The 144,179-nt window shown below is 39.1% G+C and overlaps 3 protein-coding genes across 8 annotated transcripts; 2 read left to right on the top strand and 1 right to left on the bottom strand.

Moving 5' to 3' along the window:
- The first annotated feature begins 303 nt into the window (after positions 1–303).
- On the top strand, positions 304–8,562 carry LOC149776749 (uncharacterized). Of its 3 annotated transcripts, none has more exons than XR_016416112.1 (3): positions 304–682; positions 1,485–7,350; positions 8,153–8,562. XR_016416112.1 is itself a non-coding variant. In XM_089941421.1 (2 exons), the coding sequence occupies exon 2, from the start codon at positions 2,411–2,413 to the stop codon at positions 6,746–6,748; it is 4,338 nt and encodes a 1,445-aa protein (XP_089797547.1). In that variant the 5' UTR covers positions 304–682; positions 1,485–2,410; the 3' UTR covers positions 6,749–8,562. The 3 variants fall into 3 exon arrangements, 1 of the variants encoding a protein (XP_089797547.1); XR_016416113.1 differs by having other exon boundaries at positions 8,182–8,562; XM_089941421.1 differs by having other exon boundaries at positions 1,485–8,562.
- A 14,439-nt stretch (positions 8,563–23,001) lies between these two features.
- On the top strand, positions 23,002–64,249 carry LOC149776750 (uncharacterized). Of its 2 annotated transcripts, none has more exons than XM_089941422.1 (9): positions 23,002–23,395; positions 24,897–25,250; positions 26,613–26,709; positions 29,219–29,356; positions 29,609–29,735; positions 35,340–35,471; positions 38,771–39,111; positions 51,183–51,321; positions 58,075–64,249. In XM_089941422.1, the coding sequence occupies exons 2-9, from the start codon at positions 24,913–24,915 to the stop codon at positions 58,785–58,787; spliced, it is 2,025 nt and encodes a 674-aa protein (XP_089797548.1). In that variant the 5' UTR covers positions 23,002–23,395; positions 24,897–24,912; the 3' UTR covers positions 58,788–64,249. The 2 variants fall into 2 exon arrangements, with proteins under 2 accessions (XP_089797548.1, XP_089797549.1); XM_089941423.1 differs by lacking the exon at positions 23,002–23,395 and adding an exon at positions 23,734–23,854.
- Positions 64,250–69,090: 4,841 nt separating this feature from the next.
- On the bottom strand, positions 69,091–105,179 carry LOC149776751 (uncharacterized). 3 transcript variants are annotated; one of them, XM_089941425.1, is made up of 5 exons: positions 105,078–105,171; positions 92,649–92,777; positions 88,179–88,288; positions 80,942–81,018; positions 69,091–78,894 (listed from the first exon to the last, which is right to left on the bottom strand). In XM_089941425.1, exons 3-5 carry the CDS (start codon positions 88,259–88,261, stop codon positions 77,837–77,839), a joined length of 1,218 nt encoding a protein of 405 aa, XP_089797551.1. In that variant the 5' UTR covers positions 88,262–88,288; positions 92,649–92,777; positions 105,078–105,171; the 3' UTR covers positions 69,091–77,836. The 3 variants fall into 3 exon arrangements, 2 of the variants coding, with proteins under 2 accessions (XP_089797551.1, XP_089797550.1); XM_089941424.1 differs by lacking the exon at positions 92,649–92,777 and having other exon boundaries at positions 105,078–105,174; XR_016416114.1 differs by lacking the exons at positions 69,091–78,894; positions 80,942–81,018; positions 88,179–88,288; positions 92,649–92,777 and adding exons at positions 93,924–94,303; positions 97,408–97,692 and having other exon boundaries at positions 105,078–105,179.
- Positions 105,180–144,179: the final 39,000 nt, after the last annotated feature.

Below are 144,179 nucleotides of genomic sequence, written 5' to 3' on the forward strand. Positions count from 1 at the left end.
CTAGTAATCTAGAATGACTTCTCTCAAACTGTTGATTTCTATGGTATTATCGAATTCTGCATACAGGATGACGTTCAACGTTGGATTATCATCAACACCGGGGTCTTTGATTGCAAACTGAATTTCCACACGAATCTGGCCTGATTTTATAGGGTGGAAATGTCCCTCGTCGCTGCCTTGGTCTGGAGTGAAATCGAAAGCCCACAAAGCGTAGCCTCCTTGTGATGTTTTACCCCAACCCCTTGTATTATACATGTATTTATAAGTCTGTAAGTGGAGCCAGGTAAGCTTTGTTTTTCCAAGTGCCTAAGTTGGCTAATCCTCTTACGTAACCCAGTCTTGGTTTGAGCTGTTGAGTGGAAATCTGGCGGGAATCTTTGTACATGGGAACACGTGACGTAGACAACTTCAAAGAGCCGGAAGCCGACAATGGTAGGCTGGACAGTACATGGGGACACACAGACTGACATTTTTATGATTGACAGTTCGATCAAATGACCAGAGTCCGTCGCCATCCAATCGGGATGCGTTGTAGGTGGGACTTGATTCGAGAAACGGACATAAGATTTGTACAAGCCTGAAATTCGTCAGTTGGTGTTTAAGAGTCGCAGTGACACACACTCCGTTAGCCATTCGTAAAAATTGGCGGAATTTAGGAAATTCATGAAATAGCTTCGATCAGGTAAGTTTGATGTTACGTTGATTCTGCTTGATACGACTGCTGTTAATTGAAGAGAATTTGTCGTATGTATACATTTTACTTGTATTGAAGTATGAATAGTTAATTATGACCTTAATAGTTTGCATTTTTTTCATGACTTTAGCTAGTACTTTTGTTTACGATTGATTACGATGTTGATTCGTTGCATCATTATTCATAATGTTACTATGTACACCTTATTTTGTGAGGCGAAAATGTTCTCTTCTTTCGCTAGTAATATGTGTGCATATTATTTCGTGGATTATTACGTTTACGCCCTTTTGAAAGGACGATTTGTATTTGTGAAGAATTGTATTGCTCGCTAGCCGCTATAAGAATTAATATTGTAATTCTTTGCGTAGTTATATTTTGGTAGACAAGAAATTTGTTTACGTAATGATAGATTTTGCCATTGAGTAACGGATTGCCGTTTATCACCATTTGAATGTGAATATTGTGGATTTGGTACGCTTGTGTAGGAAATATATATAAATATATATAAATATATAGATAGTCATATTACTAATCGTAGTAATATTTTAGTACAATCATATTTGAAATATTTTGTATGTATATACTGATAGGGCTCAGTATGTAGATATTTGAATCCTTTGTGTGATTGTGTTATGGCGCCATTTTTGTAAGCGGCGGAAGTGTATGGGAATTTCGATGTGTGCGCATGCGCGACCCAAATGTCCCGCCTTAAACTGATGGTTCAGTTCAGTGACGTAGTGTGAGGGAAGATTTTTATAACCCTATGCTAATGCATTATACCTTTCAACAGGAAGCTTTCGGGGGACGAAAGAATTTCAGAGAATTTCGGGGTACGAAATAATCTCAGAGAATTTCGGGGGACGAGAGAAGTTCAGAGAATTTCGGGTGACGGTGAGAGATACCGAGTGAATTTCGGGTGACCTCAAGGGATACCGTCAAGGGTTCCGGATACTAGAAGACGAACCGGAAGTCAAGATAACGGCAAGGAACAAGGATAATAGAAGAGGAAGCGGAAGTGGAGATCACGAAAGGAGAGAAAGACAAGGGAACGAAGAGATTTAGATGAGTAGCACTCAAGAAGGGAAAAATCTCCTCACACTGTGAACTCAAATGATGATCAAAGGGATCATTGGGTGAAAGAGAGACATTGATTACTTTAAATTCTTTTAAATTTCATTTATTAAATTGTTATTGTTTAAATTTCATCTTTGTATTTCTTTTAATTTAACTGTAGGCATTGCTGACTGGGGGCTCGTAGCCATAAATATATTTAGTCAATAAATAATATAGTGTCCAGAATTAACCTTCTGAATAAGGACCAGGGGAACTTCTCATAATTCGTTAAAGTCTATAAGAAGAACCCCACCCCTAGACAACCACTACACCCCCACAGTGGGCGCTTCGTCCGGGATATGAATTAGACATATATATTATTTTGGGACTTAAAGTTATTGGTAGAAGTATTAGTGAACAGTGTGAGATATTTTCCATTCTTTGTATCTGAAATTTTGTGATTTTCTCATCTTGTATTTTTATTGTCATATGTGCAGGCTTTGTAGATCTTCCATTCATAGCAGTACGTGTGAAGCAGATATCGAACAAATATCTTACCTGAACGAAACTAGTTGTTGTCGACAGGTAAGTATTTAAACTGGTATTACAAATATCTGTATACTGTTTGAATTTTGAGACAAGGTATCACTTTACATTAGTATAATGGCTACCGAACGACAAATGATAAAGGAATACCGCGCCATGGGGTCGGAAGATCTTGGATACGAGGGAGATCGCCTGGCAACCTTTATAGAAGAAAGGATCAAGGAATGGAAGGCCGAAAAAGCAGCGGAAAGAGAAGCCCAGAGAGAACTAGCCAAGATAGCAGCGGACCAAGAGTTAGCCAAGATCGCAGCGGATCAAGCCAAGATAGCCGCGGACCGAGACGCCCAGAAAGAGCTGGAGCTAGCCAGACTCGCTCACACTCTGGAGATGGAAAAGGTCAGAGTTGAAGTTAGGACCAACGGACGGGACGACGCCAGTACAAGCTCTGGAACAACCGGCCGACCTTTCATCGACCACCGGATAGTCCAGATCAACATGTCACGCTTCAATGATAGGGAGGAGGCTATTGACGATTTTCTCGTCCAGTTTGAGAAACTCGCACGCGCTCATCAGGTCCCTGAACAGCACTGGGCCATTAATGTCTCAGCCTTTTTGCAAGGTGCAGCTCGGGAAGTCTACCACGGCTTAACTGCAGAAGAGGCTGATGACTACACTGCCCTCAAGAAGGCGCTTCTCTGCCATTATCGGCTGACCGCCGAGACTTACCGGAAACTTTTCCGGGACTCGGTGAAAAAGGTAACAGAGACCCACTCTCAATTCCACAACCGTGTTCGAGGTTTATTTGAGAAGTGGATGAAAATGGCCGAAGTCGAACGCACGTACGAAGGGCTACGCGAGGTAATACTCAAGGAACATGTCCTGGGTACTTACCGTCGCGAGTTGACAGTTTTCTTAGCAGAAAGAGAACACCGGACGCTCGAAGAGATCGCTAACATGGCGGAGCGATACGAGCAGGCGCACTCGAAGAGTGGAGGTTCCGGGGTTGCTGACCGACCCCGACCCTCTGAGTCGCGTCGTATGGGGGAGGTTGAGCCGGCTGTCCGTAACCGTCAGGGCGACGGGAAGGTCGGAGGGGCACCTACAGGTGGGGCTGCCGCCTATCGACCTGGACAGGCCTCACCCACGAAACCAGGACTTGCAAGTCGGCGAGGGCCGCCGACATGTTTTAATTGCAAGCGCCTGGGGCATTTTGCCAGGGACTGTCCCAAGGGCAGGCAGACCCAGGTGAATGTCGTAGCTAAGAAGGAATGTGTGCCGGAAGCGAGTCGCAACCCAGCCAACCTTGCGGCCGCAACTGTCAATGGTGAAGGCGCCACCATCTTGTATGACACTGGGTGCAGCGTCCCCGCGCTTGTCGACAAGAAATATGTCAAGCCGGAGGACTATACAGGGGAGGTAATAGAAGTTCAGTACGCGAACTGCGCGCGTGACTCATTACCAGTAGCTGTCATTGACCTCGATTCACCATACGTGAAGGGGAAAATTGAAGCTGCTTGCTTGGAGGGGCTATCACATGACGTCATATTGGGTTGCCGTTATGTGTTACCCCAGCCGAACCCCGAAACCTGCACACCTATGCCAGTGAGTGCTGTTGAAACCAGGGCCATGAGTCGACAGCCGAAACAAAAGCCAATCCAAGTTACATCGACACCGGTTAGTAATGTTATTCCAGCGGAGTTAAGGAAGCTGCAACAGGAGGACGCAACTCTGGCGCAGTTGCACAAACACGCAGAAGCGGGAACAGAAAGGGAAACTCCGAACGGCGCGGTGAAGTTTGTCTACAAGAAGGGAATCTTGTATCGCCACGCCAGGAAACACAACGAACACTTCAAGCAAGTCGTCGTGCCAAAGGAAAAGCGTTGCGAAGTACTGAAACTTGCACACGAGAGTCTCATGGGTGGACACATGGGAATTGCTAAGACGCGTGACCGTCTTGTAAAAGAGTTTTACTGGCCAGGGGTCCAGGGAGACGTAAAACGGTTCTGTCTCTCCTGTGACAAATGCCAGAGAATGGCACCGAAAACGGATCAGCGACCCATCCCTTTGGGGAGTACGCCCCTTATCGATGAACCATTTAGACGTGTTGCCATGGATTTAATCGGACCGATAAAACCCGCGTCTGCGCACGGAAATCGATATATTTTAACGGTTGTCGATTATGCTACACGCTATCCGGAGGCCGTTGCGTTGCGTAACATTGACACGGAAACCGTCGCGGAAGCTCTGTTTGCGATCTGGTCAAGAGTCGGAGTGCCCGACGAGATCTTGACCGATCAAGGAACACAATTTATGAGTCGTGTGATGGCGGAGGTGAATCGTCTCATGTCGATTAAACACCTCACGACTACACCGTATCACCCCCAATGTAACGGATTGGTCGAACGGTTTAATGGGACCTTGAAAAACACGCTCAAGAAATTGTGCGAAGGCCGCCCCAAGGATTGGGACCGGTATATTCCGGCCATGCTTTTTGCATACCGGGAAGTACCGCAAGCGAGTTTGGGGTTCTCTCCCTTTGAACTCTTGTACGGGAGAACCGTACGCGGCCCAATCGCCGTACTGAGACAGCTGTGGACAGACGACCACGCTGTAGAGGAAGTACGCACTACCTACCAGTACGTCGCGGACTTGCGCAACAAACTGGAAGAGGTTTGTTCTCTCGCGCAAGAAAATCTCAAACGAGCTAGGGCGCAACAGGCGAAAAATTACAATAAGCGCGCAAAACCACGTCAGTTTGAGGTAGGGGACAAAGTGTTGTTGTTGTTGCCCCAGGAACACAACAAGTTGCAAGTTTCCTGGAGGGGTCCATACGTCGTCACCAAGAAGGTCGGAGGTCAAACCTACCGGATACAGCTACCGACGAAAGAGAAATTGTACCATGCCAATTTGCTCAAGAGGTACCGGGAAAGGGAGACCGCCAGCGATTTTGTTGTCGCAGCGATAGTCACCGAGGATATCGAAGGCGATACGGAAGGGGCTAACACTGTCCCGAGCTGTCCATTAACGAGGGCCGAGACTCCGTCGGACGTGGAGTGTGACCCCATGTTAACTGAAGGGCAGCGGAACGAGATAGAGACCTTGCTGGCCGGATATTCCGACGTGCTAACAGAAAAACCCGGGAGGACGACGCTTGTCGAGTTCGGGTTAAAGATGGTGGACGACCGACCAGTTCAGCGTAAACCCTACCCCTTGCCCCACGCGAAACGACAAGTTGTAAGGGAAGAAATCGAGCAGATGATTGCTCTGGGAGTAATCGAACCTGCCGACTCTCCGTACAGCTCACCAGTAGTCTTAGTGCAGAAGAAGGACGGCACCCATCGGTTCTGCGTCGACTACCGGAAGCTGAATCAGGTGACAGAATTTCAAGTTGAAATGCTACCTGACCCCGAACATATCTTCGCTTCGGTCTCGAAAGCGAAATATTTTTCCAAACTGGATTTGTCCAAGGGGTATTGGCAAATTCCGGTAAGGAAAGAAGACCGACCGAAGCTTGCTTTTGCTACTCCCGACGGGACATACCAATGGTTGGTGATGCCGTTCGGGGTACAAAACGCGCCCAGCGTCTTTACCAGAATGATGCGGAAGTTGTTGGAGCCCTTGCGCGATAGGGGTGTCCACAACTTCATGGATGACCTCTTGTTAGCTACAGAGACATGGGGTGAACACCTCGCTCTGTTAGCTGACGTTTTGGAGCGGCTACGTCAGGAGGGCTTGACAGCCCGCCCTTCCAAATGTCACCTTGGTTTCAGGACATTAGACTATTTAGGACATACCCTGAGCCAAGGCACGCTGTCTCCAGAGAAGTCGAAGGTGGAGCAGTTGAGAAACGCCGCACGCCCCACCACGAAAACGGAAGTGAGGTCATTCCTGGGACTGGCCGGATATTACCGGAGGTATGTCGCTAATTTCAGCGCGATTGCGGGCCCGTTGTCTGACCTAACCAAGAAACGGACCCCGAGTAAGTTCGTTTGGACAGATGCGTGTGAGCACGCATTCCAAACGCTAAAGGATAGACTTACATCCGACGCAGTTGTTCGTCTACCGGACTTGGATAAAGAATTCGTTCTGCGCACCGATGCATGCGACACGGGACTGGGAGCAGTACTGCTCCAGGAGCATGACAAGACGCTTTTTCCTGTCGCATACGGCAGCCGGAAGTTGTCTGCTGCCGAGAAGAATTACTCAGTATCGGAGAGGGAATGTCTTGGAATCGTGTTCGGCATATCACGGTTCGAGCGATACCTATATGGACGTAAGTTCATATTGGAGACCGACCACCAACCACTCGCCTATCTGGCGCAGGCAAAGTTGTCCAATGGTCGATTGATGCGATGGTCGCTGTTTTTACAGCAGTACCAGATGCAGATCAGATACGTGAAAGGATCTGAAAACGTAGGCGCAGATTTCATGAGTAGAAGCGCCGAAATGATATAGATCATTTGTTATATTTTCGTGTTCATACTCAGTTTAGCATTTAGTTCATTTTGCTGATTTTGTTCTTTATATCGTGTAACACTTTTGCTTTTTTAGTTTGAGTGAATAAAATCCTGATTTTATTCTCAAGCGTGGGGGGATGTGATGTTTTACCCCAACCCCTTGTATTATACATGTATTTATAAGTCTGTAAGTGGAGCCAGGTAAGCTTTGTTTTTCCAAGTGCCTAAGTTGGCTAATCCTCTTACGTAACCCAGTCTTGGTTTGAGCTCTTGAGTGGAAATCTGGCGGGAATCTTTGTACATGGGAACACGTGACGTAGACAACTTCAAAGAGCCGGAAGCCGACAATGGTAGGCTGGACAGTACATGGGGACACACAGACTGACATTTTTATGATTGACAGTTCGATCAAATGACCAGAGTCCGTCGCCATCCAATCGGGATGCGTTGTAGGTGGGACTTGATTCGAGAAACGGACATAAGATTTGTACAAGCCTGAAATTCGTCAGTTGGTGTTTAAGAGTCGCAGTGACACACACTCCGTTAGCCATTCGTAAAAATTGGCGGAATTTAGGAAATTCATGAAATAGCTTCGATCAGGTAAGTTTGATGTTACGTTGATTCTGCTTGATACGACTGCTGTTAATTGAAGAGAATTTGTCGTATGTATACATTTTACTTGTATTGAAGTATGAATAGTTAATTATGACCTTAATAGTTTGCATTTTTTTCATGACTTTAGCTAGTACTTTTGTTTACGATTGATTACGATGTTGATTCGTTGCATCATTATTCATAATGTTACTATGTACACCTTATTTTGTGAGGCGAAAATGTTCTCTTCTTTCGCTAGTAATATGTGTGCATATTATTTCGTGGATTATTACGTTTACGCCCTTTTGAAAGGACGATTTGTATTTGTGAAGAATTGTATTGCTCGCTAGCCGCTATAAGAATTAATATTGTAATTCTTTGCGTAGTTATATTTTGGTAGACAAGAAATTTGTTTACGTAATGATAGATTTTGCCATTGAGTAACGGATTGCCGTTTATCACCATTTGAATGTGAATATTGTGGATTTGGTACGCTTGTGTAGGAAATATATATAAATATATATAAATATATAGATAGTCATATTACTAATCGTAGTAATATTTTAGTACAATCATATTTGAAATATTTTGTATGTATATACTGATAGGGCTCAGTATGTAGATATTTGAATCCTTTGTGTGATTGTGTTATGGCGCCATTTTTGTAAGCGGCGGAAGTGTATGGGAATTTCGATGTGTGCGCATGCGCGACCCAAATGTCCCGCCTTAAACTGATGGTTCAGTTCAGTGACGTAGTGTGAGGGAAGATTTTTATAACCCTATGCTAATGCATTATACCTTTCAACAGGAAGCTTTCGGGGGACGAAAGAATTTCAGAGAATTTCGGGGGACGAAAGAATCTCAGAGAATTTCGGGGGACGAGAGAAGTTCAGAGAATTTCGGGTGACGGTGAGAGATACCGAGTGAATTTCGGGTGACCTCAAGGGATACCGTCAAGGGTTCCGGATACTAGAAGACGAACCGGAAGTCAAGATAACGGCAAGGAACAAGGATAATAGAAGAGGAAGCGGAAGTGGAGATCACGAAAGGAGAGAAAGACAAGGGAACGAAGAGATTTAGATGAGTAGCACTCAAGAAGGGAAAAATCTCCTCACACTGTGAACTCAAATGATGATCAAAGGGATCATTGGGTGAAAGAGAGACATTGATTACTTTAAATTCTTTTAAATTTCATTTATTAAATTGTTATTGTTTAAATTTCATCTTTGTATTTCTTTTAATTTAACTGTAGGCATTGCTGACTGGGGGCTCGTAGCCATAAATATATTTAGTCAATAAATAATATAGTGTCCAGAATTAACCTTCTGAATAAGGACCAGGGGAACTTCTCATAATTCGTTAAAGTCTATAAGAAGAACCCCACCCCTAGACAACCACTACACCCCCACACTCCTGCATAATCCTCGTACGTAATGCCGTGACTGGTGTTGGTTCCTAACTGTCCGGTGGCTTCGTACAGGGACAAGTACGACCTCAAGTAATTCTTCTTTTTAAAGTCAGGTTCGAAAGGTCGGGTACACAAGGTCTTGCCATCGCGACTGACTTCGATCTTGGACACGTCAAAGTGTTTAAAGTAGAAAGGATTTTTAGTGATAGTTCCGTTGAAGGCTTCATTCTCGACGATACCAACGATCAAACGTTTGGGTAGCTGTCCTTGGAACAGATGATCTTCGATCATGGATCGCTGTCCCTTGGGAATGGTGAAGGTTTTCACTTCCACGCGTCGGATCGGATACTTGGCGGTCGTTCTGCTCAACGTCTGACTGATGTCGTTACCTACTTTAGGTAGCACTTCCACACGTCGCACGTAGAGTCTGGCTTCTTGGATTTTGGTTTTGTAATCGTCAGCACTAGCCAATAAATGGAAAGCGGTACTGCTCCGATTCAGTCTCAGGCGAACATTCACCCCGTTCAGCAAATATTTCTCTTGCAACCACATGTCCAAATGTAAACGATCCATCAGTTCTAAACTCTTTCCATCTTTGATTCTGTCTCTTCGTTCTACAAATCCCCCATTGTGTTCTTTGGTTGTATCAGTTACCAATTCTTCAAACTGGCCTTCATCGTCAGCTTCCCATACCACACAGGCATTGAGATGAGTGTTCTTGGCATCTATTCCGTACGTCAAGAGATTTTCCAGGTAGGCCCGATAAGGGTAAGTATCCATGCTGCTGCTGACCAGTTTGTTGTTCAAGTACAAGTCCACTCCGCTGAACAAGGAATGCATGAAATTGTTGACGGGAGCTACTGCTTCAGTGTCTATATCACCTCCTGTCTTATCTACAACTTTGACTTTCAGGTACAAGTAACTGCTATTCAGATCGATGTAATCTTCGGGCTGTCCTTTGATTTCAAACTCGATGGGAGCGGAATCGGTCAGTGAGGAGACGGGGTGAAATTCCACCCACTGGGATTCTTGCATCGTCATCATGGTGGGGGGCATGGCAAACAGATCCAGTTCCGTCTTGGAACAGGCGCATGACTCTCGGTGCATCATTTTTTTTCTGTGTTTCAATAATCGAAAACGTCTAAGTCTCGAACGGTTCTTCTTTTTTTGGCCTTTCTCGCTTGAAGTCTGGTGAAAGGGTGTTTTCTTCGTCGTCTCTTTCTGCCTTGTCCTTGCTGAATGCCTGACTCGGTAGCGTGCAGGGCATTTATAGGTGTGTCTCGTCGGCCTAAAATGTCTTTGCCCGTTTGTAACAAGACATTTTTGCCTGCCCTCATGAAGGCTTCTTTAGGGTTTTGTTTGTCGATGATGACATTTTGGAGAAATTCTTTGCCTTGTGTCAGTGCCGCATCTTTCAAGGCGTGCAATCCGCGTGTCACCATCGGTTTCAACACCGGGGCCACCGAACGAAAGGCTGATTTTAACATGTCTCCTAAACCGTGTCCTCGCTGTCGTGCAACCCCTCGGTACACTGGATACATGACTTACTTACGAATCGTGAGAAAACCGTTTTCGAAAATGGAGTTTCACCGTGACTTTTCCTTTGGTGAATGGAATATTTTGTCCCAAATCTCCTTTTATAGTAATGTTGACTGTGTCCAAATACGACTTGCTGACAGGCAAATAGTGAGGATGGACAAATTCGCGGTGGACGTGGTAAGTGTTTCCACCTTCCTCGTCAGCGTTTGCGGCAGAATCCACTTTGAAAGGAATGACACGCAGTAACGGTACGGAGGTGTGTCCCACCACGTTGTACTCCACCACATCGGAGTACACAAACATCAAATTCAGTCCTTGGTTCAGTTCTACCGGGGTACGAAAATACTTGGCAAAAGTCTCGTTGTCGCCAATGATTGGTAATTCGGGTTTTTGTTCTACTTTCTTCCTCAGCTCCATGTCTCCGCCCAACATGTCAAACAATTCAGGACAAAATAAGAAAGACATCATTTTACGCCCCTCAGGAAATTTTATCAGGAAGCGACGAGCTGTTTTGTGGTATTCCAGGGTGACGATACCTTTATTGACACTTTCCAAAGCTTTCAGAAACACGCCATTAAACCTGGTGGCTATGGTGCTGACCAAATGTTGACCACTAAAATAATAGCCTGGGGAAATGAACAAGTGATAGGTGGTGTACTTTTGATTTTGTAAACGGGTTTTCTTGTCATATTTGCTATGGTCATCCATCCACTTTTGCACTTGCTCGTCATAAACTTCCACATCAAATTTATTTTGGTTGGGAAGGACATTGAGGACTTGGGTCGGGTGAATCATTTCTACTAAAGCCACTTCCCAATGGGCTTCGTGATCTAAGGGGATGGCTTGAGGTAATTTGGCCGTGTAACAGCACAACGTGTTGTTGGGAAACACCTCCATGGAACTGTCACTGGGTAAGGTTAAGTAAAATTGGTTTTGGTGACTCATAATTCTAGAGTTCTGTGGCTGTCCGAGGGGTTATTACTGGACGTCAGAGGCGTGTCTCCGCCCAAAATGGGGTTCTGGTTGTGGTTGTTGTTGGAGTGGTGACTGGCACTGGCACTGGACACAACGTTCCCGTTCGAGGAGAATTTCAGGGAGGGATTGGGAAGCAGGTAACCGATGCAACTGCTCAATAAAATGGTCCACAATTGTTTGTCTCCTTGTTGCAAACTCAAATTGGCGATGGCTGTCCCGATGACACAATACACCACGAAGATTTGGCAGAAAAAGACGATTTGCGTTTTAGGCACACGTTCTCCACACCACACCCACAAGGGTTGTTTTTGTAAATCTTGCACAGAAGAACTAGGGGAAGAAGGAGTGGTCGACGTAGCTGCGTCTGCTGTGTGAAAGGGCATGATGGTCACTTCTTCTTTTTATAGTCGATGACTTGCGAAGCGTCGATCCAAGAATCGAAACTGGGTGGATATCCTTTCCAACGTACTTTGACTTCTTTGACACGTCGTTTGCCCACTTTACGGGTTCTGCGTTCGAGAATGCTTTCGATGTCGTACACGTCGTCTTCTTTTTTGGTGACACGTTGTAACTCGGGTAAATAAAACGTTCCTTTGAGTACTTCTCCGTTCATGTCTTCCAATTTATAGACGGCAGGATGACGGCCATGCACTCGTCCAGTGACGCGAAACAATTCGGTGGTCCAGTTAGGTAAGTAACCTTTGTCGAAAGTGCGTTTGGTTTTGCCAATGCGCACCCAATCTCCTACGGTCAACTCTCCACTTTTCTTGGGGACAGCCCTCGTCGGGGACGTACCAAACAGACGCTCAAACACCAGCACTTCGTTGTCGGGAGTCACGTCTTGCGGGGCACGTCCGATGCTTCGATGGTAAGATTGGTTGTACGCTTGCACCAGGTGCGGTAAGATGTCGATGTACTTCAGAGTGTGGTGATGCGTAAAATATTTCCACATACGTTCTTTCAAAGTGCGTTGAAAACGTTCCACGATGCTGGCTTTGGTTTCGGGATTCTCGGTGGTAAAAAAATGAATGTCACGTTTCTTTAATTCTTTTTGGAAAGCTTGGTTCAGAAATTCGGTGCCTTTGTCCGTTTGCCATCGAAGAGGGTGACGACCGCTTTGTTTCAACACTCGTTGCAGGGCTCGCACTAACTCGCTGCTGGATTTGGAAGTCAAGGGCACGACCCAGGCAAATTTGGAAAAGACGTCGATGACACAAAACAAATATTTGTAGCCGCGATTGTAGCTGGCCAAATGAGAGACATCGGCTAAATCGGCTTGCCATTGATGATCGATGCCTTCCACTCGGGTGCGACTTCTGGCAAACTTGCGTCGAATGGGTTTGTGTAAAGTGTAGGTAGCTTGTTCTTGTAACCATCGTTGCACTTGAGGTAAACGGAGACTTTTCAGTCGCGTTTTGGCAGCACGATACAATTTTTGAACTCCTGCGTAACCTGCAGGATGCGAGGGATCGTAGTAAATGCTGGCTAAGACTTTTTCCATTTTTTTGTGTTGGTGTGTTAATAAGTCACCCACTCTTCGGTGATGCTACTTTGGGTGGGTCGAAAGGGTGGTTTGGAAACGGATTTACGTGTCCGATGGGCTACGGGAGTAGAAGTCGAAGGTAGTGGTGGTGGTGGTGGTGGAGGTGGCAATGGAATGGCTTTGGTTTTCTTTTCTTTTTTCGCTTCTGGTTTCCCTTCTTTCTTTTTCACTTCTGTCGAAGGAGGTGTGGACATCATCTTTTTAACCCAAGCTTTCATTTCTTCTCGTTGGGGTGTGGGGGACGGGGTCAATAAGGATGCTGCAATCTTACTCGAAATGGGAGCTGCTGACGGTGTTTGAAACACTTCGCGCGTCTCTTCTTCCTCAGGTCTTCGTGGGGTAGCATCTCTGGTGACGGTTGGGGATGACAGTAGTGGTGGTGGTGGTGGTAATGATGATGATGATGGTGCTGGACTTTTCATCAAGGTCTTAAAATCTTTCAGAGTGGGTAAAGCTGTTTCGTCTAAAGCTTTCTGGTGAAAGAGTTGCAGTCTTTGCAAGAGTTGACCGTACTTTTGCGATTTTTCTGTTTCGGACAAATCTTGGCGATCCATCAAGGACTGCAATTCGTGTTGTAACTGGGACATCTCGCTCAAATTGGGATTGGGAGGTAAATGCGGGGTGCGTTGTTCTTGCCACCGATGGTATTCCATCCATCGTTTGTAAGGCACTAAAGCTAGTTTTCGTCCTTCCATGGGGTTGTCAGCGGTCGATTCTGAGATCTTGGGACTTCCGAGGGCTTTTTATCTTGCTCCCACCAGTCCTCCCAACATGGTTCCCAAGACTCCTTTCAGTATGGGGCCTAACAAGAGAGGCAAAATGCCTCCACGTTGGACCAACATCTTCTTTTTTTGACGAATGGGAATTTTCTTTTGAACCATTTTCCGAAGAACGTGACGATGTTTGCCTAAGCATTGTTTCTGGTGTTTGGACAAAGGGATCGTACCTTTCAAAACGTTCAAACAACATTCGCACACGGTATCGATGACCTCTTTGGAGGCCGTTTGAATGAGTTTTTTTCGTAGGGGTGGAGAAGCTTTGGACAGGACAGATAACAGGTCCCCATGTTTGGCTAAACGTGGTGGCAGTCCTTTCCTTTTCTTTCCTTGGGGTTTTCTGGAGGGTGACATCTTTGAGTCTTTAGGAGCACCTAAAAACACTGATACCCTACTCGGTCACAGGCCTTTTTTATACTGGAACGCGTCGCCACTGATTGTCTTTACGTCGTATCAGTTTGAGGACAGGCATGACACGTCGTGCAGGGGTACGTAACGGACTAAATCGAGCCAGTTCTTGCTTGGACAAATCCAGTAAACTTTGTAACATGCCCGATCTTTCTTGAACTTTGATTTTGGGAGAAGGTACTTTGTGAGCAGCAGCCACTGCCGCTAAATTGGAAGGTCCTGCCACTGGGGAAGTTCTTTTGGGGGTCATCAACGGCGAAGTTCTTGGTGTAATCAACGTCTCCAAGTACTCTTCAGTTCCTGGTGACATCAACGGAGAAGTGGACAAACGTGAGGCTGCCGGAGACGCTGTGGCAGGTCGTGGCTTGCGAGTGTAAGGTTGCGTCCTGGCCGAAGTGCCTCTCTTGCGACTAGTTTTCTTCTGTGGACTTTTCTTTTTCTGAGGACTTTTTCTCTGTTTCTTTTTCTGGGGGCTTCTTTTCTTTTTCCGGGGTGATGGTGGTGGTGTCTGGTAAGAGGAGGGTCCTGCCACTGGAGAAGTTATTCTTCTTGGGGACTTGGTCTTTTTCTTTTTCTTCTTGGGGCTTCGTTGAACTTTTGTCTTGGGGATAACTTTGGGGGCATTAGGATCCCATCTTAAGAGTGAGCGAATGATGACCCCTCCTAGAGTACCGCTCCCTCCAGGTTTCAAAATGATTTGTTTTTTGGTTTGAGTGTCGATGCGGGGATCGGCCAGTTGGACCAAAGCGACTTTGTTTCGATCGAAAAAGCGTTGGGTTTGATGAGGAATCTGAATGATTCCTTGGAGTAATTGACGTGCCGTCACCGTGAACCATCGTAAGACTTCTTTGAGACTAGCTTCTAAGACACGGGCTCGTGTTTGTGGATCTTTTTCTCGACTGATGCCATACAAGGCACGAATCAATTTGACGGGAAGATGCGACTGAAGGGACGTCATGTTCACACTGTGTGAGACAGGCGAAAAAGGGTCTGAGGTTTTTATAGATTTTTTTCATGGGAGGAGTGAAATGAAGTCGAGGACGGAGACGTGTACAGGACAGGCCCTCCGTCTTGGCACCAGTGGTGAAACAAGTGGGTACGAAATCGCAAATCCTCGGGGGTTGTAGGTTTCAAATCGACGAGTAAATAGGCGTGTGGCGTTTGAGTGGCATCGTCGTACGCCTGAGTCAGCCAAGGCGTTCCTAACTGTTTGGCTAAGACTTGCACTTGCGATTTATCTCGAGGGCTTTTAAACAAGACCACGTAATGCGCATTGAGACTGATGGCGCGATGGGCTTTACTTTGTTGAAACAAATTTTGGGTGATGTAAACGACACTGGCATTACGGTGATGCCCTTTGCGCGTGAACCACAATTTAATTTCTTCTTCGTCTTCTCCTAACATGTCGTCGAAAATGACCAAATGGGTTAGACGGGAGTCAGAGACGATGCCGTCGTCTTCTTTAGGAATGCCTTCCACAAACACGATGGAATCGCCTTGACTTTCTCGCAAGAGGCTGTACGCCGATTGCCACTCTTTGTAACACCACACGATCCGTTGAGGGGGTCGATCGATCAAATGATGTTTATGTTCGATCAAACGTTTGACGAATTCCGTTTTGCCTGAACCGCTAGGTCCAGCAATGAGCATGTTAAAGGGATGGCGAAGATACAAAGCCTCCCAACTGGCACGATCTAAGTGTTCGTCGATGACTTTGACAGTAGAGGAAGAGGGAGCAGAGACAGCAGAGGTAGCCATGGTGTGAGAAATGTCACTTGTGACTCGAAAAACAAACAAGACAAGAGTTTATATACTTTTTTTCAGAACACGTTTATTGAATGTTTCAAATATGAACACGAAAGACAAAAATACATACAACCCAAATAGTGATGTACAGGAATAAAAAACACATCAAAACAATCAAAGTGGAATATAAACAAGTGTCTGTACAACATGTTTTGGGTAACGAAGATGTCCTAGGGACAGTGTGTAATGTTCTTACAGTCTCTACATGAGGTATTGTCACACAAGTGTCCTCCCGGAATGACCTTTCAGGAATGTCCATGACAGTCCTGTCCTGAAGCGAGTGGTTGTTCTCGGTGACGGGTTCTTCTGGCACCGTCACTAACACAGGTTGAAAAGTAACTTTTTTCCTTGAACAACTCTCGTGCATACTGGGCCACTTCTTGGGCCCAAGCCTCAAAACCCCCCTTTTTCCAATCACGAACATCTGTCCAATGGGGGTGTAAGTCACAAGCTACACACACATCGTCATACACGTCTTGGGTCGCTAAAAGTTGACGAATCTTTTTTTCCTGTTGAGGTCGAGAAGTATCCAGATGAAAACGCAAGGCTTTGAGCAAAAGGAGTTTTTCGTGACCATTTAAGGCCATGGAGGTGGTAAGTACTGATCGTAAAGAGTCCACAAAGAATCGGCTGGTAAACGAAATCCCAGAAAACAAGTCACTAAGACACACACCACTTGTCGTCCCAAATTGAATGGATACAATTCTTGTAATAATTGATGGTAATGATCCACGGTTTGAATATGGTCATTGAGTTCCTTCCACGGAATCTGTTGAATGATATGTGACATAATCCGTGGCATGGCAACTTGATTTTATAGTGTCTTTGTTTCGGAAGCAAGAAAGGTAATTTCTAACCAAACACGTTCGTTCTCCAGTAGGGAATTTAAATGTTACATACTGTAACTGAATCGTCAGAGTTTGTCTAGATGTTTCGTCTTTTTCTAAGCAGATTCCATGTAACAAATGTTGGTAATCCTTTAACTCGTCTTCCTCAATACGTTGCAGTAAGTGAATCTCCAAGTAACCAAAATTACGAACGTCTAGCCCATCATCATTCATATACTGAAAGTATTCAACAAGGTCTGACCAGTTAAAAAATTTCTGACGAATCAGTCCTCTTATACCATTCAGGTACCAGTGGTTAAAGATCTGGTGACGTAACGGATGCAATTGTTCTTTACGTTTCACTTGTATTTTGACCAACTCTCGATAAATCCTTTCTCTCAACTCCTCAGGCAAGCCCAAAATGTTCTCTTGTAAAGTATCCATAAGTATATACACTGTTTTTGGAATCGCTGGGTGGTGGCCAATAGCCTCGTTTAACTTTGTGTCTAATGTAATATCCACTCATAATCAGTCTTCTTGTACTTTGGAACATAGCATAATTTAAAAACGGACGAATCACTTTGAGTTTGCGTTTCACTTGTATTTTGATCAGTTCTCGGTAAATGCGTTCTCTCAACTCCACAGGCAAAGCACGAATGTTCTCTAGCAAAGTATCCATGAATACCTCATACTAAATCCTCTTTGGTCTGACACAAGAAATGTACTCTTTGCACAAAGATGGTTTTACTTCAGTGTCGAATTTAAATCGTTGAGTCACTAATCTACACATTACAATTCGTTCAGAAGTTTCCTCTTTCACCAAGTTGACATTGTGTTCAAGATGTTGGTAATTCGTTAACTCTTCCTCTGGAATTCGATGCAGTACGTTTACAATAATGTAACTACAATCGTCCATACCAAACCAATCCTTTTTAAAACTAGAGGATCGTTGATCAATGTCTGTCCGATGGAACACTTTCAATTGAATCAATCCTTGTATAGCCTTCAGGTACCAGTGGTTCAAACACCGGTGACGTAACGGATGCAATTGTTCTTTACGTTTGACTTGTATTTTAACCAGTTCTCGATAAATGCGTTCTCTCAACTCCACAGGCAAAGCACGAATGTTCTCTTGTAAAGTATCCATGAACAGATTATTATGGTAAGAAGTTACTTCAATGTCTCGGTCCCACTAAGGGTAAGTAATGACAATTCGGTGACCATCGAGCATGTTCTACGTAGGCCGGATCTTGCGGTTCCCAGTGGTGAAGTGACACACCGCAACTGAAGCACTTGACTTTATCTCCTTCGCCCAAGTAGAAAAATCCGGCTCTGGCTAATTCTTCGGGGGTCGGTCCTCCCAGATACTTTGGCCATTTTCCTTTGAACGATTGAAGACGATTTTCAAAGTCGCAGTATTCCGACAAACGCACAGGGAACGAATATTCGTCTTTCACAGGTTCGTTTCGATGAGGGTTGAGTGACATGGGTAGGAGTTTGCTCAGGGCTGGATGACATCCGTAAGGGGGTAGACGTGAAGGTGAACATTCCCCTTTAAAACGAAACCCAGTAAAATGTCCAAGAGGACGAGCGGCATCACTTTCGCATCCCTCAGGTTTGACACGCACAGCATCACTTTCCATGATAGGGGTAGGGACACTAAAGTTCCCATGATGCTTTACGGCATCGCTCAGGTCACAACGTACAGCATCGTACCCATCGCAAGGCTCACAATCGCATTCCACTTCCGAAGCCTCACACTTGAATTGTGCCCTTCTAAACAACTTGTTCTGTGTTTCTCTGAAAGTATTCATCTTGTTCGCTTGGTCTTGGTAGTCACAATGAACTATCGATCTTGCCTAGGGTTCCTTTTTTATATACAGACCAATACCGACGTGACCGTACGGTAAGGTGAAATGATTGGGAAGTCGCACTCGCTTCTGGTATACAATTTGATAGACTTTTTCCAAGGGTCGACTGACGATGTGGTGAGTGGGTAAACGTACAATTTTGTTCGGTTGGTGAGTGGTCACTTTAAAGTTTCCATCCTCTCCCGATTGCAAGGCTTCTTTCAATACCCCAAAGTTGACCACTCGACTGGTACGATAATTCAGAGTCAATCCTTTCACTTTGCACGTCGTGTGCACTTCTCCTTGTTTGTCCCGGTATTCGTAGCCGTAATTTTTGGGACCGCCACTGACGAAACTTAGAATCTTGTCGTCGGGATGCTCGTCTGTCCAGGCTCCTAAACGGTCTCCTTCGATGCTAGGGTGATGTTGAATCGGGTGATGGATGTAAATGCAACTGTCCGTGTCAAAGTACAGGACGCGTTCTTCTAACAGTTCTAAAGCTTCGTACAATTTTAAGCGAGCATGGGCTGTCACGTAAGCCGCAATGATGACATTTCCAAAAGGGTCGTCTTGTACAAAGTCCAGATCTTCTTCGTAATTGACCAAGATCAAATTCTCTCGAACGACGTCCACGTGTTTCATGTATTTGGTTTTGTCGTGAATCATCTGGAAGTAGCGGGAAGGTTCTGTCAAATATTCCGTCTTGGGTAAACACGGTCGTTGTGCCATTTTACCCCACAAGCAATTTAACATCACTTTGGCAAACGATCGCCTGCCTTCGTTTTTCTCGATGTGGTCTAAAGTGATGCCTTCTTGTTCGTAGTATTTCTCTTTGAATTTTATTTGGTCTTCGGGAGTGTGACACCAGGAAGGATAGCCGCTGGCTTCTTGCTTCAGTTTCAAAAAGGCATCCACGTAGTCTGCGAAAATGCCTTTCTGAGTAGGGTCACCCTTGTGGTATTGTTGTGTCTTGGGAAAGTGGCAAATTTCGTACACTTCTAACAGTTGGTATCCCATGTCCAGAGCTTTGAACAATTCCACGCTGACCCAGGTTCCCGTCAAGGCCCGTTCTTCCTGGGTGTGCTGACAAGGCTGATCTTGGTTGCACGTTTCGGCACAAGTACGGCACAAGGGAAACATCAGTTTGCCTTGACAATGGTGAGGTAAGACGGGATGGTATAGGTTCGTGGGAGGCAAAACTTTGCACTTGATCAAGCCTTCGTATTGTCGAATGTTTTTCAGGTCGATGTGTTCCGTCAGCAATCGCGGGTGCCCTACAGGAAAGCGACAATATTTGCACACGTAGGGATACAGCGAACACACGTCCAAGTATTTGATTTCTTCTCCTTTCTCTTCGTCGGCTTGGTACAGCAAACAGGTGGCATTGGTCCTTCCTCCGTACAAACTATCCCTCGGGTTCAGCGGGTCCATGAACTGGTAACTTTCCACGAGGCGTTTAAACTCGGGATCGGTTTTCATACGGTGATCGTACTCGTGTTCCCACATTTCCACCACTTGGTATCCTTGCTGTTCTAACTTTAGGCGCCGCTGACAAGTGTCCTGGTACAAGTCTTCCATGGTTCGTTGCAAAAACTGATTTTTAGTGCCACGGTCAGGGTAACAGACGGGACATCCGTGAAATAAGCAACCGTTAAACTCGTACACGATCTTGGGGTTTTCTAAGTCCCAGCCATCGACCGAATACGTTCCGATGGTCTTTTCGCCCCCTCCGTTGCGGGCATGCTGAATCCACTTGTCTTCCTTGTCGCACAAGTAATGTAACCAGCGTAGGGCTTTGACCGAGTATTGACGCTTGACAAAGTGGGTCGTTTGAGGGCTGATGACAGCCACGGTATTTTCAGGCATGAATCGTTGTCGATACACTAAGGAACATGCTTTGGCAATGGTGCAAGCTTCTTTCAAAGGATCGACCCCTCCGTGTTCCATGAACAGTTCTCGAAATTTTCCACAGCAACGTCGTAAAATGTCCACGTCGGAACGACAATACTTTAACATTTCTTCCTGAAAGTCGAAAGGGTCCGAGGCGTGAGCCTGGTACCAAGCGTAGAAAGCTTCTCGTTGTTCGGTACGCATGTTGTCGGGGTCGTAATAGTGAGCCTCAGGCAAATGGGGTAGAACGGCATGTTGATTGGCTTCCGTATTGAAAAAGTGTGGAAAGTACCCTTTAGCCATTTCTGTCATTCCAAACGTTTTAGGCATTCGACTCAAAGGCATGGCCAAGTAGCTCATCGAATCTTTAAACTGCACTTGTCCCACTTGCATGAAAATGATTTTGGCTCCGTTCAAAGTCACTTTAGGACGCTCGGTGCCTTGTTCCGTATAGTATCTGAGAAGAAACTGTCCATCGTATCCGGAAAAATTGTGAGCCATCACCGTGGCATGACGATGACAATCTCCGTAACGTTCGATGTCCTCTTGGCTCCACGTCTTGTCGACGGGGTCTAAGACCCATTGGGCAAAATCGGCTAGCGTGTTCGGTCCCCGAAAGATTTTCTCACGCCCTCCAGGAATCTTGCTGCAGTGAGGGCAATGACTGAAAATAGGTTCTTGAATGCACTTCTCGCACGCTCGATGAGCCACGCAGAAATTAGGAATGTGAATGCCGGTCTCTTGCATGCATTCGAAATCGAAAAAGATGAAATTGCCTTTCTTCTTGTGACCGTCCTCTTTCTCTGGTGGGGGTTGGTATTTTTGCACGTAACATTGGTGTTCCAAGTCCACAATGTGGTGACAAATGTGACATTTTTTCTTTCCTCGACATACGTGTGCCTTGGCAGCATTGGTACATATGACTTGTTCACACGTAGGGCACAATCTCAGGAGTTGACAAGCACATTTCTTCTGTGAACCTTGCGTTTTCAGATGTTGTTGGTAACAGGTAGGGCTGACAAACGTGCGCAGACAAGTTGAACAAGGCACTTGTTCTTCGCTCAGACAGGGTGAAGAGGCCAAACATCCTGAGCATTTCAATCCACAATGCTTGTGTTGCTCTCGATTATTATAACCATGGTCACATTTCTCACAGTAATAACCGTATCCCAGGAATCCGGTGATACTGGTAATGGTATCGAAATGGTCATCGTGATGATAAACGTGAATGTATTTTCCGTCCTTAAAATCTTGCCCTCGAAACAACAGAGGCCCGCGCACTTCTTGAGGGTGCACTTTCAAGGTGTATCGTGGAGCTAGGGCATCTTGCAATTTTTGCATCTCAGGAATACCACAGGGTGTGTCTTTGGACAGGCCGGCTTGTCGTAACAGGAGTTCTGCTTCGTTTCGTTGTTTGGCTCGATAGGAACGTTGAATAGTGTTCCAGGTTCTTTTCCATTCTACCGTGTCGTTCTTGTTGGCATAGGTTCGTCCCACCACGATGGCACGGGCTAAACACATCTGGTCATGAGGATTGTGAATTTGGACAAGGCTACGCTTAATGCTGCGAAGGTCGTTCACCAATAACATCTTTTTGCGTCCAGTCCCTTGAGGAGGAGAGACGTGGGTCATGTCCAATGTGGCTTTTCCATCGGTGATGTCAAACTGGTCATTAGATTGTTGCAGGTGTTGAATCTTGTCCATGACTTTGGAAGCGGTCAATTCTGCAGGGGTGCTAAACTCGATCCAAACAGGGGATTTCAAACCGTCGTGTTGTATGGAAAGTCTCAAGCGATCGTCTTCTTTGGGTTGACATTGTTGCTTGAGTGCAGTGAGCAAAGAATCCCACACCTCAGTGATGAACACTTCTGCTTTCTCTAACGGCACTTCAGCCTTGAAATCTTTAAACTTCACCGTGTATTTGTAAGCCGTGGTTCTAAATTTTCTAGAGGAGCGCTTTTCCGTCTCTCGAATGGAATAGTATTTTTCAGGGTTGACTAAGGGTGGTGAACTTGTTTTAGAGGGTTCTGATTCTGGTTCACTCATGTCCTCTTCAAAATCACTGGCATGAATTTGTGCCAAGATTTTAGCTCTGGTACGAGGCGATAGATCACGTTTCTGCCTCTTACTTTCTTCTTCTTCTTCCTTCTCAAATGAATTAGATCGTTTCATCTTGAAAGCAAAAAGTCAAATGACTCAAGTTCAAACACCATGAGCTACTTTATAGTCATAGCAGACCAGTGTATATAAAAGGGTGTGTGTCTTGTCCTTTCACTATTCATTTCACTCTCAAGCCGAGCACAACGATGGAAGAGACTAACCAGATGGAACGTTTCGTCAGAGCTTTGCGAGGGGTCATTAGAAAATTCTCTTCAGACCAGCTAATCTAGCTGTGCGAGACTCAATTATTGATGTAATAATGATTTAACTGCACATTACAGCAGCAGGGAGGGTACAACCAAAAATAAGTTTGCGACGGGTAAACAAAAACACGCATTAAAATTTAGAAAAACACGAACGACAAAGATGAAGTAACAAAATTAGCTAACCCAATTAGAGAAACTCTCTGTTTTGGTTAGCGGCTTCGGTTTGACGTCATTTACCGTATATTTTTTTTTTTTTTTTTCGTTGAGGTTGTATTGTTCGTAAATGGACTTTAAAGCAGGTGGTCTGTTCACCCTCTGCTGGAATCAGCTCACAACTAGTACTTCCAGTTCGAATGTAGTTCTAGTCTATTTTTTAAACATTTTTTTCCTCTTTCATTTTGGTGGTGATAGAAGAGTTTTATTTATGCACTTTTGGTAGGGATTTAAAGACATTTGTTTATTGTTGAGAATATGAGCTCAGGGTGTGGTTGTCCATGTGTATTTCAGCGACAGTGCACAGTGAGTAATAAGGCCTTGGTGGTGATCCGGAAGCAAAAGCTGTGTTTTGTTTACATGCTGCTCTGTTGACAGCTGGTCTAGCATCTCAAAAATAAGAGCAGGTCAACCTTTGACAAGAACTTCACCGTGAAGTCATCTTTGAAGGTATTTTAGATTAACATATGATTTGTATTTATTGTCACACAGTGGAAAGGTCAGTACTGAGAAACAAATGTAGAGAACATATAGTAAAATTAATGGACCACCCGTACGGTTTCATTCTGGCTTGCCAATATCTAGCTACGATGTCGTAGCCTCAACTTGATTTGTCCACGAGGTAGGAGTAAGGGTACTAATATTAGTACTTGCCAATATCATGCCCACTCTGCACCATAGTCGCTAAATAAAAGACAATGAAACCGAAACTTGTGATGTTTGATATTATTCCTTGTTGTGGCGTGATCGTTATGGTGAACTAGTATGACGTAACTTATCGGAAAAACCCAGGAAGTTAAATATCCGCCATTTTCTACGATTTTTTTCTTAATCGACGAGGGACACGGAAAAACATTTGATAAATATATAATTTACATTTCAGCTGATGGAGTAAAAGTGCGTTAAGTAGTAAGTTGACGTTTTATAGATTTACTGGAATAATTTAAATTTGTGAGTCTGTTTATTAAATGCGATATTTACTGTTAAGAATGGTAACTGACGTTTATCCACAAAATGACAACGAAAAGTTGACAAATCGAAATTAGTATATTTGTACTGTAAATATACATATTTATACTTCAGATACTTTTTTTCGTGTTGCTACAAATTTTAGTTGTAACTTACTGATAAACGTCTGACTGTGCTTGTACGTTATCGGCTTCACGCATTTGCTGTAGACCAACAAGGTGGTTTCCGCCATATTTTTTGTAATGACGTTGGGGGCCATCCATTTAGTACGTACGCAAAATCTGGCAAAGCTTGACCCCTCACCCTTCCTTGTACACTAGATTAGGTGTGATTCCAGTCAAGATTTATAACATACTTTTTTCATCATACATGCTTGGTATTACATTTACCACGGGGGGGGGGGGGGGGGGGGGGGGGCGGGGGGGCGATTGGCCGAGTGGTCAAAAACGCTTCATCATTATAATACATATAATGTTTAAAAGAAAACAACATACTAACCTACCCTAATTTTAAACGTAGTGCAGTAGGAAACATTTTTTTGGCCAAAGATGTGTGTGTGTTCGATTTAGATTTTTAACATAACTTTTAATAAAAATGTCAGTCATATCTCTACAATGTCTGCAGTGTGGCATTTTATAGTGCTGTCTTGTACTGGGGTGTCATACCACAGACATGTAGCATTATGTCCCACCCAGTCACATTATCCTGACACCAGGCTGACCAGTCCTTACACTAACCTTTTAATGCTGTAAACCAACTGAGGCAGCTGCTAATACCATTTTTGTGTCTTTGGTATGACTGCTGGCCCAGGGGTTGAAACCCTTGATTTCCCACATCCAAGGTGCATGCTCAAACCACTTAAGCCACCAAAGATCTAATTACTTTTTGTCAATCCCAATCCAGCTTCCTTAAGGTTTAGCTACGGGCTTTGCGGTCATAACCATCCATATCTAGTGATCCTTAAATGTTTGTATAATTTCAGGATTTTCCATGAGAAGATGACTAATTTAGATGTTGGAAAAGAATTTGCTTGTTTACATGAACTTAATGGCCTAAGTCCTTGCAATCCTCAAAAGGCCTACAGTGGTGCTGAATTTTGGCAGTCCTCAAAATGTCCGGCAGACCAAGATGTCCATGAGACGGCTCTGCAGAAGGGTTCCTTAGTTTGCGAAGACACAGGAATTCCGATTTTTTCAGGGGAATTGGCCAAAGGATATTTTAATATCGATTTAAGAACTGACATAAGTCAACTATCTGAGCTTGGGATCAACATCATCAGTCATGATTTGCCTCAAAGTAATAATGCAACAAAACCTCTTGAGCACAGTGTTCCTGGGTAAGTTAGTTTCCTTTCACACTCTGTCATTTTGTGTTACTCTGAAGGTACAGTACATTTTACATAATTCTTTAATTAATCCCACCATACCTGCCATTGATTCAGGTTTTCCTGAAGTTATTCTGATTTCAGAACCATAATTCAGCATTCTGAATAGGCTTTTAAGAAATCAGATTTTGATGTTTTGAACTTTAAAAAAAAATAATTTCAAAATCGAAAAGCTGCTCGCAGAGTTACTTGTTTTATTTTTTTCTCCTCATCTTGCCTTCTCAACAAATGGGCAGAAGTCTGCGAGAGCATACAGTTGCCATATTTGTTTCCATTGTTTCATTTATGAGAATTGCCAGCCATTTGGTACCTTCACTAAGCATATATCATTGTGGTGGCATTATGTTAAAAGCATAAGAATGTTGGATGACAATAAAAGAAACCCGATCTGCACAACCAGATATGGTCAAATTTAAAGCCAAGATGAAAACCAAACAGAAATACAGTGAGGAATATGTGTTGACTTAACCAGATATAATGGGCAAATCACAATTGGGTGAAAACTATTCTCCAAAATTTGTCAGACAAACATTATCATAAGCCATGGAGGCCTCAATGACCATGAGACATTTCTATTAAGAAGCACATTACTTTGACAAACATTGTGGAATCGAGGGGCAAAATTAGTTCATATCTTGCATATTACGGTGTATTAAACATTGAAATATTATTTGCGGAATTTATTGTGGTCCATGGAATTCAATATCTGCAGCAGATCATGCTGGGAAACTTGTTTGTAAAATGTTCCCAGATACTCAGAATGCAAAATAGTACGGATCTGCCAGAGCCAAAACAACTAGCATCATCCACACAGGGAAATAACAGTGCTAGTCAGATATTAGATTGTATAATAGACCATTCATCATTGTCACTGATGGTAGTAATGATTATGAAGACGTAAAACTGTATCCATTATCTGTGAGATATTATGATGAAGAATGGCTAGATTAGTAGGTAAATGATTATGTATTTATTTTTTTGTGCTACACTATCGTTTGATTTTGCTAATGCTATTCCAGAATTAATGTAATACGATTAGATGTACTCAATAAAATCAGTCTCTGTTAGTGACATTTTTTGGGGTGATAAATCACCCTGTGAATAAAATGGATAACCTATTCTGTGAATTGGTTGTATGATGCCATTTTTGATCTAAACAAATTGTCAGGTATTGGTTAAAGGGCACATGGAATGGATTAAGAATGAATTGAACTTGTATATTTTTGAAATGATGATGATGATTAATATTCGTTACACATCACCAGTGAAATCCATTACTGTTATTTTAATATATAGTGAAAACAATTATTTCAGAAAGGTGTCTTGGACTACAAAGAATGGTGGAGTGGAGTTCATCTGTCAAATGAATCCATCACAAACTCCATCTACTCAGGGCAGTGTTTGGGAAAAGGTAATATATCTTTGTCTCAAACAGCTTGAATTGACATTGTCAGAAATTTCCAAGCATCATAAATAAAATAAATTGGAAGACAAAAGGCGGACAAAATTCTGCAACTTCTGTGTGTATTGACTACAGTGGACAGGAGCAGTTGGTGATTTAAACCTTAACCAATAGATTGGTTGTTTTTATTATAAAAGTGTTATTAAGTCAATTAAAAGAACAAAATTTGTTTTCCAAAACATAATGAAGGGTGTAAAATGCAACTGAGATATCAAATGTAAACAAGGAAAGATTCAACATTTCTCATCAACATTGTATATAAATGTATAAAATCTGGTTCACAGTCAGATTCAAGTAATAAATACCCCAGGATTAGCATGTTGGACTAGGGTAGTATACCTTTTGTTTTGTTGAGAGAATTTAACTCGTGATAGCTGGTGTGTTGGGAAATCATTAGTTGAAAATACATAAAAATAAATTGAGTTAAATTTAAACCGGTTCTAAACTTTGTGGTCATTATCATTTAAATTAAGCATATTTATCAGTTTGAAGTCTAGTGCCAAGATGGTGACTTTGCAGTTGTTGTGGAACCTGCATAATTTTCAAAGGAATATTTGTAGATCAGTCTATCACTCACAAATTAAGATAAATTTAAGATACATTGAAGATATATTGAAATGTTGAAGTCTGTAAGATTAATCATACTAAGTCATTTAAGTTTGTGAGCTGGCAATTTCAGAATTCTCTTGTACATACCTATGCACAAATGCAAGAAATGTACAGAATGCTAATGTTATAATGACTGTAAGTTTTGGGACATGATTTTTTTATATAGTATTCATGTCTCAAGATTTATATGTGTTCAAATTTTTTAGCATTTACAGTGTCCCAACACTTAAAGACATTTTAAAAAGTTTAGAAAAAATTGGCAACATTGCCATACTGCACAAAGCATTAACCAGCCCTTGCTCATTTACTACATCAATAAACTGTTATAAATTACTATGTTTGTTTTGATGTTATTTTTTGCATATGCATATTTTCCAGTTTTTCCAACATAAGATAAAGGTAAATGAAAACTTCAATAATTCACTTGGCCCTTAGAGTTTACTGGGTGACCAAAACTATACATAATGTACAGAACAGTACATACCCAGTGCAAACTGTGTATCCTTGCTTATTCCCAAAAATACTTGATGCAGATTTTTCAATATTGTTTGTTTTTATCAAATCTCATTCTTCCAAATCTATTTTTAAGACGATGCCAATTGCTATTTTATTTATTTTGACTCATGTTTTCAAAGATGTAAGTGATCCAACAGAGTGATGTAAATTATATGAAATGACACACATCTTTAATTACATGTATACAAGTTGCGTAGCCATCATAGTTATTCACATAACTGATCATCATTGATAAAGTTTAGTTTTGTGTTTTGGCTTACAGTAACATAAATTCATAACTTTCAACATAGTATTCATTCCATCTTTGACTTTGGACAGCTGGTTGTTTCGATATATTTTTTTGTTTATAATTGGCAGATTTGTCTTTTGTTTTATGACAGGATACCAGGTAATTGTTTGAACCATGAAACTGTCTTGGGAAAAGGGGGATCTTTGGCTGGCAGCATTGCTGGTAACCATTTGTTTTACAGCATTAATCCACACGAATTAACTGTTGTAAAATCTAAAGTGGGTTGAGCAGGATGAGATGCCCTGCATAACAGCAGTACTAAATTATTTGTCCCCTCAAAAATATATTGGACTGACTAACCATTGACTATCATTGTTAGTCAGTTATGGTATGAACACTGGCTTGGTTGAGTAGCATGATTACCCTAGCCGAGTAAACTGGTACTTATTTATAGTCACTTTCATCAAAGCAAACTACATACGAGTTTTTAAAGTATTACAGTTATTTTCAAAGCATTATTTCTGAAACGTCTATTTTGAATTTTGGAGGTATTATTTAAGTTTAACGCAGTTGTGCCAGTAATTTGAATCCATGTGATATAGTTCATTTAGTGCACATCAAAGTCTTTAATGTAACATGTGGTGATGTCATGATGTAAATATGCTAACTAAATGCCAGCATTGAACCAAACACTGTTGTTCTTCATTCTTGTCATACTGTGAGCACAGTTTGAACAAGTTAGGTATTGACATTTTCAAGGCAAATAAAAACATAATTACTGGTGCATTGATACAAATGTAAATACCTTTATGTACTTTGCCATCACATCCATCTTCATGTACTTTGTCCTCACATTATGTTCATGTGCTTGTTATCACATCTATGTTCATTTGCTTTGTTATCACATCTGTCATGTACTTTGTTATCACATCTGTCTTCATGTGCTTTGTTATCACATCTATCTTCATGTACTTTGTTATCACAAGGACCATAGTCATTATGGATAATGAATTTAAAAATGTCATACTAAAGACAGACATATACCAATCTTGATGAGCCTTGTACTGTATGTTTTCTGATGTTAAGTGTTGTTTTTATGTTTAGGATCTAGCTGTACATGATGGATGCTACATAGAAGGAGAACATTTCCAGTCTTCAGACAATTTCCGCTTTTCTGGATCGTTCGGGACAGGTGTCAGATGTGTGGACCTTAAAACACACAAAAGATTTTTTATGAAACGGGTGAGGATGAACAATTTTATAATAAATTTTGAAAGTCCTCGATGCCTGCTATTTTCAGCTTCGCAAACACAGCTCAAATAATTTCAGCAAGAAGTGGTCACTGTGACATATATATATATATATATATGAATATGAAAATGCAGTACAGTGTTGTAATCTGATACATATTTATCCAGCTGTCCTTTGAATTTTATTGCTACAGATTTCTTTTAGATGCATGCATTATCATCTTTCTTTTTTGTTTGTCCTCAGATGATATGGAACAAATTTCGACCAAGTGAGGTGTTGATCCCCATTCATCTGGATCATGAGAATGTGACAAAGCTGTATGGAGTGATCCTGCGAAATGACATGGTGGACATCCTTATGGAAGATGCTGGTGAGTTCATTCTTGCTTTGATGTCACTGACCCAAAAATATAAGTGGTCAGTAGGTAGTGTATTTTTGTGCTGCCTAATTTGGAAGATGCTGGTGAGGTCATCTTGTTTTTCCATCTTGACCCCAGCATTTTAGTAAAGAGCAGTTAGTAGTCTTTAGCTCACCTGTCCACAAGGTCATGGTATGACCTTGCATCCACCATACTTTTGTCCTTCATGTGCCCATCAACATTTGCAATTATGTTTACTTCTTCCCAAAATTTCTGAACAGAATTTGACCAAACTTGACAGCAAGCATCCTGGTATAAAGGCCATTCAGTTTTCTGCAAATGATGCTGATCCACTGCCATGTATGGACATCATTAAGAAAACAACAACCTAGAATTGGCTCCTTTGAAACAGAAAAATATATTGAGCAAAAATGATCTAACTTTAAATGAAAGTATCCTGACATCATTAAAAAAACAACAACCATTGAAATGGCTCCTTTGAAACAGAAAAATATATTGAGCAAAAATGCTCTAACTTTGAATGAAAGTATCCTGACATAAAGGTCTTTCAGAATTTTATAACATTAATTCGTTATCCAAAATATACAGAACTGGTGGCCTATTGGTTAGAGTGTCCTACTCGGATGTAGGAGGTTGTGGGTTCGATCCCAGCTGAGTCATACCAAATACTTATAAAAATGGTGTTGTTGTTGATGTAGGGTTTAATGCCATTTTTCACCACAGGATAGGTTATACATGGCAGCCAGTATTAATGGTGGAGACAGAACCCGGAAAAACCCCGGAAAGACCCACCGACCCACAATAAGCTACTGGCAAGCTTTCTCACATACCCACATTGGCTGAATCCGAGACTAGAACCAAAAATGGTACTGACAGCTACCTTGCTTGATGCTCAGCATTAAGAAGTTAGTGTTAGGACTGGTCGGCCTGGTGTCAGGATAATGTGACTGGGTGGGACATCATGATCAATGTCTGCGGTATGATGCCCCAGTGCTAGACATTACTTTAAACTGCCACACTGCAGACATCTTAGTGATATGATTGAAAAATTGTTAAAGCTATGTTAAAAATGCCAATCACACTTACACACACACAATCTAACATCAGATATGGTGACCATTGCTTAATATAGGAAAACCTTGAAACCGCTTCTTCAAAACCATCAGACAAAAGTTAACCAGATTTGAAATTGTAAAAATGATACCAATCTGCCATCAATTTATTACTAAAATCTTGGGTGAATTATTCTCAATAACCATTGAACAGGCTAAATTTGATACAGCATCTGTTTAAATTTTAAACAAAAGATGCCAATTTGCCATCATATTTACTGCCACGGCTAATATAGTAAAACCATTAAACAGCTTTTCAAAATCTGCTGAACAGAATTTGACCAAATTTGATAGAATTCTTACAAGAAGGTAATTAAATTTTGCACAAATGATGCCACTGTTACTAAAAACAGAAACTTTTTTAAGGACTTCTCATAAACCAGTCAACAATAGTTGACCAAACATTACAGAATGCATCAAGGCATACAGAGTTAAATGTTTGCAACAAATGTAACTGCCATTACTAAAAAAAATAGAAGATCCTCCAAATGTCAGAAACTCAGATTTCTCTGCCGACAGACCAGCCTGTTGGCTGTCAGGTAGATCAGGGATGGCGCCGGGCTTTGCCAATGTCGCAAATTGTGATTTTTTAAAACTTAATGGCGACAAAATATTCCATCTGGAGATTTCTTTTGCAACAAAATTTTTTTGCTGTTTAAACTTGTATATACAAACTTGGGTTTTGGGGTGGAGAAATTCAAAGGCACCATGAAAGGAACCCACAAACTTGGATCTAAAATGTACTGGGTGCTATCTGTTGTTACATAAACAAATCATTTGTTCATATTGACAACCACATCTTAACAGCGTGTTTTTACATAATCTGATTATGTAGACACCTGGCATGGGTCCTCTGATACACCCAGATTGTTATGCTGCTGGATTAGTTTCAATCAATTAACTTCCGAAGAGAGGAACAGGAGTAGCTGCAGTTGACTAAGTGGTGTTTTTATTTATTAATGTACCCAAAAAATTGTTTTGCTGAAACTTCGAAGAAAACTGATTACCTTTGAAGCACTGTCTGTTCTATGCAAATACTAAGCAATTGAAACCCCTCCCCCAAAGAAAATCCGTCTCAATGAATGCTCTACTACAATTATTTGATGTTACCGTTGCATTAACAAACTGGCATTTGTTTGGTCCTAGAATGTTTGTATTTAGCTGTGACTTCAGTAACACATGCACCCTTCATCAAAACAAACCAAGTACAATCTTCAATAAAAACAAAGCACCTTTCATCAAGGGAAGTTAACACCAAACTTAAATAAAAGCAACGGAAACTGATGGATTGTTGCACTTTCCAAAGTGATTTGAACACTTTTATTGTGCCCTGAAAGTTTCTACTTTGCAGGAAAAATGCTTAGGCCTATGATTTCGCTACCACAGGCAGCATAAAACACAAATTATATATCAAATCTTTTGAGACCATATATATATTTGGTCACAAAGATGTTCTATTAACTTCTTTTTTTGTTCACGTGTTTTCATTTCCTTATTAACAGCCTCATGCCCTTGGTAACCTCTGCAACATGTTAGCTGTCTCCAGCTGACCAAAATCTAGGCCAGTAACACGTGGCATGTAAATAGCTAAAAAGTCACATGCTACTGGCAGCCATGAAAATCTTATTGAATTGTTTAGTGCAACCTAATTATAATCATATATCTGCTGTCCTACGCAAGTGGAGATCATATTTTAATCCGATTGTTGTTTAGTGACACGTGTTTGATAATGGATAGATCAAACAAGGACAATTTTTTTTTACATACAAGTCATTTGTGCATATAAATATTTTAATATGTGATCCATACTCAAAGTTTTGCCTTTTTCATATACATGTACAGAAGTAGTAGTACATTACGCATTATGGATTCTTCTAACAGCTGTAAGTTGTCAATAATAATAATAATAATGAGGACTTTGTATAGCGTCTAATCTTTAGAAGCTCTAAGCACTTTACAACATTATACAACATCTATAATATAAGAAACATAATAATGTTACAAAAACAAACAACATGAAATTAGAAAAACATTAAAAAAATAAAAAACATGCTGAGAATATTTCAGGTAGGAAACATTAGGTCTTTAAGTTTGTTCTTGCAGTCGAAATAAGTGAGTTTTGAGAGCCCTCTTGAATGTGATCACTGTCTTTGTGTCCAAGTTCATTGGGCAATTCATGTATAGTTTTTTGCATCAGGTTTTTCGTCAGTTAATCAAAATGTCATTGTTTATTTTCTCTCATTGTAAATCCTACTGATGTCAGGTCACCTCTTACAATTTCACTTGTATCTGAAATTTGATTTTTGTAGCTCTCCCCCACTTGTCTTTACAGCTGCTTAAGTTGTAACAGGGATATCAAGATAAACGGGTAGTACTCTCTTATGAAAATGGTGCCATTTTTTAAACTTGGCAACAAAATATTGATGTTGGCAATTTTTTGGGCAGCAACTTTATTAATGCCAGCACAGCACCATCCTTGTACCAGTCAGGCCGTGGATAGGTCTCTTGATTGGAGGTAAGTTTTTAAATTTTCTTTTTCTTTTTCTCAAGTCAATAAAAATTTTCTTGAATTTTGAAAAACAACAAATTTGATTGATTTAATGAAGGATAGCAATGCTCATAAAGACAAGATTAGTGTATACATTTTTTGTTTTGTTTTTCATGATGGCAGAGTAGACCAAATATTATTCTCTGCCACAGTTGGTTATTTTTTGTGACGTTACTGGCTGTGGCAAAGTACAGTCACAATATATGGTGGATATAAGGAGAAAATTAAGCTTTGAGTTTCATTCTGATTTCTGGAGTCATTCACACTTTTTAGTTCCTGATGTAAGTCTGCAGACATTTTTTATGTTGTACTTAGATATTTTTTGAGAGGAAAAACATTTGTTTAGACTGTTCAGTGGTGATAGTGCTTATTATTCGGACAATAATCTGGAACTGTTAATTATTCAAAAAGTTATTCAAAAAATTATTAATTATTCGAAAGAACTCTGGACAATGCAATCTTGACAATGTCATGGTTCTTGTTGGACCATTACATTTCTGGTTTTAGAAAATTATAAGGGAATTTTCATTTGTTTAGGATATTCATAGACCTTTAAAAGGACTAATTTGGATTTATTTATTATATTGTAAGTTCCTCTCACATTTTTTATTTATCACTTTAATAATTAGTTTGTTTGTTTAGTTTGACAAAACTTGTTGGTTTTGCTTCTTTTCTGTTACTTAACTTTGTGACCATGGAGTCATAATGGTGTCTAATATAAATGGTGCCAATTTGAAATCCAATATAGCCACAATGGCAACCATTTTGAAAATCTTTTTGCAACTTCTAAACAGTAAGTTATATTAAATCGAACGGAGGTTAAATGAACATGGTGCCGATATGACATTCAATATGGCTGCCGCACAGTGGCCAGAGGCGATTGGATTGTCATATCAACACGAGGTTTTCATTAAAACACTTCATAAGATGTATAGTTGGTTTTAAATCATAATGGTGCTGATCTGACATCTAAAAAATCTATTTTCTACTCATTCTGAACAGAAAGTCACATTGACAAGGGGCTTTCACAAAATGACTTCTTATGATGTCTATTTGGTCCTAGATGAAAATGGTGCAGAACTGGGGTCTGTAATGACTGCCACAGTAGCCAGATTGAAAATCTTGAATGGTGTTATCACCATGGAGTTTTCACTGAAAGACTTTTTATAATGATTCGTGATCTTAAGTTAGAAGGTGCTGATCTGCTATACAATATAAGGACATGATTAGAACTATGTTTTAGCTTATAAAGGAAAAGCCATTTTGACATGAGGTTTTCATCAGAAGAGGCCTTATGGTGTCTATTTGTTCTCATATGAAAATGACTAACCCTCACTCTGGCCACCATGGTGACTCTCTTGTAAAGATTGTTATCTCTACTCCCAAATGTATGGCTATATCAACGTGTAGTTTTTACCAATTGATTTATTGCAAAACATAATTGGTTTTAAATGAATATGGCACAGCCATACATCCTTTCATGGAAATCTTCATGTCACTACCCCCAGAATTCATCATCATTATGACTAGGGTTTTTTACCACAAGACTTAATGATATCTACTTTGCCTAAATAAAACTGGTGCCAATCTAACATCCATTATATCCACCACAGCAGCTAATTTGAGTATATTTTATCACAGAAGTAATATCAGAGTTGGTTTCAATATCCAGCAGTTAAAATGAAAGAAATGATCTTGAATTCCAGGAAATTCGTTTCTACCATTAGAGCATCAGTCACTTCAAGATAGTCTTTGTTTTATTGGGCGTGAGAGGGCTGGATATTTGAGGTATTGAATGTGCTCTCGACATAGGATCAGGAAAGTTTTTTCAAAGAAAATATTCTAACATTAATAAATTATTTGTTAGGTAAATATGTTACCTAGTTAAATCTGTCAGATTAGAAAATTATTATTATGTAATATCTTCCTTTTCAGGTATGTCATTGACTTACTTTGTGATGTTGAATCCAAAGTTGGATGAAAGACTTGTATTGGACTTGACAAAGCATGGCCTTGCTGGATTAAAAGAACTACATAAGAATGATGTGGTACATCATGACATTAAACGTAATCATCATTACTTATGCTAATTAAAAAATTTATGAGGATTTTAAAAATCATGATAACTTGATGTGTTCAGGTTATCCACATTTTACTCTCACTTGTCTGTTTACCTACCTGTCTTCCTGTTTATCTATCTATTTATCCATCTGTCTGTCTGACTCTTTCCCATATCAATAAGACCATTAAGGGAATTGTGATTCTGTTTTCCTACCAGTCCACCATCACTACCACTGTGAAAAATGCCAACTACTGAATTTACAGGGTTTGCTTTTTTCCACAACCATGATCATCCAAACTCCTTGACAGAGACTGAAAAGAAGTAACAAAAGAAATTGTTGAATACTTATTGAAAACTTGTATATCTGGAGTTTGAGACAAGACCAGAGATCAGTTGAATCCTATTTTCAGTTATTATTTCCCATGAAATCAAAACAGTTAAGCATTTGTTTGTTCTTTAGTTATCAATGATATGTTTTTCGTCTATGTGTATTTTCACCATCCAAATTTGAATTAAAAATTTAAAGTTTTAATTGTTATTAAAATGAAGTGCTGTATTTTTCCATGTATTGGTCAATACTTGTTTCCAAAAGGGAAAGACTATGACTTAAGAACTGTAGCTTCTATATCATGTGGCATATGACCCCACCACAATTTTATTTTCCATGCGGCAGATTCTCAGTAGTGCAGTACATGCCGGATTCATGCCACAGTATTGTACGAAGACAAAAATTCATCTTTGATGTTGGTGAAGATGTTTTTGTTTGAACATACCAGTGGTTTACACAATCCTTTTTATTCTCACCCATGCGCCAGAAAAATCTACCTGTTTTGCTAACTGACTTTTGTTACGTCAGTCTGGTCGTCTTAGGTCATCCCAATCAAGGTTTCCACATGCTAATAACTACCTTGATGTCTTCTGCAGTGCCTGACGCAGTTGTTCTAAAAATCAAACAACGGCAGCGACAAAAACACAAGAAAACCCATATAGCAACTTAAGGTCTCTTCATCTATGGCAATACACCATACAAGAATTTTTGAGAGAGACAGGCATACACACATAAACACACATGTGATGTCAAGCTGTTTGGTATTATGCTAGAAGTATGTTTCACACAGCGTGGTCAATTTTATCCTTTCAGTAGACCTAACTCAGTAAATTTTCAGGTCAGCATCATTAAATGTAGCAAAAAGTATCTAACTAGTTAATGCTTCATTTGAAACGAATTATATAATGTTGGATAATTTAATGACTGACCTAAAAATTTAATGACCTACAGATATGATGAAATTTATGGTGCTGTGTGGAACAAACTTTGATAGAAAAGGCTGATTCCATGCACACAGATTATACCCTTTACTGACTGCAAAAATTAAAAATTTTAACTGAAAAATCTGTACTCTCTCAAGAACTACAGTAAAGACGGCAACAACTTGAAATAGGTTTTATCAACCTGCATTCTTCAAACTTTGTCAAACAACCACAAATAGCCCAGTTGAATCAAATTCTTGCACTTACTAATCCGAGTGGTTCATTCCTCAGTCCACATGCTATCATACAAGATTTCAATGTAGCATATCATTTCACTAGAAATAGTGACACTTGCCATGTTTCCTTGAAAGAAAATATTAATTTCCAAGAATATCATGAATTAGAAATCTCCTCAGTCACTACTCACATACAGCTAACTGTATGGCAGTCTGTACCTGGTATTGTATCGTAATGTTGCTTACCATTGAACCTTTTCCAAATTAGAACTGATGAAAATTGAAATTTCACTGTCTGAAAGATATTTATTATTTGATATTTGTTGTATATTGTGTTTTTTTCATATGACATCCATCAATTATATTTGATAATACAGTATTAATATCTAGTGTTTATATGTTTCTATTTTCTTATGAGTTCTGAGTGTACTTAGGGTCGACAGGTCTTGTCCACTTTAACATATTCGTCTTAACACACTTTTAAAAAAATAAATGTGAGAAAGCTTGCCAGTAGCTTCTCGTGGGTCGGTGGTTTCTTTCCGGGGTTTTTCCAGGTTCTTTCTCCGCCATTAATACTGGCCGCCATGTATAGCCTATCGTGTGCTGAAAAATGGCATTAAACCCTACAACAACAACAGCAGCAAAAATAAACATGTGTGGCATATGACACTTATTGTGCAATACTTCCAACATGTAGCAGTCAGAATTTTGTTTTCTTGCATTTTTTATTTCTTTTCTAAGAGCAGCATACATAGATTTACTCGGATAATTCTGTAGATTTTCATAAAGAGTACAAAACCTAATGACCTTTATATAGAGTGAGAGGCAATAATAGCATATGATCAATACTGTGTTTTGAATTTGCTAACTAAATTGCAAGGCTACAGGGTTATTGTGATTTAGTTGGAAAAAATTGGGTGAGATAAATAATCTATCTCAGCGTTTGTACCAAGACAAGGAAATCCCAGTTGCAGGGTTACATTATTTGTCTCTCCATGAGGCTATGGACCATGGGGAGACAATTAATTTAACCCCTTGGCTGGGATTTCCTTGTCTCTGTCCAAACCCCAGCATAGATTCTATTAATATCAGTCAGAACTTAAAACACAGTTTATTTCCCCTCTGTATATTTTCAGTTTGATTATTAAATCAGCAGCTTAAATTATTTTCCACAAATTGTTTTCTTTGTAGAACCATTAAGAAATTGAAAAATTAAATATACGAGAACAAGTTATTTTATCATAAGACTTTATTTCAGATAAAAGGATGAGAAGAAAAGTAAATGCATGTGAATGTGAATGTAACAGAAGTTAGGACACTATTGACTTTTCAGATAGTTCCATGTGGCTAGTAGCATGCACTGATACTAGTAATCCTAAAATAACCACCATCTTCATGTAAAACCAACTGTATGAATTCTTGCTAGTTATTGGAATATTGGTTGGAGGCATTATATACATTGCTACATGTTACAGTACTCATTGCATTTCTATCAGTAATCATATCTAATTCTTATGCAATAGCTTGCCAGTAGCTTCTCGTGGATCGGTGGTTCTTTCTGGGGTTTTCCCGGGTTCTTCCTCCACCATTAATACTGGCCGCCATGTATAGCCTATCTTGTGCTGAAAAATGGCGTTAAACCCCACAACAACAATGACTGTAATTATGAAGATGGTCTCCTTTATTGATGGGTTGGACCATCATCTTGATTGACTGAATGAAGAAAGGGAAAAGAAACAAATAAGTCTTGGAACTTTTTCTTTACATCAGATAATAACCAAACATATAGCAGGCTTAATTGGTTTCCTTTTTTTCAGCTGACAACCTGTGTGTCTGTACAAATCCCAATGGGACAGTCAGACTTATAGTCACAGATTTTGGTTCTGCACGCTCTGTGAATCAACCGATTGATTCAATGGCCTGGACGCCAGCATATTTGGCCCCAGAAGCATGTCGAAAAGTCCTACGGAAATTATTTTTTGGCAACACAGATGAACAGATCACAGGAAAAGTTGATGTTTTTGCTCTTGGATTGACCGCTCTCTTCATGTTTAAAAAGCAACATGTCCTTCTTCATAAGATGACTCATGGTAAAGATTCCTATAAAGATTTATCTGCCGAAGAGAAACAAAAGCTGGATTTTTACCTGCTGCAATATGTAAGTACACTAATCCCTCAAATTAAAACTTCTGTGATTTTCATGCTACTATTACCAATCAAAAGCTAAATAAAACCCCGAAACATTTCATATTTCATTCATCTGCTACAAATCTGAATGATTAATCTGACTTCCTTTTACATACCCTTTATTAACATTAAAGATGTTTTTTTTAAAATGTTTATTAGCATACATGTGTATGCCACTATATTTGGGAGGTTTACAGATGTAATACAGTCATCACTAATTTGGGCAAATTATTGCTAGGATAAGTGCAGTGCACCTTAGTTTACAGTTACATGGAGTGCATGACCTGCTTTTCGGTGTTATAATCAGAAGACTTAGAAAACACATAGTAAGGCAGAAGGTATTAGTATAAGATTAATGAAAGAATAACATGTTAAGTACAGTCAACCTCACACATACACACACACACAGTCAAACCTGACTTCAGTGGCCACCCAAGGAAAAGGCCTTTACAGACAGGTGACATCAGAAAGCAGGTTTTGCTGTCAAATTTGGTTCATGACAAATGCATGTTCTATGCACTGAATTGCAGTAGTAGTAGTAACATCATTATATTTTCTTGTATTTATTATTATCGACAGTCGTAGTCTTATGCTGTCATGATATATCTATTTGTTTTAGCTATTTAGTGAAACAAAAAAAACAATAAAATAAAAAGTTCCACACAAGATTACTGTTTCTTGACTCAAAACTGTCATGATGCTACTATTGTTGATGCTACTATCATCATAACATGTGTCGAAGTTTTAATCAGTTTTACTGTTCATTTAATTAGTATCCAAACTTTATGATTGGAAAACACATTACAGACTTTTCTTAGGCCAGCTGGTATAATCATGCATGGAAACAAGTCTTCACACTGCAGATAATTGATGGATTAAGCAGTTGATCAAACTCATTGAGATCAAAAGACAGTCGGCATTTATGAGAGACCTTTGATGATTAGAAAATGAAAAAAAACACTTCCTGTACCTATGAATTCACATAATATACTTTATATATGCCATGCCTTGCTTATCAAACAAAAGAAGTTTAATTTACATACTTGGAACAGTCACCACTTATACACTCCAGTGAACGCAGAAGGTAGGGTGAAACCACTGCTTGGTTAACTTTAAGAAACATAGCTGCTGACTGTTGACCACTGATTACATGACATTTATTTAGGAAATGGGGGGGGTAGAATGGCTTTTGTGATCAGGTGACTGCTGAACTCTGACTGTTGGGACAGGATTAACTGTATATATACAGGGTCTGCAGTGGATCTCAAAAACCTCAAGAAACCAAAAATTTTGTTTTGACGTTAAAAACCTAAAACAAAAGTGTAAATAAAACTTGAAGGAAACCTAAATAAAAATCGAAACATAAAAATTAGAAACAATGATGAAAAACTCTACCTCAACCCCACAAAAAAAATGCTTTTTTGCAAAACGGTTTTCATTAGGCTAGCAAGTTAAAGATGTCCAGTCATTTTATGTGATCATTCATTTGATCGACAACCAGATGTCGTTGTCAACAATTATAGAAGTAGCAACAGTTTTGCCATTTTTTAAAGATATTTATTGAAAATTTTAACTAATGCACCTTACCTGAAATTGTGTTTAGAATTAAGTGAGGCAGAAATTGTGGAATTACAGTAAAACCTGTTATGAGAGACTGCCCCTTCTGCCCACCAAAAGCGGTCTCTCAAGACAGGTGGTCTCTCATAAGAGGTGTGTGAAAATGGACTGGTTTTTAGGGTCAATAGTTAGCATTGTTGAAAAATAAATAATACCCATACTCACTGTACATGTATCGTATCCTTTATTCATAAATCTTGTTAAATATTGCGTGCATTCCTCTCAAAATATCTTTATATAATAAGGATATACATCTATCAAACAATGAGAATAAAATTCATATTTCAACATCACATTAATATGTACAAAAAATGAACAGTTAGATATGATGTATATATCTTATTCTATACACTTATTCACTTGTTTTTTTTAAGAAATCCATTATACTTCTTTGTTGACATGTTTTACTCAGCTGTTTGGTCTGAACATGTATCTCCATTTCTGAGCAAAGAAGCAAAATTTTAGGATCACCATGTTGTAAAGCATATTCTTTAATCTCTTTAAATGTTCTATGACTGTAGAATGTGAAATAACCTGAGGCAGAATTTTCACCAACAGATGACTCATTGTCACTATCACTGTCTGCAGTTAGAGAAGTACCAGATTTACCTTTCTGAAGAATATCCTTCTCCCAGTCTGGCCCTGAGAATACATTAGAAGTTTCTAGACTGTGATCCATATTGGCATATTCTTCCAATGTCATGCCATTGAGAAGAGGTTCCATTGATGGATGCATATCTTGTTCACTCTCTTCACTCTCTGGCATTATGGCTTCAACACTTACAGAAAAGCCACACTTGGCAAAACACCTTTCAGTGGTGTATGAAGACAGAGCATCCCACACAGACTTGATCCATAAAACGGCATCTAGAACAGTGACAGTCTTAGATATTTCAGTTGCTGTAAAGCACTCATCCATTTTGGAAAGAATGTGTCGCAGCAGTTTCTTCCGATAATGAATTTTGACAGTCTGAATTATCCCTGCATCACAAGGCTGTAGTTTAGATGTTGTATTTGGGGGCAGAAAGACCAATTTTACATTGCTAAACTGACAATCTGGGTGTGCACTGCAGTTGTCTACGATAATTAAAATGTTCTGATTTTTCCTTTTCATTTTATTGTTGACAGTTACAAGCCATTTACTAAAGATGACTGATGTCATCCAAGCCTTTCTGTTGGATTCATAGGCAACACCCACAGATCTTAAATTAAATGACCTAAAACATCTTGGGTTGCGCGATTTGCATATAATTAAGGGGTCCAGTTTTTCTCCAGTTGCACTACATGCTAACAATAGTGTCAACCTCTCCTTTGCTTTTTTCCCTCCTTTGCGAACATCATCTTTCACCACTAGGGACCTGTCAGGAAGTCCTCTGTAAAGGAGTCCTGTTTCATCAGCATTAAAAATATCACATAGGTTATACCCATCTGTGATGGTCGGTAGTCTTTTTTTCCAGTCATCAATTGTCTGTAAATTCACATCAGCTGATTCTCCACCGAGCACACTTGCTGTGATATTGTATCTATTTTTGAAGCTCTCCAGCCATCTGTTTGATGCAGCAAAGTCACCATAATTCAGTTCTGCTGAGACAATTATTGCCTTTTCCTGAATCAACTTTCCATTTGGTATGTTTTTACTCCTTGCAACACAAAACCACTCCCATACTCGCTCGTCCAGATCTCCGTAAACTGTCCGTCGTGCCATGGCATATTTCCTCTGTGCTTGTGCACTTTTCTGCCATTCGTTTCTAATGGACTCCTTGTCTTTGATTACATTTTGAACTTGCGTTTTACTGACGCTTAAGCTGACTGCTATTTTGCGAGCGGTCTCCCCATTTTCATTTCTTTCAATGATATTAATCCTTTCTTCCAGTGTTAAAATTTTTCTTTTTTTCAGTGGAGGTTCTGCCATTGTTTTTAGTGTTGACGTTATAAAGACTATCGGTTTTGATCAGGTTTTGGGGAAATGTGGAATAAATATATATTATGTACCAATGAATGAAACCAAAAGACATAATTAACTCATCAGGAAACAATACATTTATTCTGAGACGAAGTTTAAATCAACAGCGTTATAGTTCGATAAACAAAGGTTGCGACCATCTGCACCCAGGTAAACAGATGGTGGCTTGGAGAAACACTAACAAAAGAAATAAAAAATAATTTTTAAAAAATCCGGAAATGATTCTCATTTACTAGTATTAAAGACAATGAGCTCATTCACACTCCAGGCATTATGGATTAACTGGAAAGACAAACGATGTACTCAAACCTACATTGAAGCCCTTTCAAACGATTTCTCACTGGGACATAAGGACTACCTGCGTTTTGTGAGTTTTCATAAAGATAAAGAAAAAGATACAAACCTCTAAATTGACTGCGTGTATCCATCATTACTCCCTTTGATGTTACTCTTACTGGCTATTCACATGACTTCAGCACTACAATGGCGGTTAGTGACATGTACTTTAGTCTGGATTACTGCAGTTTACAAATGACACCGTACGCTGGAGTTGTAAATTTCACAAAACTGGTACTGTAGCAAGACAAATTCTTTTTAAATACTTTATTAGAGCAACCTTTACTATTTATGCAGTCTTTGTTACAAAGGATTAAATGATGGTTAGAGGTGTTTATCTCGATACATGGTTGTTCAACTATAGTGTTATTTAATGTGCACTTTGTTTGCATACTACATTTATCCCGAGCTCTAGTGTTTACAAAGGATTAAGTTACGGTCAGTGGTGTCAATCTGTTTTGGTTTTTTGGCGATGCGGTCATTCATAGCAGTGTCAAAATGAATATTTTGCCAAGAAATCGCGGTCGCTGGTCGCGTTCAGCAGGTGGTCGTTCATAACAGAGCATTTATATAGTAAAATCGATCCGTGTATTACGATTGTGGTCGGAAATGACAGGTGGTCGCTCATAGCAGAGGTCGCTGATGACAGGTTTTACTGTAGTACATATTGATGTCATTCTAAAGGCTCGAAAATGTTACACTGCTAAAGCAAAGATGCTGCCAGGTTGCAAGTTTGCAGGTTTCTCACAGAAATGATCTAGAGTCACTCAGCTTTTAAAATCCAATTGGGGAAAGATTGTGCAAGTTTCCTTTGATTCTGTGATTTCTTGTACCCAATGCATGATTTAAACAAATTTTTTATAAGTTGATCAGATTGTCTTTTTCATCTTTTCTGCAGGATTTAAATTAATCCTTTATCTGTGGAGAATATTTTTTGAATACAAGAACTTTATGATTGAGATCTGTTAGAGTGGCGCAGAAACAATGGAGGTATTCTGATTGAATTGTTTCCTGGAGGTTTATAGTAAATTGATCCATCTATCAGACAGTTGGGTAATGTCTAAAAGTGTAATGGCAGTTTCTCATGTTGAAACAAAACATAACTGATTTCTTTAGGAAAGTCAACAAGATGCAAAGATCATGTGTTAAGGATTAAACTATCTGATCATTTGCTGCTAACCAAGCATAGCTCAGAAAATGACAATACAAAAATAACCTCCATGTTGTCATTTACTATGATTTAGGCGTTGCAGAAAATCGGATACATTGACAGAAATATCCAAGGAACAACATGCATGAATTGTGGAAAATTTTATTTTGGATATATATCCAGAAGACCAGTTCCCCAATCTGTTAGGACTGACAATAATTGCAGTGATTCTACCTGTTTATAAAAAGCTGATTGTGAAAGGGGATTCAGTTCTCAAGCAAAATTCACACTAATAGGCTAATTACCTTTGAAGCTCCATCACTGTAGTAAGAAAAAATTTAGAATATCAGAGAAATTGGAACAAAATAAATAGAAAGGAATTTTTTCACATATTGATAGAGTCTCAAAGTCCTCTGGGCTGACATGTCAAAGAGTGAATAAACTGATAACTATACAGATGTGTGTGTATGTGTGGTCCAGTAAATGATTTTCACTATGCAAAGGCTTTTCTTGAATAGGAATGATACAAAACTGTGAAGAATTTTCACCAGCTGAGCAATAGTTAAGTATTCAGATACCCTATATATTTATTGGCAAAGAAATAACACAAAATCATTAAATGATTGTTTTAAATTTGGTGTTCCAACACCTTATAATAATGCTGTCACCCATCAGCTACCATTTGGCATAGTTTACACCCCTCCCCTCTACACCCCACGATTCCTCTTCAGAGGAGGCAGATCCTCACCTTCTAAAGAAAATTTCTGGCAGCATCTCTGCAAAGGTATGCAACACAACAATTTCATATTGTTTCAGTCTCCACATGTTTAATTTCAATGAGTTTGATCACCAGCTTAAGGGGTACGGACTTCTGGGCTGCACCTATGGTGAATGTTAACACCAATCTGTAGACTTATAAACACATTAACCTGTTCTTATTCTTGAGAAGTTTGTTATCTCTACTTTTAATTTGCTACTCAGTTTACAAGAACACATGCTTTTGAGTAAATCAAAGTGAGGTGAATTCAGATTTACAATCAGGGACAAATTATGCTCAGTAGGAAAGACTTTGGAAATATATATTATCTGTTTTTGAAGTTAATTTGAAGAAATTATGGACTATTAAAACTTTTAGTTTAAGATAACTAATAAAAAATGTTTTATATTTTGAAATTTTTTGTGAATTCACATTTGTTGACAAGAAAACTGCTAATCTCCAAATGTCAGAAATTTTGCCTAAATGCTGTTTTTAGATTTTAACTTTTCATCAGCTTTTGGTATGATATTTTTGTACTGTGGGGGGAAAATATATTGGTCAACCAGTACTTTTTGAAGTTCAGACATGACAACTTAGTTTCTTCTATGACAGACCCAGAAGGAAGTTACAAGTGTTCTACTTGGGTTTTGCTTGTTATCCATGCAGACCAGAAAATTTCCTAGCGAGTTTGACAGTTTTATAATGACTTGGGTTACGCTTCTTCCACTGAAGTGAGCATATTTGGAAGACCTTTTTTCCATTCAGATACAAGCAAGTCATAGTGTGTATCCACATGACATACAGTAGGAACTGGAGCAAGGTCTAACTCTGGGGTAAGAGGATTTAACTCTCCACCTTTCACCTATTCAACCAGACTAATATATTATGGTTGGGTAACAGACATGTTTTTCCAAGTCCTCTCGCTTTATGCATCGCAGGAATAGCACCCACATCCAGTTGAAACTGATAAGTAGAGTCCTAAAATCCAGCTACTGGCCTTTATGAGTGGCTTAGCTTCTGAGTCTGGTGGACCCTCTTTCCACTAATAGGAGAAGGGGTGAAGGTGGGCCACTGGCACCTTAAAACCTGTTGCTTTTGGTAGATGGGACTTGTAAACCTTGGATGGTAGCTCATCTAGGAGAAGGAAAACTCCGATCCCAAACCTTTGCTGCCTTGCGGCCATACCCACTCACAGGAAAGGCTAAGGGAGTAAACCCCAACAGAAAATCGGGAGACAGAGTCCCTAAGGCGGTCTGACATTGATTTCAGCATCATTCCGGCAACTCCTGCAATGCTGTTGGTGCCAAGCTTTATCGGCATTTGTCATTGCCTTGTGTCCACCAGCTGCATGGAGAAGGGGGATCTGCTACATGGGCAACTGCTTATTCTCCATACCACCCTGCCCAGGCTTCATAGCTCCACTGAACAGGACACTCCAGCGTCATCATAAGACATTGGCACAACATGGAAAGCAGCAGTTTACCGGTTCTAAGTCATAGCTCAATTGGCATAGAGCATGGCATCAGGGGTTGCTTCCGATGGTGGATGAGATTACCATGTCTCATTGGACAGCTACCTTTCACCTCAAATTGGACAGCCCCCAGTCAGTAAGGTGCTGCCCCGCCATAGCCTCCCTGCTTCACTGGAAGCTTAGAGAACGATCTCGACAAGTGGGCTACAAACTCTGCTCCAAGCAAGACTCGAAAAAGAAATAAGAAGACTCCAGCTCTTTGTTTCGCGAGCTGGAACATCAGGGTCATGTGTCCTGGACTCGCCATCTACCTACAGCAGATCAACAGTGCACGGAAGTCTGCCGTCATTGACAAGGAACTCTCCTGACTGAACGTCTACATTGCCTGCTTTCAAGAGACCTGACTGGCCAATAGTGTCACCATCAAGGAATCCAACTACACTTTCTTTTGGCAAAGGAAGCCCTCAGACGAACCTAGGCAGCACAGTGTCAGCTTCGCTGTAAAGAACACACTAGTCGCCTTCATTGAGCCTCCATCATTAGGCACCGAGAGGATCCTTGCCCTCCAGCTGTCAACATCCTCAGGCCAAGCCAATATCTTCAGCATGTATGCCCGAACCCTCTGCTTCACTCATGTGGAGAAAGATAAGTTCTATGAGGCTCTGGATCAAGCAATATCCGGTATCCCCAGCTCTGTAGGTCTCTACCTACTAGGAGACTTCAATGCTAGAGTGGGAGCTGACCACGAGATCGGGTCCACCTGCCTTGGCTCTCATGGAAAGATCAACAAGAATGGGCAGAGACTGCTGGAGATGTGCTGCTCCCACAGCCTATATGTGACCAAAATCTTCTTCAAATGCAAGGAGATCCACCAGATGTCATGGAGACACCCACATTTCCGCCACTGGCACCAGCTAGACCTTGTCATCACCAGGCGTGGGGAATTGGTCAGTGTCCTCCCCACATGCAGCTACCACAGTGCCAACTGTGACACGGACTACTCCTTTGTGGCCAACAAGGTGCGAATAATACCCATGAAGAAGGGTCGCCCACACATCAACACCTGCTGTGCAAGCAACCCAGTGAAGACCCAGCAGTTTATCAGCAAACTGCAGGAGACTCTCACCAAAGAGACACCTGATGACATCATTGACTCCAAATGGTCCCACCTTTGTGGCGCTGTGTACAATTCTGCCATCACTGCCTATGGGAAGAAGGAGTGTGAAAATGCTGACTGGTATGAGGCCAAATGGGAGGAGATGGAACCAGTGACTGAGGCACAGAGGAAAGCCCTCCTGGCACACAAGGCTGCACCTAGCCCTATATATACTACAAGCCCTCAGGACTGCCACAAACAACGCCCAGCAAACCACCCGCCGCTGCGCCAACACCTTCTGGCTGAACCTCTGCACCAGTATATACTGATAGCTGCCAACGCAGGGTATGCAAGAGGCGTGTACAAGGGTATCAAGAAGGCAACATGCCTTCCACCCATCTCTAAGACCCTCTCCCCAAGTCCAAGACAGGCAAAGTCATCACAGAGCAGCAGAAACAGCTGCAGTGCTGGGTTGAGCACCATCTCAAGCAGTATGTAACCCAAAATGTCATCACCAACACTGCCCTGGATGCTATCCCAGACCTGACAGTTGTGGAGGAACTAGACACACCGCCCACCCTGGAAGAGCTCAGAAAAGCCATTGATTGCCTTGCTTGTGAGAAAGCCCCTGGGAGTGACAGCATCCTGCCTGAAGTCCTCAAGAGCAAGAAATCAGCACTGCTCCAGCCCCTGCATGATCTCCTCTGCCTGTGCTGGAAACAGAGACACATCCCACAGGACATGGAAGATGCCAACAACGTCACTTTGTACAAGAACAAAGGAGACTAGCAATTGTAACAATTACCGTGGCATCTCCATCCTCAGCCTCATCGGAAAGGCTTTTGCCTATGTCACCCTGGCATGCTTACAAACTTAACCTCCCTTGTCTACCCAGAGTCCCAGTGTGGCTTCCGAGCCAGCCAGTCAACTATACACATGATCTTCTCACTACGCCAGCTGCAGGAGAAGTGTTGTGACCAGCAGATATCTATATTGCCTTAATAGACCTGACGAAAGCGTTGACTACTCGGAGCAGACTCTTAAGGCTCCTGCAGAAGATGGGCTGCTCCTGATGATTGCTCACTGTTGTCACATCGTTCCATGAAAACATGCATGGCACAATGTGCTTCAACAGCACAACTTCAGAGGCCTTCCCAGTCAGCAACAGAGTGGTTTGAGGCTGCGTCCTTGTGCCTACACACTTTGCCATCTTCTTCTCCATGCTCCTTCAGTATGCCTTCAAGGACTGCAGCGAGGGAGTGTACATTCATACCAGAGCTGACAGCAAGCTGTTAACGTTGCCCTTCTCCGTGCTAAGACTAAAGTCACAGAGGTTCTCATCTGTGAATTACTCTTCACCAACAATGCAGCCGTGACATCACACATGGAAAATGGACTGCAGCAGCTGGTATGTCACCTTTCCCATGGCTGTAATGAGTTTGAATTGAACATCAGTCTCAAGAAAACGAATGTCATGATGAAGGGTGCAGACTCCCCTCCCACCATCGATGGGTACAACCTGGAAGTCGTTGAAAACTTAACACACCTCAGGTCCACCATCTCCACCTCACTCTCCATTGATGCTGAGGTGAAGTGCAGGATTGCCAAGGCAGCAACAGTTATGGCCAGACTGAACCAGACGGTCTGGAACAACCCCAACCTCACTGTGAAGACTAAACTGCATGTCTACCAGTCCTGCATGCTCTGCACACTCCTCTACAATAGCATGGCATGGACCACCTATGTGAGCCACGAGAGGAAACTTGACGGCTTCCATGTGAGATGCCTGTAGCGCATTCTGCACAAAGTACTCAACACAGAGGTTCTGGAACTCACCAACAGGAAGGTCATGAAGGCGGCCATTATTAATGTCAATGACTGGGAGATCTGTGCTAACAACTGTTCTGCCTGGCACCTTGCTGTTAGACAGGGCATTCAGAAAGCAGAGGAAGCGAGAAACTCAAACCTTGCTGCAAAGAGAGCCAGGAGGAAGCTGAAACAACAACACCCTCAAAAAGCATCAATGTTTACCTGCAGCAAGTGCAACAGAGACTGTCACTCTTGGGTCGGACTCTTCAGCCACTTGCGAAGGTGCAGATAGGACACCAACCAGAAGCTACACCATCATCTCCTGAAGACAGATGGATGCAGAGAGTCCTGATTATCCAATCTCAACACTCATCAGGGCAGATTACCAAAATGCGGAAGGGGGGATGTGAAACAAATTGCAAATTAAAAGTCAGATTTATTAATAATTATTCTATAGTACAACTAACAGAGCTATTATTCGAAGAAATACATTTCAATAAGTAAACTGAACAATGGATTTTAATTGCAATACTGAAAGTGCAGGCAACCAGATACTAACATAAGTAACATAAAAATTGACACTGCAGGATACTAAGACAAAGTAGTGGGATGTGCAAGACTGTAAATAGCATGTCATGTGGTTTTGCTGGATAAAGCGGAAGGTAGATAACTGAAGGTCAGGTAATCAGGACTGTACTGTAACAGTGGGGACTTGTACGATCCTCTATTCAAGGAGAGACCACTCTTGTGTAAATTTCCTCTTGGGAAGAAGATGACTTTTTTGCACTTTTGTTTCTAAAACATACCTTTCTTATATTGGAAGGATTGGACTTTTGAGGTGGATGTTCTAACATGTCAAGTAAATACAACCTGAAAGATGTTAATTGTAAATGCCCTTTTTAAATTGGAAGGAATGGATATGTGAGGTGGACGTTCTAACATATCATGAAAAAAACAAGCTGAAAGTTGTTAATTTCTTATTTATATTGGAAGGCTTGGACTTATGAAGGGGATATTCTAACATATTGTGTAAAAACAGGCGGAGCAGGATTAATGAGGTAGTGGATGCTCGAACATGTTATAATCATGATCTGAATAATCACTTTATCAATACAACAGAACCACTGAAGACATCTGACTTCAAATTTCATCATTTTGAGGACTTAATAATAAATCAGCCTCAGAGCTTATGGTTAATGAACAAAATCAAACATTGCAAAAGCTGTATACATTGCTCCCTCTTTCAAACACTGTTCATAAATGTGAGCCATGTTATATAAGACAGGCCACATTATACTGAGGTACAGTCCAGCAAGTCAGTTCAATAATGCATTGAACACAAAATGAAAGAGTTACTGGTGTGAAACTACATGTTTGGTTCAGAGCAACCAATAACAAGTGTTAAGTAAAATAATATAAATAAACATCAGCAGCAGTAACAAAATCTAAATTTTCCAAATTTAATGAAATTCATAACCATAACTGCTTTATATGTAAGGCAGTGGTATAATTATGAGGGTTCATAATTAGACACCACTAACTGTAATAAGCATTAGATATAATTACAATGTACTGTGAATGATTAAGGATTGGGGGCATACAGCTAGCTGTAAGCAAATTCAGTCTTATCTCTCTAAGCAGATTAAGATACAAAGATTTATTTTATAGCAGTGAAGGCATCTTTGTCATTGCTGGCATTAAGATATTATGCAAAACATTTTTTTTTGTTATTAAAGTCAGAATCCTGGGACTGTAGCTGAAGTATACAATACTTGTTGCAGACATGATATAGTCTTTTGTTAGGATGCTTGGTTTTAGTTAGAATCTTGCTTTTCTGCTTCAGCTTGCTGTTTGGGATGAGCCTCCACAAGACCTGTTTCCAATGGAGTGTTCTATGGAAGTGTTGTATCTTCTTAAGAGAATGCTGTCAGGGGCTCCAGATCTGAGATTCTCAGCAAGAGAGGGTCTAGCCTTCATTGACTGTAAGTTCAAAACACTTGACATTAAACATACTTAATTGGAATAGGTATTCAAACTTTGTGATTGATCATGTATATTATTATCGCAGCTAGATATGGAGATGGGCAGAGGAACCGGATGTCCCTTCCCCCTTCCTGGAAAAGGGGCACAGAGCACCTGAACTTTTTGTAAAGTGACAATTTATTTAGTAGGCAATGCATATCTGTTATAAATCAGAATTTAAAATCATGCCTGCATCAATAGCTCTTCATAATTTCTGTAAGGATGTATTCAAATATTAGGAGTCAAAAAATATTCATGAACGTGACATTTAATTACCATTTTTAGGGAAAAAATTAGCCTGGAATTGTGTCAAAATTTGCTATAACTGTACCGTTTTTGATGATGCTTGAATGCCACAGTAAAATCCAGATTTTGAGGAACAATTTTTGTTTTTGAATGCTCAACATAAGGCAGAGTTTATTGTCCATCCATTCATCCATCAATTTGTCACCAATCTCTTCTGACCAGCAACATGCTTTGTCCACCATTTACCATATATACTTGCTTATAAGTATATTCCAACCGCAAACATCAAAGATCCTGATTTACCCTAACAAAATTCACCTGCAGATCAGGGTCTTTCTTGCTTGTTCTACTGATTTACTGCTAACTCAATGCAGTGGCAGATCTGGATATGTACAATTCGCAGTTGGACTTGACATATGTGAGTACATATGGTACACTCTGTGGATGTTACACTTGGGGTAAGAAGGAACTCAGTTTATTGGTCGAGGGGGCAGAGGTCGAGGTTACTGTGACTGGAGAAAGAAAAACTGTTTCTGCATTAAAAGTTCAGTTCTTGGCCATGTACCTTCCACCATAGTTCGTGGGTGACTTACATTTTGGGTAAGAAAGAAACCTATTGATTTTATAATCTAAAGGTCAAAGGTCAGACTGAAACAGAGAGAAGAAAAATGGTCAGTCATGAGAAATATAATTAGAAAACAATGGCTTCTGGACATTTTAGTTCAAGACCACATACATTAACTTGAAAAATGGTTTAGGTTATTGAAACATGTTGATCAATAATTTCCAGTCACCCATATCATAATGCCTCAATAGACGATTATTAACACAGGACATATAATGTGCCATTCGATACTATTGTAATATCCTTATACCTAACAAAAATATATTCAAATTCTGATTTGATTCAAATTATACTGTCATTGCACTAAAAGTACCCCACAAACATGTATTTTGGTACATGTTTGGTAACTTGCAATTCAGTACATGCCATATTGGTACATATATTGAAATGAAATCCAGACGGTACTCTTAGAGTAACATGGTGAATAGAGAACATACTAATCGGGAAGAAGCATTTTTTTGGGGGAGAACTTTTCCCCTTTGTTTCTTATTGGATAAATATAGGGCTCTGGAGCCCTGATTATCATTTTGACCCTGTCACTGCCTGAAAGGGTTAGGTTTTGGTTCCTACCAAAAGAGGAAATACTAGGGCTTAGAGTGAAAACCTTCCCCACTGATGGAGGAGCAATGTCCTCTCCAGGCCCTCAATTCAGTGAAAGCATTGAATGGGCCACACATCGCTCTGAAGGATGGAGGTGCAACAATCTTTCCAAATCTGTAGCCTGGTGTTCGTGACAAGCAGATTGAGCCTACCTGGGAGGCGTGATCTCACTACATATGCTTGTAGTAAGGCTTCTTCTGTTCAGATTCACCTGACCACTCATTCACTGGTGACCAGGCACATGTCTTCAAGTATTGGTCACTGGTCATAAGGGCATCATCATTGTTGAACAGAGTGGATCAAGACTCCTCCTTTTGCCATGCTACCAATCAGCGCAGGGAGTCTTGGTTCTGCCAGACTGTGGAAGGAGATTACATCAACATCCCCCATTTTCCTATGGTCTCTCTTAATCCCTATAAATTGTGGGGACATCCATTTCAGGGAAATGAATTGACCCTCCCATTTATGATGCCATGGGTGTCCAGGCCTTGACCTCATAACAGGCTGATATGGGTGTCACAGACTGATAGCATCATCTTGCTTAGGAAGAAACAAAAGGGGGGTTCATTTTCCAAATGCACAAAGTAATTAAGAAGCAATCTTGTCCACCTGCCAAGTCTGAAACTAGACACAGTCTTTGCATGAAGAGTTAAAGGACATTGATCTACTCCTTCAGAAAGTCCAGCCTTCTGCAGTAAAAGCAGGACAAAGATATTATTTTGCTCATACTGGACTCTGTTAAGTTCACCAAATAATAGACTGATACAGTGCCTCCTTCTCCCTTCAGGTTCCCCTACCTTTTTATAACACCTTTCCCCAGATTTCTATCCCATGCCTTAATGCTCAGAGGTCAAGAAATTTATCTGAACCATGGAAATTTTCCAGTTTTGTGCAGTTCCGTTTAATCTTGCCTCTGCCCCAGAACCTTTACCAAAATGATGGAAGTAGCTGCTGCCCGCTTGAGGTCACTAACCCTACCCTCCATTATTTTGAAGCTGGTTGAGCCGCAAATGCTTATTACAGTCCTTAAAATTAGAGCTTTCTTGCTACTGGTCCACAGTGACCTGGGGGAACTCATTGTAAAGCTAGATAGATCGGAGCTAGTTCCATCTCAGTGTGATTTCATATTGATTGGGATAAAAATGTATTCACCAACAGGGGATCCCTTTAGATGGAATCGACAGAATCTTTCAGTTTTGGAGGCACTGTAAGCTAAGACTTCACTGTTGTGTTGCGACTTTATCATATCTTTGGTCTTAAATTAAATAACAGAAAGAAGCAAAGCCAACAAGTTTTGTAAAATCAACACATAATTTATTTCTTAAGTTATAAAATGAAAATTTAAGACGAATGTACAGTATTGTGAGTTAAATCCCAAAATAATGATCTAAAAGTATAGTTTTCTGAATGAATTCCAATCTTGAATGTGTTGATTTTTTGTGGGTTTTTTTTAAACGTAGCTTTAACAGTTTTGGTCATAATGCTACAGCGTCTGCCCTGTGGCAGTTTATAGTGATGTCTAGCACTGGGGCATCATGCCACAGACATGGTGCATCATCTCCCACCCAGTCATATTATCCTGACAACAGGCCAACCAGTCCTGACACTAATCTTTTATGGCTGAGCGCTGAGTGAGGCAGCTGCAAGTCTTTGGTATGACTCAGCCTGGGTTCAAATCTGCGGCCTCCCACATCAGAGGCAAATGCTCTTACCACTTAGGCCGCCTGAGCGGTGTGCACGAAACAGATAAATATACAATCACCAAATGTGCTGATTTACTAATTGTCTTTTTGTATCATAATTATATAATTCAGAATGTCTTTGAATGAATTCACAGTTACCCCAAAATAGTTTTATTCCAGTCAGCGAGAACCTTAGTAATTCCAATGAATGATTTAAATAATGATTCCTCTCAAATTATAAAGGTGATTCCACCAGAATGATATTAAAATAGGAATAAATAATTGCCCACCCAGTCCCTTATATACAAACTGTCACCTGACCTATAACACTACAAAATGCCCAGGATGTGTGGATCATTTTCCCATCAGATTTGTTAACAAGTTTCCTTCCAGAAAGTGACAAACTGGCATACAAGATCAGGCCTTGAACTTAAATACAAGTAAACATCATGACAAAAACCAGGTAGACAATAGATTTCCCACTGGGAAAAAACAAGGTCCTGAACTCAAATCCAAGTAAACATATTGTAAAAAAATATGACATTACTCAGGTAGGCCCATATTCCTACCCTCAGTTATGGAGAAAGGTCAAGCACACAGTACCAATTAAATATACATAATAGTTGACACACTTATATCTATCCATACAGGAGACCTTGAACTCCTTGGTCAACCTGGTTGCCCAAGGTAGACTACACATGCCCCCCCTCCAGTGTTTCATTCTGGAAAACTGGAAACTGCACAGAGTTATCCTGATAGTTCAGATTTCTCTAGGCTCAGAGTTTCACCACAACTTCAGTTGGTAGGCAAACTGGAAACAGTTAACCATTGTTCATAATGCATGCCCCTGATAACCACTCATCTCTTTATGGATGCATCATATTCAGGGTGGAGTGATCACATGGAGCCAGATAGGTTGCTGCTTCAGGGTTCATAGTCCCTGGAGAAACTACCCTACATTAAAAAAAATCTCATAATGAGGGCAGTCCTGTTAGCCCTACAGGGGTGTGCTAACTGAGTAAGGAGTCATTTCACGATGGTCTCCAATGGCAACATGCCACTGGTAGCATACCTTGGGCAACAAGGCAGTACACATATTACTTATGTGTGTGTGGAGGTTTAGAACTTGCTTTGCAGGACATCACTGGAAGGGATTAAACCTCTGGGTTCATTACATTGATGGCAAGAAGAATATTCTGGCATATATGCTGTCTAGGAGAGGCAAGGTAGTCCTCACAAAATGAGCTCTTACCAATCTTTAGTAGAGTTCCTGTTCAGACTGTGGGGGAGACCCATGATGGACTTGTTCATGATGAGATTGAACAACAGGCACCCCTTTCACAACTCCCAAGTCCCAACTTAGAGGGCCTGGGCAGTGGATGGCTTTTGTCTGAGGTGGGATTGACCATTTATGTATTCCTTCCACCATTCAGAATGATTCAGCAAGTGTCCACAAAGTTACAATCTCCATTGTTAAGCTCATTTTGATAGCCCTTCTAATAGATAATGGTTCAGAAATCTTGACCTTTTGATGGGCCAACTCAGGACATTGCTTCAGAGGAATGACCTGCTATTACAATACAACGGCATATGGATTCTCCACCCTCACACTTGACTAATCTCAAGTGATCTATCTGTCAGGACAAGTTTTTGAGCAAGGTTGCCAATTGCATCATTCAATCTAGGAGATGATCCACTTCCAAGGTCAGCGATAAAAAAGAGGAAAATCTTTTGTGACTGGTGCAGTAGGAAATGCATTGATCCTAGCTGTCCCTCTAAAGTGCAGTGACTGACATTCTTCTATTTCTGATTGGAGAGAAAGCTAGTACTGGGGACTATAGAGCAGCTTTTCCAACATGCTCAAATTCCCAAAACGCACAGCCAACATTTCAGATCCTCATATTTCTGATCAGGGATTTTGAGCTGGATAGATCAATGCCAAGATGAAATTTCACTTGTGCATGTTTTGGTTGTGGGGTTAAAACTACTGTGACTGATGTAATACTTACCTACTGCTATTGCCAGACTCACCCCACCCCACCCATACACTCATGTACTCACCCACCCCACCCATACACTCCTGTCTCACAAGCAGTCTTCCTCTCAGAAAGAGGATGGTTATTGTGCAAGGGCTTTTAATGTGGAGGGATAAACTGAGTCTGTCTTATTTCCAGTTCTGAACTTTTGGAACTTTCCATCTAATGGGAAGATGGAATTTACTGTGGATGGGGCTAATTTCTGTCCCAGAAAATAAAGCAATGCAATATCATTTGGTAAGTATTATGTCATTAAAATTCATAAACCCCTCCCCCAACAACAACAACTACATTTCACCTTTAGCTGATGAGTTTGCTTAATCTGGATGGAAGGCATTGAATTTGTGCCATCCGTTAATCTATCTGTCTGTGAATCACATTTTCTCGCAAATATGATGACTAAATCAGACCAAAGATTTGATACCTTGAGTAGATCCTGACACTGAACCAGTCCAGGAAAAACCATCACTCAACACTTTGGCTAACAAAATATTATTTAAGACTTGTGAGTAATAGTTGAAATCAAATGAAGTTTTATCATGGTGGGGCCTGATATATTCTGGTGACTGTGACCTTGGTTTTCAGTTCTTACAGTTTTAATTTTGTGGACTATGCATGTTTAAGCAAAGATTTCTTGCTCAACAAAAAAAAATTGGTATGCATATTTGCATTAATATATGGATGACCTGATTATACTCTCAGGCAGTTGTAGAATTATTTCCATTTTTATAAAACAGATTTTTGAGCATTTTGGAATTTTAATTTTGGGAATACAATTTCTTTTTAATGATCAGTAATCAAATTCCAAGAGGTATAAAAATGAATTTGGTTGTTTTATATATATATATATATATATATATATATATATATATATATATATATATATATATATATATATATATATATATATATCATGATTAGATTTTGAGGCAGATTTACTTTTTTTAACGTTTTTGGTTATTGACTTTTTTTATTTACAAAAACCTTGTTAGCACAAAAATTAGAGGTATATATAGAGAAATTAAATTTAGCATGCATGTTTGTTGGTTGATGTTGGTGACTCAGGTTAGATCTTTGTACCATGATATATATGGCCAGAAGATTTTTCATTTTTTTTTTTTCTGCTGAGATGTACAAAACAGAAATATTCTTTTTTTCTTTTGGTCCACAATTTTATACACTTGGCTGTCTTTTTGACAGATGTCCCACTTGTCCTAATGTGTGCAGGTACTTAAATTGACCGGACTTTTGAGTTTAGAAGAGGGAAGACTAAAATCCAGACCATTAAATCAGGCACATTCTATATCACACTACTAACATAACTTCACATAATCAACTTGTAGACTTTTTATCAAACAGTATTATCCAAGAATAACCTTAATTTTCATGGAGGAGGGGAGATGCATGTTTTTGCTTTTTTTTTAAAAAAATGGTTTCCAGTTAACATATATTTACATTGCACATTTTATACCAGCTAATTCATCAGTTTATCTTTATTAAGATAATTGTTTTATTGTTTTTCAGGTTTGGAAGTAAAACAAAAACAATGTCAACAGACACAGAATGGGAGGCTTGTCACCCATCCCAGTGAAAACCATCAGGATGCAGGTGAGATGAGGGCAGTTAATGGTGGAGTTAAAGACCTGACTAAAGAAAAACTGCGGAAGAAAACCCTAAAGAACATAAAGAAACGTGAAGTCCTTGAAGGAGGTACTGATGTCCTAGCAATGACGGAAACTGTGAGGCAAAATGCACAGCCACCCATGCCAAGCCCTTCTAGAAAGATGGAGACTGACATTGAAACCAGGAGTGTAGCTACTACTATACAGCCTTTGGAAAGGGCAGCTGGAGCTATCAACCTAGGATTACTACATGCCCTACAAGTCCAGGTGTCATCAAAACACAGAGAACCATCAATATTGAATGGGGTATATCTCAATCCAGCAGCCCAGAACTCCATTTCACAACGTCAGGCAGGCATGTCCCTCGGAGGAAAGCCAGAAAAACGCAAGCATGAGGCTGAACTACATCAACATCCTGGCAAAAAGATGAGACAGTCAGTGTCTGGAGATTCAACTCCACTTGTTCCAGCTCTGCTAGCACCTGCCATCCCCTACTCAGTGAGAGGTTTGTCCACGTTCAGCAGGATGGATGGTGAAATGAAACCAAAACTGGTGGATGACAGTTCCATGCATGACCAAGAAGGAAACATACCAGACTTTTCAAAGCTATTTTGAATATTGGCATCTACAGCTTTAGAATGCTGTGAATCTATTTTTGTAAATAATATTCAGTTTTGTTGTTTTGAAAGAAAATGACATTTGGATAATTTGGTAGTTTAAATACATGGATTCATCAAGGGGCCTGTTGTTCCCACAAAATGATCACATTTTGTTCTGTAAATTTCTGTGGTTTATTGATTTCTGGAATGGTTATGTTAGGTCATCCAAATTAGATATATGAGCATCATCGTACAATATCATTCTGTAGTCAGACCCAATTCTGTTCACCATTTGTATAAACTTTGGGTACTGTACACTTTGTAGGTCAGGGTGATGAGTGTTACAGATCTGCCAACCCTAGTATTTTTGATAGCAGTCTTACAAAAATTATCATTAAAATATAGACTTATGGAATGAGAGCAAACACTATGGAAATAAGATTGTTGCGGTAAAATCTGGATAATTGGCTTGTCTTTGTTTGATTTGGATCGGGTTTCATCTTAGATTTGTTGAAGTTAGTCAGGGAACCAGACTAGCTTTACAGTAGTACCTCAGACACTTTAAACTGCACATATTTTTACATGCAAAATGTCTACATGATCAAACTATTGATTATAGAATTTTTTTAAATAGCATCCAGCAAGCAATACATGTTAAAGACAAACAGGAAAATAAATCTCATAAGAATGTTAATAATAAGTACAGAAGAATAAAAAGAAATATTCAGATTCCTTTGAATAAAAGCAGGAAGGGACACAATTACATTTATTAGACATCATGTGATGATTTTAGTATGTTTCATGGTGGGAAATACGATTGTTGTCATCAAGTGAAATGGTACAAAGTCCAAGAATTATGTTTAGTTGAGAGATAGCAAAAAGACTTTGAGCTGCATTGGGTTTGGAACTGAAATTGGTGCAGTGGTACTAAGGTAAATAAGGTCTATGTGTACTTTAAGAACTTTTTCAGTTGAACATAATGTTTACTGTCACTGCATCAGTTTAGAATGCAGAACTTTTTAAATACACATTTTTCGGTCTGTGTGGGTTCGAGTCTAGGATTCGGCCAATGTGGGTATGTGAGAAAGCTTGCCAGTAGCTTCTCGTGGGTCGGTGGTTCTTCCCGGGATTTTCCAGGGTTCTTCCTCCACCATTAATACTGGCCGCCATGCATAGCCTATCGTGTGCTGAAAAATGGCATTAAACCCAACAACAACAACAACAAATACATATTTTCTAAATTTACATTAGCAGCGCATGATATTTTGTTGCACCTTGCCGAAAGCTGGTCAAACTCAGGGGCCAGAAAGTCAACTGCCTTACTGAGTCAGTTTTATTAGGGTTGGCAGGTCTGGTGTTACAATTGGGACTTTCACTTGAAAGGTCAGGGTGATGAGGATTGCAATTGGGACTTTTACTTTGAAGGTCAGCATGATTCGTGTTGCAATTAGGACTTTCACTTAGAAGGGCAGAGTAATTCATGTTACAATTAGGGCTTTAACTTTGAAGGTCTGACTGTTTCATGTTGCAGTTAGGACTTTCATTGAAAGAAGGTCAGAGTGATTTGTGTTACAGTTAGAATTTCACTTTGAAGGCCAGAGTGATTCATGTTACAATTAGGACTTAGAAAGTCAGAGTGATTGGCGTTACAATTAGGACTTTCGCTATTCACCTAGATACACAACAGCGCTATCTTGTCTTAGCTGACAAATTTTACACACACAATATCTAAGGATAGACCTGTCTGAAACAAAACATGACCTGGTGTGAATCTACCCAGATGGTCTTATCTGTGCACTGTGGAGTTCTAGACTACATTTTATTGTTAAATAAACAATGACTTTTTAAATGTGTTTAACTTTTGTATTCAGTTTATTGCATGTTGATGTAATTTGTAAAGAATGTTGCTTATAGATGTAAAAATGTCTAGTAACTTGACACATGCTAAAAGTTAAGGTCAGTTGATATATGTCTGTGTAATAACTTGAAAAAACATTACGGTCAGTGAATATATCTGTGTAATAACATGACAAAACATTAAGGTCAATGAATATATCTGTAATAAGTTGACAAAACATTAAGGTCATTGGCTATCCATGCCTTGCATGTTCATTTGTATACTATGTGTAGAGATTGAATTGTATTAATATATTAAAAAGAATTAATTTTCATATACATATATTTATTTTTTGGTTTTGTCAATTGCACTTTCAGGCAAATGAAATGATATGAAATTGGTTTTGTAATATTTGTTAATTTGTAAAGTCAGTTTATATATTCTTTTCAAGGCTCTAATTTACATAGGTGTATGAAACATAGATTTTACCAGAAACCCCATCATATACCAAGGCATAGCTGTCATAGTTGTTCAGGTTTCATATGTTAACATTGCATAAATTTATAACTTTTGTTTCAGCACCCATATGCATTTCAAAAAGCAAACATATTTTTATAATGTATTCATTTATAAGGAATGTAAGCAACAGTATATTGTGGTTGTTTTTGGTTAAGGCCAGATATACATAATATATTGTGACTGTTGAATTGAGGATTATTTTAATATGGGTACATTGTGGTTGTTGAGGTATACAATACATAAAACTGAACTGAGTACTTTGTGGTTGTTGCATTGGACTTTACATAACAGTGAATAGAGTACTTTGTGTTTGTTGTTGGATTGGGGCATACTCAGATGTGATTTATCTCTGTTTTAAAGCGGAATTCTGCTTTTCTCCTGGCTTGAATCAGATTTTTCTTGATATAATCCGTTTTTTATATCATCTCCGATCCGGTTCTTTAAAAACAATCTTTCCGGTCCAATTCTGCAACGACCCTTGTAAATTATTTGTTCCATATTAATGGAAACTGGCAATGGAAAGAAGAAGAATGCTTGCAAAACATGACGTCCCGAGTTGTTGAGAGAGAGAGAGAGCATGACACAAAAAGTTTAGATAAAGGTTTTTAAAAATGTATGGAAATGGGAATGGCTGGAGCGAAAAGTTGATGGAAATTTAGTTGGTCAGTTTATAAGAGTACTGAACACTTGAGGACTGGCATTTTGTGACCTCTGCAAGGAAGATCTGAATTGTGGTAATCGCAGTTGGAAGAGTTTGGAACAGTACCTACAAAAGAAGCTGTACACTGAAAAAATCAAAGCTCAGAAGGCATCTGGAAAAAATGCAATAATTACTATAACAAGAAAGATTTCTTGCACGAGAGAACAGATGTAGCCCTCTGTCAGAATATTCACACTGCATGTTGCCAATACAATCACCAGCTTGAAAGGAAAAAGGCTTTCATTGAGAAGGAAAAGAAACGATTGCACATTGAGCCAAAAAAAAGTCAGTGACAAAAAGGAAGGCTAAAGAAATCTTTGCCAAAGCTGCAAAGAGAGCTCGACTGGCATATCAACAGGTTGTGTCCATTGGAGAAAAAGACAAGTGACTGTTTGGGATTATTTGTATATAGTTGATGTACTTGGGTCTTTATTTTACAGATTTGTTATGAAAAAAGAGAAGTATAATATATTTGCTGCAAAAATTGAGAAATTATTGTGAGTTAATTATGAAGTGAACACTGACATGCACATGAAATAACTTCAGCATCAATAGTATTGGAGAACAAATTCATGTGACTATAAATAGTGAAATTATTGAAGTAAAGTTGAACATTTTTTGTAAGTTTATTAGTTTTTCGAATGATTATTTTGGTTTATTTTATAATCATAAGTTGCACCAGGAGCAGTTTTTTATGAGTGTAAAATGCGTTTTTGGACCCCTGGATCAGGGGCGCTGTCCCTCAAGACCCCGCTAGGGGAGGACACCCAAACCCCCCATAAAAAATTTTCAGCTTTTTTTATGGAAGACCAAAATCATGTCTGCATACTGTACATAACAGTGAATAGAGTTCTTGTGGTTGCTGTTGGATTGGGGCATACTGTACATAACAGTGAACAGAGTACTTTGTGGTTGTTGTTGGATTGGAATGTGCTATGCATAACAGTGAATAGAGTACTTGTGGTCGTTGTTAAATTGGGTTGTGCCATACATAACAGTGAATAGAGTACTTGTGGTTGTTGTTGGGTTAGGGTGTGCCAAACACAACAGTGAATAGCGTATTTTGTGGTTGTTTTTGGATTGGGGCATACTATGCATAACAGTGAACAGAGTTCTTGTGGTTGTTGTTGGTTTGGGGCATACTGTAGATAACAGTGAATAGAGTATATTGTGGTTGTTGTTGGATTGGGGTGAACTATACATGAAAGTAAATAGAGTTTTTGTGGTTGCTGTTGGATTGTGGTGTACTGTACATAACAGTCAATAGGGTACTTGTAGTTGCCACTGGATTGGGGCATACTCTACTTAACAGCGAATAGACTGGTTGAATAAGAAAGCTTTTGTAGAACTAGATAAATAAGAAAGAAAAGCAGTAGTATACAGAAGGTTAATTTTCTTAAATACAAATTACTAATTATCATTAAAATTAATTAACAATTATTTAGGATCTGTTAATTAAAACAGATAAGATGGTCTTTCATTGGATGCATAAGTCAACCTAGATTTTAAAATTTTTTGGTGGTTTATACCATTGTAAAAGTTGGATCAATTATCCTAGGCAAAAATTCACTTTCCAAAATTATGTTTTAAATTTACAAATCTTGTGGTCTGGCTGCAACAATGCTGTAGCCATGGGAAATCAGTGTTTTGAATATTTCACTATGTTCTGGCTTTGCCTTGCTGTATGATAGTGGCTGTTGAAACAATATGTATTTATTATGGACACCAACAGCCTATTATTGCCTTGCTGAATGATAGCTGTTGAAAGAATATGTGTTCATTATGGACACCTTCAGACTATTATTGCCTTGCTGTATGATGGCTGTTGAAAGAATATGTATTCATTATGGACACCTTCAGACTATTATTGCCTTGCTGAATGATAGTGGCTGTTGAAAGAATATGTATTCATTATGGACACCTTCAGACTATTATTTTCTGAGTGCTTATTTATATTACTTTCATTTGATAGTTAAAAAAACTTTTTAAAAGAACAGTTATATGAAAGCTTTTATCATGATCCAGTTTGTCATTTTATGTTGTATAGTTTTAAGTTTCAGTGGTAAAAAAACAATTTTGTCAAGCCCTTTTCTTATGAAATCTGTTATATATATTCTTTTATTATTTACTTAGGTGTGAAATATAGACTTATTGCCAAATAATTTTCAATTTTTTCTCATGCTTCCATTTTCATATGTGAAAAATATATGCTTATATTTTCACATCTGAAAAAAATATCCTTATATTTTCATATGAAAATATAAGATTTCCCATCAAGCCATATGACGCTCGATTGAATTGGGCTACAAAAGTTGTACGCGCAACAACAAAAACAAGTACTTTCTGAAGTAAAATAAATAAATAGAAACTGCCTTACATTTCCGACATGGAAATTAATCTTTGAAATAGAAATTTGACCAGATGCTGTTCGTTTCTCTCAGTTTATTTCCACATACTTTTATGAAGACAAACCCAGTGATGTACTGAATTGGACATGCTGTTTTCAGATAAAATCAAGTAGTTTACAAAATGACAAAAACATAATTTACTGCAATAGATTAAGTCAACCACATCTTACTGTTTTCTTAAGTTACTTATATTTTTATGATCAGGTTATCAAAGGGAGGTGAATGTATGAAAAGGGGTGGGGATGAGAGCATGTTATGCCAAAGAGCAAGTTTAATACTCTAAACTGAGATGCTGGAGCAAATTTGATATAAAATAAAAAGAAAATGTTCTTTTCCTACATCAACTGTTAAAATTTCTTTTTTGGTACCACACAATGAAATCTTATCTGGTATTAACATAGGAAAAGAAAATATCTATGTATTTATCATTTTCAAGTGCAGTTTAATGCTAATTGTTTTCATTTCATGATTTAAAATTATTTATATCAATTGTAATTTTAAAAAATGTTAAAAATAATATGTTTGTTGTAAACAGATTGTTCAGAAGATAAAGATCTATTGCACTTGGCTGGTCAGAAGGTCAAGGGTAGGAAGGGTATGCATTCATGCAACAGCAAATCTTAGTCATTACAGTTAGACTGGGCTGCAGTCTGGTTGCCGTCCCTAGATTAGCCATAAAGTTAAATTTTTTAAAAGATTATAAAGTCGTTCTGGATGAATGTGTTGCAATTAATCCAGGTGTCCATACCATCTGGTATTGACTACGAGGTTAAAGTTTTCTTAATTCATTTTGTGGTACAAATATGTGCATGTTTTTATTAGTACTACAGCCAACAGTGAAAATTGTGTCACTTCAGCATTATGCTCAGTTTTAATAGGTTAGGGTTTGCATATTTCATTTTTTCAGACACTTGCTCAAAATATTTGGTTCAGAGGAACTAAAAGTCTGTTAGGATTGGTACTCTGTAAACTAAAATTGAATTTGCATTATTCACGTTTGCAATCCTTCCTGTAGATTTTCTAGATAATGATAGTAATAATAAAAACAATGAATTTATTTAAAGAGATAACATATCCTCACTGTAAACCTTTCTTATTTGCATATTTACATAAAAGTACATAGTTGCACATACAGTAAAAGAGGAACATGCAACTCTCAATTCTTTCCAAAGAAAATGCCCCTAAAACATCAAACAAAAAGAAAACCAAAACCACTATACATGTTCAAGCCCCCCCCATAATTATTATTAAGCTCAATTTATATACAGTGATCCCCCTCATGAATGTGTGCTGAAAAATGGCGTTAAACCCTACAACAACCCCCTCCTGAATGGCCCCCTTGACCAGTGGCCACCCACTTTTTATGGCTAGAATTCCTTGGCACTAATGAGTTTGTGTCCAAGAGTACTCCTCGAGAAAGTCCACCCCTCTAACACTACCAGCAGCCAGCATATTGGTTCAAAATTAAAATTTACCCCTTACAAGTGACATATTCTGATTGTTTACCGATGTCTGTTTCCCAGCGTCTGGGTTTCATTACTAAATGAAGTGTTGACTAAATTACATATGCCAATAAGGTTCATGTTACATCATTAATGCCAACTTTTACAGTAAATGGGGTCAACAATGTTGAGTCTGGGGCTTCACAAAGTGTTAAGCTTTTTTCTTTGATGATTACAACCGGACATCATTGTTAAGATCATAACACAATCGGCATAGGCTAGATATAGATTTCTTTGATTAACAAACTGAGAAAAAGTAACCTTGAATAAAACAGGGTACCAGACGGACCAAAAAATCTTGTGACAGTACATGTATCACTTCCTTTTACAAATAAGACATTTCGTCTACTCCAAAAATTTTGCATAATTAAATTGCAGTACTGTACAATTAGCAACATAGGAATATATGATTTCAAAACCTAAACATGTTATCACAAAAAAAATTAATTTATACTTCATAGAAAAAGTTAAAATTATTTGACTTGACAACAATGGAGAGAGGTTAAGAGTTCTTGCCGAAAAATGTTGGGAAGACTCAACAAAATCATAAGATAAGGAGAACATTCTGCAGCAGTGGGAAAATGTAGTAAATGGAAAGAGACTTATTTTAAAGCCAAGCAATGTATGTACCAAGATTGAAATCATGTTTTTGAATGGTTTTGCAATGCACATGCCAACAATACTCCATATGCATTTCATGCTTTTGTTCTGATTAATAACTATTAATGTATGTTAACTTGAAAAAGTCTGTTCTCAAGACCAGAAAAATCTTGTAATAATTAATGCTGCTTTTAAATAAAGATATCAAATGCTTTGAAGTGACTTATAGCTTTCTTACTACATACACATACTTCTCAGAAATGTAGTCCACCTCTGGGAAAGCCACCTGTCTTATGTGGCCACTTTCCCAGTGCAGAAGGGATGGCCATGTAAGAGGGGGAACCATGAACAGACAATTTTAAAACCCACTTCAACTAAGTACATTGTGTGTATACAGTACAAGGATAGCGATACAATGTGGAAGGTTTGAGAATTTATATTTTAAGTTGTAATGTTTTTGTCTAATCAAACAGGTTAAGTTTTCGTACCAGTAAATTAAATAATTGTAATTAAATACATATTACTTTGCACTTTCCTTAATTTCATTTTTAATTCTGTTCCAAGTTAGTGACCCAAAATATTGAAAACTTTTCTTAAATAATGCTTTATTTGGTTTTGGAATGAACAGTTGGTTAGGGCTGTTCCATTTAAATCTACATGGTACCCAAGGACGGCAGTTTTAAAAACAAATGTCGGGATAGTTTGATTGCACAAAGTTCATATTATAAGGAAAAGGAAATTCTAAATTGCATCTATAGGGGAGTACCCCACATTAAAAGTGCCACCCCTGGGTCTTGGGTATGTTTTACTGGAACAGCCCTTACCTATAATTGATCTTGAATTGGGAGTGTTGCATGCTTACTGGCACACAGTAATTCCTCGAGATATAGAGTGATTATACTGCGTGAAACTTTGTGCATAAGTTAATTTTTTCCCAAAATTATTTGTTCATTTACTGTTACATTTTAATATCATTTATTGCATCTGGGACATTTTCAGCATTATCTTGGATGAGTCTGCAAGCATTTACCGTAGAACTTCAATTATCCGTTTGGAGGTGGGACCGATACCATGACGGCTATGAGAATAGACGGATAGTAGAATATGTACATTAAAAGTATTATACAATAGACTGGGTCATCAAAAAATCATAATACATGTATCTTCACATGTACATGTACCCGTTTTTAAGATTTTGACGGACAATGCCCAGACGGTTAACAGAGACTGACGGTTAAAAGAGTGGTGGATAATCGAAGTTCTACTGTATTGCAATAAGAATAACTTGAAAGATTTGCATGAGGGGCATTTACCCAAACAACACTGGTCAAGGTATGATTGGATATAGCTTTTATAATGTACATGTTTATGTTACGTTGACAGATCTGGTCTTATCTTGCTTAATAACCGCAGACTGAATTTACTTTATGACGAGCAGCTTGAAAATGTTTGTTCCATTGCAAACTATTAGCCCTACTGTTCTGTATTGCAAACTATTAGCTCTACTGTTCTGTATTGCAAACTATTAGCCCTACTGTTTTGTCATGCATACCCATTTGCAGACAAATTTCTTTTAACTGTGATTCAAAATGTCATTTTCCAAAATCGCTCACACTTGTTGAGTAGTCATCATTACATACAGTACTTTAATGACATCTACATTTATTTGCATGACATTTTCTGTACATCAGGAATCCAATTACAGTTAACATTAGAAACATCTCTGGGAATGATCAAGTTGCGTCATCTACATATAAACTTAAAAAACAGTCATTAGGAAATTTTGTTTAATTTTTACTGTAGTATGGCCTTGTAGCCAGATGACAGAAACCATTCAAAACATGATCTTGATCTGGAAATGCTTTGGGTAAAAAAAAAATACTGTTGGGCTCCAATATTTAAAAATATAAATTACTAAAAATATGGGGGCCCCGAGTGGTCTAAAGCACTCTCCGTTACGGATCACTGCCATCTCACCTCTGTCTGTCTGGGTTCGAGTCCAAGGCTCGGCTAGCGTGGGTACGTGGGAAAGCCTGCCAGTAGCTTCTCGTGGGTCGGTGGTTCTTCCCTGGGTTTTTCAGGGTTCTTCCCCCACCATTAATACTGGCCGCCATGTATAGCCTATCGTGTGCTGAAAAATGGCGTTAAACACTACAACAACAACAACTAAAAATATGAACAAGCACAAGTGAATGTCTATGAGAAATGTAGGAGCTGGAACTATCTACAACTGAGGTTAAATGTTTTTAATAATTACCGTTATCATGACTACAGATTGAAGTCTTTTACATCAGTGTATCAAACAAAGATGTGTCTTTTGTTTGTTATGTATTCAGTAATTAAATCTGAAAAATATCCATTTGATAAAAAGCGTATATACTTGATAACAGGAAGCATAATCCATGTATGTTTGCACTTGTGAATTTATAAACAGATCCTGTGTCAAAAACCTGTAATGGAAGATGAGAAGAACTTTTAGGAATCAAGAGAAAATAATTTTAAATATTCCTTTGTAACTGCTGAATGTTGAAACAATCTTGGACAATGAACTCTTTTCTTGGAAATGTGTCATAGCAACGCAAATGTACACCAAGATCAATTTTCACAATTATAGCATGATTGAATAGTTCCTTAAAAATGAACATCAAATGCAAATACGAATTCAAATCTGGCATAAAACATGGGCCATGCTGACCTACTTGTCTCAAGGATAGACAGTATGGGTTTTGGGTCAATGATGAGGCAAATACTAGTAATGAAAATTACATTTATTTACAAAGTGGATCAGTATGTAAATGAATATGGACCTGCTCTAACATGTACAATTCTGACACCGCCTAGCTAGATAATACAATTTAGATTAGACAAATTTTTTCTGGTTCACATATACACTAAATACTTGAAAGATAAACTGAATTCTAAATGAAATTTTCAACTTGTGCTTGCTCATTGTATCCACTCTTGTGATATACCAGTTTACACATGCACATTATCATTCTACATGTATATTATATAGTAAAACCTATCATGAGAGACCACTGCTATGACAGACCATCTGTCTTAAAACACCATATTCTCCATGCAAGGATTTACTGCTTGTATAGTGTTATGACCTGTCGTGAGAGACCACCTGATTTGAAAACAAGATTTTGGGGGGCAGAACATGTGGTCTTTAAAGTTAGGTTCTACTGTAATATTCTTTTCACAGATATGAACTGTTCTTTCACTTAACAGATATGAAATCCTGAAACCACGGACTTTAAATTATTAAGCCATGCTATTCACTTTTGAAATCTGAATTTCTAAAACTACATTGTTCACAAAATATGTATCAATTTCTGAAATTGACTTGTCAACAAAACTTAAAATGAATTTCTAAAGTTGTACTGTCCACAAAACATATGACTATATAAAAATACATCATCGAATAAAAGACATGAAATCATGATATGACATTATTGATTTTATGGACACAAATTATTATACATCATTAATTAACCAACACAAGTAATGACCGAACATCATTAATTAACCAACACTAGTTATGATATCGCATTCATTAACCAACATAAGTAGACAGAACATCATTCGTTAACGTAATGATAAAACATCATTCATGAACCAACAAAGTTAATGATAGAAGATTATTAATTAACACAAGTTATGACATATTATTCATTAACCAATACAAATTACAATACATCATTCAGTAACCAATATAAGTTATGATACATCATTCATTAACAAGTACAAGTTATGATACCACCTCATTCAATAATAAATATAACTTTATGATACATTATTTGTTAACAAACACGAAATTGTAATACCACATCAATATTTAATGAACATGAAGTTGTGATTCATGCTGCTCATATAACAAAGTTATTATACCACATTGTTCATATAAGGAACATAAAGATACACAATACCATAACATTTATATAATGCATATGATGTCCCCATAATGCACTGCAATAGGGCATAACATAAGGACTTTTTACACAGTATTTCTTCCAGTCTGCCCAAAAACTCTCTGGAACCTCATTTTTGAGCATAAAAATGCTGCCAAAGAATCCTCTAGAACCTCGCTTTTGAGCATACAATTTCTGCCAAAGAACCAACCAAAACTTCACTTTTGAGCATACACTTTCTGCCAAAGAACCATCCTGAACCTCACTTTTGAGCATAGAATTTCTGCCAACTCTCCAGAACCTCACTTTTGAGCACACACTTTCTGCCAAAAACTATCCAGAACCTCACTTTTGAGCATAGAAATGCTGGAGCATGATATCTTGACACCTGAGTCACTGAGCCAAGTCAACATCACTAGTTTCCACCAATATTGCTGAAAATATATACAACCGTGTAACAAAGGGGCCAGAAACTTCTGGACTGTTTTGGCACAAGTACCACTATATGTGTTATGCATGCATACAGAAGACCCAGATAAACATTAAAAAGTTTACATTAAGAATGACTATATGGAATTACATGACAGCCAGATTCCTACATGAATGATTATCCTGCCCTAATGTGGGGGGGGGATCCAGAGTTATTCGAATTTATTAAATTTACACATCTACAATGTTTGTTGTTTGTGAGTTTAGCAACATTTTTCAGTCCATAATTGGCTAAGCATGGCAGCTAGTGTATATGGTGAAAGAAGAATACATAAAAGCCCCAGGAAGAACCACTGACCCACAGGAAGCTACTGTCAAGCTTTCTTGCATTACCCAGATTTTCCAAGCCTAAGATTCAAACCCATGGAAACAGAGGTGAGCTTAAGTGATTGGTAAAAGGAAGCACATAAAGTAATATGGGAATTGTTGCTATAAACGAAAAGCGAGACTGAATGTGTAGCAGTAAGCTCAGCAGAACACATTTAAAATAGCACAGAGCAGCTGTTAAATAATGTTTTAAAGGAGGAGGAATTTTTGTAAAGGAGTTATTGAGTAATGCTTACAATCAAAAGCTGCAAAAGTTTTCTACTTGCCAATAAAAATAACGGCATTAACGAGTTTTCGTTTGCATTATCTCATTTTATGCTTAGAAATGAAAGAAGTGAACAAAATTCTGTAACTTTACTTAACTGAACTTCCAACCTAGCGCCAATAAATGGGAAATTTTGAAGTCAACTTTTTAAAATTTGTAATGAGATAAAAAATTTAGCCTTCAACTGTGGTAATATATGTTATTAACATTCTGTTGCTAAAAATGGTCTGACAGTTACAGGTTACCTAAGGTCAGCTCCAGGCTGTCACTCAGTTGTAACCCTATATGCCTTATGATAACATTAGCGTGAGAAACTAGTGTGCGTGTGTATTCTCCATTTGGAGTCAGTTGAACCTAGCCATTAAAGTAGTTAGACCAAACCATATTTTGTGTTATTTAGCAAAACATAAGGTGTCAGAAGTGAAAATTTTGGAATAAGTTGGATTAATACCATTAAGAAGTATATCTCCATAACAATACTGAAATCTGGATGCACAAGTTTACGTGTTAAATGTGACATCATGGAAAAACTCAATCAGCCACCTGAAACGGACTTTAGTTCACACCATCTAGCATAAACTTGGAGGAGGTGGAAGCATGCTATGCAGTTTTACTTAGATGTTGTACTTGCAGATAAAGAAGACAATGAAAAATTCAGTGCTTTCCTATACATTATTGGTCAGGATGGTAGAGACATTTACAACATATTTACATTTGAGGCCAATGAAGCTGAAAAAATTGCTCCACTTGTCAAGATGTTTGAGGACTTTTGCAGCCCAAAGCAGAACATTACAGTAGAAAGGCATAGATGCAATACAAGAATCAAACATAAGAATGAAACCTTTGACCAACAGGTAACTGAACTTAAATTGATTGCAAAGAACTGCAAATCTGAAAATCTACAGGATGAAATGATTAGAGATAGAACTGTCTTTGGGACTAATTCTGGAAAAGCAAAAGAAAGACTTTTGCAAGAAGATCAACTGACATTACAAAAAGCACTGCCTATCTGAAGAGCAGACGAAGAATCCAAAAAGCAGATTCAGAGTATGCAAAATGAAGCAGCTGCATCAGAAGTTCATAGTGTGAAAACGAAGAAAAAAGAAAAGAAAATGGAACAACCAAAGAAAGCGGAAATGTTATATATGAAATCAGACTCCAGATTATTCAACTGCGGTAAATGTGGCAAATTTACATGCAAAAGGTAGGTGTCCAGCCTATGGAAAAACTTGCTACAGGTGTTGAAAACAGCAGCATTTTCTGAAATGCTGTGAGACAAAACCGGAGCATGGTATGCAAGAATACTCAAGTGAAGAGGAAGAAACATCTTTTGTAGGAACAGTGACAAAGGCAAACACTGAAATCAGTGACAAAAAATGCTACATCACTCTGACTCTTCAAGGTACTGATGTCAAATTTAAAATTGATACTGGCTCGCAAGTAAACATCATTCCAAATCACATTTTTGAAACAATGAACATTGACAACTTTGAAGTAAAACCAACCAAGACCTGTCTCACAAGATACTCGGGTGACAAACTAATTGTCATAGGCAAATGCAAATAAAACTGCATGAATCAAGAACTTGATTTTTATATCACAAAAAAAAACCCCACCTATTCTTGGGTTCAAAGCGTCTCAGGATTTGCACTTAATACAAGTAGTTTGCAATGTTCACAGGAATAAGGACAATATCGTGAAAGAATTTCCCAGTGTGTTCAAAGGTCTATGATGCCTGAAACAGAAATATCATATCGCAATTGACAAAAGTGTGAAACCTGTCATCAATCCACCAAGGAAGGTTCCTACAGCTTTACGAGAACCACTTCAATCAACTTTGGAAGAGAAGGAACGGAAAAATGTAATACGTAAAGTAGATGAACCAGAAGAATGGGTCGATTCACTAATAGTTGTTGAAAAACCCAAGTCGGGAAAACTACGAATTTGTTTAGATCCAAGAAACTTGAATCAAGCTATCAAGCGAGAACATTATAAATTCCTATAATTGAAGATAAAACAACAAGCATGGCTGCAGCTAAGGTTTTCTCCAAACTAGATGCCAATCATGGTTACTGGCAAATATGCCTGGATGAGGAAAGCGTTATTGACAACATTTAACACCCCGTTTGGTAGATATTGCTACCTGTGAATGCCTTGTGTTATTAAATCTGCTCAAGAAGTGTTTCAGAAACGTATGGCACAGTGTTTGATGACCTGCCTGGGGTGGAGACTGTAATGGATGACATAATTGTTTGGGGAACTTCAAAGGAAGATCATGACAGAAAGCTTAAAAATGTTTTAAAGAGATGCAAGGAAACAAATCTGACACTGAATTTGGAAAAATGCCAATTTGGACTAACAGAAGTGTGCTACATGGGACACATGCTGACATCATCAGGTATTAAACCTGACCCAGAGAAAAGTAATAGCAATCAAAGAAATGCCTGCTCCGATGGACAAGAAAGGAATTGAAAGATTGCTTTGTACAGTCAACTACCTAGCGAAATTTATCCCAAATATGTCTACAGTGACAGAGCACTTTTGAAAAGTGAAACTGAGTTTGTTTGGGAAACTGCACAGAAAATTGCATTTGAAGAGATCAAACAGATTCTAAGCAAAGAACCTGTGTTGAAATACTTTGATGTTAAGAAGCCTGTAATTGTTAGTTGTAATGCATCCAAATCAAGACTTGGAGCAGTTTTAATGCAGTCAGGCAAACCCATAGCATTTGCATCAAGGTCTTTGACAGATGCAGAAACAAGGTATACACAGATCGAAAAAGAACTGCCAGCTGTGTTATTTGGTATTGAAAGATTTAATCAATATACTTAAGGTCATCAAGTACAAGTTGAATCAGATCATAAGCCTCTGAATCAATCCTCAAGAAACCTATATCTGCCACACCGCCTAGACTTCAGAGAATGCTTTTAAGACTGCAGAAGTACAGTTTTTACTTAACGTGTTGTCCAGGAAAAGAGTTATTTGTAGCATATACATTGCCGAAAGCATACAAACAGACGAACACATATGAGATGAATATGGATAGTGAAATTGAGTGCTATATGACATGATCATGTAAAATATACAGATTACAGATACACTGTTAGAAGCAATAAGGAATGGAACTAAACGTGATAATAAAATGACCAAATTACGAGAAATGATTCAAAAGGGATGGCTGAATGATAAACATCTCATACAAATTTTTAGTCAGAAATTTCTGGAACTGTGAAGATGAACTTCCAGAAATGGACGGATTAGTTCTAAAAGGAGAGAAGATTGTAATACCAGATGCTCTTCAAAAAGAAATGCTAAATGAGTTGCACAAAAGTCACATGGGCATTGAGAAGACAAAGTAACAGGCAAGAGACATTATGTATTAGCCTGGCATGAATGCACAAATTGCAGACACAGTATCGCATTGTTCTACTTGCCAGAAATAGAGAAAGTCAAATAAAAAATAAAATCATTGTTGTCTATACAACCTACTGCACCATGGGAAATAGATGGAACAGATTTACTTATGCAGAATAATTACAACTATGTCTTGATAGTAGACTATTACTCCAGATATTTTGAAGTTGCCAAGTTAGAAAATACACGAGCAAACACAGTAATCACACACACACAAAGGCAGTTTTTGCAAGACATGGAATGCCACAAGAAGTAAGGAGTGATAATGGACCACAGTTCTCCTCAAAAGAATAAGGTCAGTTTGCAAAAACCTGGGGATTCAAACACACTACGTCAAGTCCCAAATATCCAGTCTAATAGTTTAGCAGGAAGAACCATTCAAACTGTCAAAAGAATTCTCAATGAGGCAAAGAGATATGGAAAAGATCCATATTTATCGATATTGGAGTATCGAAATACACCAATTTATGATATATGATCTCCAGCACAAATACTGATGAGTCAAAGACTTCAATCGACTTCACCTACTACCAACATACATCCGCAAATTATAAAATAAAGGAATCTAAAGAGGAAAATGGCTGAAAAGAAATGGTAAAGAACAGGTAAAGAGCTTCCAAACCTGACTTCTGGAGACAAAGTAAGAATCAGAAGACAAGATCTTTGGGGACCAGCTGCAGTCGTCAGAAAAAGCAGCACTCCAAGGTCGTATGATGTGAAAACCGAGGATGGTACTATATACAGGAGAAACCGAAGACATCCATTACAAACAAAAGAGACATTACCAGAGATGTATGATACATATGAAGATACTAACAAGGAGATCACTGAACTGAATGACAAGACACCATTAGTCATCAATGAGCCACAGGAGAGATTCAAATAAGGAGTGGACGAAAAGTAAAAAAGCCTGCAAGAGACAGAGATTTTGTTATGTGAACTCGATAATTTTCCTCAATTACAAAAATTGTGTCTTGTGAATATTAGGAACTGGAAGTGTTTAAGGGCATAACAATACTGTATATCTGTTATATCACATAGTTAATATGCAGTGATAACAACTGGATTGAAGAACAAAATATTAGGACTATAGATTTAAGCAACAATGCCAATATATCACCATGCATTTGTTTTCATGAGTGTAAGGATGACTGTGAGTGTCATAGGGCTAGAACTTAATTTTAACTACAATTAGTAGAACATTTACAACTCTTAAGAAACTCTTGAAATATATATATTTGTGTGCAAAATAGAACTTTCTCTAGTAATATGTTTACAAATTTATTAAAAAGAAAATGAGAAATGAATATGTGAATTTTAAAAAAAAAGCACAAAACTCATTTTTAGGGGGTGTTGTGCTAATATATGGTATTAACATTCTGTTGCTACAAATGGTCTGACAGTTACAGGTAATCTAAGGTCAGTTCCAGGCTCTCACTCAGTTGTGACCCTATATGCCTTATGATAACATTAGCATGAGAAACTAGTGTGCATGTGTATTCTCCGTTTGGAGTCAGGTGAACCTAGCCACTAAAGCAGTTAGACCAAACCATGTTTTGTGTTATTTAGCAAAACACGACAATTTTTATAACTGAGAAAAATTATCGAGTTGACATAACAAATTCTCACTATCTTGCAGGTTTTTTAATTAGACGTTCACTCCTTGTTCGAATCTCTCCTGTCAGGCATAGGAAATTCACTGTGACAGGATGATGTATTAATTGTGGTCTAAATTCCTTTTATTTGTTTGTTTTTAGAAGAAACTGTGTACAGATTTTTATAGTTTTACTAAATGGCATCAACAGTGAACAGCAGATCAGGATTTTAATCAGTGATTTTTAAGAAGAAATCGTTTTTATATTTTTATTAATGCCACCAATATTGGATGGCAGATCACTATCATCTGCACAATTTTTAAGTGACTTTAACAAGGATGCCCCATCACAAATCTGGCTAAAGCCATTTCAGTGATTTGAAAGAAGAAGTTACATATAACAGATGAAGCACACTGCATGCAGTATGCAGGACCTTACGATGTATACTCATTTGGCCTTTAGCCTACATGAGCAAAACCTTGGTCCTATGCAGCTGGTACACACCAACACTGTATACAGGGATGGTCTACTTGCCCAAGATCAACATTTTAACAAATAGGGGAAAAAACTGGATTCTTTCTTTACATTCTATTTTAAGTACTGGGCAAGTGACATAAAGTTTACTTGTCAAACAAAATGTTTCACTTGTCCTGTGATTCCAGGCAAGATATTTCCTATCCCTGATAATAATTAAAATGACATTTCTCAGCAACTTCTCAGAGAAAATATTCTTACCAATGTGGACTTGTATACCATATTGCCGGTATATTCAGCAGATAAAAAAGTTAGCATTTTTGTTAAAAAGTAAGGTACTTTCATTTTTTTTACTTCGTACTTTTAGTGACTGTAGGTATCAATAGTTGTAGCACATAAGGAGGTATACTCTGATGGAACTGATTTTACAATTTCACTGATACTGGTAAACTGCTAAACATTCTCCCCTGCAAAAATTTCCTGCAATACATTATACTGGAAGCAGTAACAAAAGAAATTTCATGCACTTTGTTACATTGGAGACTGACAGTTACAAAAAGTTCCCAAAGTATGCTACACTTGAAGCAATCAGTAACAGATGACTCCTTACATGTATATCCGAACCTTATTCAATAAGAGCTGCAATTTTATCATTCAGGCATTCCCCCTGAAATTAAGACTTGTTATGATTTGACCATAACCTTTCCACTCAAACTTCTGTCACTCCAAACAAAAATTCTTCAAGTTTCAAATGTTTGAAAAAGATGAAGTTCTATAAGAATAAAATACCATTTTCTTTCTTGCATAACAGGCAAACATACAGATGAAATGGCTTACACCTTCTAGTCATGATGTAGATATCTCAAACAGCTGTAAAGTTAGAGAAAAAGTTGGACTGAAGGATGAATGAAAGCATGGATACTAACAAGCTTAAGAATTTATGTGTTGATGAAACCAAAATGCAACACACTAAAAGAAGACCAGTCATATTTTGCAAATATGGCAGTAGTCAAGGATCATATCAGTCAGGAGCTTCTGTTTTGCCTCTTATCTTCTTATTTAGACGTTTCTTTACTGCCTCATGTTTAGTCTGAACCCACTCATTGACATTGTCATGTAGGCAAGGAATATTTGGGAGACAGATGGAGTTTCCTGTATCCAGGGTTACTGGTAACTGACTTTCCTCCTCACTATGAAAAATTGAGGAATGTTGTTCACTGCTCACTGCACATAATGGCTCTGTGCATCTGGAAATTTGAACATCTATGTCAGTTCTCTCTGGCTGGTGACAATCAGGTGTTAATGGTATTGATGACTCAGCAAACGGTCTGAAAGTCTTATTATCTGTTGCCAGTTGGGAGATATATTGAGTTGATGGTGTGACTGTCCGGTAGCAATCAGATGAAGTTGGTGGTGTGAATGCATGTGAACTAGCAGTAGCTGAAATTGCAAGATGCTGGTAACCTTCATGACCTAATGCAGTAGGCTGCTTGCTTGCAGCCGAGCAAGGAAATAGTTGATCTGGCTCTTTTCCTTCAGATGGACCTGTCAGACTTATCTCAAGACAATGATCTGTTTTACAAATTCTTGCAGGAAACCCTGGTATAAATATTCCTGGCACCAATCCAATGCCAGGGATATTCACTTTAGATGGTATGGTAACTGGATAAGGATTAGTTCTGGACCTTGCTTCATAGAAAAGTCTCAGTTTGTGTGCTTCAAAAGTACTTCCAGTACTAGTGGCAGTCTGAACAGCTCTCAAGCTTTTCTCACTATCTGAGGGAATCCTGATGGTTTTGTTTGGAAATCTTTCAGCTGAATTGTAACTTTCCAGCTCAGAGAATTCCTTGGGCCTCTGAACTTTCCTGAGCAATGTCTTGTTACTAAGATCTAGAGGTTCCTCTTGTGGCTCGTCTTGTTGTCGATAAAGATGCAATAATGTCATAGCAGCTGATGCTTCATCATTGTCAAAAGCATTCTCAAACGACATATCCTCTTCCTTAATTGAATGGCTCGAGTCATCACTGCTGTAGTCAATGGTTTCTGTCTCGCAAAGAGTTACAGGCATTGGTCTCCCATCTAAAGAGAAAATTGTACCTTAATTCTTTTAGTAATTACTATTGAGTTTTCTGTGCTTTTCATTGGGATACCACTATACATATACTCAAGTGCATTTTTATCTACGGACAACAAATGAAGTGGAAATCTTGCTAATGTGATATGTTTTCATCTTTATCTCATTTTTACAATTAGTCTAACCTGTGTTTAAATGCCACTCTATGCTAGTCTGTTCTCCTGAAAAATTAATACAGCCAATGGATTACTATGAAACTTCTTATAAAAATATGGAAAAATGCCATTCCTGAGTAGCTGTTGCTTTAGTTTTATTATTATCCACTTATTATTCTCTTTTACCCTTTCAATTTTTTAGTTTTTTTTTAAACTAAAGATTTTTTCTTACCAAGAGTACTATGAATAATACCATCTTACACCTTCCCAATATTTGTCCCCTATGTAAATAACTTTAAAATTTTGTGCAGAAATCATTTATCGTCTTAGAGTCAGCGTGACATTGACCTTTGACCTCAAACTAAGCTTCTTCCTTAACCCAACTACAAGTCATCCACAAAATTGGGTCCCCGCTTGTGACTTAGTAATAATATTATTGTGTGGAAACTATTTTATTTTACAAGTGACATTGACCTTTGGATACCAATCTTGAGAGAATTCCCTCTTATCCCATGTGCAAGCCATCTACCAGGTTTGGTACTTGCAGATGGTGGAAATGATTGAGCAGAAAACTTTTTTAATTTGTCAGCTACAGTGACCCTGACCTTTGGCATTTTGTTCTTGAAATTCATTGGGTTCTTCCTTAGACCAAGTGCAAACCATCCACAAACTTAAAATTTGATAACCAGATGGTGCACAACTAGTGCCACTGCATAGAAATAAATTGTCTTCCTATAGTCACTGTGACAAAAAGGTAAAATATTTTTTCCAATAAACACTGTCTTTGATTCAATATAAACTAAAAATGTACCATTTAGACATAGGAAATATGATCTTATTAAAGGTGGTCTTTGTAATAAGGTCTACTAAATGCTAAGAATTATAAAAAAAAATAATGAAAACCATACAATGTTGTACCTTTTCGCTTGCCATATCAGATTCCCATGTAAAATTTCAATAGTTATTTGCCAGTGCAAAGCCATTAGCATGTAATGGCAGTGCTCACTTTGTTTCCCAACACCTTTATCAAGATGTGAATTTTCAGTGCCACATAGTCCAATATTCAGTCAACAGTTGAACTTCCTGTGACCATTCAACCCAAGTTGAAACAATGGGATAATTTCTCTTTACCAAGTGTGTTTATTCACCATTCGTGCTTCTATTGTTTGCCACTTTATTATCGTAATTGACAGAAACAGGCATTGATGTCTGCAGGATACACTGGCATACACATCATTAATTATCTTTAAAATATTTTTGTAACCAGTGCTAAAAAATATACTGTCACTCTCAGCGAATACCGAGTTTCATCTGCAAAATACTGTTAACCTGGATATAATACAATCTGGGTTATTTTGCACCATACACTGGGTCATCCATGAACTGCTGGTGCCTTATAACAATCAGTTATTTCTCTATCGCTCTCATGTTTGTGATTTTGTTACATCCAATTTTCAGTTTGATAACATAATTATAATAACACTTTGAGGACAACCAAACATGATTCCTTTATATATTTTCATATCAACAACATGTCATGGGTTTTACCCGAAAAAAGTGATATATGCTACATCACAAGAACAATCGGATTTTGGATAGTAGATATGTATCTTTTGCACATAAATTACTATTGAAGAACTAAATAATTTTTACAAAATAAATGATAACAATAAAAGGTTAGTTTCAGTGTATTATCAAATATCAGCCAACTCTGTTGTACCATGTGGGGGATGGCCACAAATTCAACATTTTTTAAAATTTGTTTCTGTAAGTTTTGGGACATATGATCTAGGTAAAAAGTTTAAGATATGGGACAGGAAAAAAAAAATCAATTATTATACCTTGTCCCAATTTATACAGTAAATATGGTAGATCAGAAACTGCTAATTGCACATACCTGATATTTTCTGTATAACTTCTGTCCCTCTCTCTCTGCTCATAGTTTTATTTGATGTTTTCACCAATTTTTCAGACCTATCAGCAGAATCACAGTTAAAAATATAAGAAAAAATTTTACCCTGTAAACATATTTAAAGGTATGAAATGTGTCTTTTAGGAACACGGGTAAATGCTTCAAGATAGATGAGGTGTCAATATATCAAAGGCCATGACCCTTGCTCCATCCATAGACATGCTCCAGCAAGCAGGGATGGTACAAGGTGAATTTGTATGTTTATACAGTACACATTAAAGCGGTGAAAAGAAATTACAACTTTTGTAGTAACTGAAGCACTAATATCTCCGCAACCACAACATGTGTGAATCATCACAATATTAAAGTAAATTTTGTCTGATTAAAATTAATTTTATGAAGCTGTCACGTTTGCCTGCCCACGATTACGTAAGTCAGGAACAAAGGAATGGGTTAGCGCAATGAGTATGTCGACCCTGCACTGTTACGGTGATTTTGTTTGTACAAGAACCCTTCGTTAGGTGTTATCGCTCGCATACAGATGTTAAAAGCTTTGTTCTAAGAACAAAGGACCCTCGATGCTATTGTAAATCTCTCCGCTTAACAGATGGCCTGAGGCTCGTCTGTTAATCTGGACCAACTGGGAGTAGAATTGATATCCAATCAGAACTGAGGAAGGGTGGGGCCATCAATTCGAACCAGAACTTAACAGTCCTTTGAACTGATAACGAATTAGTGATTTGTAAGCCGTCGTACTGGTAAAGCAGAATATACTCACTCTGAGGGAGCCACTTGTGATTTGGTGGGAAAACTCTTAGTACATTCTAAGGACAGAAAGCTTTGTAAAGGTCAGTGAGTTATTTGCTCGATTGTTGCAGAATGTTATGTCATTGTAATTGTAATTAAGTGCAGTATGTATATTTATTTACTACAATCGTTAGCATGTAGAATTACGCTTGTATTGTTTAATTTACATGCGTACTTGAGAAATGAGCTATGATTATGTAGATTGCTCGCTCGTCAGAATTAGTATTGTATTTCACTATTTAGTTACTTCGTAGTAAACTAGTGTATTTATTCATGTGATATTCTAGATTTTGCCATTGTGAATTAAATGGTAGCTTGTAAAATGGTTGCAGTGTGTAAATTTAAATAACATGAATATATGAATATTTGTGTACACTTGTGGGAGTGTAAAGTACAGAAATGCATCGAATTATTGTGATATTGTTGAGAATAATGAGATTAAGGAAATATATATATTGATGTGACGCAATTTAGTGATTTCTGTATGATAAGTAGGATACCGCTCTTATTGCAATGTTGTTTTTATAAGAACGTGTGTGTTTTTCGATGTGCACGAATGCGTGACCAAAGATGTAGATAACCTTGATCTGATGATTGAGTGATTGTTGATTTAGTGTGAGTGAGATGGCTAACGCAAATACTAACGTCCTTGTGTTTTTCGTAGGAAGCTTTTGGGAACAGAGTAGTGAAGTCCCGAGTCTCAAAGAGACAGGATAGAAATAGGCGGAGAATGCCAGAAGGAGAAATAGAGAATAGAATTAGGCGGGGAACAAGCCTCATTGAAGGAAAGAGAGAAAGAAAAGAAGGAGGAGAAAGGAAGACAAAAGGGGAGGAGGACAGGAAGAATCGGAGAACGCCGGAAGGAGGAAAGCAATTGGCGTAGTAAACTCAGATGAGTAGAAACCAAGTACAGGGGAAAGCCATCTCACACTAAAATCACGTGATGAAATAGGTTGTCACATGGTCGAGAGGAAGCAGATTAGTTGAGAACTTAATATAGTTTAATTTGTATTATGTATTAAATTGTTATTCTTTTGGATTTCACCCTTGTGCTCTTAATAATTTAACTGTCGGTATTGCTGACTGGGGGCTCAGAGCTTTACCTCTCTCTATCACTAATTTCACTTCCTACAAAAACGAGCCAGGGTGGGAATTCCTCAGTAATATAAATAAATATTGGGAGCATCCCACCCCAATGAATAACAGGGAGTCACATATAGAACCTCACAGAAGCAATGATAGTTTTGTCAAATCATGAAAAATCTATCCACTACCAACTATAGCTCTACTATAATATAATATGGTATGTGGGGTCCATGAACACTGACTACAATATGTACTGAACCATGGTATAGTAAGAATAGCATTATATACTGGGCCATAGTAAAGTGAACACCACATATGTAATGAATCGCAGAAATTATCTAATTTTGTCAAATAACGATGTTCCTAAAAGGAAATAAAGATTCATGTTCTTTACTTTCTACCCGGGGCCCCGAGTCGCCGAGTGGTCTAAAGCGCTCTTCGTTATGGACCACTGCCATCTCACCTCTATCTGCGTGGGTTCGAGACTAGGATTCGGCCAATGTGGGTACATGAGAAAGCTTGCTAGTAGCTTCTCGCTGGGCAGTGGTTCTTCCTGGGGTTTTCCCGGGTTCTTCCTCCACTATTAATACTGGCCGCCATGCATAGCCTATCATGTGCTGAAAAATGGCGTTGAACCCCACAACAACAACTACTTTCAACCCATCATCAATTAGATAAACCGATTCAAATCCTATGGCTAATTTTGGTCATGTGGTTCTTAAGTGTATCACTTTCTGTCAAGAACTGCATTATAATGAAGAAAATTGTAATGAGGGAAAGCTGTACTCGCATTGTGTATGGGATATTCATTTAACAGTACTTGCATTGTGTATGGGATATTAATAACTCACACTGCACTGTGTATGGGATATGCATTTAACTGTACTTGCATTGTGTATGGGATAATCATTTAACAGTACTTGCATTGTGTATGGGATATTCATGTAATTCATACTGCATTGTGTATGGGATATTCATGTAATTCATATTGCACTGTGTATGGGATATTCATTTAACTGTACTTGCATTGTGTATGGGATATTAATAACTCACACTGCATTGTGTATGGGATATGCATTTAACTGTACTTGCACTGTGTATGGGATAATCATTTAACAGTACTTGCATTGTGTATGGGATATTCATGTAATTCATACTGCATTGTGTATGGGATATTCATTTAACTGTACCTGCATTGTGTATGGGATATTCATTAAACTGTACTTGCATTGTGCATGGGATATTCATTAAACTGTACTTGCATTGTGTATGGGATATTAATAACTCACACTGCATTGTGTATGGGATATGCATTTAACTGTACTTGCATTGTGTATGGGATATTAATAACTCACACTGCATTGTGCATGGGATATTCATTAAACTGTACTTGCATTGTGTATGGGATATTAATAACTCACACTGCATTGTGTATGGGATATGCATTTAACTGTACTTGCATTGTGTATGGGATATTCATGTAATTCATATTGCATTGTGTATGGGATATTCATTTAACTGTACCTGCATTGTGTATGGAATATTCATTAAACTGTACTTGTTTTGTGCATGGGATATTCATTAAACTGTACTTGCATTGTGTATGGGATATTAATAACTCACATTGTATTGTGTATGGGATATGCATTTAACTGTACTTGCATTGTGTATGGGATATTCATGTAATTCATACTGCACTGTGTATGGGATATTCATTTAACTGTACTTGCATTGTGTATGGGATATTCATTAAACTGTACTTGCATTGTATATGGGATATTAAAAACTCACACTGTATTGTGTATGGGATATGCATTTAACTGTACTTGCATTGTGTATGGGATATTCATGTAATTCATATTGCATTGTGTATGGGATATTTATGTAATTCATACTGCATTGTGTATGGGATATTCATGTAATTTATACTGCACTGTGTATGGGATATTCATTAATTTATACTGCACTGTGTATGGGATATTCATTTAACTGTACTTGCATTGTGTATGGGATATTCATGTAATTCATATTGCATTGTGTATGGGATATTCATGTAATTCATATTGCATTGTGTATGGGATATTCATGTAATTCATACTGCACTGTGTATGGGATATTCATTTAACTGTACTTGCATTGTGTATGGGATATGCATTTAACTGTACTTGCATTGCATATGGGATATTCATGTAATTCATATTGCATTGTGTATGGGATATTCATGTAATTCATACTGCACTGTGTATGGGATATTCATTTAACTGTACTTGCATTGTGTATGGGATATGCATTTAACTGTACTTGCATTGCGTATGGGATATTCATGTAATTCATATTGCATTGTGTATGGGATATTCATGTAATTCATACTGCACTGTGTATGGGATATTCATTTAACTGTACTTGCATTGTGTATGGGATATGCATTTAACTGTACTTGCATTGTGCACGGGATATTCATTTAACTGTACTTGCATTGTGCATGGGATATTCATTTAACTGTACTTGCATTGTGTATGGGATATTCATTTAACTGTACTTGCATTGTGCATGGGATATTCATTTAACTGTACTTGCATTGTGCATGGGATATTCATTTAACTACTTGCATTGTGTATGGGATATGCATTTAACTGTACTTGCATTGTGTATGGGATATTCATATAATTCATATTGCATTGTGTATGGGATATTCATGTAATTCATATTGCATTGTGTATGGGATATTCATGTAACTCACACTGCATTGTGTATGGGATATTCATTTAACTCACACTGCATTGTCTATGAGATGTACATCATAACTACATGTAATTTACTTGTATTGTGTATAGAATATTCATTTAACTTGTATTGCACTGTGTATAGGATAATTCATTTAACTCGTATTGCACTGTGTATGGGAATATTCATTTAACTCGTATTGCACTGTGTATGGAAATATTCATTTAACTCGTATTGCACTGTGTAGGGGATTATTCATTTAACTTGTATTGCACTGTGTATGGGATAATTCATTTAACTAGTATTGCACTGTGTATGGGAGTATTTATTTAACTTGTATTGCACTGTGTATGGGATTATTCATTTAACTTGTATTGCACTGTGTATGGGATAATTCATTTAACTCGTATTGCACTGTGTATGGGATTATTCATTTAACTTCTATTGCACTGTGTATGGGATTATTCATTTAACTCGTATTGCACTGTGTATGGGATTATTCATTTAACTCGTATTGCAATGTGTATGGGATTATTCATTTAACTTGTATTGCACTGTGTATGGGATTATTCATTTAACTCGTATTGCACTGTGTATGGGATTATTCATTTAACTTGTATTGCACTGTGTATAGGATTATTCAATTAACTTGTATTGCACTGTGTATCAGATTATTCATTTAACTTGTATTGCACTGTGTATGGGATTATTCATTTAACTCGTATTGCACTGTGTATGGGATTATTCATTTAACTCGTATTGCACTGCGTATGGGATTATTCATTTAACTTGTATTGCACTGTGTATGGGATTATTCATTTAACTCGTATTGCACTGTGTATGGGATTATTAATTTAACTTGTATTGCACTGTGTATAGGATTATTCAATTAACTTGTATTGCACTGTGTATGGGATTATTCATTTAACTTGTATTGCACTGTGTATGGGATTATTCATTTAACTCGTATTGCAATGTATATGGGATAGTCATTTAACTCATATTTTAGGCTGAATAAACTGAAAGTCAGCCTTCTTTCACAGTACAAATATGACTTTATTATTTCTTAAAATGAATAATGAATTTATCACACTGTGTAATGTTACATTTTTTAAAATTCAGATTTAAGCTTTTCTCCTAGAAATTAATGACAATACTTACTTAAAGAAATAACGAGTCAGTCCTAGTCTGTGGGTGGGTGGGTGAGTGTGTGATTTAGATTTTTAATGTAGCTTTAACAATTATTCAGTCATATTGATAAGATGTCTGCAGTGTGGCAGTTTATAGTAATGTCCAGCACTGGGGCATCATGCCACAGACATATAGTGCCATGTCGCACCCGTCAAACTTTTTCTGACACCAGGCCAACTAGTCATAACACTAACCTCTGTTATGCATATTTGATTTAATTAAATTGTTTGTTTGCTTGTAAGATTTAATTTTTTATTTTATTCCATTACATAATATTGTAATGTAATATTGTTGATTGGACTTGATTTCTTTAGAATTAAGTTCAGTTCTGTATGACCTGACATTTTTAATTTTCATTAGTAAACATCAAATAACAGAAACACTGTATCTAATTTCTGACCTTCATTCAGTGACAGTCTTAGTAAATAACTTCATAAAAAAAATTGTATTCTTTCTCAGAGTAAGAATTATTAAGTTAAGTCAAAGCCATATCTGAATTATGTGATATTTATCATGTACCACAATTTCATTTCTAGAAGGCTGACCCCCATCCAGGAATCTGTTTTTCATCTTGGCTAGACTTAATACTGATGAACTGAAAAAGAATTGTCAGTTGTGCCTTAACATCTGACACATCAAGGTGTTTTATACTGTGTCCAGGTTTGGACTAATTATTTAATTTTCTTCAAATTATTTTGAATTCAAGTGATTCTTTTCCCTGGAAATACTAGTGCTCTAAATTAATTCTTGGACAAGGACATTTATCAAAATATATACAGAATTAAAAACCTGGAATAATATTTTATGTGATTAAACAAGAGACTTGACACTGCAGCACCTTTGCAGGTTACAACAGACGTCATTGTCTTCCATTTTTTTTATTTAATTGGGATTCGAGTTCAGTTTCAGTCAGGTATTTTAATTACTAGGACTTCTATTTTTTAATTCTTGGATTTGATTCATAAAACTGAAAGTTCTTTTTTCTCATTTTTCACTCAATATTCTAGGGAATAAATTATGTTAAATTTTACAAAGCTTTTTGTCTTCACTTTTTCCTATTACTTTTTGTAAAAGCCTAAACCTGTAACACCTCTTAATGCTGAGCATCATCAAGCGAGGCAGCTGCTAATACCATTTTTATAAGTTTCTGGTATGACTCAGCCGGGTTTTGAATCAGCGACCTACTGCATCCAAGGTGGACGCTCTGACCACTTAGGCCACCAGAGAGGTCTAAGTATCTAAGTTTCCTGTTGTTAATGAACATGGCCTATGAACTTCATTCTACAGAGGAAAATAGAATGACATGTTTATATATCAAAAATAAATTTTGATGAAAAAGAAAGTAAAAGTTGTGCAGCAAATAGACTGAGTTTTATGATATATAGAAGAGCAAATTCTGAATAATTCTGCTTACATGATTTCCTTTCTTATGATTATTTTCTGATGGTTTCTTTCTATTCTTTTGTAATTATGTATATCTTCCTCTTTTCTGGACATTTTGCTTTCTTCTTTCTTGATTTTAACCTGTAAATACAAAGATATCAAAATATAAGACATGTGTAAAGAGATATTTATTATTAAGAGTATAAAATTACCATTTACACCCCAACTTTTAGAGATTGCTAAAGATAAATTAAAAGTTGATTTGAGTTTGTGAAACGTGTCTTCCATTGCTATAGTCAAACATGTAAAGGTAAAAGCAATTCTTTCATTGCTGCAGCCAAAGGCATAATAGTGCATAACACTGTCTTTCCTTGTTGCAGCCAAACACACATGAATGTACAACTCTTCCCCTGGCTGTAGCCAAACACAGACCATCTTCATTAATTTTGCATATAAAAATACCTACTAAATTTCATCAGTTTAAATCCTTTTTGTTTTACATAACTGTGCTAATGAGGTTCTTAAGATGGCTGGAATGACACTGAATGTACATTCTGAGTGGTCATGTTTGCAATGACAGAAAAGACTGAATCATATTTATCCAGTTTTTAGCATTACAGTAAAAGCCAATTTGATCAATCTCCATTTTGGAAGCCCATCTGACATGAAATACCAGATGTTTCAAGCAATATTCAACTGTATTTCATAATGTGCTGACGTCTAATGATCACATGACTTGAAAAACTACCTTTTGATGTGGTAGTGTGCTTTAATAAGATATAAATCACTGTATGCACTCAGACTGAGCAAAGGCCAGGGTACATGGTATGATGAAGAGTGTTCCACTTAGACGGAGCTAAGGGCACACAGTTCCACTCAGATAAAGCTAAGGCCAGGGCATACAATATGAAAAGCAGGGTTCCATTTAGACTGAGCTAAGGGCACACAGTTCCACTCAGATAAAGCTAAGGCCAGGGCATACAACATGAGAAGCAGGGTTCCATATAGTAATGGGTACATGGTATGAGTAGGATGGTTGCATTCAGAAAGAGTACAAGTACACAGTACAAGTAGGATAGGAGAGTTTCATTCAGACTGAGCTATGGGTATATAATATAAAGGTCCCACTCAAACTGAGCTAAGGTACATGGTACCAAGAGGGTCCCACTCAAACTGAGCTAAGGTACATAGTAAGAGTAGGGTCTCACTCAAACTGAGCTAAGGTACATGGTACCAAGAGGGTCCCATTCAAACTGAGCTAAGGTACATAGTACAAGTAGAGTACCACTCAAACTGAGCTAAGGTACATGGTACCAGGAGGGTCCCACTCAAACCGAGCTACGGTACATAATACAAGTACAGTCCCACTCAAAGTGAGCTAAGGTACATAGTACAAGTAGAGACCCACTCAAACTGAGCTAAGGTACATAGTATACATAGTACCAGGAGGGTCCCACTCAAACTGAGCTAAGGTACATAGTACAAGTAGAGTCCCACTCAAACTGAGCTAAGGTGCATAGTACCAGGAGGGTCCCACTCAAACTGAGCTAAGGTACATGGTACCAAGAGGGTCCCACTCAAACTGAGCTAAGGTACATAGTACAAGTAGAGTCCCACTCAAACTGAGCTAAGGTACATAGTACCAGGAGGGTCCCACTCAAACTGAGCTAAGGTACATGGTACCAAGAGGGTCCCACTCAAACTGAGCTAAGGTACATAGTACCAAAAGGGTCCCACTCAAACTGAGCTAAGGTACATAGTACAAGTAGAGTCCCACTCACACTGAGCTAAGGTACATAGTACCAGGAGGGTCCCACTCAAACTGAGCTAAGGTACATGGTACCAAGAAGGCCCCACTCAAACTGAGCTAAGGTACATGGTACCAAGAGAGTCCCACTCAAATTGAGCTAAGGTACATAGTACAAGTAGAGTCCCACTTAAACTGAGCTAAGGTACATAGTATGAGTAGGGTAACACTCAAACTGAGCTAAGGTACATAGTACAAGTAGAGTCCCACTCAAACTGAGCTAAGGTACATAGTATCAGGAGGGTCCCACTCAAACTGAGCTAAGGTACATAGTAAGAGTAGGGTCCCACTCAAACTGAGCTAAGGTTCATAGTAAGAGTAGGGTCCCACTCAAACTGAGCTAAGGTACATAGTAAGAGTAGGGTCCCACTCAAACTGAGCTAAGATACATAGTAAGAGTAAGGTTCCACTCAGATTGAACTAAGAGTAAACAGGATGAGTGGGTGAGTTCCAATCAGATTGAGCTAAGGGTACATGGTACGAGTATAGGTTTCCACTTAGACTAAGCTAAAAGTACAAATACAGGCAACAGTGGTACCATAACTGAGATTAGAAAGTAAAAAGTAGTCCAGTATCTGGGTAATAATATAATCGGCTGTCAAAGCAAATAAAAAACTAACATTTTCAGTGATACATCAGCAACGAAAAGATCAATATTTTGCCTAAGTACCCTGCAAATTATGTACCACAAAATTGAATGAAATTAAAAATGTTATAGCAAGCACATGGAAATCAAATGCACTGATTAAACCTTAAAGTGCTAAGGTAAGCACAGGTAATTCAAAGCAAATTACAAGAACTCACAAGTCATATGGCAAGCACAGGTAATTCAAAACACATTAGAACTTAAATGTCAAATGGTAGGCATGGGTAGTTCAAAATGCATTAAAGAACTTAAAAGTCACATGGCAAGCATGGGTAGTTCAAAATGCATTAAATGCATTGACTTTAAACCTGAATGTCAATTTTTGCAAGTGTATGTAAATGTGTCAAATGATTTCATATCATAATAAAGTAAAAGAAGCATATCTATTCAAGAAAAAGGGAGTAATTTCATCGACTTAGTGCCACCCTAAAATCAAGGCATATACTGATCTTAGATACAATGTGCTATTCGTCAAACTCTTTGGGGAATTAAAAGTTGGGATGCAAGATTCATTCCCAATTACACTTCCACACAACCCACTTACCGTTAAAATAAATTAATGAAGTTTCTAGCAAGTGAAATACATTGTTTAGTATTAAACATCATGACAAATACAGTTGACAAAAGTGATTTTACCATCAAAGAAAAATATTCCAGTAAATAATTAAGTCAGTTGTCACCCAAAGGCCTATACTGCGATTTTTGTGCTCAATTCTTCTAATAATTAAAGCTAGATGAACAAATTTTATTGTCATAAATGTAGTGCAAAACAAGATTTTATACTGGCACTGTATCTAGTACCCACTAGACATTACAGGAAGCCTTTTAGTGACATCCCCCCATGGATAATGACCATCATACAGAAGAAGCAATAACAAGATTTTCAAGATGGTCAGTAACGGTTTTCCAAGCAGCACCAAATTCATTTAGGAGGAGCTAAAGCATGGGATGAATGTGTTTGTGTGAAGTTTCAAGGACATCCTCCAGATGGAGTAACAACAACAAACTTGTGCTAATGGACAGATGGACAACGCCAGATATCAAACAGACCATCTGATAAGCTCTCCTGGCCAATGACCAATAGAGTTAAAATCATTGGTAATCTTGAAATCAGTATTCTGACAGGGGCCAATTTATAAAACTATCCCCTGCTATTGTAAACATTTTACTCAGTATAGTTTCTTTAGAAGTGTTTTTACATATCACATTTGAGACAATGTTTAGTAAAATGGTATTGAGGAAATTACACAAATGAAATTAGTTGTTATACTTTCATAAAAATGACTACTTAGCAGCAAGAAATGGCACTTGTGCATACTGTGTGTTATGACTGCATTTGTTCAAAGATTTAAAATACTGTGTAACATCAGAAGCATCATAACATTAGCAAATTTCATTAAAAAGCTCCTTGAATGCCACAAATACTTTCTTAATTACAAGTTGTGGGGCAATCTAACATACTATGTAAGTCAACCACTGATATAACTTCTCCATTCTGTAGCCAATTATTTATGGGCAAGGGTCATCTAAAGTGTACTAACTTTATAAAAATCCACCACACACTTAAGTAAATAATGCACTTTTGAAGACATTTCAACTTACAAAAAATAACAGTGCCTAGCCTTTCGTGATGATTCTAGTGATGCTGACAGCAGGAGCAAAGCATTGGGGGGGGGGGATAATCATCACAGTCCTGCTAATAGCAGGAAATCAAAGTGCAGTCACCAAACATTACACCATGTTGGATCATGTGATACGTTGTGTGGGATCCAGCTAAGTGTCCAGTGATATATCAAATAAACCCAATGACAAATGGTCAATAAAACTGACATACATATTCCATACCATTTAAAAGAATTTCTTCTAAGCCTCCACTTATCTCACATTTGTATTTAGTAATTGTAAGAGACTACAAAATGATAGCACATGAGAATGAAACGTACATGACAAATATTAATAAGTAGAAAATCCAGTTCAAGTACATTTCAACTGCTCGACTTCTAATCATGCAGTGTATTTCAACTGACTGACTTGTAATAAGTACCCACCACAAATCACAGCTCTTGCTAAGTCAAGTCTGTCCTTCAATCGCAGGATGAATGCCTGGATATGGTTGACCTGGTGCTTCTACCAATACGACATCCAATTAGCTAATATTCTATCATGCAAATCAAGACCTGCAAAAAACAAAGCAAGTGATGCTGATGAACTTTCACTGCTTAGTAAAATATTGAGAAGATGACAATGTCAGAAGAATATATATCTAAGAGAGAGAGAAAGAGAGAGATTAGTGTTCTAAACCCATGAACATAAAATTGCTTTTCCTGTTCATCAAATACATTACAGACTGGGCCTTTATTTTCAATTGGAAAAGACAGAAAAGGAGGAGCAACTCTGATTCTGGCTACTGGTATATCCGCTGGAAAGAAGGATATATTCTTCAACAATTTGCACTCTATGATAAGAATACAGAGCAGAGCTCTAAAAAGCTTTCACACAAAGCAAACTGGTGTACAAACAGAAAAAGAAACGCAATTGAACTAAATGCATATTCATTTTACATGACTGCCAATCTGTCAATGAGCAATGTATGAATAAAACAGTTTAATATTTACCTCAGAGGATACATTTGGTTTATCTATGACTTATGACACAATCTCCATTTATATTGCACATTTTCCTTGGATTATGACCCGAGAGCTTTCAACAGATGAAGGTAAAAAGTAAGTTGGTGTTCTATAACTTCAATTATTTTCCCTGAAACCATGGTTTGCAAGAAGCCATATCCATCAATGTTTCTAAGACAGTTCCACAGGCTGCATTCACCCATCATAAGTATGAATTTACAATTAGTCTGAAGGGAACTGGCTCCTGCGGAGTGAAATTACTCATAAGAATGAGAGATATAATATTATGTAATGTTTTTGTGTGTTGTTTACTGACATTATAAACTGTCATTAAGATCAGTTCGAGGCTCTACACCTATATAAAAATCATCAAAATTTATCTTAAAAACTATGATTTTCTCATAAGCAGCAAGTTAAGCCAAAACATGCTAGTATACCCTGATGCAAAAACGTCTAACTTGCAGGTGCAATAAGAGTCCAAGCTCTTTTTCTTTAAGCCCTTCATACAATGGGGGGGGGGGAATAAAGACATTAGGAGGTAGTATGGTGAGGATAATGCATAATAATTACCTATATACATACAAATACAGACAAAATAATAACAGGTATTTACTGTAAAGTACTGTTGTGTTCGCCCACACTGAAATGCTCCATTATCCAGGAATATGGGTGCAAATAAATAAAACATTTAAAAAGGAAATGTCTCCAATACTTTATTTTCAAATTAAAAATCTTGTTTTCTCCAATACACATATTGGACTTCAATATATAATCCTTAGGTATCTCGATATTCTTTTTTTTTAAAAGAAGATAAACGAATCAACTGTCACTACCAAGACAAATCCTGGTAGCAGTGAAAATATTAAAGTTGAAAATCCCAACTGATCAATTCGTATTGCTAGGATTTTCTTCCATTATAAAATCTTTAGTTCTGCACCAATTATTCATCTGCTTTTCTGTTCTCTCTCTCTTATGGGCACAGGAGTCTGTACATCTATCACTTCTACCTTATCATCAAATACGGAGGACAAGGCAATATTCATAGGAGGATCCTGTACATGACGGTCAAAAGGTTCCTGAAAATAAATATTACAAGTCAATAAAATCAGAGTCTAAAAATATTAGAATGACATGTTCGTAGCAGCTTTTCCTAACCACTCATGAAAACATTTGGTCATTTGAAGGATTAGGTTGTTGTTATTATGAATATTAAATATCTAAAGAACAGCGAAGGGAATGGAGTATGGTTGGTTCTTGTCATATATGATCGTTAGTGATAAACCTCAACCACATTTTTCTGCTGGTACATTTTGGTACAGATGGACGTTCTAGCTGCCATAACTGGATCTGTCTGTGATGCATATGTGTGACTGCCAAACAACGATTCTGAATAGATACAATACAGTATGTTACATGACCTTCATCACAACTACTTGTAACGTCTACACACTTGCTGCTGATATTTTCTCAAGTAGATCTGTGTATACACACTTGCTGATGATTTAATCTACTGCATATAAATGCTACCAAAAAATCAATAACTGTGTAAATGAACATAACACGACTGTCTGAAACATAAGAACTATTCCGACTAAATATTTCCAGACATCTTCATCTGATAATCCTCTTCTTAAAGTACAGATTATTTTCACACCCAGTGTGACATCTCTAGGAAGGTCAAAGTTGACAAGAATTGGTTGGGCAGCACCTTATACAACATTACATACCAAGCTGATTTACTGAACAATGCTGATGAAAATTCTTTAAACTATATTACTGAAAAACATGCTTGCTGAAATAGCCCTGAAGACAATGATTTTATTTTAAAAACATATTGTTCTGAGTTTGTAAGCAACTGCACAGCTTCTTCATCATTGTAGATCCAACAAAAATGTCCTGGCAGTAAATTTAGATAGATCTGCTTTTTGATGATATACATGAACATATATATAGCAGTATGAAACAAAATCATTACTAGCCAAATGGTGTTTTGCTTAAAAAGTCAGAGATATTGAACAAAGACATGTCTTACAGAGTGCATCGAAATGGCATATTAAGGTGTAAAATATGTACAGCAAGAAAAACAGTCACAAGCTGGGCAAGGCAAATATTCATTGGCCTGTATATAAACAGATGTCAGCAGGGAACTTGAAAAATCAATCTGATTAGACTGCATTGTTTTGGTTATTGTATATCAAGTGCACCTTAAAAAAATTTAGTTAAATGTTGCAGCCTTGAAAGACTGGACCAAATAGTGCAGAAAACAGTCTAGAACCAAAAAGCTGGAGGTATTGGAAGCAGGGACTCAAACTACTGAGAACTTCATGGTAAATTTAGTACCAGCATGCTGTTCATATTGTGATTTTCAAGCAGTTTTCAAAGACTTCCAAAAGTATTACCAGAGTATTTCTTCTTACTAAAACTTAAAACTCTTCTATATGTTACTTTGTTGACCACTGCATAAATAGGTACAAAGAGATTAATGTTCTTTTGACCCCCCCAAAAATTGCCATGAAATCAAGATATGGTTATTTCTTTACTGCTTATCGTACAAACTGTACAAGATAATTCTGAGCAATAACAAAATGATCCAGTTATCCACTTTGGCAGGAATATTATACATAAAATTCGCACCATTTTCAATTATGACCAAACATACATGATTAGAAATCTTTTGGTGAAAATGTTAAACGCCATGCAAATATGACTATTCATTTGATGAAAGTAACAATCTAAGTAAGATGGTTGCTATGGTAACAATGTAAAGATTTATAAGACGGTTGCTTTGGTAACAATGTAAAGACTTTTATGATGGTTGCTATGGTGGCATATTGGACGTCTGACAAGCACATTTTTGTTTAGGACCAAATTAACATGATAAGAAGTTTTTTTTTTTAAACTGTTGACATGAGCATATAACTAGGTGAAAAAGCAATAACAAGATTTTTCAAATGGCTACAATGACAAACTGTACATCAGATCAGCACCATTTTATTTTAGATCCAACTAGAAATCCCAAGTTTTCTGTTGAGTTCAATTTGACTTTCTGTCCAGAAGGCACAGAAATAAGATTTTCAAAATAGTAGAATTGACAGTGATACTGGATGTCACATTGTCACCATTTCATCTGGGATTCTTTTCAACAATTTGGTCAATTTCTACTGACTGGTTTTGGAGTAGTTTATATTTTTAGCAACAGTGATTATATTTGATGACAGATGTGAATCAGTTGTGAAAGCTAAAAGTTCTTTATAACAAGATGCTTTCTACCAAGTTCAGTCAAACTCTATTCAGTAGTTTTGGTGAAGAAGTCTTCAATGATGACCATAACATGTAAAAACTTTCCTGGGGATCCAATGAAATCACTGAGTTGCATTTTGAAGACTGCCATACAATGCACCGAGTGTAAAAAAGGGCAATAACTCTTATAAAAACTCTGGGAAGACAGTTATTTGAAGATATGCATACTTATTCAGCTGATGACAATAATACCTACCAAGCTCATGGCAATCCATCACAACTTCAGAACAAGCTGCACTAACATTACTGTGTTATGCGCTAAATTATTGTGTCCTACACTGCATTAAGCTACCAGACAAAATGGGCAATAACTCTAACGAAAACTGCATGAGCTAAGTGAATTCTTGATATGCCCATCTTAAGGAAGCAACCATAATATTCATAATATTTACCAAGTTTCAAGATATTCTGTTAAAAGCTGGCCTTTAGTCACACTGAGATGGTCTCATACACTGCAATAAGCTCCAAGACAAAAACAGAAAAGACAAAACAGAAACAACTCCAACAAAAATTGAAGGAACAGGGATTTTTTCTGTATGTGCATTGTCATGTGATGGCCATAGTATTACATTTATGACAATCCACCAATAACTGTGGGACTTGTTGTGGCTAACAAGATTGTGTGCCAGAGGGATGTCCCCAATAACTACCATATACCTTGTTTATCAAATACTTTAATTCTTATAAACACTGATTAGCTTATTTTTTTTTGCTATTTCTTATTCTTCTTCTCCTTTTTCTTTTTCTTATCCTGGTATTCTTCTTTTGTTCTTAATCTTGTTTATTTAGTTCTTAATCTTGTTTACTTATTTCTTATTCTTGTTTATTTAGTTCTTAATCTTGTTTATTTAGTTCTTAATCTTGTTTAACATGTTCTTACCTAAAAGCAGAACTTTCAATACAACTGTCAGGTTGCAGGTCATTTATGTTCTGAGCATATCTTCAGTAATGACATTTGCTCTTGCTGGCAACTGTGCATGCATTTCCAAAGACCATCAGTTGACAGTGGAGGCTGCTGGAGCATTTGCTCCAGAATCTGACAATATGTGCTTCCTCTGCCCAAGACCATCAGTCAACAGCGGTGTTGCTGTATTATTCATGACTGATAATGGGTTGATATTCGACATCTCCTGTACCATCTCAGTCTCGTCCTGGGCAGTCTCACCTGAAAAATGTACAGAAAAGCAGAACTAAATGAAAATGTTTTGTTTTAGTGTGGAAATCGTTTGAAAATACATACTACATGTAATCAAGTTACCAAAGGTACTAATCAAAGCAGAAAAGAAAGTATCACAAACAATCTTTATCTACATTACTCTAAGCCTTATAAAATAAACAAGAGACACAGACACAACTGAGAATTGAATTTTGTATTTAAATAAAACAATTTCCTTCCCGATATTTTAAGGCAAACATAAGACATTCCTATTTCATACGAATGAAGTTATTAACTTCAAACTGTTTCATCAAACTTGTTTTCATTTCATCAAGGTTATATATTAAGCCCAACTTTAATTTTATGTACCTTCTGTAGTTTTGGTCTGCCAGCCTGATGGTAAGAGCTTGGAAGGCTTAACAACAAATCCCTGGTGCCATCTTAAATGTGCCTTCATATTCATAGTGCCTGCAGATCACGGCTATTTAATTTGATATAGCTGAAATCTACCATCTTCCTACTGATCCATGTGAAGTGCAATAAATAGCAGCTGACATGCGACTGCAGGCTTGCAGCCAAGAATCTTTCCTGCGACTTGAGAGTCAAAACCAATTTTCATTGAAATAAATAAGCAATAACATGTGAATGGTAGAGTTTTGTTAACTTAATATTGAAGAGAAAAACAATTAAGCAAACAAGAGTTAAACAAAAACAAAGATGTGCAGAGCTATACAGATGATTTTGTTTACTACCTGTCAAGCATGACTGAATGATTCATATGGAAAACAGATAATTTAAAATGTGACAAGAAATATTTTTTAATATGCAAAGTTCTAGAAAATACCTTCTTCAAACACGTGGAATTCTAAGTAAAAGCAATAGACCCTTAAAATTACTGATCCTTATTGGCTGAAAAGAATTTCATGGAATGCAAGATAGGATCATTTCTTTGTTTTAACTACCGAGTGTTGAAACAATCTATGATATTCTAAATCCATAAAAAAAATTTCAAAATGGCCACTGTGACAATACACCCAGATCATTATAGCTATCTCTTCTGGATGAACATCAATAACAAGCTTTTCAATATGGCTCTCATAACTGCTATATTGCTTGTAAGACTGGCACAAATTTCATTTAGAATCAGCTTGATATCATAAGTAAAGCCACGTGAATAAGGCCTTTCATTCAGGAGTAGCAACAAGAATCCAGCTGACCACCATGGTGGGACTGATACTCTAATGGGTGAAAAAATTTCCAGGAATTCAAGAAAAAACCATTTCTTCCTATTAACTGCTGAGTTTGCAAACCATCTGATATTCTTTACCAATAGCATGATTTTCAGATTTGATGCTGTAGTGGATATATTGAATGTCAGATTGGCACCATTTTTATTTAGGACCACGCAGACATCATTACAAGTCTTTTGGTGAAATCCATTCAAGAGTATTGCTGGCAATATTTTCAAGGCAGCTGATGTGGCAGCCATCATTGATATACGACTGGCACAATTTTAATTTAGGACGAACAAGGTATCATAAGAAATCTAATAATCATAACCCCATGTTGATATAGCCATCGATTTCTCTGGAGTACAGGTATTTTCCAGCTGGCCACCATGGTAGCCATGTGAGGCTCAGTTTGCATCATTTTCATTTTGGGCAACTTAGACACTAAGAAATCTTCAACGAAAATCCCATTTAAAATGGCTTTCCACTGATGTAGTTGTAACAAAAGATTTTCAAGATGGCCAGAATGATGGCTACACTGGACGTAGATTAGCATCATATTAATTTAGGACCAAGACATTACAAGTCTTTTGGTGAATTAGACATAAGAAGTCTTTTGATCAAAACCACATGTTGGTATGAAGATTCATTCTTCTGAAGTTGCAATAACAAGATTTTCAAGATGGCCACTGTGATGACCATACTGGATATCCTAGCAGCACCATTTGCATATAGGTACAACTAAACCATGGAATATATGTGGGTAAAGTTGTGCTAATAAACAAACAGAACATCCCATAATCTCTTCTGATCTATGACCAGTGGGGCTAAATTGTAAAACTTGTCAAGCTTCTAACTGGTTGACATGAATTTGAAATGTATTCTCTGCTATTTTCTTCTTATGACAGTCATCTATAATAGTAGCAGGACATTCCAGTACCTTGTGAGCCAAGGCAGTGATAAATGTACAAGGGATGAAGACTATGTGGGGATAATTACAAGAATTATGAAATAAACACAAGCTAGAACAGTTGTAATTTATACCATCCCTTAACTTTAAAGATCCACAGGAAATAAATAAACAAGGCTTTGGTGAAACACTATATCTCACTTCATTTGGCCTCAGCCTACTAATTGTCTCTTGGTTCCTATATTCCCTTTATCGTGTCATGTATGAAAGTAGTCCCCAAACCATTCCCAGTAGAGTGGGACTCACCTTAAAACATCTCACCCTCATGATAATGTGGTAGTGGGGGTCCATTACTGTTGACAGCATTATATACCGAACTGCGATATCTATGAAACAGTGATATACTGCGCATAGCGTAATATATGAAACTGTGGTATAGTGGACACTGTCAATGTTTTAAAAATATATATATTTTAAAAAGGAAAAGAAGATATTATAACAAATTTATTTAATTTTAGGCTTCACATTGTAACATTGCTGCACATTTGACACTCAACTGCACATGGCTTTATAAAATACAGATGATATATTTGTTACAAATTAGCGACAAGATTAGAGACTGGGCATACATCATTAGCACACTAAAATGACTTTGATAGGGATACTTCTAAAGGCTTTCTTGTGTATAACTTTTAATGGGCATTTACTTGTTTGGTTTTCTTTTCAGCATCCACTGAATTAATTAGATGATTTTTTTAAAAATCAAAGACACTTAATACCCATATGTATTTCATTAAAGACTTACATGGGAGTACATGTACTTCAAAGGGGCCATGGTAATTATTTTTTGATCTTTTAATTTATACTGCTTTCAAATGTGTCTTTTTTTAGGGTTCTTCCCTCAAAAAATGTGTGTGGAACATAGGTCTATACATGTATAACAATAAAACAAACTAAATGCATGCATATTATTTCTCACTTAGTTCTTCTACGCAAGTACTATGTTTGTAAGTACTTACTGCTTGTGTGATTTGTCGATAGCACATAACTTATTTCTTTAATAATTTTATACTCTGAGTGCTACTGTGTGACAATGAAATGAAATATGAACAATGAAATATTTGTGCATTCTGTGCTGTAACGAGGTGACGAATTGGCAACAGGCCATGACCGGTGCTGTTGATGGCAACACATGACATGTAGCACAGGTGAGAATAACACATAATTCAAACAAAAATAAGTTTAATTTTGTGCTAGATATGGAAAAATGAGGGATTACTTAAAAACTGAGACAAAGAAGTACCTAATGTAATATAAATTTACAAGGTAGTGGAAAAATTCTAACTTCTAAACAAGTCTACATTCTCATCCACTGCTTTTTATAAGTATGTGTCCATCTATTTCATTTGAACACTCCATTCTTCATTATTAACACAACAGAGAGAGAACCTGATGAGGACACTGTGTAACATACAGAAGTACTATTATTATGCTAGAATTGTAAAATCAACATCCTTTAATCAGGTACCAAATATATTTTGGGGCCATCTGTACTATTATAGATAAAATAATCTTAATATTTGTTTTCATGGATTTCTTTGAAAATGTATCAGGAGGGTCAGTTGACATTCATCTGTGGTCCATGCTTTTGCCCCATCCATGAAGAAAAGAGCCAGCCAGCAGTTGACAATGACTAACCATCAATGCTTGAGATAAATTTAAAGTAGTTGTTGTTGTTGTTGTAGGGTTCAATGCCATTTTTCAGAACAAGATAGGCTATACATGGCGGCCAGTACATGTATAACTGGTGGAGGAAGAACCCTGGGAAGAACCACCAACCCATGAGAAGCTACTGGCAGGCTTTCTCATGTACCCACATTAAGACAGCCTGAGACTAGAACCCACGCAGACAGAGGTGAGATGGCAGTGATCCAAAACAGTGAGTGCTAAAGACCACTTGAACACTCAGGGCCCCAAGCTTCAAGTTAAAAAGAAGTCTAGGCCTAATATGTTGTAATATGATAACATTATTAACTTCATTCACTCTCATCTGCTTATTTTCTCTTGGGCTTACCCTCCATTTTTTAATATACATGTTGGACATGTATATAATAGATAAGCTGGTTTATGTCAATGTAGTCATACATTGCTATTGTTGCTGTTGTTGTTGTTGTAGGGTTAAACGCCATTTTTCAGCACAAGATAGGCTATACATGGCAGCCAGTATAACTGGTGGAGGAAGAACCCTGGAAAACCCTGGGAAGAAAAACCGACCATAAGAAGCTATTGGCAGGCTTTCTCATGTACTCATGTTAGCCAAGCTTAAGACCTGAACCCACACAGACAGGTGAGATGGCAGTGGTCTGGAATGGTGAGCACTCTAGACCACTCAGCCACTCTGGACCCAATCATATGATGTAAAACATCAAATATCTTTTAAACCGAAGCACCATGTTTGTAAGATTACGTTGCTTATGTCGCAGTATCTTGGAAACCCATCACATTTTTTAAATTTCCTCATTTGTAAACCAATATGTGCATGTATACATTAAGTGCCAATTGTTTAATTTTCAGGCTCCAGTCGCTAATGTCAAGAGCCAATAAAATAAGACACCATCCTGCAAACACCACAGACACACAGGGCCCATTTTGTGGTCACCTCAAGACTCCAGAAATGATATGACTGTCTACTAAACATGCACGTTTGTGTTGTCTTTCACATGTATGAGCTCTTTCTATGTGGTTAAACACAAAATTACTTACATATCTTGAAACAAAGTATTACACACAATAAATAGTCATGAATTTCGATAATACCTTTCATCTTTCATAACATAAACCAGATCCAAACAAGATAAATACAGAAATAATTTGATACTAAATATTTATTTTACAGAATGTGTATTCCTAACAATCTCTGGATTCAATGGAGATTAATCCCACAAAAGTGGCAGAATTTCTGAACCCTGTGGAACGTTTTTGTGTTTATGTCATTGAGGACAAGCAAATGTATCTGTAGCTATACATGTAGTTTTTAAAGATAATATATTGTGTGTTAGATCTTTAAAATGCTGGCAAATTATTCTCAAGAAATTGTACTTAATTCTACAGCAATGGGTAAACCCACTTGGAGATGCAAACAGATGGAATCTTGAAAACAGATTCAATTCTCTGATTTGTCAAAGAGCTCCATCTCACCCAAAAATGTGAAGTATAATTAAAAATAAGTTATCCTTAATTATAAGCTATCAATCAAACAAAGCATTTTCATGAGTGCAGTTTAGCAACTTATGTTTGCTTTCTTGTCAAAGAAAATATTCTCATACATGAAAGAATATCAAGGTAGTTTAAATTTGTCCAATTTTTCTTCTAAACTCTATCCTAATATTCCTATTTTATAGCCTAGTTAAAAATGTGAATGAAACAGTGTTATTAAATGAGCACATGGTCATTGGTAGTCACAAATTATTGCACTACTGATAATTGTTCTCATTTTGAAAAACAAAAAAATGCTAGAAAGGAAAAGGTGACCTCATTTTATATCATATATTACATGCATTATATATCCTATAATATCCTAATTTCATATCTAGAATCTGGAACTATACAGTAATATATATAAATTATATAAAAATCTTCCAAAAATATTTTGTCCAACATATATATATATATATATATATATATGCAAAGTATCTACATTTTTATAAAATATACTTTTTACAAATACTGTCACAGTTGTTAAGTTGGGCCAAATTGTTTTTCAAGTTGGGCCAAATTGTCATTGAAGTTGGGCTGAGTGGTATTATTTTTGGTCCAAGTTGGGCTAAACTGCCCTGGGCCAAATTGTCCATTAACTGTTTTATTTGGGCTAATATTTGTTTGAAAAAAATGTATTACAGATGCACATAAAAATACAGGAACATCATAAACGAATGATTTATATACCATGGCCTAATTGTCACATCCCAATCTTATGTCACATGGCATTTATTTCAGGGGCACATACTGTGGACATACATCATGAAATAAACAAATTCTGAAATGCTTGATAAAACTGAAGCCAGCAAAGAATTTTCAGTTTTTAAATATTTTTAAACTACAAATAAATTAAACATTATTTTAATTTTCTATTGCTATTTTAATAGTTTCACGCAAGATTATAATAAAAGCGTTATAATTTACATTAGGAGGACAAACTATGGTATGTTGAGGATAATACTGTACATGTATAAGTTCAACTGCAAGCAATGATACGTGTATGAGGGGAGCAAGACATTTTGATCCCAATAAAATTCATAAGACATTTCAACCTCAAGACATTACAATCCCAGCCTGGGATCAATTTGACCCCAATTCAAGCATTTTTAGAACAATTAGCACATTGCTAATCCTAATTCCCACTAATTCCATGATTATTCACTGATGTCTGCAATCAAAGAAATTACCAACATACTGCCGGTAAAAAAATGCCAACAGTTAATTATAATTAAAGTCACTTTTGTGTGTAAAATTTGAACGGCTGACCCAGTGGTCTTCCTTGTATTTGACTGATCTTGTTTATAGAACAAAAACGTCACTGAAAGTGTTACATTAGTATATGACTATGCATAAACACAATAAATTAAGCTGAGGTCGAATTGTCTTGGGGCTGAATTGTCATTGGGGTCGAAATGACCGGGCTGAATAGTCTTTTGGGGTTGAATTGTCTCAAGGTTGAAAAGTCCGTGAGCCCTATACGAGCCCCTGTGACTTGTTTCAATAACGAGAATTTCGTACGTTCTGTCATCAGTTTTCCTAAAATCTGTACACAAATTTATGGCAACCAGGCCTACAGGGCTTGCGTATGTCCAAAGTTGTTGGTTTTTTTTTTCTCTCGTAAGATTGTTCATGGAGAGAGGAACGGTTATCATTTGCATTACAGACCAGACCAGAAAACACAGAAACAACATGGCTGCTGTTTCAGTTTGGTAAAATCCACAATGTCATATGAAGTACTACTGTCATCTTTGACTCTGATAATCAATGATTTAAAATACTTCACCATAATACGTGAATAAATATCATTTCTCAACGCATAAATTACAACATACTGTAACGACAATCCACTCAAATGACTACATTTCTGAAATAAACCGAATTCGAAACCACAGAAGGAAACTGTGCCGTGGTCAGACACATAATTTATCAAAATAATTTTCCATAACAGTCCAAGTTAATAAACAAAGACAATTCAAAATTACTCTCACAAATATTACTTTTAAATGACCGACGAACATATTCAACCAAAAGTGATCTGAAAAATCACTGTTCAAGACTCTCAGACACCACTGACATCATGTTGGAAAAACCCTGAGATATCAATCGGAACACTCGGACCTATCCGGGCCTCACTAAACACCTCAAGACACCCCAATACACACCAGGCCACCCTAAGACTCTCCAAGAACACATAAAGGCTTAATAAAATACCTTCTTTAAATTTCAACAACAACACAAACAAAGAAAGAAACAAAAAGTGTGAATATTTAGCGATTGTTTATGTAACGGTAAAAGTAGCGAGGTGAAGGAGTTGCCAAGGGAAATAACTCCCATTTAAACGAAGTGTTCAGGTGCAGTAACGTGAATATTTATCAACATTTATAAATAAGTAACAATACCACATGGGAGCAAGACATTTCCACCCCAAGAAAATTCCCATCACATTTTGACCACAAGACACTTCAACTCCAGTCAAGGGACAATTCGCCCCCAATTTATGCATATTTAAAATAATAATTAGCACTAATATTAATTCCACTAATCACGCCATTATTCATTGACGTCTGCAATTAAAAAGATACCAACACATCTCTAAGTCGCAGAAAAAGATGTCAACGGTTAATTACAATTAAAATCACGTTTATTAAGTTAATGAATGCACGTTAATCTGAATGAAAAGATATTAAATTTACTGCACACTAGAAATTTGCATAGAAAGTCCGATTTTTTTTAAGAAACAATAATTAGCACACTGCTAATCGTCATTCCCACTAATCACACGGTTATTCATTGATGTCTACAATTTAAAAAGTAAAGCTGTAAACAGTTAATTATAATTAAAGTCACTTTTAATAAGTTAATCAATGCACGCTAATTTGAATGAAAAGAAAAAGGTTTGAAAATTAAACGTACCACACGCTTTAAATTTGTACAAAAGGGCCAAACATTTTCATTACATGCTAGTTTTATCCTAAGCTTTAATAAATGTGTTTGCATACTTGTGTGAACATTTTGAATTAAATTATAGTAATTACAGTTTATATTGTGACATTTCGATTGGATATATTTTGGTATAATGTGAACTGAACTGTATTAATTGTGACAATGGCGTTTTATCCGTGTGTAAAATATCATAATCATGTCAGGCCTCGCAGGCTTGCTTTGTCTTGTAATAAATGCGGGGAAATGACAGCATTGCATTTGCGATACAGGTTAGAGTAATGATTAGTTATCTTTTTTTATTATGTCAGTCTTCCTCTCTTAAATATTTATTTATTTATTTCTGAATTGAACATACCAAGTAGTTTATATAATGCTTGTATATTCATACATTTTAGATATAAAAGAGCAGCAGAGAGGGCGAATCCCACAAACTATTTCGCTTAACAGAGCCTTCTATCGAGAAAATTTTAGACAGAGCGTTTTTTTTTCACAAAATAAACCCTCCATTCAGTAAACATGACAAAATAGGCTTTCTCTGCTGACTTGAAGGGTTATCTCATCAAAATATCTACCTATACAACTATTTCTGTTAATACAAGGGTCTATCTTGCGAAAACACTCGGTATTATTATGCCCTTTCTGCTGCTCTGTGTTACATAAATCACGTCTGTGTCTGCCCCTGGAAAATATTCTGGCAGGATTTGCCTGTCGTCGCCCTCTCTGCTGCTCTCTAGTTAAAAATTGTATCTAACCCGACTCGATACAGTGTTCGGGGATCATGTAAATTTATCGTTACAAATCCATGTGGTTTTGCCTGAGCACGACTAAAGAAATGTTTAAAAAGTTTATAATCCATATCGCCGCTGCACCAAGTCTGATATATATTTCGTAACGTGTGTGTGTCAACGCCGTTGAACAACGCAAGTATGTTACAGTTGTCCCTGATCACTTTCGGGATTTGTGTATATCGTTGAGTTACATAAATCACATCCACGTTTTTATGTCTGCCGCGTGAAAAAATCCTGGCAGGGTTTGATTGTTTGTCCAACATCACATCGTCGTAAGTAGTTAAGGGGGATCTTATAGGGTCAATGGGACTTATCATTAAAAATACCCTTGGGACAATATAGGGTCTATGTAAATTTAACATGGAGAAAAATCGTGGGACAATATAGGGTCTATGGGAATTAACATGGCCAAAAACCCCTGGGACAATATAGGGTCTATGTAAAATTGAAACAGGGAGGGACTCTATTTTTTTTAAAAAAGTAAAAAATAAAATAAAAAAAGGGGTAGGCAATGGAAAGGCTATCTCTTTTCGAGATATATGGCTGGCCCTGAAAAGGGCCTTTGGGTTTATGTTAATATTAATATTAACATAGATGGCATCTGTTACATCTTCTTCTTCTTCTTAAACTCCTTCTAACTGCCGGTCCATACACAAGTACCAGTAGTGAAGGGGGGCACTTTAGCGACAATGGAAATTAGCATTACAAGACCCCTTGGGGCACTTTAGCGACAATGGAAATTTAACATGGAGAAAAATCGTGGGGCACTTTACCGACAAGGGGAATTAACATGGCGATAAATCGTGGGCCACTCTAGCGTCAAGGGGAATTTAACATGGGAATAGAGTTTGGGCTTGTTTAGGGACAAGGGGAATGGAACATGGGATTTTTTTCTTTTTTTAAAAAATTTTTTTAAAAAAGGGTAGGCAATTCAAAGACTATCTCTTTTCGAGAAATATGGCTGGCCCTGAAAAGGGCCTTTGGGTTTTCTTCTTCTTCTTCTGCTTCTAATTTCTTCTTTTCCTCCACCAACTTCTTATTTTCTCACCTACACTCTTCTTCTCTTTCTTCTTTTTTTTCTCCTCCTCTTCTTTCTTCTCTTCCTCCTCTTCTTTCTTCCTCTTCTCATTTTCTTCTTCTTTTTCAATTTTTTCATTCCATTCTCTCATCCTTGTCCTTTCCTCTTCATCCTCCTTCTCCTCCTTTATTTCCTTCATCACACCACTTATCATATCCTTTGCTTTTCTTAAATTATTAATTTCCATTTTTACTCTATGCGGACTATAAGAATAGTGATCTTCAACTAGTCGTACGAGCATTTGTTCTATCATTCCCAAATTGTCAAGGACGTCTTGCAATGACTGAAATTTATCCAGGTGGTTTGAAGCCATCTTCTATGAAGAATGGTTTGAACGACGAATACTGTGGGTTCTTATACTTAAAGCGCGTACGTGAAGGAAAACATCCCCTAAAAACATAAAATGGATCTTACCTAGATCATGACCCAACAACGCGCTGACGTGAAGGAAAACATCCCCTACTTTCTCATTTCATATAATAAAACCCTAACTATACTCTTCACATACGCTAAGAAACCCATAATCTACTATTCACACAAACATACCTGAGCTCTTACAAACACAAACACACAAACACACAAACACATACCCTCACACTATCTTAAAAAAGAGTTAGTGTTTATATACACACATTGGCAAATTGATCGTTATTTCTTTTCTAGAGTATTGGGTAGCCCTGAAAAGGGCTGTTTTTTGAACTCCTGATGCACCTATCTAATGGTCCTGGCCTGGCGCCACACACGCATCTTCTTCCCCAGTCTTCTTTCACCTTTCTTCTGGGGAGCGCAGAGGGAGGATGATTCGCTTCAACACCCCAATCCTCTGTCTCGGGAATATTGAACGACATCCTCTCTTCTCTTTTCTTTTCCTCTTCTTCCCTCTCTCTTCTCTCCTCTTCTTCCTTCTTTACTCTTGCTTCTTCTACTATAGCCTCCGCTGATAGTTCGTTTACTATGCGCCTGGCATATTCCAGGTGCATCTGGAGTTCTAACAGTTTCACTATTCTGCTATTCATTCTTGTGTTGATCAATCAACAAGGGTAGCTTGACTGCCCAGCGAGTTTCAATTTATACTGAAAGCGCGGACGTGATGGAAAACATCCCCTAAAAACATAAAATTCATCTTACCTAGATCATGACCAAAAAAACAACAACAACGCGCGGACCTAAAAGAAACACTCACTCACTTTTTATGCTACCCACCACTATTGAAAAATTTTTATGAATCACTTCAATAGACTATCCACATACTCAAAAGCAATCCAATCTAACCCAAAATATATACCTCTAACAGCCAAAAAAACTATCATTTTAATCTACTATCCACACCAACCTATTTTATCACTTACAAACACAATCACACAAACACAAACACATACCCTCACATTTTTTTTAAAAAAGAGTTAGTGTTTATTTTCACACAACTCTACCTACACACATTGGCAAATCGATGGTTATTTCTTTTCTAGAGTATTGGGTAGCCCTGAAAAGGGCTGTTTTTTTGTTTTGCTATGGCATTCTTTTTTAGTTTCTAAGAATGCGATGTCCTCTGAGGATAGACTTTCTGGCGATAGGTCTGCTTCTTCGGAAAGAGAAGAAGAATTCTTTGGTGTCGTTACGACAATCGACAAAGCCTCTGTCAGCTTCAGGTTGCTGCTGCTGCTGTTGCTGTTGTTGCTGCTGTTGCTGCTGTCTCTGAAGTCTGTACTTCTCTGTCCATTCTTCTTTCTCCCTGTTCATTTCTTCTCTGAAGAGCTCTTCTATCAGGTCTTCAGTGATTTTTAACATTCTCACATTCTCTATTTCTTCTGGTTTCGGTATCAGACTGTGTCTGACCCTATGCAGATTCACGTAGGCTTCGTTGAGCTTAGCTAGTTTGGAGCACATCTTCTTAGGAGGATGAGTCGACAATGGATGGCTAGACTTGTTGTTGTTGTTGTTGAGTTGGATTATAGTGGTGTGCGCTCGCAATGAGCATGTACCACTGGTTTGTGGTGCCACAGGCACCTTTTTGATTGCTCCTGGGGGAAGGAATGGTGCCACTTCCTCCAGGCATTTGTGTGTTCACAGAACACTTTTTGATTGGGCCGTCAGGTCGAAGTACTTTTGTGTACATATCAACCTGATTGTAAGGCCTATTATTTGTTTGTGTTTGTAAGAGTGGGATTGGACCCAGCACGCACTCTGTCATTCATTTGCATTGTTGAGCGACCAGTGGGATTGGACCCGATCTAGTTCGCGTTTTAATTTATGATGCGTGCACTGCACGTATGGGTTTTGATGTCTGTCCGTGGTAAGGGGTGAAAGTGGTCGGGCTCGGGCGGAGTTGTCTTGCCACAGGTTAGCAGGGTTTTTCCGATCCAGGATATTTGTTCTAAATTTCCGTCTTTTGGAATTTGAAATAAAAAACTCTGTGCTGTTTTTGAGAGGTAGAGTTTATCGAGGTAGATGTTAGCTAATAGGTGACAGCAATTTGATTGGTTTGTTTTGCAGCATTGTGCTGCTGGCCCTGGATGGAATTGGTGTTTTTCCATCTTATTGAGTAATTATTTAGGGTCCTATTTTTCTAGTTATAAGTTTTGGTTGCAGCCTTGTGCTGCTGGCCCTGATAGTCATTGGGTTTTTTGACTACCTTATGCTTGTAATGTTTTGGGGTATTATTCTATGTTATTGTTATATTTGCAGCATTGTGCCGCCGGCCCTGATAGTCGTTGGGTTTTTCGACTACCTCATATGTGTAAGTTTTGGGGTCTTAATAAGGGTATCCCTGATGGTCTATTCTTGCGACCACCTTATGCGTTCTATTTTTGGGATTACATAGTTATATCTAGGTTTTTCTTGGCTGTCACCTATGTATAGAGAAAAGAGTTTTTGTAGCTGTTGGTTAGGATGTTAGGAGAAGGATAGGTAAGGAGGAGTGGAGTAGGATTTTAATTTCACCACCTACCCCCCTGTACTTTTCATCCTGGTTTTTGTACTATATTTTATTTTTTTTAAGGTTGGTGTTTTTTTATTGTATTCTTGTTATTTGTAAAGTTTTATCAGCCAGTGGGTTTGTTTTGAATTATAATTGTTTGGATTTGTCCTTAGTTTGTTTTAGTTTATCAGGTCCCTGAACGGTCGTGTTAGTCTGTGAACCCACCAGATCTATCCGACCGTCCCAGTTCCTAATTAATTGTATTGAAATTTTTGTATAAAGTTCGGTATTTTAATGAAAGTAATTCCTTAGTTTGTTTTAGTTTATCAGGTCCCTGAACGGTCGTGTTAGTCTGTGAACCCACCAGATCTATCCGACCGTCCCAGTTCCTAATTAATTGTATTAAAATTTCTGTATAAAGCCCGGGTTCCCCCTTTTTTTTTTTTTTTTTTTTTTTTCTCTCCTCTTTTTTTTTTTTTTTTTTCCCAAAAAGAAAACCCGAGCCTTATACAAAAATTCTTTTCTTAGTTTGTTTTAGTTTATCAGGTCCCTGAACGGTCGTGTTAGGCTGTGAACCCACCAGACCTATCCGGCCGTCCCAGTTCCTAATTAATTATATTTAAATTTTTGTATAAATTTCAGTTTTTTTAAGGAAAGTAATGATATTCTTGTATGTGGTGTTTAAGTTGGGGTTTGTGCTATTGAGGAATTCTGGATATGTACTCGTCGATCCTATTTTATTCTGTTCAGTTTTGAAAATTTCCCTTTCTTTCCGTAATTTATAACATATGTTAAAGATATGGTGCAGGTCTTCAGGTTCCCGACAGTAGTAACAATTTGGGTTGTGAGGTTTTGGTCCTATGTGTTTTCCGTAGCTGTTGGCCAACTTGGTTTTTCCTGTATAAATTCTATTTATTACTTTTTGATCTTTCCCTTTAAGTAAAGGCGGTTTTCTATTTCTAGTGGTTTCTTTGAGTGTGGTATGTAGTTTTTTGCCTGTCTTGCTATTGTCCCAATATTCCTGCCATTTCTGATTTATCATGACTGTGATTAGGCTGTAGATTTCACTAACACTGTAAGCCAGTGGTACGTGGTTTAGCTCGCTCAGTTTTAGTTTAGCTAAGTCATCTGCTAGATTGTTTCCTAGTATGTTTATGTGGGATGGGACCCATAGGAATTCTACTTGTTGTTTATTGCTTTTTAGTTTCTTTAGTATTAAGTTGGTTTGCTTTAGGAAATTTTCTCTACTGTTGGTGCTGTTATTTAGAATGGTTGTAAGGACGCTTAGTGAGTCGCTTATTATTACTGTTTGGGGTGGGTTGTTTTTCTCCACCCATTCTAGTGCTTGTAGTATTGCCCAGAATTCTGCTGTGTAGATTGAACAGTGGTCCGGTAGTCGGTGACCAACTTGTATTTTAAGTTTGGGGATTACGTATGCAGCTGCTGATTTTGCGGGTTTAGTGGTTTTTGAACCATCTGTGTATATTTGTAGATGGTTTGCATATTTAGTTGCTAAAATTTCTGATGTTATAGTGTGCAGCTGCAGTTCTTGATTTAATTTATTACCATGTTTGGTGATAGAGGTATTGATGTTTGGATCTTCGTTATACCAAGGTTCAGGGTCGAAGTTATTGTATTTGTCTTTTTGGTTTAAGTCTATGGGAAGTAGTTTTGCTAATTCGTGCACTATTTTTCCTGTTGGTACGTGGTGCTTTTGGGTGTTACTAAAGGAGATGTCGCATTTCTCTATTGCTAATAAGGTGGGGTGAGTGTTTGATTGTGATCGTAATCGGGCTGCATATCTCAGTATTAATTCCTGTCTTCTGAGATGGAGCGGTAGCTCACCTGTTAGTACTTGGAGTTCTGCTAGTGAAGTTGATGGTAATGCTCCAGTTATTGTGATTAGGGCTTTTCGTTGTACTTGCTCTAATTTTTTTAGTTGTTTTGCTGGTGCTAGGTTGTAAACTTGGCACCCATAGTCAAGTTTGGATCTTATTAGTGCCCGATATATTGCTAACAGTGTTTCCTGATTGGATCCCCAGTTCGATCCTTTAAGGCTTCTTATTAGATTGATGTCCTTATTGCATCTTTGTACTACTTCCTGTATGTGTTTTCCCCAATTTAGGTGTTCGTCGAAGTACATACCCAGGAACTTCTTAAATTTAACATATTTAATTACTTGATTGTTTATTGTAAAAGTCGGTTTTGGTTTATTTAGTTTACGTGTGGGTGAAAATATTATGACTTCTGTTTTATCCTGTGACAGTTTGAACCCCCATTTGTCAGCCCATTTTCCTATGTTATTTAGACTATCTTGTATAGTTTGTATGGTTTTTTGACTGCTGGGGTTGCCAGCTTTCCATATTCCGCTGTCGTCCGCGAATTGCGAAATTTCAATTTGTGTGGTTGCCAGATTTTTATCTAGGTCGTTGATCATTAAGTTGAAAAGAGTGGGACTGAGTACACTGCCTTGTGGAGTTCCATTTTCAAGGGGGTGTATTTCAGAGTGTGTGTCTCCGACTCTAGTTATTATTTTGCGGTCTGTTAAAAAGTTTTCGATGAAGTTGAACATTTGACCAGTAATTCCATAGTGATTTAATTTGGCTAGTAAGCCTTTGGTCCATACTAGGTCAAATGCTTTTTCTAAGTCTAAGAATACCGCTATTAGATTCCTATCTGCTTTCCTTTTTGAGTTGAAGGCTAATTTGATCGCTGTTTCCAGTCTTATGAGTTGATCCGTAGTGGATCTTTTATTTCTAAATCCGCATTGGTTTTCGGATATTAAATTATTTTGCTCTAGGTGGCATTTTAGGCGATTAGTTATTATTGTTTCCATGATCTTACATATATTGTTTGTTAATGAGATAGGTCTGTATGAGCTGACGTGGTGGGGGTCCTTATTTTGTTTCAGTATAGGAATAACTATAGCCGTTTTCCATTTATCAGGTAGTATTCCTGTTTTCCAGATTTTGTTTAAGAAATTAATTATTGATTTTTTGATGTTAATTGGAATATTTTTATACATGATATATCCTATTTTATCCTCTCCAGGGGAAGTTTCTTTTTTGGTGCTTAGTGCCTTATCCCACTCAGCAGTTGTAATATCTTTGTTTAAGTAGGAATTTTTATTGCCAAGGTCAGTAAATAGTTTACTATGGGTTCTTTCTACCTTGTTTCTATGTTGTTGAAATGAGTTGGTGTGGTTTTTATTACTGCTCATTTTTGCAAAGTGCTTAGCTAGTGTTTCAGCCTTATCTTTGTTTGTAATTGCCCCTGGTAATTTTGGTGTGCTATTATATGTTTTTCCTCTAATGGCTCTAATTTTGTCCCAGACTTGTTTGGTACTGGTTTTGATATCTATACTTTTGCAGTATTTTTGCCAAGTAGTTTCTTTGGCTTGTTTAATGATTTTTTTGAGTTCCTGTTCTTTGTTTTTGTAAGTGGTGAAATCCAGTGAGTTTCCTGTGCGTCTAAATTTATTGAGTGCTTTTTTCTTATCTTTATGTGTTTGCTGGCATAGTTCGCTCCACCACGGGACTGGTTGTTTGTTGGGGCGGCCATTTGTTTTAGGTATGCTAGATGTTGCAGCTAGATTGATAGTATTAATCAGGTTATCATAGTATGTGTTTAAATTATCATTTTCTATATCCTTGTGGTCTATTGTGCTGAGTAAGGTTTTGTACATTTTCCAATCTGCTTTTTCGTATTTCCACTTGGGTTGTGTTTGTTGTGAAGTGAACTGAGTAGTCATTTGCAGGGTGGTTATCAATGGGAAGTGGTCACTGCCTATGGTGTCAGTTTGATCCACTCTCCATTCCGCCACCTGTGCTATTGATGTGGAGCATATGGTTAGATCGATGGCGGTGAGGGTGCCATTTTCGGGGTTTAATCGAGTTCTGGTACCGTTGTTTAATATGGTCAGGTTGGATTCTGCTATCCAAGTTTCAACCAACCTGCCTCTTTTGTCCGTTCGATCACTTCCCCATATCTCGTTATGCGCATTGAAATCTCCGCATATGACTACTCGGTCCACCTGTTTATTGTCATTAATTTGTCGGTATAAGTCTATGTTTGAATTTTTACTACTGCCTCCTGGATCGTATAAATTAAATATTTGGATGTTCTCTATTCCAGTGTTTATTATTAGTGATTGAATTTCCACTGACTGATTTTCGTCTACTTTAAGAGGTATGGGCACTGGTGTTACGTTGGGCATGTTATTTATAATGAAGATAGCTAACCCCCCTCCTTGCCCTTTGAGTCTATTTTGAAAGTACCCTGGGGCGTAACCCTGAATTTTTGGTAGGGCCCTTATTTTGTTGGTGATTTTTGTCTCTTGAATGCAGATTATGTCAGGTTTTATAGATAAGTTTTGTAGCTTTAGTCTTAGCTCATCTATATTGCCTGACAGTCCCCTCGCATTCCATTGCCATATTGTTATGTCCCTATTTGTTGTACTATACATGATGGTTATGTTCATTTATTGGTCTATGGGGTTGTGGATTTTTATATCCTACTTGTTCCAATATGAGTTTTAGTATAGTTTCTAGGTGTTTGATCCTACTTTCTAGTGCGTCTAGTTTGTTATTTGTAATATTTGTTGGATCCTTGATTTGAGTGGTGTTAATGATATGCGACCTTTGTGGGGAGGGTGGGTGTGGGATGGTAGGTCTACTAGGAGTTTTTGAAGTGACAGCTTTCAAGTTTGTTGTGCTGTTAGATACGATTTGCTTCGGCTTGTTTAATAATATTTCCTGTTTAGCTAGATGGTAGCTCATGTTTTTAGAGTTCATTAGCTGTATAATTTGTTCTTCTCTAATAGCATGGGGGCAGTTTGATGTGTCGGGGAGGTGGTTTCCCTTACAGTTTGTACATAGTGGGGTTTCCCTTTTGCATTGCCCTCTGTGGTTACCTCCGCACTGTTGACATGTGTGTCGGTATTTGCATTTAGTGCCATAGTGGCCCCAGCGTTGACAATTGTTACATAATCTGGGTTTGTTGATATATGCTTCAAGTTTATATCTGATTCCTGTGGGGTTTAGTTTAATTATTGTAGATAGGGGTAGGTTAGATTCTATTACTGCTGTGTTAGTTTCGAATCCATGGTGGTTCCTTAGTTTGAAGGCTCTATTGATTTTGGTTCCACCTTCCTTGATTTGAGCAGTGATTTGTTCATTGTTTAATTTTTGCAGATTCCTGGTTAACTTCAGGATTGATTTGAAAATTGTTTTTGGTGGCTCTGCCTTTTCCTGTGTTGGGTACCTAGGTTTGTTTGGAATTCTGCTATTTGAGTTGAGAGTGGCTCCTGTGGTTGTTTGGTGGTGTTTTTCTACTTGGACTGGTATAGTGTTGATGTCCCTTATTTCTAAATATTTGGCCATTTGCCTTTGAGTGCCGCAGTGCACTATTATGTATCCTGTGTTAGGTCTAATTATTTTGAGCTGCCCTGAGTGATTTCTTTGTAGGGCTCCTATGATACTGTTTGTAGTCATGTTGGTAAATCTGGGGTTTCTACTTTTAATGTATAGTGTTAGTTCTAAAGGGTGGTACTTACATTTTGGTTTTTGATTTGCGTGTTTTGTACAGTTTGTTTGGGGGTAGGTGGTTTTCTCTAATTTGGTAATTTCTTCTATTTGTGGTATTTGGTTTGCTGGAGTCTGTTTTGTCTTAGTCATGTTAGTTGGTTCCAATTTTTGTTTCAAGGGTCCTTTTCCTTTTCCAAAATATCCCTTTTGTTTGATTGTTGTAAAAACGGGGGTGGGGGTGGATTCTAAATCGGTTGGACTATAGAGTAAGTCTTTTTCCGTTAATGGTTTGGATGGCCCCGGGGTTTGACTATTATGGTATTTAATTGCACAGCTTTTGGTCGGATTTAAAGGTTTTGTTTGGGTTTTGCCCGTAGGCGTTATTGTTGAGTTTCCTTTGTTAGTCTGCTTAATCCCCTGCTGTGCTATCTCGCTATAACTTCCTGCCCCTGGTGTTTTTGTCTCAATTTGTATAGTTATAGGTAGCTTTCTAGGGGATATTGCCAATGTTTGGAAATTGGGGGTTGGTGTTCTAAAAGAAAGGTCTATCGTGTTGTTTTCCATGGCCAGGGTACTTTCCAAAACCTCCCCCCCCGGCAAGGTATCGTAAGTATTGAATATGATGGGAGAACTAGGACTGAGTTTTACTGCCTGTGCTCTAATCAATTCAAAGTCCGGGGTTGAGGAAGTGAAGGATAATTCCGTGGCTTGTATTTGTTTGGAGTTTGGTGTAGTTTTAAAAGTTCCTATGTGTGTAGGAGTGGAATCTGTAGTGTGTTTTTTGGCATTTATTTTGTCCATTTTCCTTTTTTGTCTAACTTCCCTGTAATTTCTGGTGTTCCTATCGTGGATTGCCTGCTTTGTTAAATTTAGAGATGCCATATTATTAGTTGGAGGTAAATTAGGTAGTATAGTAAAGAAAAGATGAGAGAGCTGTTTTTAATCCTTGTGACAGAAAGTCTCACAATAATACCGGTGCTTGTAGTAATGTAAGGATTCTGTCCAGGCGTATACTAGTATGGTTCCTAGTGCCTGTTTTTTTGGATTGGTGCTTAACAGCTAGAGGAGTTTAGGTTTGTTATATAGAGGGAGAGTGGTTAATTTGCCGTTATTATTTTCTTTTGATTGAAAATCGCACTTCGTTATTGGAGCTATATCGTGTGCGGATTCAATCCAGGTAATTCTAGTATGATTCCTAGAACCTGTTTGGGAAAATAGGCGGCAAATTAGATGAAAAAGATTTAGATATAGTAATTAAAGTTTTGGATTTTAAAACAGCACAGAGTTTTTGTTGCTCGAAAGCTTAGTAATTTTCGTACCTTGTATTTAACAGTTAAATACTATGAGGTGTTCAAAAGGTAGCTGCTAGGCGGGCTGGTAGGCTGGATTCCTTTGTTCAGTAGATAAAAATGGCTGCCGTTTTCAGCTAGGCGGGCTGCTAGGCGGGCTGATATCCAAGTTATTGTGGTCGTCCTCCCTCAGGTCCCTGCTGCACCCTGCACGTATTTGGTGGTCAAAAGATCACAACAGCTTTTCCAAAAACAAAAACTTCCGTTAAGGCCAGAGCTTGCCGAAACGGGAAACTATCGATTTTGTAGTCTTGTAGTACGTCTTCTCCCCTCAGCGGTCTTGATGATGATGATGAGATGATGATGGCTAGACTGTTGTTGTTGTTGTTGAGTTGGATTATAGTGGTGTGCGCTCGCAATGAGCATGTACCACTGGTTTGTGGTGCCACAGGCACCTTTTTGATTGCTCCTGGGGGAAGGAATGGTGCCACTTCCTCCAGGCATTTATGTGTTCACAGAACACTTTTTGATTGGGCCGTCAGGTCGAAGTACTTTTGTGTACATATCAACCTGATTGTAAGGCCTATTATTTGTTTGTGTTTGTAAGAGTGGGATTGGACCCAGCACGCACTCTGTCATTCATTTGCATTGATGAGCGACCAGTGGGATTGGACCCGATCTAGTTCGCGTTTTAATTTATGATGCGTGCACTGCACGTATGGGTTTTAATGTCTGTCCGTGGTAAGGGGTGAAAGTGGTCGGGCTCGGGCGGAGTTGTCTTGCCACAGGTTAGCAGGGTTTTTCCGATCCAGGATATTTGTTCTAAATTTCCGTCTTTTGGAATTTGAATAAAAAACTCTGTGCTGTTTTTAAGAGAGGTAGAGTTTATCGAGGTAGATGTTAGCTAATAGGTGACAGCAATTTGATTGGTTTGTTTTGCAGCATTGTGCTGCTGGCCCTGGATGGAATTGGTGTTTTTTCCATCTTATTGAGTAATTATTTAGGGTCCTATTTTTCAAGTTATAAGTTTTGGTTGCAGCCTTGTGCTGCTGGCCCTGATAGTCATTGGGTTTTTTGACTACCTTATGCTTGTAATGTTTTGGGGTATTGTTCTATGTTATTGTTATATTTGCAGCATTGTGCCGCCGGCCCTGATAGTCGTTGGGTTTTTCGACTACCTCATATGTGTAAGTTTTGGGGTCTTAATAAGGGTATCCCTGATGGTCTATTCTTGCGACCACCTTATGCGTTCTGTTTTTGGGATTACATAGTTATATCTAGGCATTTTTTGGCTGTCACCTATGTATAGAGAAAAGAGTTATTGTAGCTGTTGGTTAGGATGTTAGGAGAAGGATAGGTAAGGAGGAGTGGAGTAGGATTTTAATTTCACCACCTACCCCCCTGTACTTTTCATACTGGTTTTTGTAATATATTAAGGTTGGTGTTTTTTATTTTATTCTTGTTATTTGTTAAGTTTTATCAGCCAGTGGATTTGTTTTGATTATAATTGTTTGGATTTGTCCTTAGTTTGTTTTAGTTTATCAGGTCCCTGAACGGTCGTGTTAGTCTGTGAACCCACCAGATCTATCCGACCGTCCCAGTTCCTAATTAATTGTATTGAAATTTTTGTATAAAGTTCGGTTTTTTAATGAAAGTAATTCCTTAGTTTGTTTTAGTTTATCAGGTCCCTGAACGGTCGTGTTAGTCTGTGAACCCACCAGATCTATCCGACCGTCCTAGTTCCTAATTAATTGTATTAAAATTTCTGTATAAAGCCCGGGTTCCCCTGTTTTTAATATTTTTTTTTTTTTTTTTTTATTTTTTTTAATATATTTTTTTTTTTTTTTTTTTTTTTTTTTCTCCTTTTCCTTTTCTCCTTTTTTTTGTATTTTTTTTTTTTTTTTTTTTTTTTTTTTTTTTCAAAAAGAAAACCCGAGCCTTATACAAAAATTCTTTTCTTAGTTTGTTTTAGTTTATCAGGTCCCTGAACGGTCGTGTTAGGCTGTGAACCCACCAGACCTATCCGGCCGTCCCAGTTCCTAATTAATTATATTTAAATTTTTGTATAAATTTCAGTTTTTTTAAGGAAAGTAATGATATTGTTGTATGTGGTGTTTAAGTTGGGGTTTGTGCTATTGAGGAATTCTGGATATGTACTCGTCGATCCTATTTTATTCTGTTCAGTTTTGAAAATTTCCCTTTCTTTCCGTAATTTATAACATATGTTAAAGATATGGTGCAGGTCTTCAGGTTCCCGACAGTAGTAACAATTTGGGTTGTGAGGTTTTGGTCCTATGTGTTTTCCGTAGCTGTTGGCCAACTTGGTTTTTCCTGTATAAATTCTATTTATTACTTTTTGATCTTTCCCTTTAAGTAAAGGCGGTTTTCTATTTCTAGTGGTTTCTTTGAGTGTGGTATGTAGTTTTTTGCCTGTCTTGCTATTGTCCCAATATTCCTGCCATTTCTGATTTATCATGACTGTGATTAGGCTGTAGATTTCACTAACACTGTAAGCCAGTGGTACGTGGTTTAGCTCGCTCAGTTTTAGTTTAGCTAAGTCATCTGCTAGATTGTTTCCTAGTATGTTTATGTGGGATGGGACCCATAGGAATTCTACTTGTTGTTTATTGCTTTTTAGTTTCTTTAGTATTAAGTTGGTTTTATTTAGGAAATTTTCTCTGCTGTTGGTGCTGTTATTTAGAATGGTTGTAAGGACGCTTAGTGAGTCGCTTATTATTACTGTTTGGGGTGGTTTGTTTTTCTCCACCCATTCTAGTGCTTGTAGTATTGCCCAGAATTCTGCTGTGTAGATTGAACAGTGGTCCGGTAGTCGGTGACCAACTTGTATTTTAAGTTTGGGGATTACGTATGCAGCTGCTGTTTTTGCGGGTTTAGTGGTTTTTGAACCATCTGTGTATATTTGTAGATGGTTTGCATATTTAGTTGCTAAAATTTCTGATGTTATAGTGTGCAGCTGCAGTTCTTGATTTAATTTATTACCATGTTTGGTGATAGAGGTATTGATGTTTGGATCTTCGTTATACCAAGGTTCAGGGTCGAAGTTATTGTATTTTTCTTTTTGGTTTATGTCTATGGGAAGTAGTTTTGCTAATTCGTACATGGCTAGACTGGGAACAACCCGGTTCTTAAAGTTAAAGCGCGGACGTGAAGGAAAACATCCCCCACACGGTTTTCGAGCCGCAACGTTCATGAGAGGGATAGTAAGAAATGAAAGAGCATCAATCCAACATTCTTATAGCTAAACAAACCACAAAGGCATTTTTTTCTAAACACAACATTTTTTTATTCAAAAATCACTTAACACTAAACAACAACATTTTTAACAATAATCCAACACTTTAACATCAAACAATTTTTTTCAAATCACAAACATTTTTTCTCAATTCACAATCTACTTTGAACAGGGCTGACAACGTTGTGAATGAAATCGTGATTTCCACTGTTGGAAATCATTAGGCCATTGATGGACACTACGTTTCCTAGCTTGAGACAAAAGATAAGCATAATGGTCACAAAACCATCGATCTACTTTCACATCGTTTCTAGCAGAAGAACGAGGATCGAAATGAGTCACTAAATGTTCTAAGGAATAGCCTAGGCTTCGATGATGCAGAAAATACACACAGTACTGTCCACACACCAAGGAATCTGTGCCTTGTAATTTCACATTATTGAATCGAGTGGTTTGAGCATTTCTTCTCATAAAGTCAATGATATCGTCTTCCAAAGGGGGCAATCCATACGAATCGAAATATTCCACACATCCTTCTTGAGGAAAGTAGACGGCTACCCAGTGGGTTCCTGGGAGATGACTGTCGTCCGTGTTGATCACGTAAGCTTGATGGTCTTTAGGTTTGCGATGAGGGAGTTCATCTTTAGCACAGACGACAGGATTCCAAGAAGCCGTATACGAACTGTGGTTCAAAAGGTAATAAAGTTCCCAGGTATCCATTGTTTTGTGTTTTTTTCTTCTTCACAGGTAATAATAAGTCGTCAATTCGATCCTGACTTTTTGCTTGAAAATGTCTGACGAATAAACGGTTATTCGTTCTGTTTCCTCACTCTGATTCAGGAGAGCTTCGATACGATGGATCTCTTGAGTGGTTAATGGTGGACAAGAATGTTCACGCAAGTCTTTATACCACTGGTGCAACACGTCTTTGTTCGAGATGAGACTCCAAGCTTCGTCCAGATACTCGTCCAATTTTTCTTCTTGACTTAACATTAGGCATTTATCGTGTTGAATTTGACTGGGATGATCGTTTTGACATCCATAACAATTTTTCTTGATCAATTCCGTCATTTTGTCGACCAAGTGTTTGGCAAAACAGGAGACTAAATGGGCTTCTTGTTCTGGCCATCTCGACTTCATCATGATCACTTCTTCTTTTTCCACGGTCTCCTTACATTCCATCTCCAAAGTTTCTCCACTAGGTAAAGAGGGATAACAGTCTTCCATGGCTTCTAGTAATCTAGGATGACTTCTCTTAAACTGTTGATTTCTATCGTATTATCAAATTCTGCATACAGGATGACGTTCACTGTGATCCCTGCTTCCAGTGCACTCGCAAACTGAATTTCCACTCGAATCTGGCCAGATTTTATAGGGTGGAAATGTCCCTCGTCGCTGCCTTGGTCTGGAGTGAAATCGAAAGCCCACAAAGCATAGCCTCCGTCATAATCGTCGTACGTAATGCCGTGACTGGTGTTGGTTCCTAACTGACCGGTGGCTTCGTACAGGGACAAGTACGATCTCAAGTAATTCTTCTGGGCAAAGTTAGGCTCGAAAGGTCGGGTACACAAGGTCTTGCCATCGCGACTGACTTCGATCTTGGACACATTGTAATGCTTAAACTCAAAAGGATTTTCGTTGTGGACTCCGTTGAAGGCTGTATTCTTGACGATACCAACAATCAAACGCTTGGGTAACTGTCCTTGGAACAGATGATCTTCGATCATGGATCGCTGTCCAGCAGGAATGGTGAACGTTTTCACTTCTACGCGTCGTATGGGATACTTGGCAGTTGTTCTGCTTAACGTTTGACTGATATCGTTTCCCACTTTAGGTAACACTTCTACGCGACGCACGTAGAGCTTGGCTTCTTGGATAACAGTTTTGTATTCATTGGCATGGGTCATCAAATGGAAAGCGGCACTGCTACGATTCAGTCTCAGGCGGATATCCACACCGTTCAGCAAATACTTTTCTTGTAACCACATGTCCAAATGCAAACGATCCATCAGTTCTAAACTTCGCCCTTGCAGAATTTTAGTTCTACGTGTGTTAAACCCCACATTGTGAAGATTGTCATCTGCTGTCAGGGCTGTATCGCTAAACGTGTTCTCACCTGCCGTGTCAGGTTTCCATACCACGCAAGCATCCAGATGAGTGTTCTTGGCTTCTTTTCCGTACGTCAAGAGATTTTCCAAGTAGGCGCGATACGGGTAAGTATCCATGCTGCTACTGACCAGTTTGTTATTCAAGTACAAGTCCACTTCGCTGAACAAGGAATGCATGAAATTGTTGACGGGCGCTACCCTATCATTGGCTCCAGGATTGGTGTTGTCAGTTTTGATCACTTTGACTTTCAAATACAGGTAACTGCTATTCAGATCGATGTAATCTTCGGGCTGTCCTTTGATTTCAAACTCGATGGGAGCGGAATCGGTCAATGAGGAGACCGGGTGAAATTCCACCCACTGGGATTCTTGCATCGTCATCATGGTGGGGGGCATGGCAAACATATCCAGTTCCGTCTTGGAACAAGCACAAGACTCTCGGTGCATCATTTTTTTTGTTCTTCCTCAATAATCGAAAACGTCTAAGTCTCGAACGGTTCTTCTTTTCTTGGCCTTTCTCGCTTGAAGTCTGGTGAAAGGGTGTTTTCTGCGTCGTCTCTTTCTGCCTTGTCCTTGCCGAATGCCTGATTCGGTAGCGTGCAGGGCATTTATAGGTGTGTCTCGTCGGCCTAAAATGTCTTTACCCGTTTGCAGCAAGACATTTTTGCCTGCCCTCATGAAGGCTTCTTTAGGGTTTTGTTTGTCGATGATGACATTTTGGAGAAATTCTTTGCCTTGTGTCAGTGCCGCATCTTTCAAGGCGTGCAATCCTCGTGTTACCATCGGTTTCAACACCGGGGCCACCGAACGAAAGGCCGATTTTAACATGTCTCCTAAACCGTGTCCTCGCTGTCGAGCCACCCCTTGGTACACTGGATACATGACTTACGAGTCGTGAGAGAACCGTTTTCGAAAATGGAGTTTCACCGTGACTTTTCCTTTGGTGAATGGAATATTTTGTCCCAAATCTCCTTTTATAGTAATGTTGACCGTGTCCAAATACGACTTGCTGACCGGCAAATAGTGAGGATGGACAAATTCGCGGTGAACGTGATAAGTGTTTCCACCTTCCTCGTCAGCGTTTGTGGCAGAATCCACTTTGAAAGGAATGACACGCAGTAACGGCACGGAGGTGTGTCCCACCACGTTGTATTCCACCACATCGGAATACACAAAGATCAAATTCAGTCCTTGGTTCAGTTCTACCGGGAAACGAAAATACCTCGCAAAAATATCGTTGTCGGAAATGACTGGCTATTCGTTTTTCTTCATCATGACCATTCTCATCTCCGTGTCACCGCCCAATATGTCAAACAATTCAGGACAAAATAAGAAAGACATGAATTTTTTGGACCCCTCAGAAAATTTCATCAGAAAGCGACGAGCTATTTTGTGGTATTCCAGGGTGACACTTTTTTGGACATTACTCAAAGCTTTATGGAACACGCCATTAAACCTGGAGGCTATGGCGCTGACCAAATGATGACCACTGAAATAATAGCCTGGGAGAATGAACAAGTTGTAGGTGGTCGTTTTAGTTTTGTCATCATAGGTTTTATTGGTAGATGTGCCAATCTTATCCAACTCCTCTTGCAATTGTTTGTCATGAACTTCCACCTTAAACCAATTTTGCTGGGCAGTGATATTGTGGACTTGGGTCGGGTGAATCATTTCTACTAAAGCCACTTCCCAATGGGCTTCGTGATCTAACTGGATGGCTTGAGGTAATTTGGCCGTGTAACAGCACAACGTGTTGTGGGGAAACACCTCCATGGAACTGTCACTGGGTAAGGTTAAGTAAAATTGGTTTTGGTGACTCATAATTCCAGAGTTCTGTGGCTGTCCGAGGGGATATTACTGGATGTCAGAGGCGTGTCTCCGCCCAAAATGGGGTTCTGGTTGTGGTTGTTGGAGTGGTGACTGGCACTAACACTGGCACTGGACACAACGTTCCCGTTTGAGGAGAATTTCAGGGAGGGATTGGGAAGCAGGTAACCGATGCAACTGCTCAATAAAATGGTCCACAATTGTTTGTCTCCTTGTTGCAAACTCAAATTGGCGATGGCTGCCCCGATGACACAATACACCACGAAGATTTGGCAGAAAAAGACGATTTGCGTTTTAGGCACACGTTCTCCACACCACACCCACAAGGGTTGTTTTTGTAAATCTTGCACAGAAGAACTAGGGGAAGAAGGACTGGTCGACGTAGCTGCGTCTGATGTGTGAAAGGGCATGATGGTCACTTCTTCTTTTTATAGTCGATGACTTGCGAAGCGTCGATCCAAGAATCGAAACTGGGTGGATATCCTTTCCAACGTACTTTGACTTCTTTGACACGTCGTTTGCCCACTTTACGGGTTCTGCGTTCGAGAATGCTTTCGATGTCGTACACGTCGTCTTCTTTTTTGGTGACACGTTGTAACTCGGGCAAATAAAACGTTCCTTTGAGCACTTCTCCGTTCATGTCTTCCAATTTATAGACGGCAGGATGACGGCCATGTACTCGTCCAGTGACGCGAAACAGTTCGGTCGTCCAGTTAGGTAAGTAACCTTTGTCGAAAGTGCGTTTGGTTTTGCCAATGCGCACCCAATCTCCTACGGTCAACTCTCCACTTTTCTTGGGGACAGCCCTCGTCGGGGACGTACCGAACAGGCGCTCGAACACCAGCACTTCGTTGTCGGGAGTCACGTCTTGCGGGGCACGTCCGATGCTTCGATGGTAAGATTGGTTGTACGCTTGCACCAGGTGCGGTAAGATGTCGATGTACTTCAGAGTGTGGTGATGCGTAAAATATTTCCACATGCGTTCTTTCAAAGTGCGTTGAAAACGTTCCACGATGCTGGCTTTGGTTTCGGGATTCTCGGTGGTAAAAAAATGAATGTCACGTTTCTTTAATTCTTTTTGGAAAGCTTGGTTCAGAAATTCGGTGCCTTTGTCCGTTTGCCATCGAAGAGGGTGACGACCGCTTTGTTTCAACACCCGTTGCAGGGCTCGCACTAACTCGCTGCTCGATTTGGAAGTCAAGGGCACGACCCAGGCAAATTTGGAAAAGACGTCGATGACACAGAACAAATATTTGTAGCCACGATTGTAGCTGGCCAAATGAGAGACATCGGCTAAATCGGCTTGCCATTGATGATCGATGCCTTCCACTCGGGTGCGACTTCTGGCAAACTTGCGTCGAATGGGTTTGTGTAAAGTGTAGGTAGCTTGTTCTTGTAACCATCGTTGCACTTGAGGTAAACGGAGACTTTTCAGTCGAGGTTTGGCAGCACGATACAATTTTTGAACTCCTGCGTAACCTGCAGGATGCGAGGGATCGTAGTAAATGCTGGCTAAGAGTTTTTCCATTTTTGTGTTAATAAGTCACCCACTCTTCGGTGATGCTACTTTGGGTGGGTCGAAAGGGTGGTTTGGAAACAGATTTACGTGTCCGATGGGCTACGGGAGTAGAAGTCGAAGGTAGTGGTGGAGGTGGCAATGGAATGGCTTTGGTTTTCTTTTCTTTTTTCGCTTCTGGTTTCCCTTCTTTCTTTTTCACTTCTGTCGAAGGAGGCGTGGACATCATCTTTTTAACCCAAGCTTTCATTTCTTCTCGTTGGGGTGTGGGGGACGGGGTCAATAAGGATGCTGCAATCTTACTCGAAATGGGAGCTGCTGACGGTGTTTGAAACACTTCGCGCGTCTCTTCTTCCTCAGGTCTTTGTGGGGTAGCATCTCTGGTGACGGTTGGGGATGACAGTAGTGGTGGTGGTAATGATGATGATGGTGCTGGACTTTTCATTAAGGTCTTAAAATCTTTCAGAGTGGGTAGAGCTGTTTCGTCTAAAGCTTTCTGGTGAAAGAGTTGCAGTCGTTGCAAGAGTTGACCGTACTTTTGCGATTTTTCTGTTTCGGACAAATCTTGGCGATCCATCAAGGATTGCAATTCGTGTTGTAACTGGGACATCTCGCTCAAATTGGGATTGGGAGGTAAATGCGGGGTGCGTTGTTCTTGCCACCGATGGTATTCCATCCATCGTTTGTAAGGCACTAAAGCTAGTTTTCGTCCTTCCATGGGGTTGTCAGGGGTGAATTCTGAGATCTTGGGACTTCCGAAGGCCTTTTTATCTTGCTCCCACCAGTCCTCCCAACATGGTTCCCAAGACTCCTTTCAGTATGGGGCCTAACAAGAGAGGTAAAATGCCTCCACGTTGGACCAACATCTTCTTTTTCTGACGAATGGGAACTTTCTTTTGAACCATTTTCCGAAGAACGTGACGATGTTTGCCTAAGCATTGTTTTTGGTGTTTGGACAAAGGGATCGTGCCTTTCAAACCGTTCAAACAACATTCGCACACGGTATCGATGACCTCTTTGGAGGCCGTTTGAATGAGTTTTTTTCGTAGGGGTGGAGAAGCTTTGGACAGGACAGATAACATGTCCCCATGTTTGGCTAAACGTGGTGGCAGTCCTTTCCTTTTCTTTCCTTGGGGTTTTCTGGAGAGTGACATCTTTGAGTCTTTAGGAGCACCTAAAAACACTGATACCCTACTCGGTCACAGGCCTTTTTTATACTGGAACGCGTCGCCACTGATTGTCTTTACGGCGTATCAGTTTGAGGACAGGCATGACACGTCGTGCAGGGGTACGCAACGGACTAAATCGAGCCAGTTCTTGCTTGGACAAATCCAGTAAACTTTGTAACATGCCCGATCTTTCATGGACTTTGATTTTGGGAGAAGGTACTTTGTGAGCAGCAGCCACTGCCGCTAAATGGGAAGGTCCTGCCACTGGGGAAGTTCTTTTGGGGGTCATCAACGGAGAAGTTCTTGGTGTAATCAACGTCTCCAAGTACTCTTCAGTTCCTGGTGACATCAACGGAGAAGTGGACAAACGTGAGGCTGCCGGAGACGCTGTGGCAGGTCGTGGTTTGCGAGTGTAAGGTTGCGTCCTGGCCGAAGTGCCTCTCTTGCGACTAGTTTTCTTCTTCTGTGGACTTTTCTTTTTCTGGGGACTTTTTCTCTGTTTCTTTTTCTGGGGACTTCTTTTCTTTTTCCGGGGTGGTGGTGTCTGGTCAGAGGAGGGTCCTGCCACTGGAGAAGTTATTCTTCTTGGGGACTTGGTCTTTTTCTTTTTCTTCTTGGGGCTTCGTTGAACTTTTGTCTTGGGGATAACTTTGGGGGCATTAGGATCCCATCTTAAGAGTGAGCGAATGATGACCCCTCCTAGAGTACCGCTCCCTCCAGGTTTCAAAATGATTTGTTTTTTGGTTTGAGTGTCGATGCGGGGATCAGCCAGTTGGACCAAAGCGACTTTGTTTCGATCGAAAAAGCGTTGGGTTTGATGAGGAATCTGAATGATTCCTTGGAGTAATTGACGTGCCGTCACCGTGAACCATCGTAAGACTTCTTTGAGACTAGCTTCTAAGACACGGGCTCGTGTTTGTGGATCTTTTTCTCGACTGATGCCATACAAGGCACGAATCAATTTGACGGGAAGATGCGACTGAAGGGACGTCATGTTCACACTGTGTGAGACAGACGAAAAAGGGTCTGAGGTTTTTATAGATTTTTTTCATGGGAGGAGTGAAATGAAGTCGAGGACGGAGACGTGTACAGGACAGGCCCTCCGTCTTGGCACCAGTGGTGAAACAAGTGGGTACGAAATCGCAAATCCTCGGGGGTCGTAGGTTTCAAATCGACGAGTAAATAGGCGTGTGGCGTTTGAGTGGCATCGTCGTACGCCTGAGTCAGCCAAGGCGTTCCTAACTGTTTGGCTAAGACTTGCACTTGCGATTTATCTCGAGGGCTTTTAAACAAGACCACGTAATGCGCATTGAGACTGATGGTGCGATGGGCCTTACTTTGTTGAAACAAATTTTGGGTGATGTAAACGACACTGGCATTACGGTGATGCCCTTTGCGCGTGAACCACAATTTAATTTCTTCTTCGTCTTCTCCTAACATGTCGTCGAAAATGACCAAATGGGTTAGACGGGAGTCAGAGACGATGCCGTCGTCTTCTTTAGGAATGCCTTCCACAAACACGATGGAATCGCCTTGACTTTCTCGCAAGAGGCTGTACGCCGATTGCCACTCTTTGTAACACCACACGATCCGTTGAGGTGACCGATCGATCAAATGATGTTTATGTTCGATCAAACGTTTGACGAATTCGGTTTTGCCTGAACCGCTAGGTCCAGCAATGAGCATGTTAAAGGGATGGCGAAGATACAAAGCCTCCCAACTGGCACGATCTAAGTGTTCGTCGATGACTTTGACAGTAGAGGAAGAGGGAGCAGAGACAGCAGAGGTAGCCATGGTGTGAGAAATGTCACTTGTGACACGAAAACAAACAAGACAAGAGTTTATATACTTTTTTCAGAACACGTTTATTGAATGTTTCAAATATGAACACGAAAGACAAAAATACATACAACCCAAATAGTGATGTACAGGAATATAAAACACAGCAAAGCGATCAAAGTGGAATATAAACATGTGTCTGTACAACATGTTTTGGGTAACCAAGATGTCCTAGGGACAGTGTGTAATGTTCTTACAGTCTCTACATGAGGTATTGTCACACAAGTGTCCTCCCGGAATGACCTTTCAGGAATGTCCATGACAGTCATGTCCTGAAGCGAGTGGTTGTTCTCGGTGAAGGGTTCTTCTGGCTCCGTCAATAACACATGTTGAAAAGTAACTTTTTTCCTTGAACAACTCTTGTGCATACTGGGCCACTTCTTGGGTCCAAGCCTCAAAACCCCCCTTTTTCCAGTCACGAACATCTGTCCAATGAGGGTGTAAGTCACAAGCTACACACACATCGTCATACACGTCTTGGGTAGCTAAAAGTTGACGAATCTTTTTTTCCTGTCGAGGTCGAGAAGTATCCAGATGAAACCGCAAGGCTTTGAGCAAAAGGAGTTTTTCGTGACCATTTAAGGCCATGGAGGTGGTAAGTACTGATCGTAAAGAGTCCACAAAGAATCGGCTGGTAAACGAAATCCCAGAAAACAAGTCACTAAGACACACACCACTTGTCGTCCCAAATTGAATGGATACAGTTCTTGTAATAATCGATGGTAATGATCCACGGTTTGAATATGGTCATTGAGTTCCTTCCACGGAATCTGTTGGATTATATACGACATAAGTCGTGGCATAGCTGCCTGTTTTTATAGTCTCTTTGTTTCGAAAAGAATACACGTACTTTCTAGCCAGTGATGTTCGTTTTCCAGTGGGGAATGTAAATCTTGCATACTGTAACCGAAACGTCAGAGTTCGATTAGAAGTTTCCTCTTCCGCTAAGTAGATTCCACGTAAAATATGTTGGTAATCCTTTACCTCGTCTTCCTCAATGGGTTGCTCTAGGTGAATCTCGAAGTAACCAAAATGATCAACACGTGAATCATCGGGGGCCTGGAAGTATTGAACAAGGTCTGACCACTGAAACAATTTCTGACGAATCAGTTCTCTTATACCCTTCAGGTACCAGTGGTTAAAGATCTGGTGACGTAACGGATGCAATTGTTCTTTACGTTTCACTTGTATTTTGACCAGCTCTCGGTAAATGCGTTCTCTCAACTCCACAGGCAAAGCACGAATGTTCTCTTGTAAAGTATCCATGAATAGGTCATACTAAATCCTCTTTGGTCTGACACAAGAAATGTACTCTTTGCACAAACATGGTTTCACTTCAGTGTCGAATTTAAATCGTTGAGTCACTAATCTACACATTACAATTCGTTCAGAAGTTTCCTCTTTCACTAAGTTGACATTGTGTTTAAGATGTTGGTAATTCGTTAACTCTTCCTCTGGAATTCGATGCAGTACGTTTACAATGATGTAGGTAGAATCGTCCATAACAAACCAATCCTTTTGAAAACTAGAGGATCGTTGATCAATGTCTGTCCGATGGAACACTTTCAATTGAATCAATCCTTGTATAGCCTTCAGGTACCAGTGGTTCAAACACCGGTGACGTAACGGATGCAATTGTTCTTTACGTTTCACTTGTATTTTGACCAGTTCTCGATAAATGCGTTCTCTCAACTCCACGGGCAAAGCACAAATGTTCTCTTGTAAAGTATCCATGAACAGATTATTATGGTAAGAAGTTACTTCAATGTCTCGGTCCCACTAAGGGTAAGTAATGACAATTCGGTGACCATCGAGCATGTTCTACGTAGGCCGAATCTTGCGGTTCCCAGTGGTGAAGTGACACACCGCAACTGAAGCACTTGACTTTATCTCCTTCGCCCAAGTAGAAAAATCCGGCTCTGGCTAATTCTTCGGGGGTCGGTCCTCCCAGATACTTTGGCCATTTTCCTTTGAACGATTGAAGACGATTTTCAAAGTCGCAGTATTCCGACAAACGCACAGGAAACGAATATTCGTTTTTCACAGGTTCGTTTCGATGAGGGTTGGGTGACAGGAACAGGAGTTTGCTCAGGGCTGGATGACATCCGTAGGGGGGTAGACGTGAAGGTGAACATTCCCCTTTAAACCCGGTAAAATGTCTAAGAGGACGAGCGGCATCGCTTTCGCATCCCTCAGGTTTGACACGCACAGCATCACTTTCCATGACAGGGGCAGTGAGAACAAAGTTCCCATGATGCTTTACGGCATCGCTCAGGTCACAACGTGCAGCATCGGTCCCATCGCAAGGCTCACAATCGCACTCGTCTGCAAACTCCGTTACGCAATTACAATGGTAACCACATGGACAATCGCAGTTTCCTTCCGGACATTTTCCGTCGCAATGCATGGGTCTTATCCATCCAATATTAGTCACACTAGAGGAAGATACAACTTTTTTACAATCCCCAAACTGAAACGATGTCTCTTTCAAAGTATTCATCTTGTTCGCTCGGTCTTGGTAGTCACAATGAACTATCGATCTTGACCATAGCCCCCTTTTTATACTAGTCTCAATGCAGTCTCCAGCTTGTACATCTTTCCTTTTTTACGTTTTTTATGTCTTGTTTCGGAAGGTACCGTCTCTAAGGTACCGTCAACATTGTACCGTAGTGTAATGGGTGGAAAGGCCATAGAAAGGTAAGGGCAGTGCGGAGACCATCGAGTATGTTCCAGAATAGCTGAATCTTTATAGATACATAGATCCATTCGTAACTTCAGTCCGCAAGCGAAACACTGTACCTCGTATCCCAATCCTGACTCAGGTCCCAAGTAGACAAATCCTGTTCTAGCTAAAACATGCGAAGAAGGTAATCCTTCCCTATCCGTAGGCCATTTCTGAAATGTGTCCAATCGACGGGCACAATCACAATAGTCAGGTAAGAAGACTGGAAAATGGTAGGGTTTGAACTTGGAGTTCTCATCGGGTTTCTCACTCGATTCTTGCTGTGGCGAAGTCATCTTTCTGGTGGGTGGCTATCCTCTTACAACCAATGTTTTATACCAACGTGTCCATACGGTAAGGTGAAATGATTGGGAAGTCGCACTCGCTTCTGGTACACGATTTGATAGACTTTTTCCAAACGTCGACTGACGATGTGGTGAGTGGGTAAACGTACAATCTTGTTCGGCTGGTAGGTGGTCACTTTAAAGTTTCCATCCTCTCCCGATTGCAAGGCTTCTTTCAATACCCCAAAGTTGACCACTCGACTGGTACGATAATTCAGAGTCAGTCCTTTCACTTTGCACGTCGTGTGCACTTCTCCTTGTTTGTCCCGGTATTCGTAGCCGTAATTTTTGGGACCACCACTGACGAAACTTAGAATCTTGTCGTCGGGATGCTCGTCTGTCCAGGCTCCTAAACGGTCTCCTTCGATGTCAGGGTGATGTTGAATCGGGTGATGGATGTAAATGCAGCTGTCCGTGTCAAAGTACAGGACGCGTTCCCCTAAAAGTTCTAAAGCTTCGTACAATTTTAAGCGAGCATGGGCTGTCACGTAAGCCGCAATGATGACGTTTCCAAAAGGGTCGTCTTGTACAAAGTCCAGATCTTCTTCGTAATTGACCAAGATCAAATTCTCTCGAACGACGTCCACGTGTTTCATGTATTTGGTTTTGTCGTGAATCATCTGGAAGTAGCGGGAAGGTTCTGTCAAATATTCCGTCTTGGGTAAACACGGTCGTTGTGCCATTTTACCCCACAAGCAATTTAACATCACTTTGGCAAACGATCGCCTGCCTTCGTTTTTCTCGATGTGGTCTAAAGTGATGCCTTCTTGTTCGTAGTATTTCTCTTTGAGTTGTATTTGGTCTTCGGGAGTGTGACACCAGGAAGGATAGCCGCTGGCTTCTTGCTTCAGTTTCAAAAAGGCATCCACGTAGTCGGCGAAAATGCCTTTCTGACTGGGGTCACCCTTGCGGTATTGTTGTGTCTTGGGAAAGTGGCAAATTTCGTACACTTCTAACAGTTGGTATCCCATGTCCAAAGCTTTGAACAATTCTACGCTGACCCAGGTTCCCGTCAAGGCCCGTTCTTCCTGGGTGTGCTGACAAGGTTGGTCTTGGTTGCACGTTTCGGCACAAGTACGGCACAAGGGAAACATCAGTTTGCCTTGACAATGGTGAGGTAAGACGGGATGGTATAGATTCGTGGGAGGCAAAACTTTACACTTGATCAAGCCTTCGTATTGTCGAATGTTTTTCAGGTCGATGTGTTCCGTCAGCAATTGTGGGTGCCCTACGGGAAAACGACAATATTTGCACACGTAGGGATACAGCGAACACACGTCCAAGTATTTGATTTATTCTCCTTTCTCTTCGTCGACTTGGTACAGCAAACAGGTGGCATTGGTCCTTCCTCCGTACAAACTATCCCTCGGGTTCAGCGGGTCCATGAACTGGTAACTTTCCACGGCACGTTTAAACTCGGGATCGGTTTTCATACGGTGATCGTACTCGTGTTCCCACATTTCCACCACTTGGTATCCTTGCTGTTCTAACTTTAGGCGTCGCTGACAAGTGTCCTGGTACAAGTCTTCCATGGTTCGTTGCAAAAACTGATTTTTAGTGCCACGGTCAGGGTAACAGACGGGACATCCGTGAAATAAGCAACCGTTAAACTCGTACACGATCTTGGGGTTTTCTAAGTCGCAGCCATCGACCGAATACGTTCCGATGGTCTTTTCGCCCCCTCCGTTGCGGGCATGCTGAATCCACTTGTCTTCCTTGTCGCACAAGTAATGTAACCAACGTAGGGCTTTGACCGAGTATTGACGTTTGACATAGTGGGTCGTTTGAGGGCTAATGACAGCCACGGTATTTTCAGGCATGAATCGTTGTCGATACACTAAGGAACACGCTTTGGCAATGGTGCAAGCTTCTTTCAAAGGATCGACCCCTCCGTGTTCCATGAACAGTTCTCGAAATTTTCCACAGCAACGCCGTAAAATGTCCACGTCGGAACGACAATACTTTAGCATTTCTTCCTGAAAGTCGAAAGGGTCCGAGGCGTGAGCCTGGTACCAAGCGTAGAAAGCTTCTCGTTGTTCGATACGCATGTTGTCGGGGTCGTAATAGTGAGCCTCAGGCAAATGGGGTAGAACGGCGTGTTGATTGGCTTCCGTATTGAAAAAGTGTGGAAAGTACCCTTTAGCCATTTCTGTCATTCCAAACGTTTTAGGCATTCGACTCAAAGGCATGGCCAAATAGCTCATCGAATCTTTAAACTGTACTTGTCCCACTTGCATGAAAATGATTTTGGCTCCGTTCAAAGTCACTTTAGGACGCTCGGTGCCTTGTTCCGTATAGTACCTCAAAAGAAACTGTCCATCGTATCCGGAGAAATTGTGAGCCATCACCGTGGCATGACGATGACAATCTCCGTAACGTTCGATGTCCTCTTGGCTCCACGTCTTGTCAACGGGGTCTAAGACCCATTGGGCAAAATCGGCTAACGTGTTTGGTCCCCGAAAGATTTTTTCACGCCCTCCGGGTATCTTGCTGCAGTGATGGCAATGACTGAAGATAGGTTCTTGAATGCACTTCTCGCACGCTCGATGAGCCACGCAGAAATTAGGAATGTGAATGCCGGTTTCTTGCATGCATTCGAAATCGAAAAAGATGAAATTGCCTTTCTTCTTGTGACCGTCCTCTTTCTCTGGTGGGGGTTGGTATTTTTGCACGTAACATTGGTGTTCCAAGTCCACGATGTGGTGACAAATGTGACATTTTTTCTTTCCTGAACATACGTGTGCCTTGGTATTATTGGTACGTATGACTTGTTCACACGTAGAGCACAATCTCAGCAGTTGACAAGCGCATTTCTTCTGTGAACCTTGCGTTTTCAGATGTTGTTGGTAACAGGTAGGGCTGACAAACGTGCGCAGACAAGTTGAACAAGACACTGGTTCTTCGCTCAGACAGGGTGAAGAGGCCAAACATCCTGTGCATTTCGATCCACAATGCTTGTGTTGCTCTCGATTGTTATAACCATGGTCACATTTCTCACAGTAATAACTGTATTTCAGGAATCCGGTGATACTGGTAATGGTATCGAAATGTTCATCGTGATAATAGACATGAATGTATTTTCCGTCCTTAAAGTCTTGGCCTCGAAACAACAGAGGTCCGCGCACTTCTTGAGGGTGCACTTTCAAGGTGTAGCGTGGAGCTAGGGCATCTTGCAATTTTTGCATCTCAGGAATGCCACAGGGTGTGTCTTTGGACAGTCCGGCTTGTTGTAACAGGAGTTCTGCTTCGTTTTGTTGTTTGGCTCGATCGGATCGTTGAATAGTTTTCCAGGTTCTTTTCCATTCTACCGTGTCGTTCTTGTTGGCATAGGTTCGTCCCACCACGATGGCACGGGCTAAACACATCTGGTCATGAGAGTTGTTAATTCGGACGAGACTCTTTTTGGTGTTGCGAAGGTCGTCCACCAATAACATCTTTTTGCGTCCAGTTCCTTGAGGAGGAGAGACGTGGGTCATGTCCAATGTGGCTTTTCCATCGGTGATGTCAAACTGGTCATTAGATTGTTGCACGTGTTGAATCTTGTCCATGACTTTGGAAGCGTTCAATTCTGCAGGGGTGCTAAACTCGATCCAAACAGGGGATTTCAAACCGTCGTGTTGTATGGAAAGTCTCAAGCGATCGTCTTCTTTGGGTTGAAATTGCTGCTTGAGTGCAGTGAGCAAAGAATCCCACACCTCGGTGATGAACACTTCTGCTTTCTCTAACGGCACTTCAGCCTTGAAATCTTTAAACTTCACTGTGTATTTGTAAGCCGTGGTTCTAAATTTTCTAGAGGAGCGCTTTTCCGTCTCTCGAATGGAATAGTACTTTTCAGGGTTGACTAAGGGTGGTGAACTTGGTTTAGAGGTTTCAAATTCTGGTTCACTCATGTCCTCTTCAAAATCACTGGCATGAATTTGTGCCAAGATTTCAGCCCTGGTACGAGGCGATAGATCACGTTTCTGCCTCTTACTTTCTTCTTCTTTCTTCTCGAATGAATTAGATCGTTTCATCTTGAAAGCAAAAAGTCAAATGACTCAAGTTCAAACACCATGAGCTACTTTATAGTCATAGCAGACCAGCGTATATAAAAGGGTGTGTGTCTTGTCCTTTCACTATTCATTTCACTCTCAAGCCGAGCACAACGATGGAAGAGACTAACCAGATGGAACGTTTCGTCAGAGCTTTGCGAGGGGTCATTAGAAAATTCTCTTCAGACCAGCCTACGGACTACTCTCCTTCCTTTAGAGATAAAAGTCAAGATACTTGCTATATCTGTCAGAAGAAAGGGCATTGGTCTTCAGAGTGTCCAGACCGTCAAAAAAGAAAAAAAACAGGGGACTAAAAAAGACAAAAGTCAAGATACCTGTTATTATTGTCAAGAAAAGGACATTGGTCTCCAGATTGCCCAAAAAAGAAACAAGAGGAGTCAGAAGAAAAGAGGAATTCTTCAGAAGAAGAGAGGGATTCTTCTGAGGAAGAAAGAAGACAGGTGAAGAAAAAGAAAGAGGAGAAAAAAAGAAGAAGGGAAGAAAGCGAGGAGGAAGAAGAGGAAAAGAGTCTGACGGTGAAGAAATTCAAAAAACAGAGAGACTAAACAAGGAGAAAGAAGAAGTGAATGAACTTTTTATTAAAGTGTTGTGTTGTGAATTGTGAATTGGATTGTAAAAAATGGATAAAAGAATAAATGAATGATATAAGGTAAGAGTCTTTTAGTTATGATTTTAAAATAAGAACGTACACTCACGCACTCATACACAGACACGTACTATAAGGGTAAATGGGTGGTTTTTTTTGAGTTATTGGCAATTTGAAATTGTATTTCTTTTCGAGAAATGTGGGTGGCCCTGAAAAGGGCCTTTTTCTCTTTATGGTGAAGGGGTGAGTTTAACCAATCAACTTTAACTGCCTTATGCCTTTGCCACGGCCAAGGCCTACTTCTGGACTGCGTAATGTTGATGATGCTGATGATGATTGGGTTGAAATCACTAAGGGTGGTACGGTAGGCTTAGTCACAGGGTTGACGTGTTTAGCTCGGGAAGGTCGTATTCTCTTCGGTCGTGATAATGAAGTCTGATACATTTGTTTCAGACTTCTTAACTCCGCTAAAATGTCCAACAGTACCGTGACCGTTTGATTTTCACCCTCTTGTTTCTTTGCTGCTACTACTTCTTCTTGCTGTTGCTGCTGTTGTTTTTTTCTTACCTCTTCTTCTTGCTGCTGTTGCTGTAGGAGAAAAACTTGTTCGGCTTCCTTTTGTCGTTGTATAAATTTCTCCAATTCTTCTTTCTGTCTCTGTCTAAAATTCTCCACTTGCGGTAATGAAGAAGGTAACGAAGGTTCCGGAACAAATTCTTGCGAGGAGAGAAAATCCACAAAATCCCAATTCACCTCTTCTGAAAGTAAGTCCGAGTTCCCTTGGGCAGTCTCTCCTGCTGGTGCACCCCAATGGATCGTTTTCTGAGTTTCCGTCATGTTGAATCACTGTCGCATAGATTGACTGCACACAAGCGCTAGCGAATCTATATAGACTACGTGACGTCACAGACTGCACTCTTACGATTGGATGCGGGCTGACTGAATTCTGTAACGCGTGTTTGGATTGGTGAATGAACTCAATCCGTTTCAATCCTTCCTGTCCCTATAAATAAGCGCCGTTCACTGCATTGATTCACCTATTCTCGGAGCCTCAGCATGTGGACAGACGTTGAATCTTCAACCCTTGTGTCAACAATGATGTTCAGGACGGACATGCTCATGTATGTCCGATCCAAGTGGACCGTTGTCCACAGGATCAACAGCAGCCTGTGGATAAGAAGAGTCTATATAGAGAGACAAGGTTGCCTCAAGAGGACTCTGATGTATGGCCCTGCTGTAAGACGAAGTTTGAGGAAAAGAAGATGTCGCAAATGCCCTCTATGTTAAGGGCATATTAACATAAACCAAAGGCCCTTTTCAGGGCCAGCCATATTTCTCGAAAAGAGATAGTCTTTGAATTGCCTACCCTTTTTTAAAAAATTTTTTTAAAAAAAGAAAAAAATCCCATGTTCCATTCCCCTTGTCCCTAAACAAGCCCAAACTCTATTCCCATGTTAAATTCCCCTTGACGCTAGAGTGGCCCACGATTTATCGCCATGTTAATTCCCCTTGTCGGTAAAGTGCCCCACGATTTTTCTCCATGTTAAATTTCCATTGTCGCTAAAGTGCCCCAAGGGGTCTTGTAATGCTAATTTCCATTGTCGCTAAAGTGCCCCCCTTCACTACTAGTACCCTCTTGAGACATCCTTGTCTTTCTATATAAACTCTCCTCATCCATAGACTTGTATCTGTCCTATCAACAACAGTCCACTTGGACAGGACATACATGAGCATGTCCGTTCTGAACATCATTGTTGACACAAGGGTTGAAGATTGAACGTCGGTCCACATCTTGAGGCTCCGAGAAACAGGTGAATCAATGCAGTCAACTTCGCTTATTTATAGGTACAGGTAGGATTGAAACGGATTGAGTTCATTCACCAATCCGAACACGCCTTACAAAATTCAGCCAGCCGCATCCAATCCGAAGAGAGCAGTCTGTGACGTCACGTAGTCAATATAGATCTGCTAGCGCTTGTGTGCAGTCAATCTATGCGACAGTGATTCAACATGACGGAAACTCAGAAAACGATCCAATGGGGTGCACCAGCAGCGGAGACCGCCCAAGGGAACCCGGACTTACTTTCAGAAGAGGTGAATTGGGATTTTGTGGATTTTCTCTCCTCGCAAGAATTTGTTCCAGGACCTTCGTTACCTTCTTCATTACCGCAAGTGGAGAATTTTAGACAGAGACAGAAAGAAGAATTGGAGAAATTTATACAACGACAAAAAGAAGCGGAACAGGCTTTTCTCCTACAGCAACAGCAACAAGAAGAAGAGGTAAGAAAAAAACAACGGCAGCAACAGCAAGAAGAAGTAGCAGCAAAGAAACAAGAGGGTGAGAATCAAACGGTCACGGTACTGTTGGACATTTTAGCGGAGTTAAGAAGTCTGAAACAAATGTATCAGACTTCTTTATCACGACCGAAGAGAATACGACCTTCCCGAGCTAAACACGTCAACCCTGTGACTAAGCCTACCGTACCACCCTTAGTGATTTCAACCCAATCATTATCATCATCATCAACATTACGCAGTCCAGAAGTAGGCCTTGGCCGTGGCAAAGGCATAAGGCAGTTAAAGTTGATTGCTTAAACTCACCCCTTCACCATGAAGAAAAAGGCCCTTTTCAGGGCCACCCACATTTCTCGAAAAGAAATACAATTTCAAATTGCCAATAACTCAAAAAACAGACCCCACCCATTTTACCTTATAGTACGTGTCTGTGTATGAGTGCGTGAGTGTAGCTTCTTATTTTAAAATCACAACTCAAAGACACTTACCTTATATCATTAATTTATTCTTTTATCCATTTTTTACAATCCAATTCACAATTCACAACACAACACTTTAATAAAAAGTTCATTGACTTCTTCTTTCTCCTTGTTTAGTCTCTCTGTTTTTTGAATTTTTTCACCGTCACACTCTTTTCCTCTTCTTCTTCCTCCTCGCTTTCTTCCCTTTTTCTTTTTTTCTCCTGTTTCTTTTTCTTCACCTGTCTTCTTTCTTCCTCAGAAGAATCCCTCTCTTCCTCCGAAGAATCCCTCTCTTCTTCTGAAGAATTCCTCTTTTCTTCTGATTCCTCTTGTTTCTTTTTTGGGCAATCTGGAGACCAATGTCCTTTTTCTTTACAATAATAACAGGTATCTTGACTTTTGTCTTTTTTAGTCCCTGTTTTTGTTCTTTTTTCACGGTCTGGACACTCTGAAGACCAATGCCCTTTCTTCTGACAGATATAGCAAGTATCTTGACTTTTATCTCTAAAGGAAGGAGAGTAGTCCGTAGGCTGGTCTGAAGAGAATTTTCTAATGACCCCTCGCAAAGCTCTGACGAAACGTTCCATCTGGTTAGTCTCTTCCATCGTTGTGCTCGGCTTGAGAGTGAAATGAATAGTGAAAGGACAAGACACACACCCTTTTATATACGCTGGTCTGCTATGACTATAAAGTAGCTCATGGTGTTTGAACTTGAGTCATTTGACTTTTTGCTTTCAAGATGAAACGATCTAATTCATTCGAGAAGAAAGAAGAAAGTAAGAGGCAGAAACGTGATCTATCGCCTCGAACCAGGGCTGAAATCTTGGCACAAATTCATGCCAGTGATTTTGAAGAGGACATGAGTGAACCAGAATTTGAAACCTCTAAACCAAGTTCACCACCCTTAGTCAACCCTGAAAAATACTATTCCATTCGAGAGACGGAAAAGCGTTCCTCTAGAAAATTTAGAACCACGGCTTACAAATACACGGTGAAGTTTAAAGATTTCAAGTCCGAAGTACCGTTAGAGAAAGCAGAAGGGTTCATCACCGGAGTGTGGGATTCTCTGCTCACTGCACTCAAGCGACAATGTCAACCCAAAGAAGACGATCGCTTGAGACTTTCCATACAACACGACGGTTTGAAATCCCCTGTTTGGATCGAGTTTAGCACCACTGCAGAGTTGACCGCTTCCAGAGTCATGGACAAGATTCAACACGTGCAACAATCTAATGACCAGTTTGACATCACCGATGGAAAAGCCACATTGGACATGACCCATGTCTCTCCTCCTCAAGGGACCGGACGCAAAAAGATGTTATTGGTGAACGACCTTCGCAGCATTAAGCGTAGCCTTGTCCAAATTCACAATCCTCATGACCAGATGTGTTTAGCCCGTGCCATCGTGGTGGGACGAACCTATGCCAACAAGAACGACACAGCAGAATGGAAAAGAGACTGGGAGAACATTCGACAATCGGACCGAGCCAAACAACGAAGTGAAGCAGAACTCCTGTTACGACAAGCTGGCATGTCCAAAGACACACCCTGTGGCATTCCTGAGATGCAAAAATTGCAAGATGCCCTAGCTCCACGATACACTTTGAAAGTGCACCCTCAAGAAGTGCGCGGGTCTCTGTTGTTTCGAGGGCAAGATTTTAAGGACGGAAAATACATTCACGTTTATCATCACGATGACCATTTCGATACCATTACCAGTATCACCGGATTCCTGGGATACGGTTATTACTGTGAAAAATGTGACCATGGTTATAATAATCGAGAGCAACACAAGCATTGTGGATCGAAATGCACAGGATGTTTGGCCTCTTCACACTGTCTGAGCGAAGAACCAGTGCCTTGTTCGACTTGTCTGCGCACGTTTGTCAGCCCTACCTGTTACCAACAACATTTGAAGACGCAAGGTTCACAGAAGAAATGCGCTTGTCAACTGCTGAGATTGTGCTCTACGTGTGAACAAGTCATACGTACCAATAATACCAAGGCACACGTATGTTCAGGAAAGAAAAAATGTCACATTTGTCACCACATCGTGGACTTGGAACACCAATGTTACGTGCAAAAATACCAACCCCCACCAGAGAAAGAGGACTGTCACAAGAAGAAAGGCAATTTCATCTTTTTCGATTTCGAATGCATGCAAGAGACCGGCATTCACATTCCTAATTTCTGCGTGGCTCATCGAGCGTGCGAGAAGTGCATTCAAGAACCTATCTTCAGTCATTGCCCTCACTGCAACAAGATTCCCGGAGGGCGTGAAAAAATCTTTCGGGGGCCGAACACGTTAGCCGATTTTGCCCAATGGGTCTTAGACCCCGTCGACAAGACGTGGAGCCAAGAGGATATCGAACGTTACGGAGAATGTCATCGTCATGCCACAGTGATGGCTCACAATTTCTCCGGATACGATGGACAGTTTCTTTTGAGATACTATACGGAACAAGGCACCGAACGTCCTAAAGTGACTTTGAACGGAGCCAAAATCATTTTCATGCAAGTGGGACAAGTACAGTTTAAAGATTCGATGAGTTACTTGGCCATGCCTTTGAGTCGAATGCCTAAAACGTTTGGAATGACAGAAATGGCTAAAGGGTACTTTCCACACTTTTTCAATATGGAAGCCAATCAACATGCCGTTCTACCCCATTTGCCCGAGGCTCACTATTACGACCCCGACAACATGCGTACCGAACAACGAGAAGCTTTCTACGCTTGGTACCAAGCTCACGCCTCGGACCCTTTCGACTTTCAGGAAGAAATGTTAAGTATTGTCGTTCCGACGTGGACATTTTACGACGTTGCTGTGGAAAATTTCGAGAACTGTTCATGGAACACGGAGGGGTCGATCCTTTGAAAGAAGCTTGCACCATTGCCAAAGCGTGTTCCTTAGTGTACCGCCAACGATTCATGCCTGAAAAGACCGTAGCTGTCATCAGTCCTCAAACGACCCACTATGTCAAGCGTCAATACTCGGTCAAAGCCCTACGTTGGTTACATTACTTGTGCGACAAGGAAGACAAATGGATTCAGCATGCCCGCAAGGGAGGGGGTGAAAAGACCATCGGAACGTATTCGGTCGATGGCTGGGACTTAGAAAACCCCAAGATCGTGTACGAGTTTAACGGTTGCTTATTTCACGGATGTCCCGTCTGTTACCCTGACCGTGACACTAAAAATCAGTTTTTACAACGGACCATGGAAGACTTGTACCAGGACACTTGTCAGCGGCCCCTAAAGTTGGAACAGCAAGGATACCAAGTGGTGGAAATGTGGGAACACGAGTACGATCACCGTATGAAAACCGATCCCGAGTTTAAACGCCTCGTGGAAAGTTACCAGTTCATGGACCCGCTGAACCCGAGGGATAGTTTGTACGGAGGAAGGACCAATGCCACCTGTTTGCTGCACCAAGCCGACGAAGAGAAAGGAGAAGAAATCAAATACTTGGACGTGTGTTCGCTGTATCCCTACGTGTGCAAATATTGTCGCTTTCCCGTAGGGCACCCGCAATTGCTGACGGAACACATCGACCTGAAAAACATTCGACAATATGAAGGCTTGATCAAGTGCAAAGTTTTGCCTCCCACGAACCTATACCATCCCGTCTTACCTCACCATTGTCAAGGCAAACTGATGTTTCCCTTGTGCCGTACTTGTGCCGAAACGTGCAACCAAGACCAACCTTGTCAGCACAGCCAGGAAGAACGTGCCCTGACGGGAACCTGGGTCAGCGTAGAATTGTTCAAAGCTCTGGACATGGGATACCAACTGTTAGAAGTGTACGAAATTTGCCACTTTCCCAAGACACAACAATACCACAAGGGTGACCCTACTCAGAAAGGCATTTTCGCAGACTACGTGGATGCCTTTTTGAAACTGAAGCAAGAAGCCAGCGGCTATCCTTCCTGGTGTCACACTCCCGAAAACCAAAGACAATTCAAAGAGAAATACTACGAACAAGAAGGCATCACTTTAGACCACATCGAGAAAAACGAAGGCAGGCGATCGTTTGCCAAAGTGATGTTAAATTGCTTGTGGGGTAAAATGGCACAACGACCGTGTTTACCCAAGACGGAATATTTGACAGAACCTTCCCGCTACTTCCAGATGATTCACGACAAAACCAAATACATGAAACACGTGGACGTCGTTCGAGAGGATTTGATCTTGGTCAATTACGAAGAAGATCTGGACTTTGTACAAGACGACCCTTTTGGAAATGTCATCATTGCGGCTTACGTGACAGCTCATGCTCGCTTAAAATTGTACGAAGCTTTAGAACTGTTAGAAGAACGCGTCCTGTACTTTGACACGGACAGTTGCATTTACATCCATCACCCGATTCAACAGCACCCTGACATCGAAG

The sequence above is a fragment of the Sinohyriopsis cumingii genome, chromosome 18 (genome assembly GCF_028554795.1).
Source record: "Sinohyriopsis cumingii isolate HCF-2022 chromosome 18, ASM2855479v2, whole genome shotgun sequence".
Taxonomy (NCBI): Eukaryota; Metazoa; Mollusca; class Bivalvia; order Unionida; family Unionidae; genus Sinohyriopsis; species Sinohyriopsis cumingii.

Coding starts and splice junctions, on each gene's coding strand:
- LOC149776749 (XM_089941421.1), top strand. CDS start 2,411: ATGGCTACCGAACGACAAATGATAAAGGAATACCGCGCCATGGGGTCG.
- LOC149776750 (XM_089941422.1), top strand. CDS start 24,913: ATGACTAATTTAGATGTTGGAAAAGAATTTGCTTGTTTACATGAACTT. Junction 26,710..29,218: donor AGGGCAGTGTTTGGGAAAAG/GTAATATATCTT, acceptor TTTTATGTTTAG/GATCTAGCTGTACATGATGG. Junction 29,357..29,608: donor AAAGATTTTTTATGAAACGG/GTGAGGATGAAC, acceptor GTTTGTCCTCAG/ATGATATGGAACAAATTTCG.
- LOC149776751 (XM_089941424.1), bottom strand. CDS start 105,098: ATGTTCGTCGGTCATTTAAAA. Junction 88,289..105,077: donor TGTTCGTCGGTCATTTAAAA/GTAATATTTGTG, acceptor TTGTATTTACAG/GTTAAAATCAAGAAAGAAGA. Junction 78,895..80,941: donor AGTTATACAGAAAATATCAG/GTATGTGCAATT, acceptor TTTTCTCTTTAG/ATGGGAGACCAATGCCTGTA.